Below are 141,887 nucleotides of genomic sequence, written 5' to 3'. Positions count from 1 at the left end.
GGGCGAAGAGCTTCTGGGAGGCGTAGGCGATGGCGGCGCCCGTGCTGGTGCCGCCGCTCCAGTACTCGATGGCGCGGACGGCGTCCAGCAGCGCGGGCTTGGCGTCGTGCTGGCCCATGGCGAACTCCAGCCGCTGCTCGTACGTGTACTGCACCGCGCCCACGCGCGTGTCCGTGTCCGAGATCTCGAACTCCCGCGTGACGTTGGCCACGAACTGCAGCACGGTGCGGAAGTTTCCGGTGCCCACGCTGCTGGAGCCGTCGATGACAAAGGCGATGTCGTTGGCGTTCAGGCACGTCTTGCTGCACACCAGCCGGTCCGTGTCGCACACGCGCTTCACCAGCGGGCGGACCGCCGAGCGCAGGTCGAACCAGCTGGGCACCGGCAGCGCGAAGAAGCCGTTCGTCCGACACACGGCCTCCAGGGGGCGACAGAGGGAGAGGAAGATTAACGGCCAATCAAACCAATGCCTCATGGCTTTGACAGCCAATCCAGTCGGTCAGTTAATCAGGCAATCAATCAATCTCTCAGTCAAGTCAAATGATGGTATTGCTTAATCTTTATCATTAAAACATATTTTACATTTTTATATTAAATCTAATTGAATATTTTCTATTCTGGCCATCATGATTCAGAGAAATGACTCAGTACTGTAAACCACAGAGAGGTCAGTGTTTCCTGGAGGGCCACAGGGTCTGCTGGTTCTCATTGTTACTCAGCACTTTAATCGGTAAATTAAAGCAGCTGATTTCACAGATGATTAACTCCAGCCAGTCATTGATATTAAGGGGAAAAACAATGACCAGGAGACCCCGTGACTCTCCAGGACCAGGGTAAGGAAGCCCCAAGCTATTGTTTGCTTCCCTTTGGAAAGATCTAGTTCAGTGAATTAATCTGTGTCTGTCTCTCTCTCTCACCTTGTCCACAAAGTCGGCCTCCACCACGTTCAGCTTCTCCTTGTCGTCCGGTGCCTCGATGGTGACGAAGAAGATGTTGATGCCCGATTCGCGGGCCAGTCGGGACGCCTCCTCCACCCGGTCCGTGGGCCAGCCGTCCACCAGCACCACCACCACGTTCGGAGCCCCGCCCCGGTTACCGTTGCCGTCGGTGAAGTAGTGCTCGTTGATGTAGGAGAGTGCCTTACCTGTGAGAGCCACGAGAGGGCAGCATTGAGTCATAGTCATAGTCAAAGACAGACACACATACACACCTGCTTCCCCATCAATGCAGATGCATAGTATATAACAATGAATTGCAACCGTACTGAGTCCAATCATTCACTCTGCCATCCGTAATCTTCCCTTGGAAGAAAAGTTAACACCAGCAGTTTCCCTCCAATTAAATGTAAATTACGTTTTTTACTCTTCTTTTTCTATTAACGGTCTGCATGGTGGCCTGATTCAAATTAATTCCCCTCAATTTGCGGATTCACCACTCTCATTATCTGAACGGCAGGAAGCTATTTTATTTTTTGAACGAGTGATCTGGAACTTTCAGATAGTTGAATATTTTATAACTGTCAGTTGGTTGGAATATTTCAACACTGTTTGTTCTTCCTGACTCCCGTTTTCTCCCAGTTGGTGTGTTTGTGAAAGCACCACATAATGAATACTGAGAACACTCAGTGTCCCCACAAAAAGGGCGACTTTGGAGCCAGACGCCCAGCAATCCCATGATGCACTGCTTCATTATGTGTGTAGGTAAAGGGCTCCTCCTTTTAAACATAAATCACAAAATTACATTTTGAAACAGGAACCAGATGAGAGATTTTATTAATCAAATATTCCCTACCATTTTATCTGTTTTTGTGTTATAGTTTTGGTTTCCTTTAAGAAGGAAAACAAGAAACCCATTGAAAGGGGCAGTTCACCCAAAAATGAAATAAAGCCATGCCTTCAGTTATCCAGAGTACTATCTATCCATCCAGCTGTAGCAAGGGGTCTAGAAAACTTTACAAATCTCAGTGAAACTATCTGGATGGATAGATACCACTCTGTGTAAATGGAAGCACAGTTTTATTTCATTTTTGTGTGAACTGCCCCTTTGAAAAGTTCAGTTCAAACCTCCTCTTTTATTTTCTTTTATAAAATGTTTTTTTTTTTTGTATTTCTGTTTACCACAACAGAAGAACACACCAGGGGAAAGGTTCAATCAAATCATTTCCTGCAAAATGCTGCCGGGAAGTCTCCTGTTTTTCCGAGAATTCTAAGGGCACTCACCTTTGATGATTGGCTCAGAAGTAAACAGACCAAGGAGCAAACAGACTAATCGGTGCTGACGGAACACTGGTGTGCGAACCCAAGAGCCCTTCTTCAAGCTCGGAAAGGTATGCTTGCAGTCTGTAATTTTCGTTTTTGTGCGTAAAGCGGAGATTCACCGTTTCTTAGGGTTCGGGAGAAAGTGTACCGTGGTGGAAATGAAGCTTAAAAGGGTAATAATACCTGCTTTTCAGCTCACACACAGATGCTGGTTTGTAATGACCAAACCTGGGTCAGATGTGTATTTTAAAAACCTACTAGATTAGATTTAAACACTCCTGTAGATCCCAGAGAACTGTCAACGAAACATTTTAATAACCAAAATGTACAGTTATGTCAAAGAAGTACAAGATGTTTCTTTTAAAATTTCAGTTATCTGCAGGAATTTTACTGCTGTCAAGCAGTATTTAAAGTAGTTACTAAGGGTAGGGCTGGTAATTACCCCTAAACGAGACGGGTACTGCGGTCCCTGCTACTCACCCACATTTGAGAGCCCTCCCTTCTGGTTAATGTTGGCAATGGCAGCCGTCAGGTCTTGGGGGTTGGGGAAGGCCTTCAGGCCGATCTCCATCACAGGGTCGTCTCTGCCACAGGAGAAACGAACGCATAAAACACAACTAGTACTCAGGACTCCTTTAGTTATTGAAATGGATTAACTTTTTAGAAACCAGTAAAATATGAAAATGAGCTTGTAAGTTCCCTGGGCATTTTCATGGTGAAACATTTCACAAAGTTAATTAATTAATGGGAGAAGAAAAAAACATTTTTCTCCAAGTAGTAGAGTTGAAAATCTTTTTAAATTGCTGCCAATCAATGATGTCTAAAGGACTGAAATGTTGTTAAATACAGTATGTGACCCAGGGCCCTGTTTCATGAAGCAGGATTACTGAGCCAGCAGGATAACTGCACTGAGTAAAAGCCTGAACCCTCCCAAATCTGGACTATGGACTGAAGTAAAAAGAGCTGACTGGGTTTTCCTCAGCGCAGTTATCCAGCTAACTTACTAATTCTGCTTTGTGAAATGGCCCCCAGGTCTGCGTAAGATAACTAAATCCTACAGTAACAGTGTTGAGGCCTACGAACGTTCAGCATGCGTTTTGGGAGGAGGTGAGAGGTCGGCGCTGGTACCCGTATTGAACGATTCCCATCATGGGCCCGGCCACGCCCACATTAATGACCTGGGACACGGCGGACAGGAAGTCCCTCTGCATCCGGAAGCGCCGCCTCCCGATGCTCCAGCTGCCGTCCATCAGGAAGGCGATGTCCACCTTGCAGCCTGGAAACCGCCACGGCAACGGGAGGCGGTGGCCACGGCAACCGACACGCGGAGAAGAAGAAGAAGAAAGGAGACGCACCTCGTTAACGAGGGGAAACGTTCAGCCATCGGCCAGAAAGGAAAAACAGCACCGCCTCAGTCACACAGGAAACAAGGGTACGTACTTAATTAAGAGAAAGCGAGAGAAACAGGGAAGGTTAGAACCTCTTACTCGCTGTACATGTGGGTTAGAAAAATATTTAGCAATATTTCTGTTACATGTTCAGTATGTGTAATATGTATGTTGATACACAGTATGTCTTTCATACTGTATGTCAAAATTCAGCCCTTGCCACTTGCAAGAGCAACCTACACTTGGATAATTTTGATCATAGTTTATGGATACTTTTATTTGGAAGGTGTTTTCTATTTTTTTGTAACAAAACACATTTTCAAGCGTTGTTTTTCCATCCCAGCAACATGCTTTATGATAAAAACATTTCAACAGTAGGTCTCCTTCAGTGAGCGACAAAGGACAGAGAGAAACAGATCATAATGATGCTAATTCCGGTTATTACAATCACCTCAGAGTTTTGCACCCGCAAGTGAAAGACACGTTAGTATCAAACTAGCCATTTGTGTTTTTTTTGTTGTGCATTATCAATTATCTACTAGCTGTTTTTAATGATAACCGACAACAGAGGAACTCATGGTTTACTTGGAGGTATGTTAGAGAAGCTGTCACAGATTTTTGTGCACGGTCCAAACTTCACGGACTCACTTGGATCTCCCCGGGAAACCGGCTCCGGAATGTTCTGCAGCGGCTCATTCTCCGGCGTTCCGAACCCTGGAGACGGACAGTGGCGTTCCGATTAGCAGGGGGGAAAAAAAAAACAAAACAAAAAAAAACACATTCCTGTACCTTCACTTGAACTTGTCTAGGAACCATTATTGGCACTGCAAGTCTCTTTGTCAGGTCTTTTTGACTTGTACAACAAACGAGCCCTTTTGCAAAAATTTTTTTATTTTTAAAACCATGCTGAAGCTAACTAAGCCGCAAAACAAATTCTGCGCTGTGGTTAACCTCCTAAATCTATCTGAAGATAGACCCCCTATAATAACTGTACGTTCTTGTCCTGCAGCTCTGGGTATTATTAATAAAACTGGAACAGTATAAAAACCTAGCACATAGAAATTTGAAACACAGGGCCTGGTTACTACACCACAGCCCTACAGGTGGAGGCCAAAGCCATTCATCAAATTAGGAAACCAGGCAGATCACAGAAACTCTGAAGGGCAGACAATACATTTTTTGTCCCCTGTAAGGAACATACGTCTCTGTCTTAATCTCATTAACAAAATATTGGACTATGCTGACACCTACATTCAATAACAATAAAATGAATAATATTCTAGAAAATATTTTCACTGCAACATGTTGTTGCCATCCAAGACACTTGCATCATGTCAAAAAAACTAAAATACTTAACTTTTTTCTGTTAGGTCTCAAGGAGAATGTCTCACCTGTATTCAAAGGGTCACTTTCTGCTTTCCAGGCATCGATGGGCTTAACTGTTGAAAACAAGCACAATGTATCTGTTGCTAAACTGCTTCATCACTGGGCACGTACTGTACAGAAAATGAACTTTTTGGGGGAGGGGGGGGCTGTGAGGCTGTCATCTTTTCTGTAACTTCTAAAGCTACAACAGGCAGGGGGAGTGGGAGGGGGGTCTCTCTGGTACCTACATCTGGTGTGAGTCGTGTCGGGGAGTGGACTGCGGCCGGTGTCCGGTTCTCCTGCCCTTGGTTCTGAAATTAACACACGTGGTACAGTAGTTACCGAGGCCCCCCCCAAAACTGCCCGTTAAAACTCCAGTCGACATCCAATCGTCAAAAAGCACGACAGCACAGAAGACACACACACACACACACACACACACACACACACACACACACAAATAATAAGCAGCCATCTCCCGGCCAATGATTTTTGATGAATGGTCCAAAAAGGGGCCAGTCAGTGACTTAAAATGCAGAAGGCGCATTCAAAATGGTTTCTGTGTGGCTCGCAAACAAAACCGCCCTAATTTACAAGCTTCAGTCGTGCTCTGAGCAACAGTTTCGCTCCTATAATTTTCAAAAACAGACAGCCATAACATACTTATGTTTCTTTTGAAGGAGTCTGTTTCGAGGTCTGCTTTTTTGGTTCTACAATTTAGAATTTTTTTCAAGGGCATCACAACCACGATGCTAAAATTTGTTCTCCTTCTGCAATCGCAGTGCATTGTCATAAGTCTGGGTAAGAAAATAAATTTGTCCAATGGCAGAGTTCTCTACTGTTCTAAAATAACACTTCAAGGACAACCTCCAGGTTGCTAAGTCCCAAAGTAAAGAATAACTCAAGAAAACAAGGCAGATGAAAAACAAACAATAAAACTGCAGCAGTAGCGGGATAGCAATGGATTATGTGTCGTGACAGAAATACAATAATATTCAACTTTCCATGTGATTGAAATAAAACTTTAAATGAATAATTTATAATAATATGATGAAGATAATTATATTCTATATATAATTATCTATTATATCTTTATCTAAGGGTGATAGCCATCTACTATTTCCCTACTGAATGGGGAATGCAGGCGTTTCTGCAGCTAGTACCAGCATTCTCCAAACTGGTTCAGTCTCTTTCTTTTGTTTGATTTAAAATCCCAGTAATTTGTATAATTCAAGCTTTAGACAATAGCCATTCAAAATAGAACCATAGTTGCATTTCAGTACCTTTGTTTTTTTTTTTTACATAATAGTTTTGTTGTTGTTGTTGTTTTTATAGGTCTCATAAACTTTCACATTGTCAAAAAAGAAGCGAACATGAAACAGAAAGTTGACACATAACTTGTTAAACGTTCCACAGAAGTTAAAATAAATTTGTGTGGGACTTACGGAATGGTCCAAACCCGTAGTGCCAGTTTTCGTACTCCGGGACGTTCGGTCTGGGGTTCCGCTCTGGGACGAAACGGTGACAAGTTTAACGGGCACCGCCTTAGGCACCCAGGTGCACCCTGGGAAGGTTTTCTTTTCTACTTTACAGACAGACACTTTCCACTGCTGATCAAAGGACACTGTACCACTGTTAGACTGTGACATCAAACCTTTGAGTCTTTCCCAGTTCAGAAAGAAGTCACTTAAGCTTGCTAACTTACATGTACAGAGAATGATGTAAATAGTATAACTACTAATACGTTTTTTTTATTTCATCATGTAAATACTAATACATGTACATTCTGACACTTTGGCGGATTTCAGCTGCATATCAAATATCGCTGCATATAATCACAGTTATGAAGTCTCTCCCTGGCTTCGTACGCACACTGACAGCAGCCAAATCTGCTGCAGAGGAAGTAACTCTGTTGCAGTAACCTGCCTTTCCCATAGAGGGCGCCCTCCGCAGGTTGCTCGATGCTGTCTTACCTGCAGGCTCTGATGGTTCTGGTGCTCTCCACGTGTATCCAGTGTGACCAGTATCAGTACCTGGAGAGGGGGGTAAGCAAATTCAAGATCTCAGATTCAGATTTGAATTTAGAGTATGGAAACCATTTTATTATTATTATTATTATTATTATTATTATTATTATTATTATAAAAATCCGTTATTGTTATGATGATAATTATTATTATATTATAGTTATTGTGATTATTATTATGATTATTATTATTGCTGATAATTGTTTCATTTGTAAAATTCACCCCCAGTTTATCAGGAATTAATCCTCCATATTAAATAACAGGTCCTTGAATGTCTGTGTGAAATTTGTACAGATTTTAACTCGAGCAGAGTGCAGCCCCAGATACTTAAGAAGCAAGCCTTGAGGCACTATGCACACGCTCGGCTAATCTGTAACATTTATGGTTAAATTCAAAATTAGACACGATTGTCTAGTTTCACTGACTCAATTAAATTAATTGTCCAAGGATTGCTATCTTTTGTTTAATTAGAAAATTTGTGATTATTTTTTAAAATAATTTTTAAAAATCATTTAATTTCTTATTTTTATTTTTTAATTAAGGTTTTGGTTATGGCAGGTACCTGCAGGTGGTCTCGGAGCAGGGTACCAGTCTGGATACAGGTAAGAGGGAGGCGGCCACTCCCTACTCATAAAAGCTGCACAAGACAACAAAGTGGCTTTTACATTTGCACATTTACATTCAGATTCAGACACGTGGGTGACTATTCAAACTGACTTACCCGTCTTACTTTTTTAAATGTGCAATCCATTTAGATATTTATTAAAAACAATTTAGCTTAAATACTTTGCTCAATGGAATCAAGCCTGCAACAACCCTTGCATTACAAGCCCAGCTCAGAAATATACTGCGCTGCCATTCGTATGCTGGGTTTTTCAAGAGCAAGCATCTGAGGATGTGGTTTTAAGAGAACAGCAAGAGAGTTTCTGAAGTGTTCCATGTTCAGAAATATGCTCCTTTGGTCATTTTGTCAGACCCACTTTAAGAAGTCTGCAAAATGGAAAAAAAATTATTTTATTTTTTATAACAGGTATTTTTCTCCTGTTTGTATCTGTCATCAGTTGAGTTCTTTTTCTTGTTCTGTTTATGAAACCAAGGCCTGGATTCAATTAACATTTCTCCTCCATCTTATGACCCACAGTTAAGTTTGTTTGCTTTGAAAAACAGTAACAATTTCGCTTAATTGTAAGTCATTTTAATTGTCAGAGTGAAGGAGAAATGTTGAATTGAATTGAATACAGGCTTAAGTGTTAACTGATTCAGACCCAAGAAACCAAGTGAAATGAGTTGTAGTATCTGAGTAATCCATTGCTTTAACAGATAAGTTAAGTGTAGAGTAACAATGAAAACCAGCAGAACCTTCAGCCCTGCTCTAGCGTAACTTTAAAACTGTAAAATGTTAACTAAACCTCCTTGTCTCACGTACAGTGGATCTACGGACAACACAGATCACAATTTTTAATGAAGCATTTTTCCGAGCTGTTGGGGTATAATGCAGAACACTAGAATGACAACTGGGAGGAATGCAATGCGGTTAATGGTCAGCAGGGACAGCCGATGTTGCTAGAAAGAGTTCTGTAGAGAGTCACAGATCGCACTAGCGATGGGCCATGTCCAAAAGCCTCAAATTCCTCCATTTTTTTTTTTTAACAGAGACCACAGTCACCTCAGGCATTCATCGCCAGTGACCGACTGTCAAACAACAGGAAACTAAAGCAACCGTGCCGAAATTTTTAAAAAATAAAACTGCCTTCGCAGCATAACAGAAATAGATCTGCTGTATGGACACTGCACTTTACCAAGCACCTTTTTCCGGCTCTCACCAACTACAAGGTACATACACGGCCATTTTACTGGGGCCTTCACCCACCCTGCTAGCTTTTTAAAGGATTTTAATGAGGCGGTTAGAAAAACGAGACCTGGAGACTGATCTTAATTACACGGAGCGAACGTTTAATGTAGCAGGATTTCAAAGAGCGCCATTTCAAAAACACTACTGTGCTCTCGTGCGAAAGGACAAAAATTCTGGGCAGCGGCAGGCTCCACAACTGAAGCGAAGCTGTTCAATTCAGTTCAGTTCAATTGGGTATACTGGGTATGCTTTTTACAGAGACAATCTCACACAGAGATGCATTACAGAGGAAACAGAAAGGGAAAATTGGGCAAACGCCAGACCAGGAACCCTCAAAAAGCAACCAATTGAGGTTTAAAAAAAAAAAAAAAAAAAACCTCCCCAGTGGGAAGCAAAACACTCAGACGTAGGCGAGAAAAAAAAAAGCTCCCCAACGGGAGTTGCAGGGGGAGGGAAAGAGTGAAATAACCACTTTATATCACACAAATACATGGAATTCTAGCGCAATAAGAGCACACTGGCGGCTGCTCTTAGCACTTACGTGGGCTGGGCAGCTCTGCTTGGGCACCCCTCTCTGGTGCTGCAGCCTGTAATCTGTTATACACTGGGAGACAGAGGGGAAGCTATCAGCTCTCCTGTGAGCACCGCTGTCCAACTAACACGGCTACTTTCATAAGACCCATTCTGCAGGATACAATGTCTTCGAAAAGCATTCAGACCCCTTCAGACCTACAGCCATATTAAATTGATTAAATTCACTTATATTCACTTATGTACACACAATACCCCAAAATGATAAAGCGAAAATAGGTTTTTAGAAATTTTTGCAAATTCATTAAAAATAAAAAACTGAAATAGAAAAGGGGTCTGAATATTTTCTGAAGGCATTGTATAAACAGTACATATTTAACCAAGGCTTGGGCCAAATGTGCATTTCAAATACTTTTAACTCTTTAGATGCTTGTGAGATCTAAAGTTAGAAGTGCTTGTGAGACCCCTGCAATTCCCTGAAAATGTTTGTCAAAACACGTTACTAACCAAAATGTGACATCGTCTGGAAAAATAATTTGCATTGAATGTTAGGTGAAACTATTACGTTTACGTTACGTAAAAATAATATATAAATATCACCTGGGTAAAATATGTATTTGAAATGCATATCTGCACTCATGCAGGTCCTTCAAAATCTTCTTCAAAACATGTTACTAATCAAAATGTATACAAAGTACTGGAAGTGCTGTTTCTTGCAGAGCTGTCCAGAATGTGCCGGAATGTTACCTGGGACAGAAGAGGTTCCCGTGTGCCTCCTGAGGGCGGACTGGGGGTCCTGTCTGTTCATACCTGTGGAATGCACACACACATACGCGGGATGGAGAAAGGACCGAATGTACCCGTCGGGTTGTTCCTGCAGCTAGAAGTAAACTGAAGGAAACGGTGTCTGTGCTGTTTTCTGAGAGCAGTGATGGTGTGGACGGTCATCATACCTTGAGCTGGCCACTGCACGGGTAAGCTTAGGGTCCGCCCTGAGAGAGAGAGAGAAAGAAAGAGAGTATTTGGGTATATTAGTCCAGACATGGACACAGATCGATAAAAAGTTTAATTGAAATTTAAATGGGGAAAAATCTGCCCAAGAACATTTTTAAAAAATCTATCTGTCACTATCTGCCGACAATAGAAATAGCAAAAAGCAGATAATAGAAACACACAAGTCATGTGTGCTTATACCCAACTTCATGAGATACTGCTCCTAAGATGTTGCTACGCCTGAAGGCATAGAGGGGAGATTCCTGTTTAATGTGAAAAGTATATACATTCATGCTTTTTCCAAGTTGCAAAATCTTCAAGATTTCAACTATCAACTAACATTTTATTTGAGAAATGTGGCAGGTTAGTACATATTTTTTCAGGTTTTTCTTAAAAGAGAAAAGCCATTACTATGTTCACCTTGCTTTTATGTCCCATAGTTTTTTGCCAAGTCTTTGAGATTTAGATTGTGGTGAAGGTTTGATGGGAATTGTATTTAAATTCTAAATTGGAAGACCAGTTTTGCAGAGCACGAGAGCATTTAGGAAAAGTTTATTTTATATAAAAAGAATCCATCTATATTTGGTTGGAATTCCACCACAATAAACATAAGTAGCAACATAGGGATTTAATTGAGTGAGGTGAACATTTCCTTTAAACTTCTTGGGACAGAATAAACTGTACGCTCTTTCATTTAACACCATTTAAGAGACTGAGTGGTTTTGGAAACCGAGCGGAGAAACCTTGTTTTTGCTGTTGTTGCAGAAGTGCTGTAGCTAGTCATTGCATGGTGGTTAAAAAGACTGACATCTTAAAGAGAAGGTTTTAACTTGCAGCCACGCTGGACGACCCAGTCTATTTCAGAACATAAGAAATGTCAAACTCTGGGGACAGACTTTTATTTTCAAACACTATATTCAAGTCTAAGATAAATAAAAGAACTGAGAAATAAAACGGATCTAAACATGAAAAACAGACAAACATCACTCCCCAAGGAATAGGGCATTGTTAAAAACGACAACAGCCCAAACAAAGAAATTATAAAATAACGTAAACGTTCATTGCTACATTCTATTGTTCGATCTGTTATCATGAAGGTAAGTGAAGGTGTTCAATAGAGTTTAAGAGATTCAGAAATGTTCTTTTGGGGTGATTTCAAAACACACTTTCGGATCCCTGAGAATATTCAAATAAACATCCTACCAAAGTATAGTATATACCAAAGTACCATACCATACCATAAACCAAAGTATAGTATATAAAATAAACACTTAGCTCTGATTTTTTTTTCCTTTTAAAATGGTCAGTAAGCTGCAGAAATATGCTACTGGAATAAAGTTCAGATCCACACTGTCCTGGGAGGGAGTGACCGAACAGAGCAGGTGAACAGGTAGGCCCAGGAAAGCGTCCTCCCGCTGTCTGCACCTGGCCCCGCCCACACCTGGCCACACTCACCTGCGCGGGGCGTGGCCGCCATCCCACCAGCGTACGGGTGACTGCTCCCTGGGATGAGAGACGGAGGGTCACGGTTTAATAGGGCGTTCAGGGCCGATCTCACAGACACATATTAAGCTTAGTTCTGGACTAAATTGAGTTTTGCATGGAAAATTTAATTTAACTTTGGGTGTCTTGTGACACGGGCTGAAGAGCATTGACGAGATGCTCATTACGAGTTGTAACGTCAGTGGTTCAAATCATGCTGCGTGACCCTCTGTCAAATGTCTCTTCCTCTCTCTCGCTGCCCATTCTTCCTGTCTCTCTACACGGTCCTGTCCGATCAGCTGAAAAAGCCATAAAATATATATATATATTTTTAAAGTAAACTGAATTTTGTCTAGGACTATCTGTGTCTGTGACTGTCTCGGACGTGTGGATTGCACATATGTTTATGTTTAAGGTGAACCTGAGCTTGTATTTTATTGCTCCAGAGATTCCTGGCCAGGTAATTAAATGGTTCCCTGCAGGTTCCGCAGACAGGGCTGTTAGTAAAAGTGTAAAAGCCTGCTCCCCGGCATGTACCATCGTCCCGGACTTTGTAGACGGCAGCGTGCGGATTGACTGTGGGGAGGGGGCTGCTGGGGGCAACCCCAAGACCATCGCTGGTAGTGGGAGGGGTGGTTGTGGTTGGCTCGGCGACCGTTGGCTGGACGATGGTTTCCGAGGGAACCTCAGCCTCTCTGAGCTCTACATGAGGGAGAAGAGTGAGAGAACACTCAGTAACGTTTTCAGTAACATCTTTTACAGCATCCCACGACTGGGTAGATGTTCATGGATATCTAAAGAAGAAGAACGCTGTGGTGTGGAAGCTGTAATCAGAGCAACACTTAACTGCAACATGGTCAGGATCTCGCCTCAGCTACACAGCTGTGGCAAGCAAATGAGTCTAAACCTTTCTAAAAATAAAGTGAACCTTGCTTCACTTTTTTTAAGAAGGAACACACCGCTAAAGCTGTGGAGTGCAGAGCTGTTTCTCTGTCAAACAGTGCTCACATATGAAGCTTAAAATATCCACTCCATCTGCACACTGATGCAAAAAAATTGTCGATACATTAAATGATTATTTTTGGCAGGTACTGGAATTTTATCAAGATTGCCTTTGGTTTGCTTGAATGTTCACTGATTTGTATGAATGGGCACTGGATTAAATATGTATTATGTATGACAAAGACACCCTGCTTTCACTCTGGGCTTTTCTGATGTACAATCAACAGGTTTCATTCTTTTAACAACTTTTGTATGAAAGCAAAAAAATATATATATATATAAATAATGTATCAATCAATGTATGGACTCACCAAGGCAACAGAATTGCAATTACTGTCTGATAAAAGTCTCCTCTCCTCTCACCTGTTGAAACTGAAGTTTGGCGTGTGGGAGTGTAGTCCAGCGTAGACGGATACAGGACTCCCTTCCTTGGCTTTCCGACTGTAAAAGACGACCATGACCACAACCACAACAAGCTGAGGTCTGCTACTGGATGATCTGCTGTACCACATCTCAAAGTCATTCCTGACCTCCTGGAACCCATGTTAAATGTATTTTCGTATTTATGATCACTTTTATACTCTTAAAGCGCCCACAGGCACAAAGAACTATAATGATAATGAAATAAAAATGTATTGGTTGTTTCCCTTTTTTGGGAAAGTTGTTTGGGCCTGGAGTATACTGTATAAATAAAGTTTTATTTTACAATAAAATCAAATGACATCTTTCCACTTTAAATGCATTGAAGTTTCTGCGCAACAACTATGAAAAGGATAGCCACAGGCAGCAACTGCCAGATTCCATGCAACTGTTTTGTTGTCCACATGCTCTTACTGATGGGATGGACTACATCATTCTATGATCAATGTGATGTCGCAGTAATTTTAAATATTTAATTTTGGGTTTCTGTAAATTTGCCTCTGTACAGGACCACCTTGCCTGTTTTTTTTGGCAGAGCAAGTTTCTGGACATAGAATTTGTTATGATCACATGTACCCTACAAGTGTGTGCAACAGTACAGGAAGTCTGTGAACAAATGTTTAATTTAAATGACATTTTTGTATTCAGTGTTAGAAATGACCATGAATTAACACTACTTTAAGCATGGAAAATGTCAATTCCAGTCATTTGGGTAAACATGTCCACAAAGGTATGAGTTATTTCATCAAACTGATTGATGAGTTTCAAGCATTAATGTGGAAAAGCCATTGGACATCCTTTGACAAAACCAGAACAAAAGGAAAACCAGGTAGGTCTACAGATACAACACACGGAATGTTCTGCGACTTTGTCCTCTTAAATGTATTCACTTAAAATAAACATATTTAAGGTAAATATACAAACATAGGAATAGGAATAGATAGGAAATCATGTTTATTTAACAACCGGAGTGAAATAAATGAATATAAATGTGTTTTAAGGAAATATGCCTTTCACTGGAAATAAAAAATATATAAGACTATAGTCTTATGTCCAAAATGTGATAAAATAGCAAAAATACTTAAAATGGGATATTTAAATCTAGATGGATAGGAAATCGTGTTTATTTAACTACCACAGTGAAATAAATGAATATAAATGTATTTTAAAAAATATGTTGAAATATGCCTTTCACTGGAAATAAAAAATATATAAGACTATAGTCTTATGTCCAAAATGTGATAAAATAGCAAAAATATTTAAAATGGGATATTTCAATTTAGATGGATAGGAAATCATGTTTATTTAACAACCACAGTGAAATAAATGAATATAAATGTGTTTTAAGAAATTTATAAGGAAATATGCCTTTCACATGATAAATAAAACACAAATAAAATATAAGACTATAGTCTTATGTCCAAAATGTGATAAAATAGCAAAAATATTTAAAATGGGATATTTCAATTTAGATGGAAGGAAATCGTGTTTATTTAACTACCAAGTGAAATAAATGAATATAAATGTGTTTTAAAAATATTGAAATATGCCTTTCATTGGAAATAAAAAATATATAAGACTATAGTCTTATGTCCAAAATGTGATAAAATAGCAAAAATATTTAAAATGGGATATTTCAATTTAGATGGATAGGAAATCATGTTTATTTAACAACCACAGTGAAATAAATGAATATAAATGTATTTTAAAAAATATATGTGAAATATGCCTTTCACTGGAAATAAAAAATATATAAGACTATAGTCTTATGTCCAAAATGTGATAAAATAGCAAAAATATTTAAAATGGGATATTTCAATTTAGATGGATAGGAAATCGTGTTTATTTAACTACCACAGTGAAATAAATGAATATAAATGTATTTTAAAAAATATGTTGAAATATGCCTTTCACTGGAAATAAAAAATATATAAGACTATAGTCTTATGTCCAAAATGTGATAAAATAGCAAAAATATTTAAAATGGGATATTTCAATTTAGATGGATAGGAAATCGTGTTTATTTAACTACCAGAGTGAAAAAATAAATGAATATAAATGTGTTTTAAAGAAATTTATAAGGAAATATGCCTTTCACTGGAAAATAAAAAATATATAAGACTATAGTCTTATGTCCAAAATGTGATAAAATAGCAAAAATATTTAAAATGGGATATTTCAATTTAGATGGAGAGGAAATCGTGTTTATTTAACTACCAGAGTGAAATAAATGAATATAAATGTGTTTTAAGAAATTTATAAGGAAATATGCCTTTCACTGGAAAATAAAAAATATATAAGACTATAGTCTTATGTCCAAAATGTGATAAAATAGCAAAAATATTTAAAATGGGATATTTCAATTTAGATGGATAGGAATCTGTTTATTTAACTAACCACAGTGAAATAAATGAATATAAATGTATTTTAAAAAATATGTTGAAATATGCCTTTCACTGGAAATAAAAAATATATAAGACTATAGTCTTATGTCCAAAATGTGATAAAATAGCAAAAATACTTAAAATGGGATATTTTAATTTAGATGGATAGGAAATCATGTTTATTTAACAACCAGAGTGAAATAAATGAATATAAATGTGTTTTAAGAAATTTATAAGGCAATATGCCTTTCACTGGAAAATAAAAAATATATAAGACTATAGTCTTATGTCCAAAATGTGATAAAATAGCAAAAATATTTAAAATGGGATATTTCAATTTAGATGGATAGGAAATCGTGTTTATTTAACTACCACAGTGAAATAAATGAATATAAATGTGTTTTAAAAAATATGTTGAAATATGCCTTTCACTGGAAATAAAAAATATATAAGACTATAGTCTTATGTCCAAAATGTGATAAAATAGCAAAAATATTTAAAATGGGATATTTCAATTTAGATGGATAGGAAATCATGTTTATTTAACAACCACAGTGAAATAAATGAATATAAATGTGTTTTAAGAAATTTATAAGGAAATATGCCTTTCACTGGAAATAAAAAATATATAAGACTATAGTCTTATGTCCAAAATGTGATAAAATAGCAAAAATATTTAAAATGGGATATTTCAATTTAGATGGATAGGAAATCGTGTTTATTTAACTACCACAGTGAAATAAATGAATATAAATGTGTTTTAAAAAATATGTTGAAATATGCCTTTCACTGGAAATAAAAAATATATAAGACTAAAGTCTTACGTCCAAAATGTGAACAAAATGGCAAAAATATTTAAAATGTGATATTTTTATTCAGATGAATAGGACATCCTGTTTATTTAACAACCAGAGTGAAATAAATGAAAATAAATGTGTTTTAAGAAATTTATGAGGAAATATGCCTTTCACTGGAAAATAAAACATATATAAGACTAAAGTCTTATGTCCAAAATGTGAAAAAATGGCAAAAATATTTAAAATGGGATATTTCAATTTAGATGGATAGGAAATCGTGTTTATTTAACTACCAGAGTGAAATAAATGAATATAAATGTGTTTTTAAAAATATGTTGAAATATGCCTTTCACTGGAAATAAAAAATATATAAGACTATAGTCTTATGTCCAAAATGTGAAAAAATGGCAAAAATATTTAAAACTGGATGTTTTAATTTAGTTGGATAGGAAATTGTGTTTATTTAACCACCACAGTGAAATCAATGTTTTAAGAACTTTATGTTGAAATATGCCTTTCACTGGAAATAAAAAAATACATAAGACTAAAGTAAACATTGTCATGTTATTTTTCATAGTCGTGGTCATCATTCTTTGAGAAAACAAGCCTTTGCACCAGTGGCTCCTGGCCCTGTTCCTGGCGACCTACCGTATTGTAGATTTTTATTTCAGCACTACTGTTTGTTAGGGCTGGGGTGAAAACCTACAGGACAGCAGATACTCGTGTCAGGACAGTGAGGAGACAGGGCTGACCTGACACGTTGAAGGACTCCCTCCATTTGGGCAGAGAGAGGGAACGTATGCCGTGAGAGAAGCTGCCCTTGTAGGAAGACTGCCCCGCCATTTTGCTCACGATCACCTTCCCGCCCTTGTTGGTGATGACACCGCTGAAAGAGAACCCAACCGTCCTTGACGACCAACTCAAGGGAGAGGCCACCACAGGATTCCATCGCTATAGCCTGGCATTGCTCATTAGTGCAATGATCTATGCTAGAGGCTACTTAAGTCCATTAGCTCTTTAGATGCTGGTAATATGTTTTTTTTTTTTTTTTTTTAAACAAACTGAAACAAACTTGGGGCAATAATACAAATCACTAAATTGAGGTAGGGGTGGTGATATCAGTGGTTCACAGAAAAGTATTCACGCATTACAGTGCATTCGTTGATAGAGCTGCATAGTCTTTATACACAAAGAGAAACTCCTGTGGTTCTAAGAATTTAAGTCTGACGGGTGCTTTGACTCAGTAGCGCCCCCCTCTGGTGTCACCTGTGGATGGCGGCATTGCAGATGCTGGAGATGGAAGCGAAGGTCCCCGAGCCATACACCGGCTGCTTGGTCTCCCTGCAGTTGACGGGACACTTCGCAATGAATTCTGGGAGGTTGACCTTCCCAGCCCGGACATCACACTCAATGAGTGGCACAACTGGGTGGAAAGAGAGGGTCAAGTGGCAGACGTGTCAGTCAAGACGCTTGGTTGCCATAGTAACGGATGTTGGTCAGATGGCACTTGGCGCTCACACTAACATGGCCACAAAATTAAATGCAAACAACATTAAAAGCACTTAAAAACGAGACCATACACGCAATTATGATCTGTGCTAAATGCAATACTGTGCAGCGAATTAATTTAAATGAGAAAAACAGCAAACAGACAGAGCAAATGGAAGTGGCAGTCTTCCTGCTTTCATAGAAGTGCATGGAGGAGCTGAGCATTATGGGATTTTCTGGGCGTGAAATCGGAAATCATCTCAACGTGTTTACCTCTGATGCCTGATTACCTAATTTGTCCTAATTGTTTATACAAAACAGCAACATTTTTTGCCAGAATTCTAAACGGCTCTCTCTGCAGTGCAGCCTTTTGTGCTGTGTGCTGGTATTCCCAAACCAGACCGTCACAGAGAAAGTTATTTGTGGTGTAGAACATGTATGGACAGGTACAAACGTTCTGCTCTAAAAACACACGGCACATAACACAGAACAGAAGTGATGTCACTGTCTCTGCATTAGTTTCAGAAAGACACACATCGTCAGATTACAGAAGCTTGGATTTGGGCAGACACCGTCCAAGGCTTTCTTGCTCTCTTAAATAATTCATAACAGAACAAACATGATTTGTCCCTGCTTCACTTTCACTATATCTTTAGACCATTACATTACATTACATTACAGGCATTTGGCAGACGCTCTTATCCAGAGCGACGTACAACAAGTGTATAACCATAACCAGGAACAAGTATGACGAAACCCCTAGAGAGAATAGACCATAGTTTTTAGTGTGGAAGTTGGGGGGAACTGTGTTTGTTTTTTCTCACCTTGTTTTGGCTTCTTGTTCGGTCGAGCCCTGGTGCTAATCACTAGCAGCAAAGCTAGGAGAGAAGGAAGCAAAGTTCATACCCATATGCATCACACCTAATCACCTCACTGCAAAAAAAAGCCCAAAAAACAAAGTCGATCTCAACAAGCATTTTAATCTCATATGATCACTTTAAATCATTTTTTTTTGCTGAATAAGACAAACATATTGCTAATGTGGTGAAACAATTTGATTAATTCAACGATTTGCCGACGGGGTAACACAATTTCACTTGCCAAGCAAACAGTAGCTTAAAATGAGATCATATTTTCCACTCATTTTTTTTTTTCCCCCACTTGTTAAGACTGCCTTTTTGCAGTGCTGAGCACAAATTATGAAGTCATATCAGGGTTATTGTTAGGTTAGGGTTAGATTAGGTCATTTCAATTTTAGTTCCATCAGCTCCATTTCAGAAACTAACTGCAACCCGTCATGTCCTATGCATGATTCATTCAACAAATTAATTAATGATGTTAATTAATTACTTAATTTTCAGAACTGGCAGACCTAAAATTGAATTGTTCCCAAGTTTGGCTCATCTGAATATTATCAGTAGGCGGATTTTATTTTATTTTTTGCATGAGATAAGTTCAGTCGGAGACAACCTGATGTGGCTACACTGATGATAACGACCATCCTGCAGAAAGGGTCAACCCAGATAACAGAGAGTCCCAAGACCACCTCTCCAGCGCAGACATTTCTGAGGAGTGAGGCCAAGGTGAAGACGGCCTTCGCGCGCATGTCTGGTGACATCACGGCTCGTGGATCCTTTTCCGCTGACAGATTATTTATGTTCCCGCCATCGATCCTCAGGGCAGGTTCAGCGGCAGTTCGTAGACTGCTCCGGGTGCGTTCTCTCGAACATTACGTCTGTTTTTCCGCGCCGTGCCACCTGCCTGCACCCCGAACAGCCACGTCCATAGAGCAGACGCTACCCTGAGACTCGTCTCTCCGAATTAAAACTTAATACACAGTAGGCGTGGGGGAAGAAGAACAAACAACGATCTCATTCTGTGGCTAATAAGTGCTTGTTTTCCATCCTGATAGAATATCTCTGCACTGATTGGACAATCTCATTCCATGGCTTCTAGTAAACATTTGTACTCTTTCCTGATAGAATAGCACTGCACTGATTGGACAATCTCATTCCGTGGCTTCTAATAGATGTTGGTATTCCTTCTCAATCAAATGTTACCGCACTGATTGGAAGACCTAGTTCTACAATACTTGGGTGGCATGGTGCATGTTACTGCTACCTCGTAAGGAGGTTCTGGGTTCGAGTCCTCGGCGGCCTGGGTCCTCTCTATTTGGAGTTTGCACGTGTGCGTAAGTTTCTTCCAGGTAATCTGGTTTCCTCCCACGATCCAAAGACATATAGCCCAGGGACTACAGATGAAAATTAGCCTCCCTGGCTAACTCTGGCACATCTACAGAAATGTTATCAAAAGACATTTCTCTTGCCATATAAGTCTGATAAATTAATTAAAATGTTGAGAGTGTGTATCCACGGGTCACAGTTCAAATCCTGTCCATTATTTGGAAGACACATCAGTAAACTTCCTGTAGAATGTCAATCATTTTATTAATATTTTTAATTCATATTCAGACCATATTTTCTTTAGTAAGATTCAATTGAATATTCTCAGCAATCTGAAGCTGTTTTTTCAGCAAAGAGTTGAATAATTCAAATGCTGAATGTACAAAGCAACATTGATGGTTTTAAATAAACTATAACAGCATTTAAATAGTGTCCAACATGGACCACAAGTAAACTATTACAGTTTTACATTAATAATTTTTCTGGGTGCTTGTGTAACCCGGTCTGGTATACAAGGACACAGATAGATTTTAATGAGAACACCAGTCAAGCTAACAAAGAAGATGTGTGCTCTGTTATGGCTTGTGCCAGGTAACCCTGGCTGGGCTCTCAAATGCAAAAGCCTGATCGTTAGCAAATGTGCTTTAATTACTGGGATGGAAAACATCACCTGAAATTACAATCCAGTGTTTAAAAAAACCTACTGAGACAGAGAGGGATGACTGATATCCGGGTCATTACGGAGGTCTGGCGGGTCCAGTGGATTGGTCAGAGGTCCACCCCGTCTCCACGGCAATGCCAGCTGCATGACAACAGCAGAACAAATCACAACACAGAAACATCACAACTGGCCCAGGGCAGTGACTGCAAACCTGGGCCAAATACTTCATTTAAATAAATCAATGCCAGTAAACAAAATGTTCTTTTTTTTAAAAGCCCAATCATATGAAAGAAGAAGTTCATTCTGAATACTGACGAAAGTAGATGTTTGTTTAAAAATGATCCGTAATTTTCAGGAGTTTAACTGGTGTCTAAAGTATTTCAAATAGTTATCTGACTGACTTATCTTACTGACTGACCATTAAACTGTGGACAGTACAATTTATTTACATTGAGGTCCTCAGGTGGATTCAATCCACCTACCTTTATAAAATATATATATATATACGTATATATATATATATATATATATATATATATATATATATATAGTTGTCATGGAATCTCTTGCATTACATAATGCTCTGACACAGCTGTCATTAAAGAGCTACTGTGTAGCTCTCAATTCTCCAAACACCTTTTTTAAATCTTTAATCGCGATCCCTACCTTCAAAGGAACGGCAACCGCTGTAAATTAGCGTGTTCGCAGACACGTTACGGACTGTCAGCGGTGCCACACCCACCGGGGCTATGTCTTTATCGGGACATCCTGTTCCTACCCTCTCGCAAGCAGCCAAAAAGTCTGGAGGCTCGGGGCAAGTCTGAAAAGATTTTTTATTCCATCAAAAGCATGACCTGCTGTCGCGTGCCAAACCCGAAAATTCTTGCGGCAGAGATAGAGATACCGGAGCCAAACTTCTGTCATTACATCAACAGGTATCTTAGTTACAGTTTAGCACTTTTCCCGATCCGCAGAGACACACCCCGCCCCCCCCCCCCCCACCCCGAGCCGCAAGGCAACATGCCATTTTCACGAAAACCTAAATGCACGGGAGGCTCCGCACTTTAACATAAACGGGGAATATTCCCTTTCACATGGGTGTTTCAGCAGAACAACATGATCGGGGACATAAAGGAAACTGATCTCCCAAGACTAATGCGCCTCCTTGAAGTCTTAATAAAAGGAGCTTCTGTATCCAGGTGGGGCCCTACAATAGCCTGTGCGGTTTGGCGCAAGTTTTCTAACCTGTGAGCTTCGATTGCAGGCGTTTCACATAACCTGCCACAGACCAGAGAGGGTGAGAGAAAAGAGCCCCCTTTTTTTAGGGACATTTGTTCTCAGTTTGGATGGTCCCAAAGGCATTAGGCTCTAAAACCTAATGTGAAACAGCGAGAAACATTTTCCATTGGCTCTGTATCACTTCAAAGCAAAAAGGCCAATACCAACAGTTATCTGAAAAAAAAAATAATAATAAAAACACAATGCAATGAAGATTCATAATTTAGAATCTGTGGCCAGTCCTAATGTTGTACAGTACAGCTTATCATACAGCTCTTTCTGTTAGCTTTGCACAGTTAGGGTCTACACGCAATTCTTTTGGGGACTTTTCAAAGCATTTGACCAATGGTAACGATTCAAATCATATGCATCCCATGCTACAGTATACAGCAAGTGTTACTGTATACCATCACATTTCCTGGAAATCACCACTGAACCCACACCAAGAGTATAGGCCAGGCAGTGGGGGATGGGTTCCCTCTCTACATCCAGGTTCCGCCCGAGATTTTTATATTGCTTGTGTTAGGCATATACACAGCAACATACTCCATAGCATCTGCTTAAAACCAAATCACACAGCCCCGATCCTCTCACGGAAGATCTGAATTCGTCTGGAGAGAGAGAATGCTAAACATTCATCATGGAACCATTTCGGGATTCCAAATATTCCAGCCATTTTCTTCCCTGACAGAGAGCTGTCGGCACCCTCGCTGGCATCAAAACGCCATCTTTGCGTGTTAATGGATGAAGGCCTAATGCCTTCCTGGACGGATCCTTCTAAAGCTGTGCCAGTCTGTATGCCAGTCTGTGCCCCCCTTCACTTGCCAGTTGGAGAAGGATCGTTTGGAGGGAGCGAACAAGCAGCACACACTGACAGCCAATCAGGAATCAGGATTGACTTTCCATACAAATCGGTGGAACTTTTTTTCAACCATCAGATACACGGCAGGTCAGAGAGTGGGAAAATACCATACGGAAGGATTCAAATGTTAAAGGAAATAAGAAAAAAAAACACGCACTGTTAAAGATTTAAAATAACTGGACATTGAGTAAAAGTAGGGTGACATGCATCGAATTTCAAAAGAAGAGGACAAGGCAGGCAGACATTATGAACATAATACTAGGCTATTTGTTTGTTCATATGGTCTATGGAATGAGCGAAACCAAACTGGACATTTTTACTCCCAAAAAAAAAAAAGAATAAGGGAAAAAGGGCACATCTGGTCAGCTGAAGTATCAGGCTGTTTTTTGACTGGTTTACATGCTTTTCCAAGTTTCATTTTGCTTTCCTCTGCAATGCCATTTAGAAGGGGCACTGAATGAAATGTTGTAGATGTAGCTTTGTGGTTTAACCCAGGGAATAAGGGTGTGTGATGTAGTATTGAATTGTACAAGACAGTGGATCCACAGAAAATCAAAGCATTTCCCCCCTCTATCTAAACATAGGATACATGAAAATATGGAATAAAGTCAGATATATTTTCTCACTGCAATTACTTGAAACAGTACACATTTTTCACAAAATGACTTTTTCAGAAAATGTTGAGCATGGGGAAAATATGTTTATGTGGACAATAGGGTAGTATATGTTTATGTGTATATCTTATGTCCACTAAATCAGCAATAATTTGTATATTTGTCAATAGATTGTGATGTTTTGCAACATATTGCCAATATATTTTTGTTGAATATATTTTCTAACTCTACTTCTAATATATATTCCATTTTCATAATGGTATGACTCTTTTTAAAATCGTAATGCAGCAGCAGGAAATGCTGTGGTAACTAGACTTAAAATATCTGACCCAGGTCTGACTCGGATGAAAGGGACACATCGTGCATTCCACTGTAAATGGGGAATTAGCCAGACGTGTACTTTCAAGAATGGCACAGAATGAGAGCCGCATACGCTCTCTCAGCTCTGACACTTCACCCGTTTCGTTTGTTTTGAGTCGGCTACGCCTTGCTGGTGGCGAAGACGTGCGACGGACATATTGAGGGCAGGCCGTTGACTACGATGTTCAAATAAGCATTTTAAAAAATGTGAAAAAAGACGTCCGCTAACTGACATAACACACAGAAAAAAGGTGGGAGGTAGACTCTGTCAGACCAGCCAATGCACACTAACACGGTTACTTTGTCAGCCTAGGTGAGACATTTATAAAATGACGGAAGAAGGGAATCTTATAATTGACGGGACCTCTGTGTTCGGACTGGCAGTGGAAAGTGTTGCTGATTGAAATCCGGGGGGGTGGGGTGGGTCACAGGAAGTACGTTAACAAGATTTGACTTGAATTGCGCTCGCCCTGTGTCACCTCGACAGGGATATTTGATAGAGTAACACCTGCTTTCTTCGCCGAGTAGAAGCACTGAGGTGATATTAAATAAACAAAATCACTCTAGTGGTTGGGTTAAAGAACATACATTCAGCAGCTCTGAACTCTGAATATGCAGATACATGCTCTTTATCAGAAAATTTGATATTTGGATACAATTTGGATATAGTTGATTTTTGTTGGTATACAGTAAAATACTCAGGGTTAAATACTCTTACAGAGTTGCGACATATGCTCCCCAATGGACTTACACACTATATGGCCAAAAGTATCTGGACTCCCCTTAGTCTGGGACTGTTTTTCATGGTTTGGGCTAGGCCCCTTAGTTCCAGTGAAGACAAATATTAATGCTACATCATACCTTCACATTCTAGGCGATTGTGTGCTTCCCCAGCGGTTTGGGGAAGCCCCTTTTCTGTTTCAGCATGACAATGTCCCCGGGCACACAGCAAGGTCCATATAGAAATGGTTTTGTCAAGAACGGTGAGGATGAACTCAACTGGCCTGCACAGTCTTGACCTCAACCACATCCAACACCTTTGGCATCAACTGGAAAGCCAACTGCGAGCCAGACCTACTTCCCCAATCAGTGCCTGACCTCACTAATGCTCTTCTGGCTGAACTGATAACAAATCCCTGCAGCAATAAATACTCCAACATCTAGTATAAAGCCTTCCCAGAAGCTTGGAGATTGTTACAGCAGCAACAGCTGTATCAACTCCATTTTACTGGCCATAATTTTGGATGAGATGTTGGATGTCAGATGTACACATACTTTTGGCCATGTAGTATACAGTATGTACTCTATTCGAGTTTAATTAACAGTGGACATGTTACTGATTATCTCCACACAAAGGCAAGTTTGGTGATCTAAAACTTAAAAGCTATAGGTCTCTGGTAGGTCACAAGTCTTGCAAAAAAAAGTTTCACTGTCACTGGCGACAAATTATTTAGTTTTCTGCTGACACTTTTTTTCATTCCCCCCAGAAGAAGTCTGTCCAGGCTCAGTCTCCCTCTAAAATAAGGCTGGACGCAGGACCGAAAATAAAGAAGCGCATTGCGCGTCGAATTTTCGAAATAAAGTGGTAAGTCAGCCGTTTTTTTTATTGAACCTATAAAAACAAATTCTCTCAGTGTGTTAAAATATTTGTAAGTTTTTTTATTTTTATCCCCGTCGCACACCGCTGTGTTTTTGTCGTTACCAATCCTTATTTAGGGATTGTTAATGTCTGAACTGGGTGCGTTTTCCATAAAGTCATTTTGGAAAAACCCAAGGAAAATAACTAACGGTGTAAAATCTGTTGCCGTGGGCCATTAGATCTTGTCTGTACTAGTTGGACCAGAGTTCTAGGGCAGAGTTACCGTGCTGTAGAATTAAGGGGTCATAAATCCTGTTTGGCTCATAAAACACATTCAGAGCAATTTTGCCCTATTTTTTGCACGTACTAAAAATGCTCCACAAATGTAGTTGTGTTAGGCTCTAACTTATAATTGAATGAGACGTATTTTTGTTAGTTGATATTTTAAAAGACAACAATCAGCTTCGCCAGCACCTTTTCTTTGAGTGCAGTACATCATTATTATAACATCCTTCTTGCTTTCGCTTTTCCTGGCTTGGTTAGTGAGCTCTACAGGAACGAAGCGATTCGACAATATACACATACAAATTTGCGTCATCCGTCACCACATTAACCAAGAACGTCAAAATATGGTACATAGTTTGTGCAAGTCATTCCCAAAGCTTATCCCAGGGGATGCAACGCAGAAGAAGAAAACACCACGTGCGCAGAAATTTGCCATTGGTAAACTTACTCTTCTCAGTCCTCGGAGTTTGGGGAGTATCAAAGTCCCTGGGGCTCAGAATCCCGGGGTCATGACTGGCCGTAAAATCCAAGTCGACGGCGTGAACGATGTCCCTTCAGTCGGTGAGGAACGGCTTTGCACAACGCGCACGCTTCGGCTTTTGCATTGAACGCGCTGCGTTGCATGGGAAGTGCGCGCAAGCAACTCATTTTTGTCCGTCCCGCCCATTCACGAGGAGAGATTGAACTTGTTTACTTTTTTTTTTTAGGTAAAACCCCAAGTGGATGTGGAAGTATGCCAGCGAGGAGATCTCATTCAGTTCCAGGGACAGAAATAACGCAGGAACTTAATGCAACCCTGTGGTTTTTATGCGTATGTCATGCTTGCGGTCTTTTTCTGACACTAAAGTATACATACAGTACGCTTTCAGTCTGCATCACATTTAAATAAAAAATAATCGCTTGTACACATTTGTGTGCTCATGGGATTACCTTCATTATTTCATGGTTAGAACATCAAAATGGTCGAACGCAGATTACTGTGGAGTATATTGTTCGTATTAATAACTTTGTTCAAAGACATGAATGTCACAATGTAATTGCAAATGACCTCCAGCTCTCCAAATGATTCCACTGTATAATTTTCATTCCTTTAGAGTGTGAACCCTGACTTGATTGTTAAATGAGATAAATTACTGTTTTTACAGTGAGCTGAAACATTGACCGTGACAGCAAGCACTATAAATCACATTCCAGAAGACTTAGGGCAGCAGTGTTGTATTACCGTTGGAAATCTGGGCTTGGGGCTCAGAAGTTGCTTGTTTAATTCCCAGATGGGGCACTTGAGCGACATACTTAACCTGAATTTCTTCAGTAAATTTCCAGTTGTATAAACAGATAGTATGTAAAAAAAAAAAAAAACAAACAAACAAGTTAGTAAGTAAGAAAACAAATAAAAGTAGGTCCTTTAATCCTACGCATAGGCTTGGGGGGAGACCGGAAGACGTGTCACCCACAATATTTTCATATGAATTGTTCCCTAGACTGGCTGGTATGCTTGTGACAACTGACGTTTGACTACGCGAGACTAGGTGGTCCAGCGGTCTGTCTCCCCCGAAGTTGAAATAACACCTACGCATACGCTTGTAATTCACTCTGGAAGAGATATACTTTCGAGCAGTCAACCTTTTCCAAGGGAAAACCCGGTAACATTCCGACCGACACGCACCGCTGACCGCAAACAACTTAGCATTAAGTAACGTTCCCGCTTGCTGACGCGGCATGAGCCCGTTTTTCACACAAAATTAAAATTCTACATTTAGACAAAGGAATTCACGACCTTTTTTCCGTATTTAATCAAAACTGTGGATAAGAGCGTCTGATAAAAGAACGAAATGCAAAATGCTGCTTTTGGCAGGAATATACTTCTCCGGTTTGTTATTTTTAGACTGAACTAAAGCGCCAGCTTCACTACTTAACATGACTTTCTCTGCACACAGCACTGTAGATATACAAATAGTTTTATTCACATTGACAAGCACACATCAAAAAGAAGATAAAGCAGAAAAACAAATAAACACACGAATTCATCGCACACAGAAAAGGAGCAATACTGTACCTGACATAATACTGATGAAAAAGAAGAGGGGTTACTAATTTGGGGTGTGACAAATTGAAGTATCAGTCCAGTAGATGCTCCTTAGAAGGGGTGGGGGCTGGGGGGCTGCATCTGTTCAGTCAATCGAGTTAGATGCTAACATATCCTACCTTCCTAAAAAATCAAGTTGCCATTTCATTCAAGTAGTATTCAATACTAGACCTGGGTCACACAATTATTTGAAATACTTTAACCCATGGCCTTTTGACTACCAGGTAACGGTCCTGCAGATTTCTGGTCATTTTTAGAAAGCGTGTACTTTCAAAAATATTCCAGAAAAAAAACGTCTTTCATACGATTGTAGTTATGGTCAGCAATGTAATGTTCCACTGGAAAAATCCTCTGCAGCAAGGATGTTCAATTCAACCAGTATCTGCAGAGAAAAACTATTTCAAAATGGCGTTTGTGACTGACCCAGGCCTGCTCCATACTTGGAGGGACTGTCTGAAGACAGAGGGGGCCTGTCCTTAGAGTCTGTCACTTTCATACTCTGGTCCTTCAGAAGGGGTGGGCATGGGGATGACGAAAACCTCCTTGTTCTTGGGAGGGGGGCTGCTAGCGGGACTCCCCACCCCCGAATCCGGGCTGGGGGACAGCTTGGCGGGCTCCCCGGCGTGGTACTTGTGGGCCTTCTGGTCGAGGGGCGAGGGCGGGCCGTCGCCGGGGGAGGGGGGCGGAGCTCCCTCGGCCTTGGGCTTGAAGCGCTTGAGCTTGACGGTGTCCTTGCCCTCCCGGGCGCAGGGGAGCAGGACGCCGACGTCCTTGCGGAACTTGGAGCTGAGGCCGAAGTAGATGAGCGGGTTGTAGAAGCTGGCGGACTTGGCGAACAGGCGGGTGAAGATGCTGGTCAGCCCCGGCACCTGGAAGCCCCAGGCCGACCACATGGACACCACGGCGTAGGGAGACCAGGCCAGGATGAAGGCCGTGCAGATCACTATGGACACCTGCAGGGGGAGGCAGAGAGCAGGGCCTGGACATCAGGAGGCTGTCATGGCTCTGTCACCATGGTGATAATATGACTGGTTCTATGCAGATTTAGGGCCTAATATTGCATGTTTTTAAATTACTTTCACTCACTTTTGATTGCTGGTAAAATTCCTACAGACCACAGACAATATTCAAGGGAATATTTGACCTTTGCACTTGTGTTTGCATTGTAAATGACTCTGTATTTGAGCCTCTGCTAAACGAAGGTAAAAAGTTAAAAGTTAGTGAAAACAGCTTTGCACTCACGACAGTCACGTCCCTCTCCATCTTCCTCTGTCGGTCTGTGATGTCACCCTCTGCTGACAGGGCATTTCCCTTCTTCACTGTGTTGATGATTGACACGTAGGAGAAGAGCATGACCAGCACGGGGATGAAGAAGCAGAAGATGAGGATGAGGACGATGTAGGACTTGTAGAAGGTGGAGTAGTTGGCTTTGGCCCAGTCCACTTCGCAGGTCCCGTATCCACGGTCTGAGGGGGAGGGGGACACAGGGGGTAGGACATGAGTCCCAGTTTCTCCAAAAATCAATGAACATACTTTGAATTACAAGTCCAGTTGGCTCTCAGTCATACTACACAGGCTCCCTAAGTCCTTGTGAAAACTATTTTCCAAATGTGGGTTTTTTTCCCCGAGTTCCACAGTGATGTAACGACGTGTCACAGAGGGCCGGTCCTGTCGCCGTGGTTTCGGTCCCTTACCCGTGAAGCTTCCCCAGCCGAGCAGCGGAGCTCCGGACCAGAAGGCGGCCGCCAGCCATATGAAGGCCACGCTGAGGGAGACGGTGCCGTTGGTGATGCAGTGAGCTGCGGGCGAAAGGCACACACACAGGCCGTGAGCACAGACATTCAAACCATAACCCCCCCCCCCCCCGCCCCTGTCTGAACCATAAAACCCCCCATCTGGACTGTATACCCCCACCTGGACCGTAAACCCACCTGTCTGAGCACCAGAGGAGCCACATCTCAATAAATTTATATCCCTCAAGGATTTAAAAAAAAAAAAACAGAAATGGTTTAACTGCTCAGGAGAAACGGAAGCGAACCCAATGAAGGAAAACAAAGTGAAAATATAATAAAGGCTCATGTCAATAACTGCAAACAGGCATATGGTGTGTTGTGTCACCACGATTATACACTGACACATATGAATATTTGCTTATTGACATAATCATTTACGTATGCGTATATATAGTGTTTATGAAGGTGCTATGAACTGTGTGTGAAGGAGTCCTACAGCTCTCATAATGGGACATTAATAAAAAAGTTACCATATACAAGGAACTGCAAGTAAACGGGTCCTGCTTTACCTTTGTTAGGGTGACAGCCTTTAATGTATCGGGTGATGCTGATGACGGTCAAGGTGTTGATGCTGGCCAATCCGAAGAGCAGGGTGCAGAAGCCGTCTATCTGTGAACAGAAAGCATTTCTCTCAGTCAGGGTCTCTCATGCGTGCAAGGGGTGGTGCGGAGGTTTGGGTACCTGTGGAATAACAGGAACACTGTAGGATATGTTGGAGTACTTGTCAATCAATCAATCAATCAAATTTTACTTATATTAGCACATTTCACAGCAATTGTCACAATACACTGCACACCCTGGCCTGTATGTAAATGTACGTACACTGCATATACTTGTATGTACACTGTATGTAATTGTATGTACTAGTATGTACACATATACTTGTATGTACACTGTATGTAATTGTATGTACTAGTATGTACACATATACTTGTATGTATACTGTATGTAATTGTATGTACTAGTATGTACACATATACTTGTATGTACACTGTATGTAATTGTATGCACTTGTCTGTGTGTTTGTGTTAACTGGGCCTCCAACCATAAGCTGGAGTTGAGGAAAAGAGGCAAACAGAGAAAGGAGCGCTGTGCTGTAGAAATGAGCAGGGGAAGATGTGTGCGAGCTCAACGGAGAGAAAATGCATTAGCAGGTTTCATTTTTATGCAGTTAGCCTTCAAATAAGGCCACTAAGCAGCACTGTATTAGGGGGTAAAAGGCCAGTCCATTCATTTCCCAGGAAGAAATCCTTGAGTCAGCTTGTTGCTTCAGAACACCAACATCTCCAACATTATTGTTTGTAGTTTATTGACATTTACTGGGGAGATGTTTTTGGTGTTTTAAGTTTAGGAACAAAATCGATTTTTTCTTGTTTTTGCCCTTTATGAAAAACAGTCGTGTCCTGAAAGGCAGAGTCGGGGAGGGGATCAGTCCTTTGCGTGTTCGCAAATTCCCTTCCCGTGTCAAGAAGCTCGGGTCCCGGCTGGGAGTTCGCAGCCCCCCTTGCGTAACAGGTTCTCGATTGTCCCGGAGGAGTGACAGACGAGGAAAGACGTCAGCGGTCGTCCTCTGTACAGGACAGGCGCTAAGCCGTCGTCCGAGGCGCGGGACGTCTGGTAAACGCACGCGATCGGGTGTTCCGCTGAGGTTGCCCGGGGTGATGACCGTCAGACCCCCCCACCCCCCCAACTCTCCCCACGGCCCCTCCCCCTTTTCAATACTAATCTCCCAGACCCCCTGTGGTGTAGTACTCCATTGGGCCCAGTCACTCTACAACTCCTGTCAGTCCAGTTTAGTCAGAGTCAGGCATGGAGGATGATCCCCTTTTCAGAAATCCCATTATTGGACCTAATCCTGTTTCTATCGCACATTCTGCGGCCATGCGCCCGGGCCTAGCCGAAAAAAACAGCCACCCCACAGGGTCCACAGTGGAGGTGACTGACACTGACATTACCGTCCTGGTCTTTAATCAAAAATCGAATGTTGACAGTTTGCGAATGTGAAATTATAAGGGTTCCACCTGAATTTTTTTGTGTGAAAAATGATAAGCCTCATTGCGGTGTCTGTTTTGCAGTACAACTGATTACATTCCCGAAATGTATTTATCTTTATTTATCTAAGTTAGAACTGGAAGTAGTGACAAAGCTGAGCAGTGGTTCTAACACTTGAACTCTCAAAACTATACTTTCTGCAGACAGAACCATATAATGCTAAGCTCAAGATTCATAAGCATACAGGATTTCTGTCGCCACCAGTCAAAGTTCAGGCAAATATAAACTGGTTGGCAGTTCTGAGTGCTTCGTTTGACAAAGAAAATGGCGTATGTTACCATTTTGTGTGTTGTGATTGGCTAGTCAGGGGAACATCAATCTCCATAATTTTACTGGTCAATTCCTAACAGATTTAACCAGTAAAACGCAGCTCTGGAGTGACATGCCTTGTTGCTATGCCACATCTTTCCACACTCCATACGCCTTCCAAAAACAGTAGACGGTGAATAAGTGAGCTGTCAAAGGAACTTCTCAAATTTGACAGTGAAATATTCATGAGCCGATGAGGTATTAACAAACTCCACACTGGCCAGTGTTAATGGCCAGCTCATATTTCAAGGTGCCTGCTGTCTGAACATTTCATTTCCATTCTCATGACTCAAAGGTGGCATTAGAATCGTAAGTGTGTCTGAATTCATCATCATGTGACAGTACGAGGTCAAAGGTTCTGCATTCCAAATCTGTCTGTACAGCCCAGGTGCGTCTCTTTCACTCACGGGAAAGGAGAGTTTTGCAAGACTAATGAAGGCGTTGGGGTGTTTGGGCCATTGCTCCTCCTTTCTCTAAAGGTGAATGAAGGACATTTGTTTTATTGCAGCCAATTCCTTTTCCTGAGCAGGTTTGACAAACAAAAATTTTTTTTTCCCCCCAAAAACTTTTCTGAAAGGAAATATTTATATTTCGTGTAAGCAGTGCAGAGCATGTGTTTCTGTTGCTAGGAAACCATGTCAGCCAGGCAAGGCCAGAATATTCAGCACGTGTCATCACTACTGATTGGGGCGGTGAGAAGTGAGTGACAGGGCGCTGTCCCGCCTTCCTGCTGAGGGGTTGGGGGGGGAAGTGTGTGTCCCACGTGTCCCATCATGCCGAGGGGCGTAATCTGAGGAGGAGGATCCTCATGTGTCTGTAGTGGTCTCACTCTATCACTGGGGCCTGGGGAATATGGGCTGGGCTGGGCTGGCTAGTCTCTCTCTCTCTTTCTCTCTCTCTCTCTCTCTCTCTCTCTCTCTCTCTCTCTCTCACTCACTCTCTCAACAAATAAATAAGCAAACAGGTACCTCTATGGGCATAGATTTAAGCATCTAAAGTAAAGTTATTAGCCTAAAATAAATAAATGAGCAAATACCCAGCTGCAAAAATGGATTACACGCAAAATGTTAGGAGTGTAAGTCACTCGGATAAGGGCTTCTGATAAATGCCTAAAAATTTGAGAAAAGGAAAATAATTGTAATTATAATAAATAATTATATATAGATCACTACAGATGAAGATAATCCTCCCAAAGTTCATTCAATCACTTATGCTGATTGTGCTGTTTACTTCCTTCAATGAGAAAAACTGATAGAACAAGGTGCCAACCAGAAAGCAAACATATAGTGCCCCCCCCCCACCTAGATCACTAACGGCCCCTGGTGGGCAGAGCAGACAGTCTGCCTGCGTTGTGCAAAGCGGTACTACAGTAGAGGTGAAGCGATCAAGATGTGAATCATCTCTTTAATAAAAGGAAATTAGTTGATGAATGGCCCCGCTATATACAGACCGCTGAGGTGGTGATTGGTTAAAACGCTGGCAGACTGACAGCTGGTGCCACTCCAGCTGCAATAGGTGCTTGATCGCTGGGCTATTTTTGGCACTAATTGCACGCAGTTGAGTGGACCTCTTTATGCCACACTAGTACTGCATAAGCACAGTCAACTCAGCAGCGCGGAGCACGGAATCGTCGGATTACCACGGTCGGGGAGGGGAACTGATTTTCGGATAATGGCTTGATGAAAAGATTACAGCCGCTGCAGGACTGGGTGAGGTCCAGCGTGACCCTTTAACCCTTTAAGGTGTGAGATTGCATATATGTGAACAGAATTTTCTTAACTAAACATTCTACCGCTGATGTAACGATCACTACCGGTAACTGAAAGCAATGGAGTTCTAGAACACTGACTTAGAATTTTGAAAAAACCGTCCAAAAAACCATTTTGACAGAAACTGACTAGTTCAACCCCAGTAAAGCTCAAGTTTTACTTGGATACAGCCTGACTACATCCAAGTCAGCAACAAAATCTTTCACTTTTCAAACAAATGTAGACAGGTTTTAACCTGAAAGCCTAGATGGCATTTCACAGAATTTTCACCACAAAAAGGTTCACTGAGTTTTTCAAGGACACATTTTCTCACCCTTTATTTCTCTAATTCTCAATATTTTCCCCCAGTAGTTTGTGCAAACTCCAGGCATGGGCGAAGAACTTAAAAACTAGGTCCTCCATACAAATTTTCAAAAGTAGCCACTCTCCATCTCTCTCTCTCTCGCTTTCTCTCTCTCACTCTCTCCCTTCTTCCCTCATCCTTTCATCCATCCTTCCTTCCTTGATCTGAAGTGAGTGCAGACTGACTGGCAGAGGATACCGCCACATTGCTTGCACTTGACCGTGTCAGAGAGACCAGATAAAGATCATTTTCAATATTTATTCCCCCGCCCCCATCCCCCCCATCACGTCCCACACAGAAATTGTGCTGCCACAGCCGAGCGGGCCCTTACCTGGCACGTCCAGACGGAGGAGATGATGTACCCGTCGTCCCGGAAGACGTTGAAGATCTCCAGGATCCCCCGGGAGTAGCCGAACACGGAGATGCTGGCGTCGGACACGGCCAGATTGAAGGTGAGGTAGTCGCTGGGCTGCAGGGTGGCCCGCTGCTTGTAGAGGACGAAGATCACCACGCTGTTCCCAAACCAGGAGAGCCAGCCTGCGGTGGGGGGAGAAGGGGGGCGGGGGGAGATAGGGAAACACCAATCTGCTCAGATCTGCAAGATAAGCTTACATTCGACTGCTGCACTGTGATACACTTCAGGTTCTTACCGTTTGCATCAGTACCTGCTTTTCCACAGTCCTAACACAGCAAACACGGAAAAAAAAAAAAAAACTTTATTGACAACTTTTATAACTCTTATCAACTCAACACGGCTGGCTGAACAGGAAAGGTATAAACAAAAACAAAAACAAAACCCAAACAAACTCTTAGCATCGTTGTAGCTCACTGGCTAGCCAGAATGCAGAATGCCTGATGGCAAATCCATTCATACCATAAGCTCTTTGTGTCTGTGTGGAAGGGGATTTTGTCTACAGTCAGACCCTGGCCTGGTCAAGCCTTCTTGTTATCACAGATTAGTCCGGATCTGAATGGGAAGGATTCGTCTAGCCAGACCCAACAGCCTGTCCTGGAATTCTTTAAGAGGGAGCTAAATCTACTTTTTGTCCACCAAAGCCAGACCATGTATAAAGGTTTTCTTGACTTACAGCAACAAGACGTGTTCCAGAATGTCAGAAGCTTTTATGGAGAACCGTTATCAACATGGGCTGCGAATCTACCTTCACGTGACTGAATAAAGACAGGCTAGAGTTTAATTCTTTCTCTTATAATTCTCTGTATGATTGAATTTCCTGTACCCGGCTCAGGATTAGTAGGGAATTGATTCTAGTAATGGGGTCTTATTCAGCAGAGAGGGGCTTTGCAATCGTCAATGCTCAGCGTGGAAAGGTTTTTCAACCACTTAAGTTAATTCTGCTCAGTTCCAATGTTCGTGTCAGAAATCTCATGCGCGAGAATCTTTAAACAATCCGTTCTAAATTAAGTTAATTCAGGAACTAAGTATTCAAGACGATTCAGTTAGTTAAACTGCCCAGCACTGTGTCCCCTGAACATTTTGATGCCTAAATGAATGCGCATTGTCATAAAAGTTACTAACACGAGAAGTATAACAATTCATAAGCAGGCAAACCATCTAATTGAGCTGCAAAGAATTCGTTCGTCTCTTTAGCGCTTTCATTCAATTAGAACTGCAACTGACAAACACAGGCTAACTTTTGTTCCTTCACCATTTCTAAAATATCTCTGAAAGCATCTAAACATTAATCACAATAACAGTAACGTCGCGCGCATGAGAACGAAATAAATCAATTCGCCAGCAACTGCAAACGCTTTTACTTTAACGGTGCGTTACTACTCAGCTAAACTCTTAGCTGCAACAGAAAAACAAGTTGCTTAAGACCTTACCCACCTAATACCAACAGGTATACTCCTATGATGGTCTCGCCTTGATCCGACAGAGGAGGGTCTTTATTTATAAGGCTGAAATTATTATTTCTCCACGGAATGTTGACTACTTGAAGTGGATTACTCAGCGACATTCTTGTTTCCTAATGGTGTAGATGATAAGGCATAAATTGATGTTAGACGCGCGCGTTCACGGCAGTCACTTGTAAAAGTCTTCGTGGAGCCTAGGTTCAGATAAGACACGATAGTGTCTCTTCCCCAGAGGGAAACTCCTGACCGGTTCTTAAGGTTAAATCCAGTCTAAAAATACCCCTCGATTCTCCGCTCGCTGTCCGTTCGGGTGACGTATTTGTAATCCAATTTTTGCCTCGAAGGTGTGTGACTGATGGATAAAGTGAGATAAGGGAAACGGAGTAAGATTGTTTTGATCTCAAAATAAGTTCGTCACAGAAAGCATACCTTCTCTAGTCTTCATATCGAGGTCTTGAGACTAACAATAGTCTAGGCTAATTAACTAAATACTGCTAAAAAAAATATCGCAACTCTGTGATGCAATCTTTCTGATTTTCAAACAGCTGCAGGCAATAGTTTTCATGTAGAACTGCACAGGGACATTGTATTCGCCTGTGTGGACTGCGTATAGCCTACTGTAGCGTGTTCCTTCATACTTGAGTCTAGTAATACATTACATGACATTCTGCCGATTATCCATGGATGTAAAAAAATGTATAATAGGTCAAATTGGCAAAAAATTATATCGTTCAAAATGAATGCAAAAAAATTAAAATAATAATAATTCAGCTAAGTGAATACCAGTCTATAATTACTGAAATGGAAAAACTAAACCATCGATTCAGACGTCAGAGATGTGTAAAAGAAAATACATAACGTACATTAATTAATTTTCTCGGCCGTAATACGGTAATTAAAAACCATTGGACCTTGATGGGAAGTAAATGTATTTTGTGTGTCTACGTATCCAGTCAATGAAGCATTTGGAACATTAATTAAATGGATGATCCACTGGCTGAAAAATAAGCGAAAATGCTATCACGTCTCCAAAGATAAACATATTCATACGTATTACTATGGATTTCTAAAAGCGAGAAGTATTAGTGCCGAAAGCAAAAATAAAGTAAAAGTAAACGTAGCGTTATACATTTCCATACTTTCAGAGCAGAATTTTGTTACCGATCAGCAAAGACTAGGAACTAATTGGCGTCGGGCGTTGAACTGTCCATGGTGCTGAAATATAACGTGTGCACGTCTGAGCTTGACCTGATGGTGATCTATAATGAGAACTATAAAATATATTTGCCATACTTCGCTGCAATCAAACTGTGAAAATTTAACCGGATCAATTAAAATGAATTAATCTACACCAGATCTGCTGGTAAGACATTTGATTACTCTTCAGTTTTAATTTAAGAGTACCGCACGGAAACGTACTGATGCCATGAGCTTACAGAGAGAAACAAGAAAAGGATGACTCCCATGGTGCACCTGTTCCTATTTTCTACTATATGAGTAACGGTTGACTGCATGCACGTCTATTGCTCAATTTTCAAGTGTCAAATATACCGAAAATGAAAAATTGTTGGAACAATATTAAGCCTGGACAACGCTGATAATGTAATGGTGGGCACCCTTATTGAGGAAGGCTTGTTGTCGTGGCTCTCTTGGAGGTCAACTAGGAGTTATGCACAGGATTATGGGATTGCTAATGTCCCGAAGACCTTGGGCAACACGGCTTGATCTTTAGATAATTCGACACCTTGGATCGCAGCTGGCCCTCGGAAGAAGAGAAGGTCCGAGGTGGAAGGAGAGCAGGGTGTCAACATGTCACCTTCAAAATTGTTTGTGGATGGACAGGGAGAATGGGGAAGCCAGCATGTTGCTCATAAATGCCTGCAGAAATTATGCTGACTTCAAACTAAGCATTTAATATGGGTTCCCTAGTCCTACCTATGCTAAAAGCAACATGATACCCTCAAACCCATCTGCTACTTACCTTACCTGTCTTTACTTAAAGCTCTACATCCTCAAATTCCCCCTGCTACTTAAAGCACAATAAACTTAAATTCCCTCTAGCACCTACTATGGAAGATAAGGTTATGCTATTATGCTATTGGTTGTGGCTCTGCATGACTGTACATGCCCTCTGCTTATTGGCTCAAATTTTGTCTGTGCACTTTTGTAAATCTCTCTGGATTACAGCATCTGCTAAAAGCCTAAATGTAATGAAACTCTCCCCTTCCCCACCCCTCAAATAATTCCTTTAATTTGTGCAAGGGAGAGATACCAGTTACAAAGCAATTTAACAAAGCAAGCTGTAGCCTAACAAGAAAAAGGACATGGAGTGAATGGTCCAAATTATGTTTTGTTGGAATTAATTTTCAAAACTCCAGGAGTTTGTTTTGAAAACTCTTACATGCGATTCCATGGCAACGTCAAATTAGACTTTCCAGCACTTCGACGAAGGCTAAAAGAGGTGGGGCTGAAATCCACTGTTTGTCATTCGCTGACATCGGTGTAAATCTGACAATCTGTATCCTCGGAGGAGAAATATAGGCGCAGGGAGCCACAGACGTGTCCAAGCCTGGCAAAAACAAGCCTCACGTGGAGCTAGAAAGTAGGACATTCTTCCTTTTTTATAAATATATATCCATGTACGCTAACCTTTTTTGTCTTTTGGACAAAGGAAGATTTATGGCCGAATCCCAACTGGCGATTATTTTATGGGTGTGTGCTTTTAAACACCTGTTATTAGGTAATCAACACATTAGATAGGACAATTAGGAAAAGCATTTTTGTTCAGAATATTAAGCAATAATAATACATATATATATATATATATATATATATATATATATTGGCCTTTCCTCATGCCAAACATTCTAAGTCCATTGGCAACCCAACAGTAAAGCAAGTCTTAGCAGTGGATACAACAGCTGGGTCTACCAAATGCAATTTGGTATATGACAGTCACATGACCTGCTGCAGTAAGAGATAATGAGACATTCTTATCCAAAGAGGCAGAAAAATGCATCCACATGAGTGATACTGGAAACAGTGATACAAATCTGGGTAACAACACTCTTAGGACAGGGGCTGTGCATGCAGCTGCATTACAGAACACTCTCAAACACACACACACACGCACACACACAGCTGAAGTAAAGGCAGAGGAGGAGTTTAGAAGGGAGAGAAGCAGTCAGGTAGTTTTTCGACAGGTGCTCATTTTCAAATTGATTTATACAAAAACACATCTGGGACAAGTCTACTCACACCAGCGTTCCTGTTTGGCAGTGTACTGCGCTGAACATATGTAGGTCAGCAGCCATGGATTTCAATCCTCGGGTTGTTTAAACAACCCAGTTTTCTATTTATTTTTCTTTCTAAAACTTGGCACTGTGGTTCATTAGTACCTGCTTTTAACAGTTCGAGTGAAGTGAAATGTTTGCCAATTCACACGCCATTATTCATTTACACACTGACTCACTATCGCTTTCTTTCTCTCTCTCACTGACACACTTTCTCACTTCCCCTCTTTCTTACTCCGGCTAAGTAACAGCTGGTGGCTGTTTAGTCCAAAATGTCGTAGCACAAAAATGCAACGTTCAATCTGGCATGTTCTGTCATAAATGAATTATTATCCTTGAGTCTTGCTGCTATGAAACAGAAACGTCAAAAGTTCCTTGTTAACAAGCCATGCTTAAAATACGCTATCATATGACAATTTTTAATTCTAAAAAAATCAAATGTCTGAACTATACCATCTGCATGCAGAGCTCTGCCCATCTTCCAAAGTGGACGGTACCTTTTCTTATAAGATTGAACATTCCCAGACAAGATTGTGCAAACTGGCCCAATCTGGGGGGGGGGGGTCGCTATTATCAGAGTCGCTATTACCTTCTGAAGAAGCACGGTGATCGACAGAAAATGGGCTACTTATAGCTTCGCTACAATGAAGATGAAAGAGCGCGGGAAGTAGCGGATGAATCAGTCCGGACGCATTAGTTTGATGAGGAACATAATGGGGAGAATGTGTCAGGGAAAGGATAGCCCGTCTGTTACGTGATTTACCGTTTTCTGGAAATGGCGTATCCATTCTGTTCCGTCTATCTCACAAATACATGATTTATTTATTTATTTACTTCATCACAGACCACGAATGTGATACTTCTCATTACATTGACATCTTCAGAAAAAAATAATGGAAAAAATAAATAGGCATAGGGCAACTTTTATCGATAAATTACAAGTCCTGCTTTTAAGATGCTTCTGAAAATACGGTCACAGGTGATCAGATGTAAACTTGTATTTGTCGTTTTTCAAAATAACCTCACTGACATCACCTACGCTATTAACGCTAATATTCCACTATGTTCAAAGTGGCGAAAACTGCACGAAAATTGCTTTTCCTAACTTGGGTTTTTGGATTACAATAAATAAACATTGACACAACGGACTTCATGTGTTCCAATTTTATGGCAGTAACCACTGCAGAGTCATTGTGGTTTTGCACACAGAGTAACTATGGTGATTTTTTCTGTCTCTGTGCTACAGGGAAGGATTAAAATTCTTTGTCCATCTCTCTGACAGATGCGAGCCTGTGGATTGAGTCATTTTTCAGGCGACGCCATGCCGTACATCTACGGCTACACCATCCCTAAAGGTTCATACGTTAGCTGTCAGGATTATAGAACGGCAGGACCCCAGATTGATGGCACCTTCTCATTCAATGCACGGACTTGTAGATATGTTATAAATTAGAAAGGCATGGTCAGTCTGTCATATTGTTCCACTTAAAAATAAGACAGCTAAGAATAATAAAAAATAATTACACTGAAAATCTTCAGGGAAAATCACACTTTTGAGTTCTGTCTTTATAGATACAGTAGGAATAGCATAATTCAATATAGTTATTAAGTACTATACTAAGCTGAATTATCATGTCATCTCCTGAGACCAGACTTTCAACTACCACATCTCTATGGTTTCTTTTAAGTGAGCCAATATTTGACACAAAGCAATTTTTTGCATTAACAGGCATTAAAGGCAACCAAAGCAGTTCTAAAATTAAAATAAATAACTATACTGGGTGGGAAAGCCTCAAGAACTAGCATTTCAACGGATTTCAGTACGGACAGGAGCTCTTGATACTATTACACAGTACGACAAAGTCGCCCTGAAATGAAAGGTAACAGAGTAAAATATTCAGTGTTAAATCAACTTTGAGTGAGTTTCATCCAATAGAATGAACGAAATTTGTATTTAAGCAAATTACAGCAACGTCATTGTGTGCTTTAGGTATTTAGGTCAGGGGTCTGCAACAAGAGATGATCTTAATCTTATTTAAAAAGGGGTGATGTGGGTGCAGGTTCTGTTTTAGCCCAGCAACAACTACAATACCTGAATCAGGAAACAGATCAATCAAGGCTTTCAATTATGACATTTGACACGTAGAATCCACAGGATATCTTTGAATGGAACAAAGCACATTTATTCTGAAGTTATAGATTTAATTTTGCACATGGATCTCGGAGCAAATGTTCTGACATTCAAAAGAAACAAGTTTCCGAGAGTATTTTTAGGCAATAAGGGGGTATTTTTAGCCATGAAATCCTTAATTGCATTAGTTCTCTCATAATCTAAATCAAATTTCATTTCCATTTTATTTCTTTCAAGGGAGAACTAACTCTAGCGGCAAAGAAAGAACAAGCTTGAATAGCTTTGCCATTTCAGGGAAATTTAAGCAAACGCTTTGTGCAAATGAGCAACTGTGGTTCACCGAGGACCAAAAGTTAGTTTCCGATGGGAAATACGACGGAGCAGCCATTTGCTCATTAACGTGCCCTTAATTAAAATGTGCCCAGCTGATCGTTTTGAGTCATGCCTTGCTCTGTCAAAGTGACCAATGGGAATGCATAAACAGTACATCATGCATTGACTCCGCCCCTTACATTGTGTGTCCACGGTGACTCCTGTGAGGCCTCCATTCTGTAAACATTAGCCGCTCATACTTCCTGATAGTACCCTAACTGACTCAAGTACTCTGCTCAAGTACTTCAGTATTTCAAACATCGTACCAAGGTCGACTCAGCAATGCAGCCACGCATTATTTTCCACGGCCCAAAAGGTGTAAAGAAAAAAGAAAAAAAAATAGTACCTGTGGCTCTTTGTTAAGGGATATAAAGAGAAAGTTAACACATCAGTGGGCGCCTTCCGATGTCATTCTTCGGAGGGTAACCCCCCCCCGGGCGGACGAGCGTTCTCGAGAAGATGGGAAAATGACACGCGCTAAATTAATATCTGCCAAACAACCGAAGGAAAGGGCAGGCTGGAATGCGTCTCTCCGGCCGTAAATCACCGGTGTTTCGATGGTTATTTGTCACACATCAGGTTAGCGGCTCGGCTAGGCCCCTTCACCTCAGGCTAGCAGTTACAGCAGGCCGTCTGAAGAGCAATGAGCCGAGACTTGTCTCTCTCTCTCTCTCTCTCTCTCACGAGGGAGCACACCCCACCGGGAGCGTCGGTTCCTGTTCTTCGTATCGCGTTTCTCCAGGAAGGTTTTCCACACTGCGGGACATTTGACATGCCCTCATCCCCATCCAGGCCGTCTGCACGTCCCTGAGTAAGCCAGAGACGCCGGTTAGTGGTTACCCATCTCACTACGACACAAAAATGTCCTCACAACAACATTACGAGGACATTTTGTGTTAGCGAGCTATAAACTTGTCCTTCAATTTTCAAGGCTGTTTAGGACCCTACTTTTCCCCAAAGGTTTAATCATCCATTGTGCACTCTACTGTGTACACAAAAAAAAAACCCTGAATAAAATCAAAAACTGATGCATGCTTGTATGCACCCAGTGAAAAGCTGCTTTAAACCCCTTGCAGTGCTCCAGACCGTTAGTCTGGTAGTTTATCATTCCCTTGCTGCGTGAGAATTATTGATTCCACCTCGGGGCTGTCTACATAATCCAGTCAACTTGAACCCGACTGCTACTTCACCACCTCAATCCATAAAGCCTCAAGCAGCAAGCAGCTCAAACATCTAGCATGCACTGCATTTAGCGTAGAAGAAGAGGGTTAGACAGTAGCCTACTCGGCTGTCTTGAAGACGTTAACTTGTTTGCGCGTGCGTGTGTATGTGTGTGTGTGCTTGTTTGTTTGCATATGTGTGTATGTTTGTTTGCATGTGTGTGCATTTGTTTGCAGGTGTGTGTATATGTGTGTTGGGGGGGGGGGGGGGGGCGGTGGGGGAGGTTTACAGGATTAGCTCCCGGGTGATCCGACCTTTGCCAGCAGCACTCCTGACACTCCTGAACGGTTCGGTGTACAGTTTCAGGTGGTCTTCTACACCCCCCTGAACCACTGAGCAGTAAAAGGTAATGGCCAGTTCAGACTGAAAATCTCAGCAGACAGCAGACGAGACAAGAACGACAACCTTAAAACTTCATAACAAAGTTGAGCAGATCGGTTGTGTCTTTCGCTTCTGGACTCAAATTTTGACATGATGAATCACTGAGAATCAGCAGACTGTACAAAACGCTGAACAAACTGTCCCTCGGAAAAGTTCCAGAACTTTCTCGCTGGCGGGAACGACCTTTTTGGTCAGATCCACCCTTCAAAGGAAGTCCCGCTCGATTGACGGCTGCATTCCGGCACGGCACCAGTGGGACATGAAGTGGGAGTGGCTTACAGCGCACAAGGTCATCCCCACTTGGCGGGGAGTCAAAGGTCACAGCCTGTAACATGGGGAAAGGTCAAAAAATCCCCTCCATCCATTTAACCCAATCCAGAGGTGAGGGGAACCTCAGGCTCTTTCAGACTGATCCACAGTATGCATTTCCACCACGGTGTAACAGAGTGGTTTCTCCAGCATGAGACAGCTGGATGCCTGTAAACTACAGGTATGTAACTGCATGGGGGGGTGGGGGGGAGGTAGGGGGGCGTCCTAAAACCCTGTCCGTAAAACTACACCCCGCCCTGGCTTGCCCGGACCAGCCCGGTCTACGCCCAGCACGTCGCCCAAGGAAGAACACTGTCTTTGATCGTGACAGATTGAGATTTTATTTTCTCGGTTTGGTCGAAGTACACTTCCCGTCACTCCCAGATGACTCTCTCAAGACGTCCGACAAGTGAGAGGTGAAGGCATGGGGGGTTGGGGGGTGGGGGGGGGGGCATAACAGCTTCTGAGAGACAGGAATTTTGAAATGAAAACAGAGCTTCACATCTTGAGCTTGATGCAGTGACTGGTTAGACAGAGGGCAGTAGAGGGAACGCACTGTGAATGCAAATGTGTGTACCTCTAGCCTGTAAGGATTAACCCTCGAGCTGCTGGATGTTAGCAGTCCTGCAGCCAGAGTGACTCGTGTTGGCACTTCACACACAAGGAAGCTACAGTAAGAACAGCAAGCGTTCACAATGTAGGCTAGCCCTGCCTGGATTTAAGCAATGTTAAAGCTTGCCTTTATCTTTCAGCTATAATGAGAAGCATATTAATGGGCAGGCAGATGGTCAGAACTATGGTTTTATACGAAAGCAGACTATTTTGTTGAAAAATACATTAATTCGTTGAAATGGCTGATGCTGGACAGTGTATGACCAGAGTATAGGTATTTCTAGTGGATGTCTGATATCGCTGTTGAGAGGAGCCGTATCCCTGTATGGCAGAGACCTCAAACTGCAGTCCTCAAGTATAGCAGCATCTGCAGCTTTCTGTGTTTTTTTTTTTCTTTCTTTCTTTCGATCGGCAGCCATTTTGGGCCCTAGAAACGAGGTGCAGGGACTCTTCAGCCAATCAGCGGCTTAAATTAAGCACCCAAGGGCTGAAGCACACTGAAAACCAGCAGACCCAGCGGCCCTCCGGGGTGCGAGGGTGAGATCCCTGCTCTAGAGAGATCAGGACAAGAGGACATCTTCAACGTGATGATGCTGAATGAGGGGGTCACTAATCAGAGGGGCAATTGCTGGAAATTCAGTAAGCACTGCATAATACACTACTAAATAAGCAATCGGCCTTTGACCGACTGGATGAACATTTCATTCTTGAATTAATGAATCAATCAGCGTTAGCTGCCTGTCAATCTAAAACCAGCTTTGAGCAGCTACATTAAATTATTAGCAAATCACGTTCTAAGCATGATGACTATAGCCCTAATTTTAAGTAAGCTACAAAACTAAACGAGGTTCACCTCTATTCTTGCCATGCATTCGCTCAGCAGGAAAATGGATGGAAAAAGTGTAAAAAAAAAAATTAATAAATAAAATAAAATTTTAAAAGCTTTCTCAGTCACAGAAAGGCAACAGGTGACGTAAATTGATCAGGAGAGGATTTTTCACAGCCTTTTCATTAGGGAAAAAATAGAAGGGAACAGAAATAAAAAATGACCTTTTTCTCTGACGCCCAAACTACGCGGCTACGCAGCTGAACTCTTGACACCCGCCACCCAAATGCGCACCGCGGAAAAGCGCGTCACGGGTCAGAGAGGGGTAGCGACGCTAACCAGCGCGTGATTAAATCTCACAGGAGGAAAGCCAAGTGCGCCCCTTCCACAGAGACCTCAAAACACCCGGTTGCTCGGCGCGTAATCGACCAATTAAATCGCTGACCTGTTTTCTTGGGTCTGAATCAGAGGTACTCATTTTAAGGGTGAAAACAAAAGCCAGGAGATCACGCGGCTCTCCGGGACCAGGACTGCGCAATCAGTTAAGAGAATATGAGGTATGTGCCTGTGCAAAATGACACTCAAAGTGAGATGCTGAAACAGGAGTGGGGAAATCCTGTTCCTGGAGGGATGGATCCGGTTCTGGATTTCACGCAAGCCTCTTCTCTCAGTTAACCAAATTAGACAAATAATTTCAATGACTTGAAATTTAAACTACATTAACTCATCAGCTTATGAATGACAGCCAAATACTTTTCTGTGTCACTAAATATGCTTTTTTTCCTGGGGTAAAAATGAAAGCATAAACGTGAAGTGTTTAAAGAGCCAATTAACTCATTGAAGCAAGGTTAACTAGTGGAAACAGAAGCTGGCATGAAAACCAGAAACAGATACATCCCTTCCAGGACTGGTATTACCCAACCCTGACATAAAGGAGGGAATACCCACCTGTCTCACAATGCTACCTACCCATGGTAATGACTGCAGAAAATGGCTTGGGCTGCAGAGTCCGACTCCCAGCACCAGTTACGGGAACAAACACATTTCATTGCCAGCTCTCTGTTGAGAAAACAAAATGTAAATAGTTAATATTTTTTAAACATTTTCTCTGTAGTAGAGTAAGTCGCTTTTATCGAATTTCCTTATAAATCTAGCAAGATTTCCGGGGTTAATCAGTGAATACAGGCCAGTGAAACTGCATAGGTCTACTTAAAATTATTTATTTCTAAGATAAAAAAAAAAGATGTAGATGTGCAGCTGGGCATCTCCTCCTTAAGTTTCAGGTTGCAAAGGATTATGGGGGAAAAGGAACCCATTAAACTTTTGTTTTTCACCTCCCCCCACAGTGAAATGCAGATTCTAATTGGAAATTTTGCACGGCAACCTTCTGCAGAACTGTGCAGCCCAACGAGGATTAGAGGTCTCCGGATTAAATTTATAATGACAAAATAATGAACTATGTAGTCTCAGCATTTCCAAATATATATCCAGAATATCATAGCAAAATAGCTTCAATGAGCAGGCTGAGCATAACCTAATTATGTCTGTTGGGGGGCGGTTGTTTTTCACTCCTTTTTCATACAAAACAATGAAAATGAATTCATTTCCTGTTGCTCATTTAATGCCTCCAATATTCATTTCCTGCTTTTTTAAAAATAACTGAAGTGCTTTCCTTGAAAACAGAAAGCCAACATTGAACACAAAACTAGACTCTGAATTCTACATTCACAGGAATGGAGAAGCATTGAGAACAAAGACAGGTACTAAACATGGCCATTGTGCTGCTTGTATTGTGCAATGTTACTTTTGTATTAAAATGTAATGAGACGTCAGTACGATGTGTGCGTACAATGGCTACTAAACCCAAAAAACTACCACAAAAATTTTTTTAAAATGGTAACCAACCATAATAAACAAACCAGTGGCCCAGTATAAATATGTTTATTAGATTCACGCACACGCGCGCACACGCAGACACACGCACAAACAGGCGTCTCTGTACATCATCAACACACTTCTACTCAATTCTCCATTCACAAAAAAAAAGAACAGCAAGAAAAAGGTAAACACAAAACATACCTGTCAAACAGCACACGAGCCCAACAAACCAGTACTGCCGTCAAACTAATTCACCAGATATTTTTCTTGCAAATCATGCACAGTAGTGTGGCTCAGATAAGGTATAGCCCAGAGAGTAGTAGAAAGACCATTTTGTAAGTTACACTTGCACTTTTCAGCCTTCACAGGATGTGTCATTGGTATACATGGAAGAATGTACATCTTGGAAGAAAATACACAGAGAAACTCTGGATACCCAGATCAGCTACATACCCTGAATGTCATTTGTCGTTTTTGGATGTTGACCGAGATCTCTAGAAAGTCATTTACTGTTCACAAACCAGCTACACAAAGTTAGGAAAAAATATTTTAGTGAAATGACAAAATTTTCCTAATATTTACACATTCAGAAAAAAATTGGGCATTCGCAGAGTATTTGGTTGGTTTATTGACCAGATCATGGCATAATCTCTTGACATTACCAAATCAATCACAGCCATTTCACTGCGGGATAACAACCCTGCTTGTCACGTGTGAGGAGTTGGTCTAAATTGCACCAGAGAATTATCATCAGTGCTACCTAACACTAGCAATTCTGTAGATCTATCGTACCCTTCAAATAACACTGGGTCCCAACAATGGTCTGACAAGATCCATTGTGATGCCTCTTCTTTGCTGCCCTCTAGTGGTTGGACAGCTAACAGCACATAATTCAGCATGCTGCCCATTTCCCCAAACGAGTACTTACTCATTGCTAAAGGATTAGTGCATTAATAACAATCACTTTTCAATATTAGATTATTCAGTTAATAAAGCGCCAATACAGTTGACTCTCAACATTATTGCAAAAAACAATAAGACTTTTTTGCCTTGCCATTTTTGAACTATGCAGCCAACACGTAACACAGCTATATCACAAGAAAAGAATAATCTGTCAAACTTGCATCAAGTGCCGTTTTAAAAAACCCTGATTTTTGCTTTTTGCGCTCCACAATTAGCTTCGGTTTACTACTGGGTTTACCCATGTGAAATGCAATAAACCGTGGCATCCTTTGGCACAGTACGGTCATGCGTCCGAAAGGTAAGGCAATTAAAAAAAAAAAAAATTTAGGACATCATTGAAGAAAAGCATTTTTTCATATCCAGGGTAAGGCACAGGTCCTTACAGACCACAGCCATGCAGGGGAAAGCCGTTTTTACTGAGGCGTATTCATGGGAGAACACGAATCTACATGCTAAGGCTATTCTAAACTTTGTTCACTACCGACATTGCGTCTTCACGCGTCATCACACATGCTGTCCACCTCGAGAGGACGTCAGCGTTCATTTTCTGAACGCGTCTTAACGATCCGTCCGCCGAGTCGACCGAATATAAATGAATCCGCTTCCGTTGGCACTGTCGGATCTGCGCTGGTGGAGAATCAGATTCGCGACCTCACTCGGGCAGTTCAGAGGCGGGGCGATGGGAGCTTATTACATCGCCAAGTCAATAAAGGGGGAAAACAAATCTAATTGCGGGTCCTTCTATGTCAACAAAGGCACACTTTGTAACCAGAACTTCACGATCTAATTCGACAAAGAACAACAACTTCCTGTTTGTTTTGTCAGACAATAAAATGCAAGTAAGACTAGTAACCGTTCTAAATAATTAGACACACAGGGACTGACTGCACTGCTGTGTAGGAAATGTGGCACTACATTCAAAGCAGTAGCTGTAAACAGTACACAAAAAGGGTGAGATTTAATCAGCGCTAGTACCTCTGAAGATAGAGACCCTGCAGAAAGGAAAGATGCGAGGAGATGAAAACTTTGTTTTTCTACATCCGTAGTTCCTTTGCCACAAATGTCAGAGGTTTGTGGCGGCGAATCAGAGACTGATCACCTCACAGCGGGCCTACCACGAATGGCGGAGCTCACTCTGTGCACTGGAAGCTATTAGTGCAAGATCTCAGCAGCAAGAAAATAATTTGCTTCCAAGCTATCGTTGCATGGTCCGTGTGTGCTTTTTGTTCTTCTTTGAAGGAAAATAAAAGAAAAACAACCCCTAAAAAGAGAAGAGAATTCTCAATCTTCTCGTCTTGTTTTGCTGTCCTTTCCCCCCTCCCCTCACAGTCCAGTCAGTCGGTGAGCCTCCAGGCCAGCAGGGGGCGCTGTCTCACACGGCGGTGGTGTCCCCGTACTCTTTGTTCCAGCGCGCGTACAGCTCGAGGGTCTGAGGGCTGACGCTGCGCTTGATCTTCTTCAGCGACTCCTCGAAGTCGCAGAACTTGATATTCCGCACCTGGGCCGAGACAGAGAGACGGAGAAACGAAGGGCAGCTTCAAAGGCGGTTCAGACAAAGAGAAGAGCACTCTACACACAATAAACCGACCGAGGACACCGTATTCAATTTACCTGAAGGACAAGGTTAAAGCCTCATTCAAAAAAATTGTCTATGACAGTATATCCTACCCACCAGGGTTCAAGCCCACAAAAAATTGTTTTTTGGAAATTTTTCAAGTTTCTCAAGCCCACTGAAGATGAAGGCTAGCTTACCTCATTCGCCGCCATGTTCTTCACCTGCTCTGGTTTGAGCTCTGTAGCACACAAAAAAAAGAGAGCAAAGATACTGGCAAGGATTCAACCAACATTTGCCTTTAAATCTGACTAAGTAAAAGCAGGAATTATTTTACATCTGAGAATGTGAAGAAAGAGCTTGCATGTACTTCCAAATAAATGTTGAATACAGGCCGTTGTGTTAGAGGGGTTTACCATTGCAAAGATGATATTTGTACATTTGCTCTACGCTTACAATACTGATATGACAAAACAACTAGTGTGCAAAGCAAGTTGGGGGAGTTCTTTAATACTGAATGAAAACTGCAAGACAATCCAGGCACTAAACCTCCCCAAAGGATGGCACAGAAAGCGAATCATACAGCCATTTGGTAATCTCTCATCCTCACCTCTGATTGGCCCAAGAGCTGCATCTTTAGCCAGTGAGGTCAGGTCACTTCCGGAGTATCCCTCTGTCATTCTGAAATCATTTAAAATGGCAGTTAAGTAATTCAAATTATATAGGCAATGGATACTTTGTGATAGACAATGTAGAATTGTCGATATAACATGATGCATCATCTCCACACCAGAAAAAAAGCTTATGGGAAACCTAATCGCTACTCTATTCTCTGAAAAAGGATACAGCTGTTGCACTTCATGTTTACACTGACTTCACTTACAAAATCTAAATGATTTAAGCTCAGGTTTCCCAGAGAGCCACAACTGAGAAGAATTTCACGAGGCACCTTACACGAACGGTCACCTGTATTTATTTAGCTTCAGCGCTAGTTCAGTAGCGCACTGAAAAGCACCTCCAGCACATCAGGGCCTGTGTGTGGAGCTGGGCGCTCTTACCTGGCGAGTTTGGCCAGGTCTTTCTGGCTCAGCGGGTTCCCATGCTTCCCCAGGAGGTTTCTCAGCAGCTTGTATCGAGTCTGAAACGCACGATATAAAAAAATCAGATCATTTTTAAGGTTTAAAAAACATAACTGTCGATCTCCCTTCCTCAGATCTCCTCTGAATCAACCAATTAAAGATGTTACAGGTTGGAGTGACTACAGGTTTTCACGAAAACGTAAAATCGGTAGAGCGAAACCAAGATTTGACGTACCTCTTCTGTTGGTAGAGCCACATACAGGCGTTTTGCAAATCGCCTGTTTTAAAAAAAAAAAAAAAAAAAAAAAAAAAAAAGAAGTGCTTCTGATTACCCAAGACAGGCTTACTAAAGACAAACACAAATGTTCTCAACAGATAAGATAACCACAGTAAGCCAGTGCTCACGCGGTGAGGATGCCACTTCCTGTTTATAAAACGCAGGACTACAAGCGATGCGCTCGGCAGTGCAACAGACGGTATAGCATTCAGAGAGACCTGAGTGTTCTTTTCCCTTTATAAACAAATAGCCCGTCTATACAGCGCCTGAGGAAATTAAGGTTGAGTAGCTTGCTCAGGGGTACAATAGCAGTGCCCCACCTGGGAATCGATCCCCAAACCCCTGAGATACAAGTCCATTTCCCTAACCATTACACTACCCCTGCCCCTCAGATATTAACAGGTGCGCCCCTCCCTACCTGAGCACGGCTTCGTCCAGCTCCTGCGGCCGATTGGTGGCTCCCATCACCAGCACCCTGTCATCCCCTCCCGATTGGACCTGCACACGAACAGTAGCCAATCAGCCGTCGGCAACACCGACGAGCACCAATCCCTGAAGCCCTACCGCCAACACACTGCACTGCCAGGTGTTTGAGTGAGCGCACAGGAAGTAGTTGCAGGAACACGGTTTCTACAGAAGAACATGGACTGCTGGGTCACGAGTCTCCTTACCCCGTCAAACTCGATCAGGAATTCGGTTTTTAGCCGACGGCTGGCGTCGTGCTCCCCCTCTCTCCTCTCGCACAGGAGGCTGTCGATTTCGTCTGAGGGCGAAGGGCGGGGGGGGAGTAAGGTAAACGAAAGGGATCAGGGATGGGAATTTTCCTCATTAAATCAGGGAATGCCGATTTTCCGACCCTAAATGTCTCTGTGGGTCACCGGCACTTGGCTCTACTGCTGAATGTTTTTCTTCCTGTATTAAGCTGTCAAAAAGAGCTAAAGCTTGTCATAATGTGTGCACTTATGACATAACCAAGCCCTGAGCCTCTGGTTGAGACAAGGGTCTGAAGGGGGGGGGGATAAATAATTCAGTATTTCCTAATTTATCATAAAATAAATAGCAACAATGTTTATTATAAAGCACATTTCATACAACCCCGGCAGTCAAAAGTACTGAACAGAATAATACAATGAAAAAACTATTGAGAAAGAAGACACAGTTTAATAACAGAACACATAGCAGTCAGTAGAAACCACACTCCAGGTTACTGACGACTCTTTAGTTGCTACTGACGACCCTTGGTGGGTTCATGTCGGGGGGAAAACGGGGGGGCCCACACCAATAAATATGATGGAGGGTTTCAGTTCTCTGGCCACGGCGAACAGCGCCCTCACCAGCTTCTCCCCTTCCCCGACCTATGAGAGACGAGCGTGTGAGAGACGGACGGCACTCAAATCCAATCAGAGCTCCAGATCAGTGCTCGTTCCCATGCTCCCCCCCCCCGCCGCACATGCGGGAGCCCGATCAGCGCTCGCTTCCCCGCCCGGGTCACTCACGTATTTGGACGTCAGGCTGGCCGCGCTGATGTTGAAGAAGGTGGCGTTGGACTCCGCGGCGACAGCCTTGGCCTGTTAATGAAAGGTAAACACCGGAACGTTGAGGCACTATTTCAAACGGGGCTTCGTTTAAATGTTAAATTACAGATCTGCCTCTGGGGGACTCCTAAATAATCCACAGCGGGGGGATTTGCTGGAAGCATAAAAGAACTCTGCCGCGATTGGTTCAAACTGATCTACGTCAACCAATGTATGCTTTTAAGAAACGGGGGGGGGGGGGGGGGGGTGTCATGCTCAGTTGGGCAACCTAAATACTGTTACTGTTGCTATGTGCCCATGTAATGCAGCCATACAGTTCTAACTGGAAGATTTCAGGCTACGAGGCTTAAGATTGAGGCTACAAGTAGTTTGGCAATATACCGATATTATTATTTCTGTAAATATATTTACTCTTCATAAGACATGCAAAACAGTTTGTTTAAAAAAAAACATTTCAATTTGTGACAAACAACATGCGGTTCCTTTTGTTATAGATCTGGCCAACTCATAACTGCTGAAAAGGGGGTAGATTCTATTCAGCAAGGCGCTTATAAACGATGAGCCATTCACAGAAATAAAATACAAAAACATGACTCATTAGTCAAAGGATTTATCTTTAGCACTTAAAATGGTGCCATCTTTTGAGCTAAATGAGGAGCATTAAATGCAGTATAAGGGACACAATGTATTTTACTGAATTACTAATGCAATGTTCCAGACAGTGAATTATTTATTTATTTTTATGTTTAATGTATAAGTCATTAAAATTTCCTTCAAATATGTCCGCGCGTGGGGGTGGGGCACTGTGTTTGCTGGAAGGTTCCGTCTACAACGCTAGTCTTTGTGAAGCGGCCATTTCCGGCCCTGTGCGTTGTCCAAATCCCACTCCTCCCCACACCTCTTCTCCACCCCACTCACCAACATGGTCTTCCCGTTCCCTGGGGGGCCAAAGAGGAGAAGGCCCCTGGCGGGGGCCCGAAGACCTGTAAACAGCTGAGAAGAAAAACAAAACAAAACCCACCTCATTCAGTATGACCTCGAAGCTATCCGTTACCGCGACAATCCCACAAAGGACTTATTTACTTCCATGAAAATGTGTCTGATTAAAAGTCAAATGCACATGCTGCTCAGATATGACATGTATGACTACAATCAAAACGCTGATCATTTTATCAATAAGTCTGTGGTGATGAATGGGAATGGGAGCAGGAGTCAGGGATCAGTTACCAGTTAGTCTCCATTCATTCAGGTCAGGAAAAGACCTAAAATTTAATTCATGAGTGTAACAGAATTCCCATAATGCTAATTTTTAAACAAAACGGCTGAAAACGGCAGGATTGGTTTAGAGCCACTTCCTGCTTCCTGTTGCCGGCACGCACCTCCGGTCTGAGGGCAGGGAGGATGACGATCTCCTGCAGGGCCTGTTTGGCCAGGTCCTGTCCCGCCACGTCCTCGAACCGCACCGCCGACCCGCTGAGGAAGAGGAGGGGAGAGAAATGAGCGCGCGATCCGTCGCTGGAGAAAAACCGACACATTCCCAAGAGCGCGGGTCTCAAACTCCAGTCCTGGACGGGCGCAGCGCCTGCAGGATTTTTTGGTGTCCTTCAAATCGGACACTGATTTAGGTCTGGGAAACAAGCCTGATGAGTAAGGCTAAAGCAAAGACAGGCCAGTGGGCCAGTGGCTTGTGGTCCACTCTCACCTGTCCACGATCTCGTTCAGGATGAGGTTGGCCAGCTTGCTGTCCACGTTCTTGAGGTTCTTCATGTCCCTCTTCTTCAGCGGCGTCCCCGTGGGCGTCGTGGGCTTGCCGTTCTGTCGGTTGCCAGGTTTGGCGGAGCCCTGAAGGGGTTAACGGCATTGACAGCGGTGCGGGTTCAGGCTCGTGAAGGACTCTTACTGCGTCGGTTATCAGTGCTGACTCTCTCAACAAAAAGCATCATTCAAGAGGACCGGCGGCCAAGTCATGTGTTTAGTGTGAAGAAAGGGCACTTTAGCCACATGTTATGCTGAAAATAAAAATCCCCCTGAAGGGTGAGTTCTGAGTGCGTATTTTAAAAAAATATATGTCAGAATCTAGACCAGGTCCTAGAGGCTGAATAAATGTGTGAAGAAGTGGGAGAGTGAGTGAATGACTGACTCAGTGAGTGAGTGAGGAAGTAAGATGGAGTATGTGAATGAGTGAGCATGGGAATTAAAGTGTGAATGAGTGAATGAATGAGTGAGTGTGAGAGTGAGAGAAAAAGAGTGAATAAGTGAGTGTGTGAATGAGAGAGAGCAAATAAGTGAGAGAGTGAAAGAGCAAACGAGTGAGTGAGTGTGTGAATGAGTGAGAGAGCGAGAGATCGAATGAGTGAGTGTTTGAGTGAGTGACGAGCCCAGGTGTGAGATACAAGCTGTAGGGTTAGGGTGTGAGGTCGCTTTGGGCGGTTCCTCACCTTGTTGCTGCCGCCGGTTTGGGGTGCGGGTCTGGCGGTGGAGGTGGGGATCCCGCTGTAGCTTGGGGAGCGCTGCTGCCCCTGGGGTCCGGTGGAGGGGGTCTTATGGGCATGTTTCGCCCGGGGGAGGGAGTGGCTGGAGTGTGTCAGAGGATCCCTCTTTTTGGGCACCGCCCCGCTCACTGTCAACAACAGGACAGAGGGCATCGGTTTCCCAGCTCCGAAACGCAACCGCTGTCCTCAACAGGCAAGTTTCACCCAATTCTCGAAGCCGTTTCATACGCTACTCCAGGACAGCAGATAGAACAACCAATCATCTTCAACTCCAACCCACCCCTCCCCAGTCAAATCCATCATCAAACCGTCGGATTCTGAGCGATCATTTCTCATAACATAGATACAGCTCGCAGTGCTGTCGTCTTTTTCCACGAGAGAAATAACGCCGCGTTGGTGACTGGTGCCAAGAAAGATTAACAAGCGTTCTGGCAGTCTTGACAGGAGTCGAGTCAAACAAACGCCCCTCGAGGAGATGGACCTCCGATTCTGACACGTGCCAGTTAATTATGATAGAGTTCTGCGGACATTTTAATCACTCACCAAAGGGGAGAGGGGAAAAAAAAAAAAAAAAACTGTCAGCCGTACACGTCAGAGACGACACCTAAAAACTGGATGTAGGAACATCAGAATAACAAACGAGGAGCGACTCTCTCTCCTCCATCACGGTTTGTTCATTCACGGTATTTGTTATCCCTCCCAGTCTGTCACTCCCACATACGTCTCGCAAGGCCTATCCCATGATTCATCCCGGCTGAAAATAGCGGAGATGAGACCGGCTGGGTAGGCAGACCGGCAGCTGCAGCACGGGTGCTAATATTATACAGGTTCTGATGTAGCACGGGTGCTAACACTTCACAGGTTCTGATGCAGCACGGGTGCTAATATTATACAGGTTCTAATGCAGCACGGGTGCTAATATTATACAGGTTCCAATGTAGCACGGGTGCTAATATTATACAGGTTCCAATGTAGCACGGGTGCTAATATTATACAGGTTCCAATGTAGCACGGGTGCTAATATTATACAGGTTCCAATGTAGCACGGGTGCTAATATTATACAGGTTCTAATGCAGCACGGGTGCTAATATTATACAGGTTCTAATGTAGCACGGGTGCTAACACTTCACAGGTTCTGATGCAGCACGGGTGCTAACACTTCACAGGTTCTAATCTAGTAAGTGTTCATTGTAATCATCCATACATGTGTCACACACGCAAACTTAAAAACATCAAGGTTTACTGGTTGGTCTTGCCCTAAATAGGGCTCTACAGTGCTTCGATTTTAGGAGTATTTGCTCCTCAAAATGTACATGTACTCACAGAAAAAAGGAGCACTTCTACTAAATGGGATGCATTAGTGCGCATCTGAAGTTTTTCACCTTAGGAGCACATGTGCTCCATGGAAAATTATTTTAGCGTGGAACCCAGCAAACGTAGACATCGGTGTTAAGGCAGTGGTGTTAAGGGCTTCAGCGAGTCAGACAGGACACTGAACACCCACCTGAACGCAGATGGCCGTTTTGGTAGCACTGGTTTGTGCTTTCTGTATAGATGTCCCTCTGAGCTGAGCCTGAGGGTACCTTTGCTACGAAATCAGGGAACACAAAAAAACCAACATAGAAAAGGAGGAAGGGAAGAGAAATAATAATAATAATAATAACCTACTGAGGGCATAAAGAAAAAATAATTAAATGAACAAAAGAAATAAGGACGGTCTTACTTGGGGCTCAGCAGGGGGTGAGGGGGGTGGGGTTGGGGTTGGGGGGGGTGAAAGGAGGGTGCGATGCGGCTAAGATGTGCTTAAACCGTTCACAAAGGACGTTAGCAGAAGAGAGCATGCCAATCCTGCTCTCTCATGCGTCAAACTCCACCCTCTGTCTGACCCAACACTTCACAGCAGCACTCCTTTCATATGAACTGACACGGGTACTTTCCCCCTTTACTAATCATTAACTGCAGATTTTTCACACCCTGGGTGTCTTTAGTTGGGCTGTTAGTCTTTGCTTTGTTGCAGAACATTCTTTCCTGCCATTGGTTCTGATAAGAGAGCAAACATTTTTGTGTGAGTATGTGTATTTATGATCTACACAAGTCCACTGCCTCTGAGATGTTAAGGATCTAAAAAATCTGTATTTCCTGACTAATCATGAAGAAAATCAGATTGTTGCAGAAATCAATCTAAACCATTGGATTAAAAACTGGCTGCTTTCAAACGGAATGACAGGACAATCCTTTCCTCCTGTGACAGAGTGCTGTGTGTTGTTGAGGAGTCAGGGCAATGAAGGCAATGTGTGACATGTCCTCGAGTCAGTACATGGTGCAGTATACTGGCCAATGAACATTGTGCAAGAAGCCAACCAATGAACACCGTGCAAGGAGCTGGCCAATGAACACCGTGCAATGAGCCGGCCAATGAATACTGCGCAATGAGCCAGCCAATGAACACCATGCAATGAGCCACCCAATGAACACCGTGCGAGGAGCTGGCCAATGAACACCGCGCGAGAAGCCGGCCAATGAACACCATGTGAGGAGCCGGCCAATGAACACCGCATGAGCCGGCAAGACACTGGCATGAGCGCAATGAACACTGGCAATGAGCCGGCCAATGAACACCTGCGAAGGAGCCGGCCAATGAACACCATGCAAGGAACCGGCCAATGAACACCATGCAAGGAGCCGGCCAATGAACACTGCGCAATGAGCCGGCCAATGAACACTGCGCAATGAGCCGGCCAATGAACACCGCGCAATGAGCCACCCAATGAACACCGTGCAATGAGCCACCCAATGAACAGTCTACATTCTTCCCTTTCAATCACCATGGTCACACAAATTGGAATAATGGCTCAGGCACCAATCAAAGGCACAAGAGCGGTAAGCTTGGAAATGTACAAGACCTTTCACGAACCATTCTAAAAATTTGCCAGGGAGTGGATTTTCACATTAATAGCATTTTGGGTTATTATTATTATTATTTATGTCCTATGGCTGCTTTCATTTTGCCAACTTAAAATGAAAAAAACAAATGACTTCTCCCTTTTTGCCATATTGTTTCCCCAATGTGAAAGGCCACTGAACGCACCATGCGATCAACGGGAGGTATGCCCTTCTTTAATATCCTGCTGTTAGTCTTTACAGTGCATAATTTCAAATGAAGGAAGATGAAAATGAGGAATATTTGCTTTTATTTCTTATTTATAAGGTCTCAGTGAACGAGGTAAGTGGCACGGTGTAACCGGATATTAAAGAGGAGCGGAGGGGGCTAAATCTCTTTCCTGTCTGCGTACCTAAAAGCTCCAGTCGATCCTTGGCCATTATCAGATTGGTGATCATCTTGGCTTGCAGACGCTTCGCTCGCTCACATTTCTCCCCTGAGGAGAGAAGACGAGTGAAATTAGAGATTAAATCTGAGACCCTTGTGATAAAAAAAAAAAAACAACAAGGACACAAAGAGAAACGGAATACACTATAAATAGCAGCGAAACAAAATATATTGAACTGAAATACAATATATTCTAAGAGCACTGCCACACATGGGGTCTTTACTTCTGGTTTAGCACCCAAAACACACAAGACAGCTGGCAAAAACGACAGACTCAGGATAGTGAGATCGCTAAAGAGGAGGAGAGTGTCATCAGTCAGGAGCAGGAGCTCACCTTGTCCCATGATGTCTATGGCAATGCCTTTCTCCAGTTCTGAGATCCCTTTCTTGTACCACTGGACTGCCTGCTCTTTGTGACCTGGAAGCACAAAAACCCAACAAAGGGGTCAGCATGGGGTCAACACAAGGGTCACAGACTCTCAACATGAGCCCACATTTGAGGAAGAAAAGAAAGCAGAAAATGGACAGAGGGATATGGGGCTATACAGGCTATCGACTATTATCATCAACAGTCGCATCTCCACAGTCAGACTACTGCCAGGTGGACGAGTGCAATGGTGTGTTGGCTTTAGCTGCCACAGTTTATCCTTGGCTCAATTAGGCAATTAGCCAAATATACCAGCAATTGTTTAACTGTATATCAGACCTCAGCAAAGACAGATAAAGAACAGTCTTTATTTAAAATGTTAATGGATTATTGGTCTAATTAAATAATTAGGAGCAGAAGTTGGTATGAAGTCCAGAAAAGGCCATGCCAACGGCCTGCCAAAGCGGTCCACTGGCGAGCGTGTGAAAGTGCCGCGGACGTCAGGCCGCCATCAAAGCAGCCGCTAACTTCGCTGGGTCTGAGCAAGAGGCGTCGCTGTCAGAGTAAACATCGCTCCATCTCTCTGAAAAAGCGCCGCGGCTGTCACCGCCAGACCTGGCTACCCGACGAATCGCGGTGAGCGATGGGTGAGCAACTGACACCTGGAACCCGCGTCGACGAATCGAAGCGCGGCTTCGCCCGCTCGCCGTCGTTCATCACTCCGGGACGTTAGTAATGAGGTCGCCGGATTGCGGAGCGGGATTTTTCGACGCGATGGCATTTCTGTGTTCCCTCAGGAGAGGAAAGATGGGGCGACAGCTCAGAAACAAAGAGGCCCGAAATTGCCAAATGAATCGACGTCTTTGTTTTCGCGCAGCGGAAAAAAAAAAAAAAACGACCGTGATACCCCTCAACAATGAGGCTACACATCAACACTCGGGAGTCCAGCGTAAGCACGGGCCCGCAGAGCTGGGAATATCTCCCTGGCTTTGGCGAAAAAAAGCTACAGGATACCAATCTCAGAAATCATATTTCATCCCTTTAACACACAGCATAGCTCCCTATAGGCTAGTCACCAATTATGATTATGAAGGCTTCATTAGAGCCACTCGTGAGTTAATATGACAAAATGAGTCACACACCATCAGGGCCTAAACCGTGAAGTGTATAAATTGATATTCTTTGAGAAGACTGTCAGCCAGGTGCGTTACCTGCCTATCCCCCGCTGTACATTTACACCGACAAAGGCCTTGGTGTTTGAAATCCACCGCCGTCTACCAGACCACCGCCATCTAACCTGCCTCTGTCTCTGAATCTTTAAACGTTTCATACTGCATCAGATGGAGTCCCACAGGGCAGCCCTCTGACAGACATGTCAACTATGACTAAAGTCACGGTGGATTGGCTGAAACAGCAGTCCCTGCAGGCCCCTCCCACAGCCTCTCCGGCTCGGACGCGGTCGATCTGCCGAGCACACCAGCACCCAGGACAAAGCCCTGATGGGGCCTACGTGTCCATTACAAAATAAGGCCACGCCACTCCCGGCTACACACAGTCTACACATGACTGCCTTCACAGGGGATCGCAATTTAGCATTCAGCACTAAAGTTCACCATCAGCCATTCTAAGAAATAAATAAATCAGAACTGCATAAAGTTTCCTTTTCTTTTTTTGCAAAGTGTTTTCAAAGCTTTTATTATAAAACCTTCACGCAACATTTTCAACAACTACAATAACAAACAACAAAAGGATCCGTCCACGCGCAGTGGAAATTAGGGTTAGCAGCAAATGTTACGATACAATGCATCAGATTTTCATTTTAAACAACACATTTGTGTTAATATGCATCTGTCTCCCACAAATAAATGTTAAATAAGTAAATAAAACTGAAAAATGACAATAAACCATAAAAATGTTTTACAGTATAAAAATCAGCTTAGTCAAACTCGGGCAGAACCGGGCGTGTTCTTTTATGTTGGGAGATTTGGGTCTAGGGCTGGCATGGAAAACAACCATTGAACAGCAATTCATCGCATTCCACAAGATCTCTCCTGACTTAACTCCGATTCCGCACACACGCGCGTATGCACAGGAAAGTGAAACCTAAAAGACAACACGCGACTCGCCCAAGCCGACAGCGCGAGAGACATGACTACAAATAGAATTCCATACGGAAGACAACAGCGGTTGTAACGAAAGAAAAGCGGGCACATGCCGTTCTGTTTTGACAGCTCTAGGAAAATCGTTATGGAAATCTATGGAAACACCGAGCAATTGGCCCGTGCCTGACGATAGGCACGCTGCATAGAGGAAAAGGAGAAGGAGAAGGAGATAACGGCTAAGGACAGAAACTAGCAAACAGTACAGAAGGCAACACTGTCAATGCTAATGCTTCAGACTCACACCATACCCAGATGTGCCCAGGACTGGCTGCACACTATACTTCCCTTAATTTTGACGCTCCAACTAGTTTATTACCTCAACTGTAACCTGCTCAATCCACTTGATTCGCTGTGATAGATCCCTTATTACATTTCTGTTACGCCTATTCTTCCCAGGCCAGTCAGTGGAGGACGGGCTCCCCCACGATAGCTGGGTTCATCCTGAGATCTCTTCCCATCAAGAAGTTCCTTGCTACCGTTTGAGGGCTTTTCTCCCCACTGGGAAGTTTTTTTGTTTTTAACCTCACATACTTGCAATTTGCAGGTTCTGGCCTGGTTTTTGCTCTTTTTTTTTGCTACTCTGTAAAGCATCTTTGTGACAATTTTCAGTAAAATGCAACATACAAATAAAACTGATGGGACTTGCCATGATCAGGGTGAGAGCCTCCATCTGCACAATGCATCCGTGCACAGAGATGGCCTTTCACACTCCACTGATGTTCACAATTACTGCCACCCTAAATCATGCAAGGCTGTGCTCACTCATGCCTGCAGGGACACTCCGATTGGGCCACTCAATCCACTGGTTCCGCCACGCCACATGAAGACATGGAAGACATGACACTGTCCAACCAGTGGTATTGTGGCCCATAATTAATTGTTGCCCTTGGAGATGGCAGGCTGGCACATGGTTGCCCTTAGAGGGGGCACCTGGCTGGCACACAGTAAAAATCAATGCTGTGTTCTCATAAGGAGTGATGGTGTTTGTTCTCCATATTCAATAGAACTATTATTTAAGGTGGATCATTTGATTTTAGGAACAGCTGGTCAGTCTGAAATTTTGTACTGGCGAACATTAAATAAAAAATCTACAGCAGGATATAAAACAACTCGCCGATTATTCAGCACAGCGGTGGGTAAACTGGCCTAAATTATATCTCAGCAGCTCATTCATTTACATTATTAATACACGTTTATAATGTAATGTTTAATGGTTAAATAATACGATTGATCTGCTCAAGACAAGCGCAGACTCGAAGAGTTGAACGTCTTGCACAGGCAGACCGTCGAAAAACACAGGAGCTCGCCACTTCCTGGTTGTCAGTTTAAAGCACCCCTCCAAAACTTGCATGGCCAAATATGAATCGTGCCAATGAGTAAACTGTGTACTAACAAGCTATCTGAAATTAGTCTCACATTCGGATTGCGTTTAATACAAAAAAGCTTCTAGCATTACAGCACTTACTCATTCGCAGACTGACCCAGAAACGTGTTGTTTACAAACACGCGCGCGCACGAACACACATACACACACGCGAACGCACGGACGCACAGACGCTAACACAACTGTGACAGACTATAAGTATAACATTGGCTCGAAATTATTCAGGGCCACATGCAAAAACAGAAACACGCAAGCTGACTGACAGAAGCGCCAGTTAGCAAAACTAACCATGGGAAAGCAGCACCTTAGCTATAGATACCAAGCCTACCAAATACCAACAAGTCTATAGATAGTTGGTGGTGGCACTGTCAGTCAGACAGCTGTGCTGCTTGGCTAAAAAGACAGTACTACTAGGAGCGTTAACTAATAATGAACTGAAAGACAAACTTTGCTGTCTTTCAGTTTGTTGACTGAAAGACGACAAAGTAACAAAACACAAGGCTTCCCCTAGAAGCAGAGCTATTTTTCTAACCTTTATCATCCTCGTCGATCCTCAGTGCCACGGAGATGTACTCAAAGGCCTGCTTGTGGTGGCTGCGGATCAGCTCGCCGCTGTCCTCGTACTCCTTGCTCCCGACGTCCGACTCCTCGGGGCGCTTTGCACTGGCCGCCATGGCTCTGGAGAGCCGCTCGCAAACCCAGGCGAACAGGATGCCCAAGTACAGGGCGAGGATTCGGAAGAGCGCAAACACCGCCAGGAGTGGGTAGGAAAAGTAGAACAAATTCCGCTTATGGAGCGACACCTGATCGGGGGCGTCGCCTTCCGGTGCCGTGCTGGTGCAGGCCGAGCCCTTCTTCTTTCTGCCTCGTCCACCCGGAGAATTCATTCACCTGGCTCACCGTCGCCTCCATAACACATAGCGGGAAAGCTTGCTGGGCTTGGGCGTTACTCCAGTCCCCCGAACACAGGCTTTAAATAAGCATCTAAAAGACTTTCCCCCAGTGCCAGCCAAAGATAAAAGGGGCGTTATCAACGAGGCTGCAGAGTTGCACGCTTTCGCTCATAGGCTCTTTAACAACGCTGTCAACTGAAAGACAATGGGTTGTGGGTTGGTTTGGGGGTTTGCACATTTAGGGCGTCTCAGTACGCATGCGTTTGGACAGTCGAGTCCTGAGACACCCCGATCCCTGTGTCTGATTTTCGTTCCAACCACAATTGGAATCCCAGAATTTTAACAAACGGTTAATTTTTCTCAATTAGATTTCATATTTACAGGGATTATTTCCCCTCTGAAGTCACATTATTTTAGAAATAGCAATGCATGCCACAAAGAATAAAATGCACATGTTCTTACTGTTCTTATTAAAAAGGTTTGCGATATTAAATAGATAATTATTTTTGTCTGATCAAATTAAACACTGAGCTGAATCAATAGGCTCCTAACTGATAAAAGTACGAACACCTAACCAAACAAACCAACAAATGATTAACAAACGAAATCTGCATTGTGTTTATAAGTTTAAAGATTGAGGAAATAATTATTAAATAAACTAAACACGTGTTTAACAACCTAAAAAATATCTCTTTTTTGTAATTGTTTGCAATATAGTACAATAAACACAATATGAACATACAAATTTTATTCTTCATGGCAAGCTCAGCTATTTCTGACATAATGTGGCTTAAGAGGGTAAGTAATCCCTCTAAACATGAAAAGCACCTAAGTTAATGTTTTCCATGGGTCCTAATTTAAAGTATAACACCATCAGGGGGGGTAGGGGCACTCTGTCAGTCATTTTGAAGGAGACAATCACATGCCAGTATATGCTCTGAGCATAGCATGAGCCAAATCGTGTGCTGTAACTGCCTGTAGTGTGTGGTGTTCATAGTTCTATGTAAACACCATTCATTTTACATTATGTACAAATTGAAAAATCTACATTTGAATTACATTTATTCAACCTTTATTTTGACAGGGGGTCATACTGAGACCAAGGTCTCTATCTACTTTTGTATTGAAAGATATATAAAATTAAAAAGTGTTGAAGTCTGAATGAATGTGGGTTTATTTCAATTATTTTATATGCGGGTCAAAATGACCCAGATTGGTTTCACCATATAAATATAACACAAATAATGTTTACTTGAAATTACTGAAAACTAAATGATACCAAAATCAAAGGATGGTAAATAAGCTTTTAAGTAATAATGTGGATTGTACTTGGGATAAAAGCTGCAATTTGTATTAAAGAAAAGTATATATTTTAATTTTACACAATATGCAAATAAACTTTCCTAAAATAATAATAATCTGTTTTTTTTTCAGATGTCATTAATTACATAACTAATAATGGTTTGAGAAGAAGTAAGTTAACATTTTGCTATGATGGTTGTTTCTTACAGTAATTTATTCTTGGGGTCCCCAGTCGGTAGTCCATGTATGTTAAATATGTTGGTAGGATGAGGGTTAAAGGACGGCTTTCCTTGATGCCCCTCTTTTGGGAAACGCACTCTGATATGATTACACACGTCCAATGTGACACCATTGAAGCAAAATTATTAAGTGCAAAGAAAAAACTCAATATCCCCCAGCGACTAACGGCCCTTCAGAAAAGTTGGAAGAAATTAGTGTTCCGGGTTTTGCGGTTCCGGATAGCACGATTAGCCAATGAGGACCTGGCTTTCCTATATCTTTGCTGTGATTGGGCAGCTGGTTGAGCCCCACATCGCGTAGCTACACACAACAAACATGGCGGACGGTAAGTTAATTGTTGCAAGATAAGAAACATGCTATTGTCTTGTTAAAAAGTTACAGTTGTCATAAAGTGCTCATCCTGAACCAAGATGCAATTTTCCGAATCTTATGTCGCAGAAAACTAATTCAAGAAGAGCGTAGTCACTGCGAAGACAGGCCATGCGTTGTAACAATCAGAACAAACGTGATGGAAGTTGTTTAGCGTAGCTAGCTAATATGAGCGGTAGCCTACATCTTAAACATGGAATATGGACGTAGCTAACTTGTAGCTCGCTTTCAGCGAGATAAGGTATTAACATTGTAGCGGCAACCGCTTTCTATTTGCTTGCTTTCAACTGCAACGTAAACACCACTTGTCTTGTGACGATAGCTAACGGATCGGCTATCCACCAGGCTAGCTAGCACTAGCCACCATTGGCTAGCGAACTTGGCTAACTGGTTGCTATGTGTATGCCTGTCTTTGCTAAAACCACACCATTTGTTCATATGGGTGAACGCTGAATCTACACACAGTGTACCAATGCATGATTTAATACACACAATTAGCTGATATTAACTATCTTGCTAACTAACATTATTAACGTTAGTTGGTTAAAATGTGCAGCATGTTGGCAAGCTAATGCTTGGTGGCTAAATACTCAAAGCTAAGTGATGACTTGTATTTGGTTGCCAAGTGCTAATCGTTAGGATAATCTGGCTACTTGATCAGCCGCTGTCCCTGAAAGGGTGCAAACTAGTTTCTTGAAGGGGCAAACGTTAGTAATCTTTTATCTAGTTGGATTTTTTTTTCTTTTTTTACCTTTTGCTCTACTTTCTCTCATCAGTACTCTGCTTCGTATCGGTGTAGCAAGCTATATGTATACACAATATTTATGCATACTATTTAGCATGTGTTGCTTTTGCCTGTTCAGTGTAATCATACAGTGGCTACATTTAATAGGTATAATTTTACTTTGTTTATTTTGCACACGTTCCCTTAGATCACGCTGACGCGGACCAAAGCATGGAAGGGCCCACACCTGTAAGTTGGTTAATGGAAATATAACCACCGTCATGCACGCATTTTGCCGGCGTCTCTGTTATAAGTTGGCTCTCAATTTCAATTTTAGATTGCTGAAAATCCACATGCAGAATATGGTCTCACGGAAAATGTTCAGGTACAGAATATTTTGTTCTTTATTTTATGGCACTACTCTATGTATTGGAAATGTGATTTTTATGTTTCTGCACCCCCCCCCCCCCATAAAAAAGAATAAATAAATAATAATAATAATAATAATTCTAAATCTTCTAGAGAATAGCAGAGAATGAGAAGTCCAATGCAGAAAAGGTTTCTAAACAGAAAGTGGATCTACAGTCTCTTCCTACGCGAGCGTATTTGGATCAGACAGTAGTCCCCATACTACTTCAGGGGCTCTCGGTACTGGCTAAGGAAAGGTACGTTGTGAATTAATCTTATTACTTTATGTATAAATAGAAGTGAGTTTAATGTAAAAAAAAATAAAAATAAAAATACAAATGACTTGACGTACCCTGTGCTGACTGAACTTGTTTTGACATAGCCTGTAAATTCAAGTGCCAAAGACTAAACCATGCATTTCTTTCCAAACTCAACTTTCAACGCTCTTTTCTTTCAGGCCTCCAAATCCCATCGAGTTTTTAGCTGCGTATCTCCTGAAGAACAAGTCGCAATTTGAAGATCGGAATTAACTTCCTGGAGGCGACAGAGACACCCATCTGTGGCCATACACACGTACACTTCCTTCTTTTTTTAAGTGAAGACACACTGCATTTTCTCAACTTATTGCTCATTAACTTAGTTTTTAAGCATCCAAAATAAAATAGTTGTTGCAGAACACCTTTTGTTTGTTGTAGTGGATTATGTTGGAAACTAATAAACAATGGCAACCCTGTCTGAATATTCCAGTAAAACTATTATTTATATTGCAGTTACAAAAATGCATGTTGAGTTTAATACACGTGCATATGATGTAGATCTCATGTCATCAAGAGCAAATACAATATGTAAAATCTGAGATTTGTTCAACTCATTTCTGTTAGTGAATGAAGGAACACATTTAGTGAAACTCTTGATAGTGTGTTCATGGTGTTTACCAGATGTGTTCACACTTTTGACAGGTTGTTGATATTTAATGTATTATTCTCAGTCTAGGGATGTAGGGTGGTTAGTGTAGTGTGATGGCTAGGGAAGTATACTTGTGGTTTTGGGTCCAATACCCAGGCAAGGTGCTGCTGTTGTACTCTTGAGCAAGAAACTTAACCTTCATTACTTAAATAAAATATTTTATACAAGTTGTGTAAAGGGGTGGATTGTGTGTAAAAAATGTTTATGTACTCTGGGTAAGAGCATCTACTGAGTGATGAAATTGTTTTTAAAATGAATGCTAATAGAAATGATAAAGATGGTATATAGAGATTTTTTTAAAAAGCTTCCCCTTGCACTTAAAAATAAGCACAAATGGGCCCTGTGCTCATTTGCTAAGGGTTTTATTATAGCACATGACATTTAAAACGGCACATGACAAACCCACAGAGGACAGGGTTCACTTAAGTATATCTTCAGATATAAAATAAATTTAAATATTGCACCTTTATTCAGTTCTAGAAAATATATTTTTCATTATAAATATACGTTCAGAGTGTGCAATCTGATCATTTATTCAGCAGGTCAGTATTTCCAGTGCCAGCAAAATCATTTTCACACTACGGTCATAACTGCTTCTGCCCACCACATTATCAGTGGCAGAGGGATCTTGAATTATGTACAAGCCTTCTTTGTAAAGAACTTTAGGCATCAAAAAAACACAAATCTCTTCCTGAATCAAAACACATCTTACTTCCTTACTGGGAAAGGGAAAGATAAACTCTCTGGACCTCCCAACAGTGTACGGTCACCCCGAATATCCGCCTCACCCAAGCGGTCCCTAGGTCTTGTGATTTTCTGCACTAAGGGGTTGCAACTGTAGGCACCAGACCTGGGTCAAATACGTATTTGTTTTGGATTCAAATTCTTTTCTACGCTTTACTGATCTTGTCTGGTGTATTGGAACCAATGGAATGCTCCCAAAAAGTGCAAACCCTGACTTCTGGTCATATTGGCAGGCTCAGTTACACCAGGCAAGATCAATAGAGCACAGAAAAGTATTTGGAATCCAAAACAAATGCGTATTTGACCCAGGTCTGGTAGGCACTGATCTCGTTGCGGTTGGCAGCTTTTTTTGTGCGTTTTACACATACAAAGAGATATTTTACTTCATGGTTTTTTTTTCTGATGTCATTTCAGATTTGTGTGTGTGTGTTTATTTGGGGCAGACAGTTTTGGCGTGTGAAGGATATTTTGGGTAATTACAGAAGCTTCTCATGACCTACTGGCCTTGCACTGTACTCTGAACCAGCTTGCACAGTGATGCAATGCCTCCGGAGGCTGTACGTGTGTGTACTGCATAGTACCCGATTGTTATTTTGTTGGAACTTGCTTTGTTTGTTATTTCCTATGGCACATGACCCGAAACTGCTGCACTCAGAAAGGTAAAGGCGTTACATAAAACCTGAAACTCAAGTTAATCGTGAATAAAGGCTATAATCTGTTAATATGTACAGCCTCTGGAAACACATTGTCTCTGTACAAGCTGTGCTGGAATTACTTGAGGTGTGTTTTCTTGCTTTATACCATGAACCCTCCAAATACCCTAAACCAGCCATTTCAATGTGGTGTGGACAACAGAAACATCTGTCCAAATAGCAACAAGCTTCTAGGCTTCTAAAATACCTTTCATCGGACATAACGTCTGTCTTGGTCAACTAAAAAACACACACAAAAACTGAAATGCATGTTAAAAAAAGTCCAAAAAGCCCACCAGAAAATAATTTTGGCATATACTGTACATTCATGTAAGTTTATGCTTCTTCATCACTGGAAGAGAACACATTTGAAGAAATTAGGCAGCATTAACATTAGCATGACCTATCAAATTTCAAGCTTGTGCGTAGTTTCTCATACAATATTGTACCCACAGTGTTTCATCTGAAAATGTGTATACGTTGACTGGTCGGCGACCACAACACCCATCCTTTGACTAGTGAGTCCTCCATAATCGCTTGAAAATGACTGAAGGGGCGTTAAAAGTATGTGTTTTTTTAAAGGTGGGCATTTCAGTCAATGAACTTCGGCATCCTGTATGTTCCTTGGAATCATGATCCACACATACTGATTCTGTAACAAACAACGGCAAAAAAATCTTTCTTTGTGCCTGCATGTATGTGTGTGTGTGTGTGTGTGTGCACGGGGATCCCACTTACATTACATGCATGATTATTTTTCTTTAAAAAAAAAAACAAACAAAAAAACTACGTCAACTCAAAAGCTACAAGTAATAACACAACGTAAGTCCCGTTTCTTTCTCCGAAAAAAAGTAGTGGCACGTAGCGGAAGGATATCTGGCCAAACCCAGGACTCGGGTCGCGCTGCGTCCGAAAGGAGTCCCCCCCCCCCGTCGGGTGTCAGATGTAGAACTGGTGAGCGGCCAGGCTGTCCATGAACGGGCGCACCAGGTTGTCGGTGGAGAAGTAGAAGATGAGCCCGAAGGTGATGGAGATGGGCAGGGCGGGCAGGGCCTTCTTGAAGATGGCCAGGAGCAGAAGAGTGAGACACAGCCCCTGTCAAAAGAAACGTTTCCCTCTCAACGCCAGCTCCACATACACATTCCTACAACAGACATTCCTTAGTGCGGAGGGAGTGGGAGCAGAACCGCTTTCACTGTGCCAGAGAATCCAGTCTCATCTGTAACCATTTAAACCCTCCAGAGCCGCCAGCGACAGATGCTCTTGCGTTAAAGGTACTCGAGTCCGTGTGGGGAAAACCAGCGCCGCACACGCGCTGGAAACAGAGCCGCAGTAAACATATTAAGCAGATGCGAAAAAGCGCTGTTTTCATTTTAAGGACCAGCTGTTCTGTGGGTTCATCGTGACACAGTGCACTTATCTTCAATTTACTGCTTCAAGAAATAATGGCAACTGATACTAATATAAATAACCAGTATATATAATTCGTAACCAAACAACTGCATAGCAACAATTATACAACTGTACAATTATATATGTAGGCTGTATGTTAAAAAAATAAGAATAAAAACACCAATGTACTCGTGACAAACATGATGTCAGACATCCTCCGCTGTTGCTGATGTTGCTGTGGATACGAACATGAAGCACTGACTTCTGCAATGTCTCTCGCAAAGTTACGAAAAGCTTTTTTTATTCAGTCTGCGATCAGCAGTAGCCTTCACAAAAACTGCTGACATACTGGGCCAAACAAATCAGCCATTTTGTCACGCTGGCATGCCTAGAGAACCGTTTTTAGAAGTGCCTCAGAATGCAAAACGTGTTGCAAAGAGTGAAAAATTGCTTGTAATTTCCCCAAACTGTCAGGCTGCAGATTACATCCTATTTGAACATCTAACAATTTAATTCAGTTCATACTGATTGTTGGTTTGTTCAGATTGCCTCACTGGGTCTTTTCAGGGAAACAGCTCTTCTGTATTCCTGAGACTAACACTGATGTTCTTCCCTTTCTGGGAGAGGAACGTCCCCTCAGCGATTGCACCACCGCACAGTGCAACACAAACGCAGGGCATTTAGCAGGCTCTGCTTGCTGAGCGATGTCAACAGACGTCATGCTGAACGGATGTACTTCCCCGTGCCTGGATGAGGAGCATGTGCAGTGCAGCGCTATGGAAACGTAGCTGCCTGGTGACGCGTCGCGTCTGATTCCCATTCACTCATTCACTCACGATGAGGATGGCCACGAAGCAGGCCAGCGTCGTGTTCCAGTCGCCGCCGGTCGCTGCCGCCTTCCCCACGAGCACGCTGTAGAAGATGAAGTCTCCCAGGCCCAGTTTCACCCCCCCTGCAAGGGGAAAGGCAGCCGTAATTTACCGCCCCTCCCTTCCAAAACCACCATAGGCTCGTAATGAAACGGAATATCGGAATATAGCTCCGTGTGGATATCCCATTAGAACACTTCATAATTACTACGGAGAGATCTGTTCTTGGCTGGAAAGACAGCAGCGATCTCTCAAAGCTCAAGTAGTCTTATTGATTAAAGAGCCTGGAATCAAAATAATCTTTTAAAAATATCTTTACATTAAGAACCAAAGAAAACAAATACAATGACACTAATAAAATGCATTATTTTCACGTGTATAAATTTTGGGGATGTTATATGCATCTTTGTCCCGTGGCTTAAAGAGCCCTTTAAATATAAGAACAAAAAGTGACCGCACAGCTCTTTCAGGACCGGTTGGCTGGTGTTGAACGGGACGTCCAGCTGCAGCCTGTTTGCAGGTGGGTGGAGTGTGCGTGTCTGCCAGGTGCAGTCTAGACTGTGACGGCCACTCACTGTCCTCCTCCAGGTCGTCCCCAGGGCCGTACACCTGCTCCGTCCCAGTGATCACCTGGCACTCTGGCTCCCCCTGGCTTCTCTCGGTGTCACTGCGGTCACTCAGCCGTTCCTCCTCGTCTGAAGGTTACACACAAAACTTTGTATTCTTTTCTTCAGTACAACTTAGTAACAGTAAAACAGAAACACTGAGGCGTGGTCTGACAAAGAGGGTTTTTACATGTTTTGTGGATACATCTGTGGATATTATTATATTAAGTCAGTACTGAATAATTAAGAAGTAAAACCGTCAAGCTGTAAATTAATGTAATATTCAAGTATGAATCTGTGAAAGAGGTGAGTGTTTTTTCCCCATTTTAAATCACGTAAAAATTCATGTACACACACCTGTATCCTGATCAGTGGGCTCAGCAGCTGTACTAGGAGGTTTGGCCATTCCAACCATCCAGATCATAGCAGCTAGAGAAAAGGAGGTCAATGCTGGTGATGTGTACTCAATAGGATACTGTAGACTCCAGGCGCGCGCACACACACACACACAAACACACGCACACACACACACACGTTTCAATTCCTCCTTCCTCCAAACCACTTCAGTTACAAATACACTTACCACTGTAGTCAAGTTCCTGTCATGTTTATTATAATTAAGCTCTGACAAAGCAGGAAGTTAGCATTTCTCTTTCAACTGTGTGTACTTTTAATAGTCCTCAAGGTCTCCCGGTCTAACCCAACCTGGCGCCGTTCACATACTAGAGTTATTGTGTGGATCTGGCCTTAACCACATTCAAAGCCAGCCCCGCTATGGCCTTCTGTTTACACAAGCTATCTTCTTACACAACCCTTCCAGCTTTGTCCGATTAACATGTACGCTCCTGTTGCGTCCAGCAAGATTTTTTTTATCCCTCGTTTTAAAAATGGAAGAAACACCGTGGCGGCGTGTGATTGGATCTCGGCAGACGCGCTGGGTGGCTCCGCCTCGGTTACCGTGCAGACTTACAGGAGTATATGAGCGCGGGGAAGATGGGCTCGTTGCGCTCCTGGGCCGTCTCCACCAGCATCCTCAGCGGCCCTTTGGGGCACAGCACGGCGATTAAATCTGCAAGAGGGCAAAGGTCAGCTTCACAGGCGGAACTCTGGAGCACTGAAGCCAACGGAGCCCAGAAGCAAACAGCAGTCTGAAGCAAATGCAACTCTGAAACAAATGTAATGCGGAAGCAAAAAACTCTGGACTTTGAAGCAAATGTAACTCTGAATCAAATGGAACTGTGAACTCTGAAGCAAATGGAATGCTGAAGCAAACAGATTTAAACTCTTAAGTAAATGCAACTCTGAAGCAAGGCAAGGTCACGATCTTGGCCAAGCAAGCTGAGAGACACCATGAGCTGATCAAACCAGAAATCGTCCATGAAGCAAATGATGTGAGGGAGGTGAAAAGCTGAGAAAGAGGGGCTCTCACCGTAGACGGATATGGCTCCTAAGATGACCCAGGCCGACCATTCGGGGAGGTACTTGATGAAGATGAGGGCCATGAGGGCGCTGATGATGATGAGGTAGGCCTGCTGAAGCTGAAGAGGACCCTTCCAGTGAATACAGACCATCCCCACTGCCCCAAAGTTCCAGATGATCATCACCAGCGTGGGATAGTCCATCGCCACATTGTAGGTCTTAAAAACCTCCCTGTGGAGTCATGGGGGGGGGGGGGGGAATACTTCAGTGGAATTTAACCCTTTGAAGAGCAGTGGTTGTTACATCAGCATTAGAATGTACAGCTAGGCTAAAATTTCAAACCACAGTTTTGGGCATTTCCTTTACGAAATTTCCCTTAGGTTCACAGGGGCGGCATCACACCTTTCGCTTCCTCAAATGGTGCACGTTACCCACGCCTGAATTCAGGAATCCACCATTTTCAAATATGAATTTGATCTAGACTCCGCGTCGCGTGCGTTCAAGGGCAAAGCAACATCACGTCATGACGAGGACAGACAATGGAATAACTGACCCCAGGTACATGAAGCTGAACCAGAAGAGAAACATCAGGGAGGAGAGGATCAGCCAGCCGTGTATGAACTGCACCAGAGAGAAAAGCATCATTTCAGTGACAAGGCTATCGCTGGTCGCGGCAATTTCAATAAATACGCAGGCTGTTCATTATACACAGAAAGGAAAGACGGGAGCCCGCACTCTTAATTAATATATATAGATTATGAATGTCTACGCAACAAAATCATTTTCATTTTTATTCCTATTTGGACAAAGAGACAGACACGTTTCGGCCTAAGCCGTCCTCAGTGTCTCCTTGTCCAAATAGGAAAAAAAAAATGAAAATGAATTTGTTGCGTAGACATTCATAATCTATATCTATTCATTAAGAGTGCGGGATCCCGTCTTTCCTTTCTGTGATTATCTATGAGAAGCCAACGCACCATTTATTTGCTATATAGCCTAGTTTGTTAAAAACTTCTTTGAGCGCATGGGTTGGTAATTCTTTTTTTGTTCATTATACACAGAAATCCCGCATACAGAGAGGGTGACCTCCATTAATGGAACTGCCCATGCCTGCTCTAAGGACAGACGCCTTCATTTACTGCGGGAGCACAAAGAATCAAGCCTTAACAGCTGCCTGCTTATTCTGCTACACTCCCATGCACAACATGTCTTTCACCACTTCCCTGCCTTCAAGGACTGCTGATTGGCTCTCCCCTTATTGGCTAGCAGGACTCGCTTTGATGCACCGTTATAATGAAAGCCAGTTTCAAAGCCGAGGCTCAATTACAAATAAAATAACTCAACCAAAACCAAAAAAAACAATATTTTAATGCAATAATCAACCAGTGAAATCACACAGTCCTTCAGACTACACTTGTGTTTTTTTCTTTAGTTTTTTTTAGGTTGCCCTCTGTCATCATTAGTCAACGTGTGCAACAGACACCCAGAGGCATAAAATCCAGGATGGTGCTCGATTCGTTTTCGTCAGAGGCAGGGAGGGAGCGCTCACCTTATAGCAGCGGTACTTGTAGAGAATAACGAGGAAGATGGTCATGACAACGATGACGCTGATCATGATTATGGTGTTGAGGACGGAGTTCAGCAGCCGCTGGCCCACCGACGGGGTGTCCTCCGTGAAAGGAGTGTAAATCCTGCAGCCGAAACGACAGATGGCAAAGCTGTTATCTCTCCTTCTGTCCCCGGCCTCTCCGACGCGCGACTGCGGCAAAAAAAGCTGCTCACAGGTGTTCAAACTGAGCCTCCACGACGCAAAGGTTACTAACTGCTTCAGCACTGCGATCAAATTATTACAACGTAACCTCAGGGGGTGAAGAGAAACATGTGCAACGAAACATTTGTGGAGCTCTTTTGTAAAGAATATTTACTTGTCGATTAAACTTTATACTGGGTAGGTTGACTGAGTACACGTGCTCTTTTGCAGCAACACCCTGTTAATGCGCCCCCACCCCCCCAGTAACCTAACCTGCATGTACTTATTATGGCAAAAAGGCCCTGGCCGAGATTCAACCCCCAAGCCCTTCTTGCTGTGAGGTGACAGTGCTATCCACTCCACCACTGTGTCGCCCCAAAATATGATATTGATAGTGGCACGGAGACCTGGGAGGCTCATTGTGTTTGTGAATGTGGTAGTCGCCGGATAAAAAAAAAGCAACAACTTTTTTTTTTTTTTTTTAAAGCCACCTACAGCTGCTGCCCGTTCTTCTCCGTGTAGAAGCTGACGGACTTGATGGTCGCCACGACAACCACCATGCAGAGAGTGACGGGGACGAAGAGCATGATGACGTGCTTGGCCCCGTACTTGAGCGTGAGCTCCTCATCCTCGCTCTCCACAGTGGGCTCTCGCTCCACGGGGCCCCGGATCGGCCTATCAGAGCCCGGCTCTGCCGCTGGGCGCCGCTGCACGGCAACAGGGAAGGATGTGAAAGAGACACACACGCACGCTGAGACACACACGCACGCACCACACACCACCATGCACCACACACCTGCATGCACACACTATGCAACACGCATGCACGCATACACAGTACTCACACACACACACACAGGCGCCCAAGACCATAGTTCTTCCCAGGGGTCACATTATTTTTAAAAAGGTAGTGGGGGGAGGGAGGCAAATATATTTTCCCTCCCACTTTATATTCCTGTTTATAAATGAATGCTAAGTAAGACATAGCGTGCATGTGTTCATGTAAATTCTTCCTCTTAAATATGCAGAGCTATCATAATTATTCCATCACTAGTCAAAAGGAATGCTGACAGTCAGTTTTTTGATGCATGCATCTGAATGTATATATTTTTTCCCTCAATGATCAACGTTGAATAGCCATGCCCTAGAGCGTATACACAAACCAAGTTGCACCTACCCTTATGGTCTCTGTATCCACCTGCCCCAGAGGTGCGCTACCCTCACTGTAAGGTGGCAAGGTCGGACTTTCAGCTGGCACCAAAGCTGACCTCTCATTGTAGGAGTCTTCTTCACTGTCTGAGGTATTCATTAATAGTGTTCACGAAGACGACGACGCAATGGACACCTTTAAGTAAAAAAAAACAACAACAAAAAAAAAACGCTGGAATATACATCTTAAAGAATCACGAAAGGCTCGAACATTCAATATATAAGGTAATGAAAGAGGCTCCGCATCACAAATTTGCCTGGGGGGGCTCAGCCTAGCTAGCTAACGATGCATTCAACGTACAAGTCAAACAGTCAAAAGTTTCATTTGGAAACCAATTATTTTCGTCCTGTCGTTCAAGCCCCAAAAAACTAACAGATGCCACTAACTACCTATAAACAGGCGTCAAGACGATATGACGTTGAAGCTGGTAGCAGGCTAACACAGGCTCACGTCTTGCTTACGATTTTTGTCATGTCACAAATGAAAACACATCCAGGCGCTGTATAATACTCCATATTTACAAGAAAACGATTACCGCTACCTGTGTTATTTGTAGTTTTGCATAAATCGGGGCAATGTAGAGATATCGTGGGTATTTCTGTCGCGTTCTTCCGCGTCAGTCGCTAGGTAAAATACTTCCTCCAGTAATTCCAGTTGTGGTTGCGGTCCCCACAAAAGCATCAGCTGATCATAGCCACCACGTGACACGGACAATAGCAACGTCAGCTGACCGGACAGTTTTCCATACTTCCTCGAGGGATTAAAGTTGAAAGTGGCATGTTCCTACTGTGGTTTAACGTCATATATTAATACATTTTCATTTTTCTTTCTCTCCCACTCAACCCTGCTAATTACATTTGAGCATATGATTCTAATGGGATCTTAGTTATATTGAAATTAGGGGAAATAGGCTATTTTATCACAAGAATAAGATTAATAAGATTGAAAAAAGAAAATGCATAACGTAATGCAAATTAAATGGCTAACACACGTATTGAACGGACATCAAAATGAGAATTCTACAAACAACAGTCTGTTGCAGCTTAACAAGATTTATCAAAATGCGTGGAAACATGATCATGAGTTCGTAGTAAATCGCGATTACGGTGTTTAGAATGTGGTTTTGAGTTTAGTTTGCTTCCCATGAATTTAGACTTTCAGTTGTTATAAGCTATTTTGGTTACTTTGATGGTTACTAATGTCAATATGCACTGAGATGTTTTCCGTATGGTTGTTTTAAAACAATTGATACTTCATTTAATAAGTTTACATTTAGGCAGCCTGTTAATTGGCAATTATTTTATTCGTACAGTACTCTGTAAACATCCCTCATCAACTTTGCATAGTGGCAGAATCAGCCACCGAATGACGTCTCGGTGGCCGCTGGCCATTCATTATTCAAGTATAAGTGTCAGCCACACCCACATCATAATTTCAACAAATCAAAGCCCCCACTATGTCTGCAACTAACCAATCCAGTTAAGTATACCTAGACCACACTGCTCACCTGCCTCAAGTTCGCAACGAATGGAAACATTCCGACAGACTCTCAACCAATGAGAGGTTCTTCGTCGCAACCAAGGCACGGTAGCCGAGTAATGACAAACCACTACGGGTGACCACAGTTCTCTTCCAGCAGCGCTTGGACGAACTCGCCTGGCTTTCTGTTCTTCTCCAACACTCAATATCCAGTTTTACGCGTTGCAAAAGAAGGCGTCGAAGATTTCCGTTCTGCTTATTTCACTGTAGTTTCAAACCATTATATTTAGTCAGCTGAATATTTACGTAAATAGCTCGCTTGTCAGCTACTATCATCCTCATCCCGATAGTCGATTCCCCATTAGCTAGCGCTAGCTAGTGCACCCCACTTCACTTGTACTGGTAGTGGCTACTAGTATTTTTCTTCTTTTCGTCTTGCTACTTTTTTTTCCTGAGAAGGTGTTACCTGAACAAGATAGGCGGCTTTGGCACTAAGATGTCGAACCGAGTGGTGTGCAGAGAAGCAAGTCACGCCGGCAGCTGGTACACCGCTTCAGGTAGAACCGGGGAGAAGGGGGTAATATTGGGTTTCCAATGGGCCATGGTCCGGGCACAATGAACTACTGTGCGGTGGGGGTGGGGGACACAATCAGCTGGGGGATATATCATCAAAGGGGATTTTTAAAGGGAACGAGACAGGCCGTACTTCTATGATTTGACATTGTTTTGACAAGCTCTGCTTACAAAAGACCGAGCACACGTGTAAACGTAAACTTTTTTTGGCAACCTAGATAACGAGAATACTTTCGGGTCTTGTGATGACATTTTAAAATTGTGGGTTCTTGTTTTAAAAAAAAATCTTGGGTTTGTTGTTTTCACTATTGTGGGCCGCTTCCTTCCCGTGTTTGTAGCCTGCTAATTAACTGGCTAGCGAGCTCTAACATAACGTTAGCTCGATGGCTACCTAGCAAGCTCGCTTGGTGACTAACTAGCTAACCATCAAAATAAGCTACATAGTTGTTTATTTACATCGTTCTGTATTAAACTCTATTAAATGTGTTTACTAATGAGTGCTAATATTAGCTTGCTAAAGCCGCATTATAGAGCTGATTCAGCGCTTTGGTTTCTTAGCCGGCCAGACAGCGGATGTGCTCTCTATAAACAAAAGAAAGGCTTTTATTTGCTTTTCTGACACTAGCAGGGCTGAGTCACTTCCATTAGCTAGCTAGCTGGGTAGTCGTTCTTGCTAGCGAACAAGCGGGGTATCTACATGTCAAGTGACTGAAAACGATTAAAAACTAACCAGCTGACTAGTGCCATTACCCTTGCTTAACAGTTACTAGTGTGGGCTAATAGCATGCCAAGCCAGGGTAAATGTCATTAACTTTGTAGATTATTTAACGAGACAGTTTTCAACACTTTAGCATGACATTTTTAGCTTTGTTACAGGGAGTCCTCTAGCCAGCAAACTAGCTAGCTATCCTTGCGTGTGTATAGCCTGGCTAAACATTCTTGGTTTTAAAGCTTTTACTGACAGATACCCCCGTAGTTTTTTCACTTCGTATATAAAAACACATGGGTTTGGTACAGAGCTTCTCCAGCCGAGATGAAGATGAAACTGATAACAGCCATAGTTTGTTTTGGACAGAATGCCTTACAAGCTAGCGGTAGTGGTGTGTAGAAAAAAAGGTCCGTCTTTTCAGCAGCTTGCTTGCATGACAATAATAATAAATTATTATTATGATGATGATGATGATGATGATGATGTTGGGAAACTTGAAGGTATGCAACCTAAAAACAAGAAAGTAATTTGGACTGTTGGTTAAAAAAAAAAAAAAGTATTCAAGAAAAATGTACTAAATCCTAGATAAAACGGTGCCACGCGTTTATCAGAAAAACAGCTGCAGCTTGGAGGAGGCTGTGCACGCGCCGAGAACGTTCCTGCCCAACAGATACGATGCATGCTCTCGTGCAAGAGAAGGGGGGGTCTTCGTGAGAAATCCGCGGCCGGAGGCCTGAAAACGGATTAACTGTGAAGTGCCGAAGATGGTAGATTCACACACACAGAGGTGCCGTCTGTTGAGCTGTGCCGCGAAGCCCTTTCAGAATTTAAGTAAAAAAAAAAAAAGAAAATCAAAGAACTCCCGTTGCTTAATTCAGGAGCACATTCTGTGGTCAGGAGTTTGCAGTGGGATGTGGAATCCCAGTTGCCAGAACTTGGACTGGGTGTTTACCATTTTGCATGCGCACAGTTGTGTGTTTATTCATACAAAAAGAGCAGATCGGGATGAGAATGCCGGTAATATACTGTGGGGTATGGTCTAGTAATACACAACTATATATCAAGCACAGGTGCTTCAGGTCTGTTTTACGGTACAGGTCACGATGGGAGAGTTGAGTTTGCAAATCCTGTAATGGGGTGGAGCTACAGTGAGCTGTCAGTGGCTGAATTGTTTGGACCAATCAAAAGGGCTCTGCTCCCGACGGCAAAACAAAATGATTGGTTCACATCAGAGAAGCGCTGTTGGCTGTAATGGCTCCACCGCACTTTTAGTTTCAGCAGGCTTCGTTCTTCAATCACCAAGCAAAAGGAACCCTAATTACAGTCTCCCACAGAGAAGCATTTCAGTATTGGCTTTTTATTATGTCTCTGGGGGGGGGGGGGGGGGGGGGAATTAATGTTACCGACCACTTCAGCTGTGTGATGTCAGCGAGCGGCGCAGACTTGCTCCTGGCATGGTTGTTTTTCTTCACAGACAGGGTACTAGCTCGTCTGCGGATTGCTGTCTGCGACCTTTGCCTTCCAAGTCCTCAGTCAATTTTCTGGCTCATCTTGTTCAGTCCAGAGCACGGTGGCTAAGATTTTGTCATTAACCCTTTAAAGGTGCAGGATCACAAATTTGTGAATAGAATGATCTTAACTGAACATTCCAATGCTGATGTAACAACCACTACTGGCAGTTGGAAGCAATGGAGTTCTAGGGCATTGACTTAATGTGTGCATGTGTGTGTGTGTTGGGGCGGTATGGTTGATAAAATGGCACATGCGAAGTTAAGCACCGTCCACAAAAAACTAACGCATAATCGGTGGGTAGAGAACTGGCCTGATCTTGCCAATTCGTGTCCACCTGGAATCGTTTCACACTGAACGGCATTCCCCCGCCACAGTCCACATTCAGGCTTTATCCATTGGGGGGACATCGGCACAACAGCGTGGGACAAACTCACTGACAACCAGATATGCCAACACGGGGGGGCAAATGACGTCGGCACTGTCCAGGCACTCATCTGCTCGCTTTCATCAACGCTCGAACGAGCCCCTGACGGTCTTTCACTTACTTCCCCGCTGAGCAAATTGCTGGAGAACAGATTGTCGTCCGCGTCTGGGAGTGAAAACAAATTTTTCCTTCCTTCCCCAACCGCCCCCCCCCCCCCTTTTTCACACGAACGTGCCGTGGAAAACAGAAGCGGCGTCTGCCTAATGGACTTCCTGTGCCAGCCTGGCACGCCGCCGCGGTGGCGGATAAGAGCCGCTGCTTCATCCGCTAACTCCCGCCGCGCCTCCCCCCGGGGGCAGAGAGGCGGGCGCCGCTGGCAGATGTTCCTCCGCGGGCGAAACCCCGCTTCAGCGCGACGGACAGCCGTTCGCTGAACAGCCAACCGGCTGACTTCTCAAGAGGCAAACATGACTAGGTTAACTAGATGACTGGATTTATCATTACAAACCTGCTTCCGAAAATTAAGAAATAAAGTGCATCTACTCCCCCGATTTTTTAGGATTAACTGGAGAAATGATGATGGTGTAAAACTGGAACGTCTTTTTCGGTTTGTTTCACCTTTTTGCACTTCTTACACAGGCACGTGTTGAGAATAAACATATTTTTGCATCAGTATAACTGTGTTTTGTGAGACCTGAGACTACATGCGTATATGCAGAGCGGAAACTGCTCTTGCAGCTTTGGATAGGCTTACAGTAGAGAAATGGCAGCTGGTTGTTGTGATGCGCTGTCCCATTACATACAAGGCCAGGAGCCAGCTGAGGGACATCACTTGTATTATGACAGGTGTCTTTAAAACTATGCATGCAGCTAAGTGGGTATGTGGGGACAAAAATGTACAAGGCTATTTATTTCTGCATTATCTATTCTCCCCCCCCCCCTCCCTCAGGCCCTTCCAACGTAGCAGCAGGATTATTGAAAATGGTAATGCAGTCAGCCTTTGCCCTGATGTGATTTAAAATTCATGTGCATTCTGTTTTTTTTAAAGGCCTTTTTTCCCTTCTTCCCTGTCCAGGATCGCAGCTGAATGCGCAATTAGAGGGCTGGCTGTCTCAAGTGCAGTCTTCGGTAAAACCTGCCAGAGCAATCATCGCACCGTAAGGCTCCGCATTATCTCCTGAGCGACTAGCCTCTCCCGTAAAAAAAAAAGCTACGATTTTTAAGAGCAGAAACGGGCTACTCGTTCGCTGTAGCAAATCGATGTAACTGAACGCCTGTGGTGGGCGGGGATAAAAAAAAAAGGTGATCATCTATGTGACTGCAGACCAAAACCAGTGCGATATTTTACAGTTTCCGACAAATGTGCACATAACCAGATGCATTTTAAGTTGTTACAAATATCAAATGATACAATGGTCACATTTCGTGTATTTCGTTGCCATTCCCCAAAGTATGAACATGTCCCATTTGTAATTCAGTGGTTCCGCTGGTCATTACGAACTCACTTCCTGTTATGATTCTTGTCCCTGTTGCCATTTTGGTTTATTCTGTTTCCGCTAAGACTAAGGTTGTTTTTGCAGGCATGCTGGGTACACTTACTGCGGATCCTGTGCAGCGTACGCTTACAAACAGGTGGACCCCACTGTCACGTGAGTTTGGCTGGTTTTTCCGTCTCATTTCTGTTCTAAAATTCCCCCTATCCCTTTGACCGAGTCCCTCTGACCGAGTACCCCTGTCCCTTTGACCGAGTCCCCCTGTCCCTCTGACCGAGTACCCCTGTCCTTTTGACCGAGTCCCCATGTGACCCTGGAGGCCCTGTAACAGAGCCTGTGTCAAACTGGCCTTCTGAACAGCAGAGTGTGAGGCAGACATGGATGTGTGTGACCCGGGTCGACCCCCCCTCTCCTCTCGCCCCGCAGTCGAAGAGTCTTCATTCTGGGCCCCTCCCATCACGTGCCACTGTCCCACTGTGCCCTCTCGCCCGCCGAAATCTACAGAACGCCGCTGTACGACCTCAAGATCGACCAGAAGGGTAAGGCCCGCGGCCTAGACCACGCGGCCACCGAGAATTTTACACAGACTTTGTCAGGGTTGAACTGGAAATGACCCCCCCCCCCCCTCCCCCACTTAATCCAACGTCTGACGTCGAGTATCAGAGTACGTATTAAACTTGGTACGGTGGAGAAAACCTGTAAAGAGTGGTACTGCAGATCAGCAAAGTCCTCGTCTCAAAAGCAAGGGTAGTGATTTATCTATGACAAGCTCCAAGTCGCCTTCCGGCTGACGGTGCATCGGAAAATTATTTAATAATGTGAGAGAAAATGCGCAGCATGTGAATTTGTTCCCGGTGGAGACTCGTGGGAATAAAGTTTCCTCCCCCCCCCCCACGGCAGTTTACGCTGACCTCTGGAAAACCGGGATGTTCGAGCGCATGAGCCTGCAGACGGACGAGGACGAGCACAGCATCGAGATGCACCTGCCCTACACGGCCAAAGCCATGGAGAGGTAATGCTGCGGGAGGCGGGGCTGCCGACCCCTTCTCCAATCAGATGGTTGTGTGTCACTGATTGACAGGGTGCATGGCACTTGTGAGCGAGATGCTATGTACGCAGAACAACTTTCTGAAAAGGTAGCACTGTTCATGTTTCACCCTTTCACCTTGTGTGACAGGGTAGCAGAACAAGTTTTCGGTGATGGTGTGGTGATTTGAAACCTCTAAGTGAGACTAGAGGTGACTCAAGTTGTAATGGTGGAGTGGCCTGACATACATTTTTCGATATTTAATCCGCTGGACTTGTCAAAAACAACAATTTTAAGACAAAGTGCTGTTGGGAGTACAATTGCTGAAGGCCCTGGAGGTCACAGTAGGTTGAAAACATCGGCATAGTCAATTATCATACAGTCAGAACCACTCAAAAATTCCAGGCTGAATTGTAGGCTGAAATATAATCCGGCCCAACTGAAATTCAGGAATTCTTATTTTTGAGAACGGCAGTTTCATTCTTGATTGAGGTCGAGGTATGGACTGTTAGGTAGGGTAGGTAGGCGGCCACCTGGCCGACATTTTGACAAAGTTCGCACTGCAACAGGAAGATGCGGCTGTGCTGTCTGAGGGTGTTGGCTAGTTAGCGTGTAGCCGTTTCGCCGCTGAGCGTTCAGAACCGAGCTCTGTGGCAGCTCTGGCTACAGGAAGCACCCGCCCGTCACCCGCCGCTGACCGCCGTTTCTCGGCCTCTCATGGATCCATTATGACAGTGGATCAGCGCCTTTACAGTCCTCAGCCTCTGATGGATCCTTTATGACACTGGATCAGCGCGTTTACAGCGCCGGCGTTTGCCTAATTGGGCCGCCGTGACGGACGTGAGGTGATTAACGAGGCCGGCGGCGAAGCGTGGGAGCTGTCTGGTGCCCCCCCCTCCCGTTCCCTCCTCCCCCCTCGTTTAAAAACCCGCCCGGGCTCAACAGGGCCGCTCCACCGATCAGGCCCGCCAGCTCATCTCATATTTCTGTTCCCCCCCCCCCAAAACCGCAGCCATAAAGACGAGTTTGCCATCGTGCCCGTGCTGGTGGGCGCCCTGAGCGAAGCCAAGGAGCAGGAGTACGGCAAGCTCCTCAGTAAATACCTGGCCGACCCCTCCAACCTCTTCGTCATCTCATCGGACTTCTGCCACTGGGGTGAGTTACCGCGGTGACGCCTCTGTTCCTGCCAGACGCCGAGCCCTGGAAGTAGCGTGCGCATGCTAATGTGTGACCAGGCAGACACGTTATGTTTCCAATGGTGTATATGCAGGGGCGGCGCCAGGGACTTTGAAAAGATCTTACAGGCCAGTCAGGGCCCTTGGAATCATCCTAAATCCCCCCACCCCCAATTGGCACCCCTGTGTATATGTATAAGAGAAATTGGAGCACCTGTACCCTTTAAAGTGTAAGATCACATGTGTGCTTAAAATGTACTTAACTGAATGTCATGCTGATGTCACAATCACTACTAGTAACTGAAAGCAATGGGAGTTCTAGAACACTGACATAATTTTGAGAAAAATATTCCAAAAAACCTACTCTTCGGAGGGTTTGTGCTGTTATACATTGCTAAAACACTATTGTTCAGTATGGATTCAAGGTAAATACGTCAGTATGACTCAAAATGTCAAGAAAATGTACTTTCTGTTTTCTCTTGCAATTAAGTCTTGAGTTTAGCAGTTAATAAACGAAACCTTTACTGTGCAAAAAATGGAGTGATAGTTCTATACATTCGCTCATCAAATTTAAACTGCAGCTGAAATGCCCAATTTAACTTTCTATTCCCAAGCGGAGCCCGAATGTGCTGAACTGTGCTTGTTCTCGTGATCCTTGAAGGGCCGTCCAACCAGGGACCCATTACATTACAGGCCCATTACCCGACGTTAGGAAAATTACATTATAATTAGGAGTTTCACACGTAATTGTATTAGCCCTGGGCTGTCCTTAAACCTGGAGCTAACTGTAGCCGAGCTAATTTCCCTGCATATTTAATGCTAGCTAAACCCAGGGCTAACCTGCAGATTTGAGTATGCTCTTAACTGCTCTGAGAGGCTGTCATCAAAAAGGATTAAGGGGCCGGCAGCCCCAGGCGAAGCTGCTTTCGTACCTGCCTCTTCAAAGGTTGGAGAGCGTGGACTTAGTCTAAGTTTCTGTATGTACTCTGGAGCAAAGTTATCGCTGAGTGTTTGGTGACGCCTCAAAACGTGTCTGCGAATATTCGGTATCTGCTGGTTAGCCTGGATGGGTAAAAGCAAGCTTCTCGGAAGCTAGGCCAGGGGGTAAGGCTAGTGCATGGGCATAGACGGTTAAGTGTGAAAAGTTTTTTTTTTTTTTTTTTTTTTTTAAATTCTGAATTACACCAGGGTTAGTCATAGTCGAGGCTTAGCCTGGGGCTAAGGGTTCTGTTAGCCCAGGGCGATGTACGTTCTTAGCCTGAGGCTAAACACGGTGTGGAAACTATAATGGGTCATTCCTGCTGCAGTCTGCCACCACTCAACAAATTTGTACAACCTCTGTGCGTGTGTGCAGGTGCGGGTGTCTGTGTGTGTGTGTGTGTGTGTGTGTGTGTAACAACCTCAGCAGATAAATTGTGATGCAGTTGCACTAATTCAAGGCCAGGCCCAAGGTGCAGCAGTCTATTGTACGGAACGTTGCTGATGTACTTTTAATTTTTCTTTAAACTTCTCCTCTGTCCCAACCCACCCACCCCCCGCCCCCCACCTTCCTGAAGGGCACCGGTTCCGCTACACCTACTACGACGAGTCCCAGGGGGAGATCTACAGATCCATCGAGCACCTCGATAAAATGGCAAGCGCAGCTGCCTCCACTTACGCTGGCCATGGCTGGAGTGGCTTACGTTAACTGTGGCAGTTATTTACATTTCTGGAATTTAGCAGACACCAGACGCGCGCCTGTCCTGAGCCTTCCCGCAAGGGTACAACAGCAGAAACCTATCCGGGAGTCAAACCTGTGTCTTATAGGGCACAAACCCTGGGCTGTACACTGCCACAGAGTTATGGCCTACAGGAGCTTGGTAGGTGTGGTGCAGAATTTCCGGAAGTTTCCGACCACAAATGTGGCCTAGACCAGGCTCACAGCAGTACTGGCAGGCTTATCTGCCTGGTTTGTCTTCCACTCAGTGGCTTGCTCTTGTGTGGCAGTTTAGTATAATGGTTAGGGAACCGGATGGTCACAGGTTCGATTCCCGGGTGGAATGCTGCAGTTCTACCCTAGGACAGGGTGCTTAACCTAAATCATTTCAGTTAAATATCCAGCTGTATAAATGGATTGCACATAAAAATGTAATCTGTTGAGTTGCCCTGGATAAGAGCATCTGCCAAATTCCGAAAAAGAAAATGTTATGCTTCAAGGCTTTTGTCATCAGTCATAGTGAACTCTTATAGTAATATGTACTCGGTCTGTCAGCTGACTATTAGGTTTCTTGTAGATTCATTTGTTAGTTGTCTCGTCTGATTCATTATTTTGCTTTTAATGATAAACCCACCATTTCACACAGATGGCTTTAATCACAGGAAGCCTGACCTAATTATTGAGATATATTAAGTCTAGTCTTATGGTATATCCCATAAGGTTGGCAGTGTGCTTATCATTTTGCATTAGCATCCTGTGAGGCGCACACTTTGCTAGTCCTAAAGCCAGTTTGGTCTTCACTGCAGCCATAGCGAAAGGTATTTTTTAAAGGGTATATGTGAAATTTAAATATCTTTTAAGAATTTCATATAATTTTTTACCCTCCACTTCCTCAGCTGTCAGTCAAAGTCTGGGTTGAGTAATCCGTTAACTGTTAACTCTTTTCTTCCCAGGGGATGGGCATCATTGAGCAGCTAGACCCTATATCCTTTAGCAATTACTTGAAGAAGTATCACAACACAATCTGTGGACGTCACCCCATCGGAGTACTGTTAAACGTGAGTATCGGCCGCACGAGATGCCTCCGCCATTTTAATTATGTAAAAAATGTGTCCTCCCTGATGAAAATAAAATGGAACAGAATGGCAAAGGGGGGGGGGGGGAAAGTGGAATAGATTTGCTCGGTAGCGTGTGTGGTCCGAGCCTTGAGGTGTTGGCGGCGTATTTTGAAACGCTATCAAACGGTGACTGGGTAGAAAAATCGGGAGAAAATGGTCCCCTGAGAAAAAGCAAAAATATACAAGTTTAGTGGATAATTTCAGTCCCGCGGACTCTCTGCATTGGCTGCTGGCCAAAGCACAAGTCAACAGTACCGGAGCCGTCCTTCCAAATTTTAATCGAAAGTTTTCCTGGAGTGAGACAGAACTCTGTTGTTCAGCTTAAATCCGAGGCTGCTTGCTTTCCGCGTCGCGGACCGGTGGGTGTTTAATGACTGAGGCCATTACCGCGGCGCACCGGAACTTCCCTGCCCGCCATCTTGCGAACCAGCGGGACCCCGCGTAGGGTCTCGTGAGGTCACCAACTTAAAAAAAGTGGCACACGTAAGGCTTTTCCGTTGGAAGGGGCGATTAAATCCTTCAATCCGAAATCTCATTTAGGATTTAAATGATCTCATTTTGGATTTCAGGACTTTAAACAGACTGTTTAGCATCCTGTAGTGCAGGGACCTCCAAGCTCATCTCGGAAGGGCTGATGGGGCTGCAGGCTTCTATTCTAGCTCAGCGCTGAAACGGCTAAGCCCGTATTCATAAAGTTTCTCAGAGCACAAGCGTTGACCTTAGAATCAGTTAAGCAGTTTTGCTTCTAATGATTAAAAAGTTCAGATATGGACAGCTGAACGCTTATCGTAGATCCATACTCTTAATCTGAGATGTTTTATGAATACAGGCCCATATTCATAAAGTATATCAGTGGGCCCTTTCAGCTCATTATGAATAAGGGTTAGGATATGGACGAGAACCTGATTCTAGATTGTTACTCCTGCTCGGATGCTTTTTGAATACAGGTGCCAATTCAGTTACATTTGAATTGGCCCCTGCGGCCCCTCACCCTGTCAGTAATGTCGGTCTGACCGAAAGGCCACACCCACTCCAACGCCTGGGGGCACTTGGGCCATTTGGAGGCACATGCTGACCCCCCCCCCCCCCCTTCCTGTGTGTTTGTGTGCGCAGGCTGTGGCTGAGCTGAAGAAGGTCGGGCTGGACATGAACTTCTCCTTCCTCAACTACGCCCAGTCGAGCCAGTGCAGGAGCTGGCAGGACAGCTCGGTCAGCTACGCAGCCGGATCGCTGGTGGTCCACTGAGGAGGGACCCGTCGAACCCCCCCGCACCTCGGCCCCACCCGCCCCCCCCCTCCCCCCCTCAGAAAGCAGTTTTGGCTTCGGAGTCCCTCCCCGCTCCCCCCGCCCCTTTTCAGGACCGGGTCAGACTGATGTGCTTGGGGTACATTACTAACGCACAGCAACCATTACAAACACACGTAGGAGAAATATGCGCCCACCGTCTTATCTCCCCCTCCCCTCCCCCGCCCCCCTCAACTTGTGCGTTTCCCAGCTTGAGACCTGGTTGAAACCACCTTTCCCCACCCCCCTTTGTGTTTGGGGGGTGGCTGGCATTGATTCAGTATGCTAGTGCAAGTGACACAGCCAGTTTTGTGTTCACTATGAGCTGGCTGGGGGGTTTGGGGGGGCAAGGGGGGTTTGGGGAGGGGTGTACGAGGCATGCCAGGACTTTTTGAACTTCACACACCTCCCCATTTTCCTGAGTGACAGAAAAAAGAACAAAAAAAAACAAAAACAAATTGTGAGTTGGGGAAAAATATATATATATATAAAAGCATTTATCTTTACATTTGCACTCTGCAGAACTGTACACTTGTATTCTGTTAAAAAAAGGAAAAAAACGTTAGCTGTGCTGGATGTACACTGAAACTGCAAAGGCGCTTTTATTTTTAACGAATGATACCGGACAGGAAGAGAGAAATATCAGCTGCTCGTGCATCTTTTTGGAAGCGTACATATAAGCCGTTTAGGTAGCTACTGCCAACACAATACAACAGAGGCCTACTGTTGCAGTTTCTAATAAAAGGGCTACACACACACACACGTGCACACACAAGTCCACTAACATTCTGCTGTACAATCTATACCAAAAAAAAAATAATAATCACCTGTTTTTAGACTTTTTTTTTCCCTCCCCGGTCTTTTTCTCATTTTACCGGTCTTGTTTTTTCACATATTCTTTTCCATATTTGTTTTGATTCTACCTTGATGTTGACCTGCAGGTTTGAAGTTGACCTATAAGCATTCAGTAGCACATTTTTAGCGTATGCATTACTGTAGTTCAGCCTTCCCTTTCCATTATAAAGTGAGATTGTGTTTTACGACTGGTGTATTTTATGCATTTGCCCTGAATTGATCTTTATTATTTTTTGATCCTGTGAAGTAACAAAACTTAAGATGCGGTGTGTCATGCCGAACAGAGTCCCAACTTTTGGCCTGATTTGGTGAATAGCAATTTTCGAATTTCCTTTCGTCTTGGAGTGACGATTAGATGCGTCGTCGCAGACACAAGGTTTGTGTTCGTCACATTTCCGAAATATTTCCACGTTCCTAAAGTGTGAGGTGCCATAACTGCCCGTTCAGATGCCACAAATGAACTGGTTAAGTTGTTTTTGGGGGCAGGTGCACGTCAAATCCAGTCTGCTGACTGAGCAGCTTGCAGACTGTGCTGGTTTCGCCCGTGGCTACCGTTATCGGGACGTAAAGTATCCCTCCCCCACCCCCTCTTAATTGAATTTTCCGCAACCATGTTTGCGCCTTCATTTCCCAGCATGCACAGCCATTCGAATCCAAAGTCAGGACAGCGAAAGCCATTTATTTTTGTTCCAGTATCTGACCGTTTGCCCCCCCCCAGGTTTACAGAGTGGGTCGTTCCTTTGCCCGTTTGCACCTCCCTGTGTTGAGGCTTCACGAGGAGCTGTGCATTTCGGAGTTAAGGACCCGTTAGCACAAGGCTCGCCAGCCTGGCGCCCGCCTGATCTCCCTGCAGAAAGACTCGGAGAGAGGAGGCTAGATTAAACGTGTTTATCTGTTCATCATTTTGTTTGTCCTTGTCAATTGCCGAGAGAGAAATGGAGTGGTCTGCACTTGAAGTCAAGAACCTCTCTTGTTTAAGAAAAAAAAAAAAAAAACAAAAAACTGCAGCACTCCACGGTGGAGTCTTTTTATCTCAGGTTGCATTGATTAAGCACCCGGTATGCTCTGCAGATGTTATCCAGAGATCATTATAAATGTTTAAAGAAAAAGACTTTTAAAAATGCTGAAACTCATTGTTTTTCCTTTTTTCCTTTGTCATTTAATTGTGTGTTTGTGCTTTTCCTCTTTCGCAGAAGTTCCGGGCTTAAGTTGTTGCTAATGGAAAGAAATGTGTCCTTATTCGGTCTGCTGTGGGGTATTTGCAGGAAACCTGTCAACGGTTGACCTATGACCTATGCAGATGCTAAAGCAGAGAAGTAAAAAGAAAATCTCAAACTTTTAGATTATACATTTTTTTTAGGAAGTGCTTACATTTTTCTCACCCTTTTCCTCAAGGCTCAGTCTCATTGATAGACTTTCCAACAAGTCTGGAATTAAGCAATTAAGACATGCTGTGAAAGAATAATCCAGAAAAAATGGTTTACTGGTTGCAACACATTTATATTCACATTATCTGCACATCCTGTTTTACAGCTTATGAAAAGAATGTCTATGGTAGCATTTCTGGAATGTTCTGAAGCTAGTGATCAAAGTCACATCGCTGGGGGGTTCACAGAAAAGTGCTGATCCAGTTTTATATTAAGGGGCTCAAAGTCACTGAAGACTTTCAGGATAGATCGTGCTTCATGGACTTCATATCTCCCTTGTGAAGAAATAGGAGCTTCTAAAGCTCTTTTAGCTGTTCTTTTGCTTGATTTGAAAGTCAAAACTTTTTTTTCAAACCGTACACTGATATAAACCGAAAAGGAACATTCACTTTGTATTGAAGACTCAAGAAACACCACACGAATGTGTCAGTGAATTCTGTATATATGACCAATGACCACTGGCCTGGACACCATACCTTCCTGCTCTCTTAGTGAAAAAATATTTTGCTTGTCCACCAGGTGGCGCTACAGGTCAGCTGTGGTAGAATGAGAATTGGGACATACAGAATAGTGCCACATGCTGGACATCCACTGGGACACAGTCCACATACACGCACGTGTGCCTCAGATGTAGATGGGGAAAAATTAGTCTGTTCTGTTTGCTGCCGGTAGGCTACATTTTCCAATGTTATTAAGCACCGTGACTCTGATGGGACTGTGGGGCTTGTTGCCTTGATCATATAAATCACTGTTGCCAAGATCAGCATTGTTACAGTAAACAACAAAGGGAGCTAGGCTAGATCTGAAAATCTGTTTTAGGAAACTGGCTCCAGGCTGCTCAAAACAGGATGTTCAGCCAATATCAAGTTGCCATGGTATTCTATCCTGTGGAGGGGGAGATTAACTGATTACCTGATTAACCGCTACACAGTTTTTTTTTTTGAGTAGTGTGTCAAGTTGTCCTAACAATGACCTACGGGCATACTGATAATTAGGCTATTTTTGAAGATAGCGATTTCTATGGATGCCTGTGCACTTCCCTGTTTTCTCACCACAAGCAACTAAAAACAAGGTGGTATGGCTTGGGATTAGGCTATGCCACCAATTAAATTCAGTTTCAAAAACTACTTGAAACTGAATTTAATTTAACAGAAAGTTTTGACATTAAGTTTTCTTTTAAACAAGTGTTGCAGGGAGAAGGTGCCAAGACTACTGCCACACAGTAAATGTGCCAGACAAATAGCCCGTGTGTATAAATATCTTAACCGGTTTCGACAGCGTGGGAGTAACAATCGTGCGATGTTATGTGCTTTGAAAGGGATTCCTGGGATGTGTTCAACTGGTAATTAGAAAATGAGAGCGAGGGATTGACTATCTGGGGCAGACGATGCTTTCAATAGAAAACCCTACACAATCCTTACGTATTCATTAAGCCACAAGCTAAAGACGTATACTGGCATTTTCCTAATATATAACCATGAATAAACATAACTGATGTAAAATACGTCATTTCTAAACTCGAGGCCTAGAGATGTATAGATTTTCCAAATAGATTGTCCAGAATGCTCCATAGAGCATCGCTCCAGTTTCACTAAACAGTGGCCATGCCAACATCACTGTCTTGGCTGGGGCATCGTATATGTGAGACAAACAAACAAACGATAAATAAATAAATATCTTTGTTAATAAATAATTCAAGCCTTGAATTTTAGATGGCTATATACAGGTCGTCAGAAAGAAATTCTTCACAATGGACATTTTCACAGATAGTCACCTAAATAAATGAATAAATAATAACCCAACCGAACCATTTGGCAAAACTGGAATAATGATTTCCCAGCCTTTGAAAAGACCTCAAGAAAGTGTCCTCTGACAGCCTTGGCAGGGGTGCTGGCTACCAAGGCTAGCCGAGGCTAGTGGGTTTTAAATGGCAGTTTGGATGACACAAAAGTTGTTCCAAAGACAGCTTTTTAAAAACTTTTTTTTTTTAAATCAACTGCCATTCATCGTATGTGAGCTGCGAGGTCCCGAGGCATTATATTGTCAGGCTGTGTGTGTGTGTGCCTGTGTGTGTATGTGTGTGTGTTTCAATAATGTAATTAGTAATGCAGACTTCAAAAGATTTTTTCTGTCGATTGAAGATGTACAAGAGAGGATGGTAAGCTAGCTCCTTTTTGTTATCTACAATGGTACGCCTACTGCTGTGTTCAAAATACGATTTTTTCCAGAGAAACCTTTATGTTGCCTGGTTCTATTGAAAATATGTAATGGGTCTCAGGTTGCCGTCATTATCTGCTTAGAATATTGGTGGTCATTTATAAAATTCATTATTCTGTGCACGGTAACCACAGAATAACAGAAGCACAATAGCACTTTCTAGTGTTTCAGCAGCCTGCTTTGTGTTTCTGTGAGTGTTATACCGACTCATCCATGGCATCACAAGTCAGAGAAATATGGGACAATAGCTGTCCTGGGACAAACCCATTTTTGGCTGAAATGCCGGATGGCCTGTTTAACTCTGGACTGTTGGCAACCCTACACTCTCAGAAGAAATGGCTCTTTTGGGTTGACTCCATAGGGCATGGACACTCAAGTCTGGCCCTCGGATTCTAAATCCGGCCCTGGTTTTCTTTTCTCCTAGGGGGATTAACTGAACAATTAGTGCTACTGATTGGCCAGGCTGTCTTCACACCGGACTCCCAGGAACAGGGAGGGTGGGAAATTAACAGTTCTTAGCCCTCAAGAACCGTGATTTCAGTAGCGGGGCCATAGCGGAACCCTTTGTAGTATGACCGAAAAGTGTGAAAGGTCCCAGATTTAACCATTTTTCCTGACAAAGAGACCCTTGGGGACCCTATAGGGTTCCTCTATGGAGACACAGAGGAGTGTTTTGGAACCCCCTTTCTTCTGAGAGTGTTTATGGGTCAGGTGAACAGCAGTGTGCTGGTGTATTTCTGCAGACTGTCGACAGTGTTCCTGCGGTAAGACAGCGTGAAGGAGAGAGTGGATTTTGGCGTTATGGTCGAGGGCTGGGGAGAAAAGGGGAGCAAGGTGGCTGGTGGGGATTTATTTGATCCAAGGAAGAGAGGCATCAAGACGCTCCCGCAAACAGTGCTTAGATCCCTCCCCCCCCTATTTTCCAGGTTGAAGAAGGGCTGTCTGAGATTTTCTCCCAGTGGGTGGCCAGTCTGTGGTGCTGACCCAAACGGTTCCGGGCAGCCCAACCTCCAATTGACCCATTTCTGTGCCTGCCCAAAAAAAAGTGGCTTGTTAGCAGCTGTAGCCCTCCTCATACAACCTTGTGCTCACTTCGCTCCTCGGCCACCGGTGGCCACTGTCGGTAATGCGAGGGGGTTTGCAGAACAGTTGCTCTGGATGGCGGTCAAGGGATGAGGGTTCCAGGCCAAAAGAATATGGGATATGTACTTTGGAAACACCCTTGGAAACCCCAGTGTTTTTCCTCTAGACCCACACCAGGAAATGTGTCCACTAGATCAGTTGAATGGTATGAAGAAAATCCTGGAGAAGATGCCTAAATAACCTCAAAATAACCTCTTGGGACATGACTACCCAAAAGCATTTGATTCAGTATTTAATCTTCTGCTGACACCCTTCACCTCTGCCTGTTGAATGCACTTGATTGCAAACAGGAGGAACTGCTGTGCATAAATCCTGATGAAGGAGGGGCAAGGGTTAGTTTAGGGAAACTTGCCGGTTAATGCCGGGACAGTACACTTCATCTAACCTGGCTGCCCCTGGCCTACCTCCCAGCGGTGTGTGAAACCCACGTCTTCAGCACAGACAATCGTCAAAACGCTTTTACTCTTGTTCAGTTGCAGAATAGTGATGTAGCTTCATACTGTACCACAGTCACGTTGTTTGGAGAATTCAAACTGTGTACTGTGCATGCTGGGTAAAACCAGGGTTGGGGTGGGGTGGGGCCAATCACATTTCAGTTCAATCAGTTCAGGAAGTTACCTGAAATTGATAATGGCCATTTTTCCCCCACAATTCAGCAGTTCCCATAAAGGCACACGTACATACAGTACATCCAGGAAGTTGGAGGGAGGAGGACATTTGTTTGCACACGGGCCAGAACCAGAACAGACGGGATTCTGCAGTCAAAGCATCTGAAGTTTTCATCCCAGCTCATCCTCGACTTCCTGTGCCCATAGTTACGATTTCCTGTGGATGGAGCTCAGGCTGCATGAGCAGTTAAAAAAAAAAAAAAAAATTCTCCCATGAGCCTTTTCACCCCATTTCCAACACATAGAACTGAAAGATCTTCTGAAGCCATGGAGGACAGATGGTGTGAGATCCTGGGGCTGGATGCTGATTTTTTTATTGGCTCAAGTAAACATTTCCATGGATACCACAAAAGTGAAACAAGAGAATCATTTGACCGAATGTAGTAGTAGAGGGGCACTTAAACCACTGCTGATGTTTTTCTCCTGTTTTCTTTTTTTTTGGGCCATTTTCTGGAAACAATGCTGGGCAGCATTAATGAGTTTCCACTGGGACTGGATTGTAGGTTGGGGGGTTTCTGACGGCAGGCTTCCTGCTGGATTCCTGCACGTAATTTATTTTAAGTCACAGATTGTCTGGTGTGTACACATTGTTCCAAGGCCTAAATTGGCTGCTGATTGAAGAGACACCACAAAAGCCTGCAGTTGTCCTCCAGGACTGGAGTTTGAGATCCCCGTCACAGAAGATTCAGCCCCAGGTGGTTTTTACGGATTGGACGAGAACAGGTGTCAATCATCTTGCGGGTGCAAAGCCTCGCAAAGAACGTCAGGCCCCGATGGTCCCTCCCACTGTCATGCAAGAAAAACCCCTGAGGGAGAACAGAGGATGTAGGATTCGGGGGGCAACAACGTTGTCAATGCAATAAGCAATTGTGCTTTATTTTTAAATCCGGAGGTGTCTGAACAAAAAGTGCCTGTGTGCGGGAGGTAACTGAAGCAGCTCAGGAATTCTGGAACAAAAAATTCTAGGGGGGGGGGGGGGGGGGAGATTGGAATCACATGACGCATTTTTATTTTTATCCATCCCTTCAAGAGTTGCCTAATCCTAATGTAAATAGGTTCCAGTGTGTGGGAGAGGTCCAGGATCCTGTTCAGGAGATTGGAATCACATGACGCATTTTTATCCATCCCTTCAAGAGTTGCCTAATCCTAATGTAAATAGGTTCCAGTGTGTGGGAGAGGTCCAGGGTCCTGTTCCCGCAAATTTATGGCGAAATCCCACAGGATCCAGGGCGAATTAAGCACTTGCGGGAAATCGCTGGCTGTGGATGCTCATGTTGGCCCACGTCTGAAAGGGCACACAACTGCTGTTGCTTTTTCGACACCACCAGGCAGGCAACACAGCTTCTAGAACTTTCCGTTAGGTCGGTTATTCTGTACGATGACTGGAGAACAGAGGCCAGGCCACAGCCTCACATCAACAGAAATCACCACTGACATGGGGGGGGGGGGAGGAGGAAGAAGATTTAAATTAGGAATGGGGGGGGGGTTAAGACTAAGTGGAAGAGGTGGTGGTGGTGGGGGGGGCACTATGTTTTCAATGTGTCATTGACATGAAACAAATGGACAAGGATTTAGTTGTGCTGACAAAAAGTGTTCACCCACACAATTGTTTGGCAGCTGCAAATTCAATCTGATGTTGTTTTTTTCACTTGTTACCTTTATTGTGATATCATGGCATCACGTATCAAAGAATTCGTGTTTTGTTTATTGAAGCATAATGTTGTGAGGGGAAAAAAACACTCATGCAGGGAATTCTTGACAGCAATACTGAGCCTTTGCTTGTCAGACACTTTTCATTGGGGAAAACTACATAGCAAGCAATTAATATTGTATCCCTTTTTAAAACAACGTTCTTTTTTTCTGAAACGTTTCACATTGAGTTCCTTTCTCAACGGTACAACATGACCCGTGGGACCAGAACGGTCACGTTCTGCATCCTCCATAACCTAATTTGCACTGTTGAAATGTAACAAATTTAACCGTTTAAATTTAAGTTTGGATTGGTCCAACAGGGACAAGATGTACTTAGAGTTAGAAAGACTTTCGTCAGAGCTGACTTCACACCAAACATTTTGATGTGTACTTCTTAAAGCAACGACACGCATCACAAAACCGGCGTTTATCAACAGGACCATGACGAAGCAGTTTCTAAGGAAATGAGGTAGAACTATCTACGGAGCTAGTTGCCCTGGCAACTAGGGACAAGCTATGAAAGATTAGTTTGAGTGTTTTCTTTCTGTCAATGACGGGCATTAACCAAATGTCTAAAAAAGAACTCATTTCAAGCGGAGTTGTTATTTTTTCCCCACGGACTGGAAAAAGCTTAGATGGTGGTCTCAGTTTATAAAAATGTTGGCCTGATTTCTGTTATTTTTACTTTAAAAAACTGCCTGAAAACCCATATCCTGAAAATTAAATCAATTCCAGCTGATAGCTGAGTTTGGGACTGCGTTGGATGAAGTCAGTACGAGATTTAATCGTTCTGCTTAATCATGAGACATTCTACTGGTTACACACAAATTAACTCGCACTGAATCTTCCCCTCAGAAGGCTTCTGACGAGGGTATCATAGGATTATTACATAGACGGCAAAGGTCAGCTATTAACAGGGTAAGACCATCCAATAAGAAACCTCCTTTAAAGATAAACACATTCAATTCTTAGTCTCCCGTAGCCCTTTGTGTAGGGGCTGATCAGTTTTGGGACTGCAAGTCAATTTCTGCACTTCATTAAATAGCCCAGTCATTTAATTGAACTTATGATTTTAAGGTCGAAATGTAAGGTTTCTTGCACTTTTTGAAAATGGCGTTTATTTAAATTGCATTGATAAATTGCTGACCGGCCCGGGGTGCATTCCTGCCTCTCGCCTACTGCACACTGGAATAGGCTCCAGCACCTCCCACGTCCAGCAATAAGGGGGTATAGATAATGGGTGGATGGATGATGTAAGAAAGCCAGTGTCTGGTCTCCTTAAATCAAATCGGTTTGCCAATCATTAGGGGGTCTGATGTTTCGGTCTCCAGGAGTTTAGCCAGAAAAAAGTATATTTTAGTGTTAATGAAGTCTCCTCGTTTTGGATAATTCTTGATCACCCGCTCCCAGTCTCTATTCTGTTTGAGTACTGTGCCCATCAGCGGCGACGAGCTTGCACCTATGCACATAACCTGCATTGTCCTTAAGATAATTTGGCTGAAACTATCCGGGTGGCGGGCGCGCTTGATTTGCCAGTGTTTGAGACTCACATCAATCTTCTTGACAGTCACGAGCTACAGGCAGCAGGCTGCTCGTGTGTGCCGGTTTAATATGGTCGATCAGGAGTGAACTGGCGTACTGCCTTTTATAACAGGTGTGTCAAACTCCATCTCTCGAGGACTGGCATGTCTGCAGTTTTTTTTTTTTTTTGTGGTTTCCTGTTTGGATTCTTAATCAATTACTGAAACGTTGAAATACACCACAGACCAGCAGGCACTGCTGCCCTGCAGAACTGGAGTCCGTCCAATACCCCTGGTTTAGAATATTAAACCAAAACAACTGGTTGGCCAGAACACCCATCATACACACACTGGCCCTCAGGAACTGTACAGGAATTTAACGTAACAAATGCAACAGAGAAGCATACTATTGGAGATTATGTAGGGACGGAGTGTGGCACAGTGGGTAAGGAACTGCGCTTGTAACCGAAAGGTTGCAGGTTCGATTCCCGGGTAAGGACACTGCCGTTGTACCCTTGAGCAAGGTACTTAACCTGCATTGCTTCAGTATATATCCAGCTGTATAAATGGATACAATGTAAAGTGCTATGTAAAAGTTGTGTAAGTCGCTCTGGATAAGAGCGTCTGCTAAAATGCCTGAAATGTAAAAAAATGTAATGTGCTTCTGTGTAGATAGAAGCATCGGGTGTTATCTTTATTATTTGTTATTTAATTAGAGTTTTACTTTTTTTCCAGTGGAAAAGTTTTTACCTCGTTCATTTCTCTCCAGCCGTACTGGTCTTCTTCGTGCTTTGGTTTACCTCCCCCTTTACTCATGGAAGATCGCCTTGACCTCTCACAACAGCCTGATTAAAATCTCTCCTCCTCAAAGATGCTTGCAGGACTCCCTGTCGACCATGTTCACGTGCTGAAATTAATTCAGGACAATTGATTAATTCTCAGAAATGCTCACGCACAACAGTCAAGGGTTCAGCGAACTGTGAGATCACCAAGTCTGGCAAAGCGGGTCCCCAAGTTCTGTGATGACGTGTGACTTCACGATCAACTTGGGCTTGTGGATTTGTGGACCACAATCAAGTCTTTCTTCGGTCCAACTGGAATTTAGTCAAGGAAACTTTGGCTCTATCAAAAAAAAAAAAAAAACCAAACTGTGGCAAGCATCTCGCTCATTAATCTGTGTGAAATTCCTGTTACATTTCAAAGCGAAAGCAGACTGGCTGGCTGGCTTCTCTCCCGGTGGACGATTTTCAAATGAAGTGAAGAGGAAGGAGGCGGAGGAGGAGGAGGAGGAGGAGGAGGATCGAGGGAATGTCCCTTCCCTCATGCCAAAAAAGGGCAGACACGCCTCCTCAGATGGTAATCGGGTCCGATGGGGACGGGGACGGGGGGATTACCTCGACGCCCACAGAAGCGTCCGCTCAGTCCTCCGGCCCGATGGCGTGCAGCGAGGCGGCGGTGCAGGCCCTCAGCGGCGGATTCGTCCTGGCGGGCGTGGCGTACCTCCTAGCGCAGACGCGGCGGTCCAGCCCCTACGGGCGCTACGTGGACCCCCCCGAGCGCGTCCGCACCGTGCCCGCCCGGGCGGCCTGGTTCCTCCAGGAGCTCCCCTCTTTCCTGGTCCCCGTGGGCCTGATGTGGAGCTCGCGCGGACCCCCCTCCGGGCTGGGACCCCGGCTGCTCGCGGGGACCTTCTGCCTCCATTACTTCCAGAGGTACACTGCGCGCACAGCCCGGTCGCTCGAGTGCTCGGGGGCCTACAGGAGTCACGTGTGCCGGGGGGGAGAGGGGGGGGCACAGAGGAGAGCTGCAGGGGTGTAATTATTCCAGATGTTCTGATTTTTTTCCCCAGACCTGAATGTTTCTAGCATACCAGGGTGAAAGTATTTGGCCCCATCGCTGAACACTCTCTCCTGTAGTCAGAGATTTAAAAAATTTGAAAGCTTGTGTGTCCTCTGCTTCTGGTTGAGACAATTATTAGAGGCTATTTCCTTTTTACTTGGGAAGAGAAACATCACAAGTGTGGAATCACAAGAGATTCATTGATTGAATGTTCGGGTTAGTAACATGTTTTGTTAAAAAGTTGGGGGGCGGGGGGTGTTGGGAGTTCACAGCTTAAAGAGGGGGGGAAAAAAAAAAAGGCAGCTTATACTGGAATCTTTTTTTTTTTTTTAGAGGCTTAACTATTTTATAGCCCTTATTCACAATTATAAAGAGGAATATCAATTTTTATACTGTGCCTTTCCTGGAGATCGGTAGTTTTAGGTTGCATGTATCACGGTAATAAGTTACAACCAAAAGTTCTAGTATCAACTTTTTTTTTTTAAGGTTTAACCAATTTTTTGAGAGTAATCTGGGTACTATACACATGTATGTTGTTTGGAGGCATAATATAATATGCACTTTTGTGTACCAATTTGTTGCACTTGATTCTTTGCCTTTCTGAAAATGTTGACCTAATTTCCATTTTTAAAATGGTATTTTTTTTTATTTATTTTTTTTAGGACATTCATCTATTCCTTGCTGACCAAAGGTCGTCCGTACCCTCTGCGCATAGTCCTTTACGCAGCCATATTCTGCTCCATGAACGGCTTCTTCCAGGGCTACTACATGCTACACTGCGCCCGGTACGACGAGGCCTGGGCGTCCGACATCCGCCTGGTTATCGGTGAGAGAAACGGAGGGAGAAAAGATGGCAAACCGGGCATAACGATCTCCCGGTGGTATGGGGAACAGGCAGGCGGAGTCGGCAAGGGCAAGCCTAGGACATCACTAGTGACCTGATGTTATGTTCACAGTGGTGTACATTAACACGCACCGCGTAAAAAGTCTGTCTAAAGCGTGTTAGTCTTCTAACGACTTTTTTCAAGTAAAAAAATATTTTATCTAGTTATATATTAGATATTGAAGTCTAAATACAAGACTAAAATACTTAGACAAACATTATTTAGGTTTTTACAGTGCAGGCATATATTAACACAGGTGTACATTAACACAGGCAGGATAAGGACACATGCAAAAAGCTAACTGTAAGGCACACATCTTTTTATTTTTTTATTTTTTTACCTTTAGGGACATGTCCTACCCAATACCTTCCAAACCACACATCTTACCACACATTACTGATATTTATATAACTAAACAGATTTACACTATGCAGAAAATTGGTTTTGAGAATAAAGGTTAATGCAAAATTACACGCAGTTTAATAGTTTCATTTTTGCTGATTAATTAAGGCAGCAACACCTTTAACTGCAGGTCAATGTTATGTTGGCTTATTAGGTTTTCAATTTTTTAAACAAGCAGGAGATGTTATTGTAATCTTCCATTAACAGTCATTTTTGATGCTAACAAAGGTTGAAATGTTTACTGTGTGATCAAATTATCCAAAGAAGGCTCTGGAGTATGTCTGTAAAAATTCACAAGCGCAATTGCTCTAAGCAAGACCAGCTGCATTACATTACATTACAGGCATTTAGCAGACGCTCTTATCCAGATCGACTTACACAACTTTTTTACATAGCACTTTACATTGTATCCATTTATACAGCTGGATATATACTGAAGCAATGCAGGTTAAGTACCTTGCTCAAGGGTACAACGGCAGTGTCCTTACCCGGGAATCGAACCTGCGACCTTTCGGTTACAAGCGCAGTTCCTTACCCACTGTGCCACACTCCGTCCTTTTCAGCTGCATGAAGCTAAAGATGTCACGAAGCTGACCAACACGTGCGTTGTTTTGGCGGCCAGCTTTTACAACCCAATGACTTTCGAGAGTACAGGTGTGGATATTCACATCGTAACCTTTTCTGTTATTTAGGATTGATTCTGTTCTTCCTGGGAATGGCCATCAACGTCCACAGCGATTATGTGCTGCGCAGTTTGAGAGAACCCGGTGAAGTCACTTACAAGATTCCCAAAGGTAACGTTACGTTCACAAGATCTGTAAAAGCTGGACTACTCCCCTTAACCTTGCCATCGACTTCTCCAAAAAACTACAGTAAAACATCAAGAAGATAACAGGCCACTGTACTTCATGCGATTCTTGATAAACTGGACAACTAATTAGCCAGTCCATCATTTCGCCTTTTATAGAGCCAGATTGCCCTTCCAACATAAATCAAAAAGGGTGAACTTTAAAGTGACCCAGACCCACTGTGCCATTTTTAATTATTTATTTTTGTTCTGGTGGTTCAAAGGGAGCACACTGAAGCCATTATCCCAATGCTGGCTTTGATATGCCAGGCAAAATGATGCGTCACCAGCGTGAGGAACACTTTCTACTCAAAGAGCAGCACCATTAAAACCTAAAGAGGAGGCCACCGCCTCCTACTCCACGATCATAAATTAATAGTAAAATACGTGCGTGTGTTTTAAAATAGTTCATCTGATCTCTCACTTTGGCGTGGTTTACATCCATATGAAGGTATGATTGTCATTGGAAGGGGTAAAATCTCTCTCTCTCTGCAACATAGGCAAGTGAAAAAAAATTCCCACATCATAGCCGGCCTCTTTCTCATCCTTAAAAAATAATAAATAAATAAAAAAATAATATATATATATATATATATATAAATATATTTTTAAAAATTATAAATAGCACCAGCTGTTTACACCTTGATTGCAGGCACTGTGCAATTTGTGCTCATGCTCATTACATTTTATTTGGCAGATGCTTTTATCCAAAGTGACACACGATACGTGCATACCAAAGGTCATTGGAACAACTACAGAACACTGGTCCGATAAAGTACAGTTCTCAAAGTATCTGTCCTCCATGGCTATGAACATCAAGTCTAGTTCACACAGTAAGCATAGGCCAAGTCAGTAAAATAATGCCAAAATAAAGTCATAAACTAGGAGTGAGGCATGATTACAAGAGATATGAAGATACAAAATGGAAGTGCCAAAAGCTATTAGTTATATTTAAAGTATATTTATACTGTATGAACTGTATTCATCGCGGACTTCGTCTGCTTCAATTTCAGGGGGCTTGTTTGAGTACGTCTCGGGTGCCAACTTCTTTGGGGAGATAGTGGAATGGTCCGGCTACGCCATAGCAACCTGGTCGCTGCCAGGCCTCTCCTTCGCCCTCTTCACCGTGTGCTCCATTGGACCGCGTGCCTACCATCATCACAGGTAACCACGGCTACACCCTCAGCTGCACCCTCCTCCACTGTTCACTGACATTAGAACTGCACTCATCAGTACATATTCAGAGTTCAGGTAAAAATATGTTATTGGCAATACTTGACGTGTCCTATTCGGATTCCAAAAAAAATACTGAAACCTTTTATTTCAACAGGCACAGAAACACAGGACAAAGCGTTACTTTGAGAAATCTGAGTAGCTTCCCAAACTCAAACTGCAGAGCTGTCCAGGCTTTTAATTGGACCGGTTTGGGACCCTTGGTCCGAGGCATTCTGGCATAGACACGAAAACAGTACTTTGATTCCTCATTTTTCTTATGCATCAGCGATGACACTCCTGATGGAGACTACGACTCTGACACTTTAAACAAAGCAAACTTGCACAGCTGAATGATATTACCAAGCCTCCTAGAATTACCGAGTCTAAAAGAAACAAGAGACAACAGGCCTCCCTTATGTAATGTTGGGAAAGACTGCATCTCCTGAAAGCTACTCTCATCAAAAATACCCTTAGCGAAGTCCTACACATCTGTACTGTGTCACCTTACATGTCATTTTTACCCCCTAAATCAGTAAGTAAATGGTTCAGACTATAGGGGGGACTCCAGTTTCCTCTTAGCCACATGACCAGCAGTGCCTTTTCAGCAGTTCAGACCGAGGTCGTCTTCGCCCAGTGTTGTTTTTATGTGAAGACTGACCTTTTAATGATATATGTTTTCAGGTTTTACCTGGAAAAGTTTGAGGATTACCCCAGGTCCAGGAAGGCTTTGGTGCCGTTCATCTTCTGAGAAGAAAGCCAAACAATCAAAGAAACCCACCACAAAGCACCATTACAAAAAGAGGACTTGCAATGGAATACCTGTAGCTTGACTGTTCGCTGTTGCCATTGCTGCTGTGCAATGCTAGGAAATGCTCCAACATCTAGTATAAGGTTGTTATAGCAGAAAAGGGTGGATCAACTCCGTATTAATGCCAATTAATTTTGAATGAGATGTTGAATGTCTGGTGTCCACATACTTTTGGCCATGGAGTGTATATTTTACGCATTTTCATCTATCACATGCTATTTTATTTTTAAATTTACATGCTTTTTTATTTATTTCATTTTATTTTAATTTCTTTCTTTCCTACTAATGTAAAGCACATTGAGCTGCATCTCTGTATGAAACGTGCTCGAAAAAATAAAGTTTTATTATTATTATTATTATTATACCTTCAACAGCTATTTGGACAATGCAGAAACGCATGCTCTGCAGATGGTGCCGGCTCAGCCAATAAAAACACAGGACTGTGCTGGCTCAGCCAATAAAAACACATGATGGTGCTGACTCATGGGATTTGGAAAGCTGTACACCTCAGCCACACCTTCACCTCCGTACAGAGGAACCATTAGCTCTCCTTCAACTTGTCAGATGCTTTAGCACCACTGAAATGCCAAAATAGACTGTGCCACCCATTCTTAAATCTTCGCAAGTGATACTCTGAGAAATGCTTTACGGTGTTGCAATATGGACCATGTCTGGGAGACAGATTTCCCGTTCACACACGCACTCCTGTGTGGATTTGTGGGTAATACTTTATTGTAGGTAAGGCAACATTAACAGTATACCTTTTATTATTTAAAATGAACCGCCATTGCAAACAAACATGAACTACGAATGCAGCAGTGAATCACAACTGCAAACATTCATGAGCTACAAATGCAGAGGATGGGATATTTAGTATTTCTCATTTGATACCTGCTTCAGAATATATATATTTTTTTGTAACTGCATCTAAAAAAAGGTTGTGGCCCATGTGCACAAACACAATAGAGAAATGCACCATGGGACTCCATTGCCAAAGGGGTGCTGACTGTTCTCAGCATCCAGGTGTGTGGTTTTCATGGTTGTTTGAGTTGCACAAATATATTTGAGCTCAGCGGTATACCTTCCTTTCAAATAAAATCAGCAAAGGTGTTGGAGCGCATGTATATTTCAATATTTCAGTCCCGAGGGACATCAATATTTAGAAGCCATCCATTTCCGAGCAAATGAACATAAATCATTTTAACGGTTGAAGTTATGCACGCTCAACTGATATTTTTATCAGTTAAAGTACTGACAATGTTACAGGTGCCAATGTTCTCTTTAAGGAGGTTCTCGTGAAATGTAACTGTTACTTAAGTGTGCGCCAAGTTTAAACTACGAAAGAAACTTAATATTCAATGGAAACATGTCACATTTCGTAAGGGTTATGGTGAAATTATGAAGGGGGGGGGGGGGAATTTGGTGAAGAGACCTGGCGAATGGCTACAAAGTGAAACAAGCCAAGAACAGAAACACAGGGGGGGGGGGGGGGGGGGGGGAAACCAAAAAAAAAAAAACTTGTTTTCACAACTGAGGTTCATAGGATACATATGAAAATGAATGGTTTGTGAGGGCCTGTGTGTTCCTCTGAAACTCTTCCCAACTGACAAAAGCAAATATTCCTGTTCAGTGCACACAATTTAAGCTAACAAGGGGCACTAGTGGCTTCATTGCTCTGTGGTTGCACAATGACAGCGGGGTTAAAGACACCAGAAATGTGATACCCATCACATCTCTAAAGCTTTACACGTTTTACCCAAGAAATAAAGAAGAAAGAAAACAGCCATTGGGAGTCCGTCCGGGAAGGTGCATTGAAGCATGCATGAAGCAGCACTGAAACTTGATATTCAAGAATTCATCTCGGGTGGGAATTGATACGATTGTCCTTTAGACACCAAATGAGTGTGCTGTAGCGATCTCCGACCAAAACGGAAACAACTGTGCGCGCGGGTGCGATGTAGCATGAAAGAAACGAAAACCAAAGCGAGGCGAACTTCCACTATCCATACGGGGAAATAGGCGAACTCACCCCAGCCAATGGACTCTGTCCTTAGACCCACGCCAGGCCTCGAGTTTTCCTGATTTCGTCCATTCGGGGTAGTTGGTTTAAGTTGTTTTTAAAAGTTCAGAAAAGGTAAAACCGCATCAAAACAGAGAACTCTAAATAAGCTCGTTGCAGCCTATTATTTATCCGTTCTTTGTAGGTGAAATAAACATTTAGATTATAAATTGGATGTCAACACTATAACGCCGATTCCGCATGCAATAACAAAAACGCAGGTTTTCAAACTTCCGCCATTAGTCCCTGTTCTTCCTCCCCACGATCCTTCCAACTCCTCCTCAAGATGATCTCATTTATTCCTTAATTAATGATGCGAAAATACCTGCGTGTTGCAGAATTTGCCAAAAAGAAAACAAATTGCCCGTTTGTGTGAGATACACCCCATTAACAGTAATAGATTGTTACGGCGTCCTTTATGGTTGAATATGCAGGTTAGCCGTATGAGCGAACATATTCTAGGTTTGCATAAGTTAACTCCTATTTCGTACTTTATTGATGTTGCGCTTTCATGCGCTGGTCTGGATACGTCGTTAGCCAGGTCCACGACTGTTCTCCACACAGGTAAATTGCCCGGTGTAGAGCGTCAGAAAATTAACGTAATGATGTCGTGCAAATCATGGTAATACAATTCAAATCAAACTATCCAGATATTATGAGGTACATTTATGAAATTTAAATTACATTTAGTGATTGCCGATGCACAAAACAGACAAATGTCTCTGAAATTAGAATGCACGTTTTAGGATATTGTTGTACTCTAGGATAAATAAAACTTAGATAAACCTATTTCACAATGTATCGTCTTTTACAATTTGCATGTCAGAGATACTGAAATTCACAACGCCCATAAAGCAAAATCCACCTGGAATGAAGTTTAAACTCCAAACCTTGACACTTGGAAAAAAATTTTTCCAAGACCGAGGCCTACAATTTAAAAAAATTCCAAAATGAAATCAATGCTACCATCACGTGGTGGAATTGGAATACTACACAAAAAATCTACATTGATTTAGGCCAGTAGTTCTCACCCATGGTCCTGAGGACCCACTGTACGCTAGTTTTGTTCCAACCATAGTAAGCTCAGTATTGCCATGAGTGGCTATTAGTTGTTATTTAGACACAAACTGTTCTTAATTAGACTTTTTACACCTAGTGAAGAACAAATGATCCATATTAAAGCCATATTACGCCAGAAATAGCTGCATATGCCCTGAAAAATTTGTCCCATATTCAGCTCACAGGAACTTAAATCGGTCAGACCAAATTACGTTTTTAATTCCTGTGCCATATGGATAGGTTTCATTGTTTCTAATCAGAATCTAATTTTCAACCATAGTTCTTTTTATGAGCCGATCTAGGATATTTTTTCAACCAATTCTCACCAATATAATATTCAAAATAAACACTGAAATTCCCAGATTTGCTTTTGAAACACCAGAAACAACGTGACTTGTGCATTTATTATATGGCAAATAACTTGCGTTGAAAAAGGTTCAATTTTTGATTAAATTGCAAACTGACAGGTGAAATCATTGTGGATTCCTTAAAACCATTTGTGAAAAATGAACAGTTTACTGACAGCAAATGGCAACAAGCCAAACCTACTAAATAAGTTTAACCATACAATTATGGTAGAACAAATTTTCAACAGCCTTAATTGATCCAAGAGATTGGCCATGACAAAAACCACCGTACATCGTGCATCTCCAGGACCACGGATGACAAACGCCAAGTTAGGCCCTTCTTGAGGAAGAGTTCCCGCTTATTAGGGTGGTCGATCCGAGCAAGACCAGGAATGTCTGCTAGAAATCTCGCAAAAGCAGCCAATCCCCCAGCCAGCGAAGGGGAATGACAGGTCAGCAGGAGGGACAGCTGTGATACATCTCTTTGAGTCAGCATCACCAGTGTCACCTAGTCCATCACACTGCTACATCGTGGAGACAACAAAATCTGAGCACAGCGGAATTCTAAATCCTGCTTGGGACAGCATTCCCCCTGTATTTTATGCATGCATTTTACCAAGTGCAGTGGATTTACAAGAAACCTGACTAAGACCAGCAGGGACAACCACCAGGCTGACAAATATGTTGAAATATCCAACCAAAGAAGGCAACGATAAAGAGAGAAGGGACCTTTCTTTAGAGAAGTGATGCATTTTAGAATGCACCAGACCAGAAAATGTGAGGGCCAAACTGTAAAACTAATATTTATTGCACAAATTACCCCATCAAAAGTCACACATTTTATTTACATTTGTCAGGAAATAAAAAGGAGAAGGTAGTTAAAATGATTTTCACTTGCATCAAAAACAAGTCTCCGGCTGTTAGTCTTCTACACTCCTCTGTTTCATCTGCGTCTGCGAGCGCACGGAACTCTTCAGGGCTTTCTGCATGAGCCACGTGCCAATGTGGATGCCGACAAAAGCACTTCCGGCCACCCACAGCCAATTTTTCCGCAACCAGCCCGAGTTCTTCATGACTGCAGCCCACTGGCACCCGTCCTGCGATGGAAACGTAGGTTAGATTTAGTGTCTAAATAGGACGTGGGGGTTGAAATAAGGATGTAATAAAATTCAAAGATAGAGCATTCCTTTCCAAGCATTGAATTCTCGGACGTAGGCCTACTGCATACTGTAAACAACAACAAAAAAAACATATACAACCCACAGAATGAGGCGAAGTAGCGTACATGATCAGTTAGTAAAATTATACCCAATGTGTCGACGTAGTTCGGAGCCATCGCGAATACACACCTCAGCGTAATGTTTCATTTCAGTTATTTACGCAAATTACGTTGCACTAACAACACGGCAATGTGGATAATTCACTTTTACGTTAAAAAACAAGAAGCTGCACACCTCTGTGAAGTAAAATTGGCCAGCTGGGAAAGTATACTTACACATCTACTGTTTCCCCTGAGATGGTTGGGGTACTTGAGAAACCGGTGGCGGCGGCGCAACGTACGCCACTATGGCCGGCTCCGGAATGTATTCTTCACCTTGCTTTCGTAGCGTAGGATTCGTCTTTAAATAGTACCACCCGGCGTGTATCGACCCAAGACTTGTGCCCATAACAATCAGCACTTTGTAATTATTCCAAAACCTCCTCAGACCCATTGCACTGCAGTGCTGCAAGCCTGTGCAAAACAAACGTTGAGAGATGAGAGTGAATAAGACTGCTTGCTAACTAACTTCGATCGCATTCACGTTTTCTCCCTTTTCGCAATAAAGGCACCCACTTTGCCATTAGTGGAAGCAAATAGTGAAACATGCACTTGACGTTATGTCTATCTAAGCTAACTTAGATAGTTAATATCAAACCTTACAGCCGGGAGTTGCATACGGGGTAGCCGCTAACTGGCTAGTGCTGAATGGCTAGTTTAAACTGTTACTTAAAAATGGAAAGGATTCATATTATAGTTCCAGAGCAAAAACACCAACTGTGATAAAACGGCATTTATTTACTTCGTAAAACAAATCCTCAGGAGAATTCAACTCAAAAATGTTGCAATGTCACTCACCTTCAGATAGACGAACCTTCACACATGAGAGCCATTTTGTGGTCCTTCTACATTCGGCGAACCGACTAGCAAATGCCTGATAAGCAGCAGAACAGGCCGAACAAACACATGCGTCGAATCACCTGAACGATGGCGAACAAGTAATTTTATTTGAAATAAAATGCTGTATTTTCCTCTATTGAAAACATGTACATGCATACCATTTTATATGCATGTTTAAATTTTTTTTTTTTTTTTAAATATTGCCACAGAACAATTTAATTCTCCAATAACTAGTATGGATATATTTCATAATACGCTACAAAATTGCTATCATGCTTGCTTTTGTGTATTTTATAACGATGTTTAACTTTTAATAAACAGGCACACCAAGTGGATCACTCTGGGGTCCTTATATTCACATGGAGATTCAAAACAAACCGCGGAAAGTGCCACTCCCCTTTTTGTCCAGCGATTATTATTGTTTAGCGGCGCTTGGACATGATCATTTCATTCATTCATTTATTCATTAATTCATAGCTAGTTATCTGGCTACTTCTCCAAAATAAAAATAAAAATGTTACTCGATATGGTGTACACAGTAGGCAATTCTGTGCACTATCTGCTATTAAATGTTCAATCGATTCAGCAATTTTGACGGTGATGGTAACTAGCAGGTAACAACCAGGAGATTTCATATTGGAAATTGTCAAAAGCATTGCATACAAAAAGTAAAATGAATGAAGTTTGTCGTACCAACTAACATCCAGAAACATTCCTTCATTGTTAACCAAATCAAGTGCACTATTAGGAAAAAACAAACAAACAAAAATAAGATTGTTTTGCAAATATCCATTATGTTTATTTGAATCATGGTGTGACAGCAAACAGGATAAGATGAGTGTACATGATGTATTGCCTACCGGTTGAACCCATATCGCAGGTTGAATTTGCAATCTGTGGAATGTCTTTCCCAGCCGAGCTACAGCCTTCATGCTGAACTGATTATCTCCCAACCAGTATGTAATTAATTCAAAATGTCAGCCATTTTCTATTTTCTAGCAATGGATTACTTGTCACACAGACAGGCACGTGTCTCTAACAGTGATTATAATTAATGACTACAGATTCAGGCATTGTTTTAATCCTTCATTAACCGTTTAACACTCAATTTAATGTTAAGCACATAAATTCGTGTTGTTCAGTCCCCATTTTAAATAATGATGAATGAATTCCAGATTATTTACAGCATTGCTTAATGGTGATTAACAAGAGCTCAATTAATTAATATTTATTTTAATCCACATCCCCAGTTTGCATATTACATTTTAATTGATGCAGTCAGATCAACATATTTATTAGCCTTTTCAGCGGACATTATTTTAGTGATAGCTCTTTCTAGCAGCGCTTTTACTGAGGTGCATCATATCTAATTAATTCAGTCCTTTTATGTTTTACAGTTCATAATAAATTGAAAAGTCAATGAGCACTTAATCATTGATGGCCTTATTTACAACTACAGTAATGTCTTGAATGTATGCATGCTGGACAACTGTTTCTGATTAAATAAAGGTCTGTTGGTCTATTGAACAGTCAATTAAATCTCCGTTCAGACACGCCATTATGTTTCGGTTACTCTGTGAACATGTGCAGCAAGGTTGGTATGTGCTTTGATTTCTATATCCTATATAATGTAGATTCCTGGTTTATAGAATATCTGAAATTTACATATAATTACATTGCAGAGGCGAAAATGGTTTTGTCTAGAATCTAGTCTCCTTTTGCCAGTAGAGGGAGGTGTTGGCTAGCTCATTAAAAGAGGTCTTTTTTTTGTAGGAACTACACACCAATATTCAGTACAAGCAACTGCTAAAGTTGTGGTGTCAATGTCAAACTCCGCGACAAACTTTTTAAATCTTTCATTCCAAGATATTTTTTTTTTTCTGGAAACAGTTCAATAAATATCATCCAATTCTGCCTCTGGTACTTGATATAGGCTATAAGGCAAACGTGTCTACTGGGCTAAACAAGAGGAGACAAAGGTCTGAGAGAGCGATGCCTTGTTGACCCTTAGGAGGAAGTGAGACATTAAGCTTTCTTTATCAGCTGTCTGGAATTCGACGAAGGGGGCTACCAGCGGCGTGGCTTAACAAATTCAATTTGCACGGGAATGCGTCCTGCTACTTTCGCCATCTTTCCGAGCTCTCTTTTCATTCCAAGGCAAGGCTGCTGTGTTCTACGCCAGTGTCCGCGATCCATTTGAAGTTTAAGACGGAGCTGGGTCCTGTAAATCACGAGCCGTCCCTGGCCGTCTACCAGATAAAGCGTTGGCTAATGGAGCAGGCCTGGGATTTTGGGGCTCGGAGGAGGCTCCTCTTTGACCGTGCCTGGACGTCCGCTGCTCAGTTAGAGCGCCGCCGATAATGAACATCAGATGTGCCTGTTTAGCAAAAACGAAAGCCAGCCATTCTCTTGTACTGATGTTGAATTTATTTGAAGGGTTTTGAGCTTAGGGTTGTGGACGTCTGCACTCACATTCTCCATGACTCGATGCCTGTCACAAAAAAAAAAAAAAAAAAAAAACAGGAATCCAAGCAGACCAACTCGAACTTTTGATATTTTTCTCATTTAAATTTAGCATTTAGTGCATGCTCTTATCCACAGCAATGCACATAGCTTATAGTACTTTGCATACAATCAGATTTATAAAACAGGATAATTCAGGCGAAGCACCTTAGTGCTCACTAGTACAACAGCTGTGCCCCACCTGCGAATCGAACCTACAGTGTAAGTCCGGTTTCCTTAACGTTATGATACACCGACATGCCACATTTTTCCAATAAGAAGGCTGGATGGTAGCAGAGAAGACCATTTGCTCCAGTAAGGATGTATAATTACACGTGTTCAAGGAGAGAGTTTTAGGCGCCATTTTTAGAGAAAAGGAGGCCCTCTTCTTGCTTTAAAAACCCTCCCGTTCCCCACTTGCTGCTCACAATGGGCCATGACAGCTGAGAAAGTGACTCTTTTACAAGGTTCAGTTTTAAAATGCTTGTTTTGGGGGGGGGTCTGGTTTGTGTAATGGTAATAGGTGCGAGTTTATTCCAGCTTAGCATACTGCCTTTTACCCTCACAGACCTCGGGACTGCGAGCCAAGGTGGGGGGTGGGGTGTGGGGGAAGGGTGTAAGTGCCACTGATAGGGCCGTCTCCAAGGACGACGAATATTTATACGACAGCCCCCTCGAAAAAATCTGCGTCTTATTAAGCAGATCTGTCAGTGACATTTGTTTGAACTGTCTGGGAAATGAAGAAAGACGGCGATTTCGGGGGGGGGGGGGGGTAGGATTTTAAGTACGCACGGCGACGTAGCCTATGCACTCTCCGCCGCATACTCTGTTCATTCCCCCCCCCCCCCCCAGACGTGCTGATGGCAGGAGACCACACAGGGTTTTCAATCGCAAACTCACTTTAGCCGAGAGCAGTCGGCGTGCTTTTTATGATTTCCAGTAACGCCGAAATTATATTTTCCCTCCAAAATAACATATGTGAAGGGCTCATAAATTCATAATTACTGGCATGCGCGCTTTTGGAGAAAGTTCTTAAGTTGCCAAGTCGATACATTTCTCTTGTTTTTGCACCCCGCACCACCACCACCACCCACCCACCCACCGAAACGCAGCCGCTGTCCTTCAGTGTTAAGTGTTTCCAATAAAGCGAGCGCGCTCTCAAAGCATATGAAGGAAAGTCAAATGTGCTCCACAGTCTTTGCCTTTCGCTTCAGTGATTTATCGGTGCCCAAGTGTTACCTTGTGACTCAGTGCTGTTTGCGGAGCGCTAACCGGACCGCGCGGGGCGTTCGTGTCTGTTCGTGTCGCCGGAATTCCGCTGCTGGGCCGTGCCCGCCTTAATCCAGGTGTGCTAACATTTTTGATAAAGGAGGCATCGCAGTCCAAACACCTTTAGCTTGAGCATGTATGTCCACGTGGGAGTGCAGAAAGCAAAGAGACAAGCAGAATGGTGGGTGGGGGTGGAGGGTTGACCTTTCTTCCCAATAACCAATGACAAATGGCCTTCAAACCCAGGGAAGAGGTGGTGGCGGAAAAAAAAAACTAGTATCTGCAAATATGAACAGATCACCTGGAAGATCTTAAAGAGCAGCCCCTCCACCCGCTCCACCACCACTACCCTCCAACTCCCCACCTCAGCGAAGACATGGGCGAGAAACGTAAAGGATTTTTAAAAAATGGGGCGAGACTGCATCCGTCGCGCTCTGTTAACCCTTTCCTCAGCGTAGCCATCTGCTAACGATATTTAGCATTAGCGTTAGCCGCAGAGCTGCGCGCACGCATGGGCCCAGTTCCTATACAGCTCCTGTGAGACAGAGAGAGAGAGAGAGGCAGGGGAGAGAGAGAGAGAGAGGCAGGGGAGGAGGGAAGAGAGAGGGGAGAGGAGAGAGGGGAGAGGGGGGAGAGAGAGAGAGAGAGAGGGAGAGAGAGAGAGAGAGGCAGGGGAGAGAGAGAGGGACAGAGAGAGAGAGGGAGGGAGGAAACCAGGAGCTGTGATAGCAGCGGTGAAGGGCAGGGAGGGAAGGTGTTGAGAAACCCTGCTGGCGACCCTCCCGGCAGCTCCTGCAGGAACACCGCCAGCAAATGGGGCGGGGGGCGGGGGGCAGGTGGTGGGGGGGGGGGATAAGGGTCAGCCTGAGCTGGAAGTGATGCTGACCAGAGCTGGAGTCAAATAAAAAAGCTGGGGAGAGAGAGGGGAGGGAAGAGGAGGAGGGGGGTGGAGAGGGGGTGGAAAAGATGGTTCTTATTTAAATAAAAAAAAAAAGTTTTTTGTTCTTTGGGCTTTGTATGGATGTGACCTTTATAAATTCAGAATGTGCACTCCCTGGTCTGTGAATGTTCGGGCACCGTTGTTCATACTAATAATCAGGTGAGCACACTTCCGTTTTTCCTGTGTGGTAATTTGCTGTGGGTGAGAGTGTCTGCCGATGCAATGTAATGCAGTGCAATGCAATGAAAGGGGCCCAGTCCAGCTCCTCCGTCCTGGCTCCTCCATTGCCACAAAATTTATTTCCTTGCTGATTCATCCCAGAAAACAGAAAGTCCCCTGTCCAGCTCACAGTTGAGGTGAAAACAAGTCCCCCCCCCGCCCTCCCCTCCCAACTTTTGTAAGGCCTTTCAGATGTTTTTTTGGCAGGTCAAAGCCAGCAAAGCCGGATACTCACTGTGGTAAGGTGGGGTGGGGCGGTGGGGGTTGGAGAGGATGCCCTCTGAATTGAAGAGGGTTGGGGGGGGCTGCGGGTGGGGGGGGGGGGGTTCATTCACAAAGTGGCGAAGCACAAAAGCGGCATCAGTGAATGACTCTGGATTAAGTAGCAGCGATAGCTGACTCTTTCTCTTGTCCTCTCACCCCCCTCCCCCCAACCTCCGCTCCCCCCCCACATCCCTGCCCCCCCCGCTCTGGGAGCTCGCCCAGCCCCTCTGTGTGGCACCGAACAAAGCCGGCTCGGCCTCGTTGCGAAACGAGAGCTTCCGTTCGAACGCCTCCTTTCAGACGGGTGCGGGCGCGGCGTTTGCGTTTGGGACTCGGCCTCTCGGCGCCCACGCGTTTGCCAGCGCCGCCGCATCGCGTGAGATTCGCCCGTCTCGCCCGTCGCCACGGCGGCAGACTGACTCAGCGCTTATAGCGCATCTACAATTAGCCGCTTAGCCGGCGCTCTTATCTGGAGCAACTCGCACGGCTTCCCTTTCAGGAGATCCATTTGCACGGCTGGTTTCTTCTGGTCCGTTCTCTCCTGCTATCGGCTGTTAGAGACGGCACAGCTCCACCGCCCTGCCTCTGTTGGAGATATTTGGGGTCTGAGAATCAGTATTTCCAGACTGAGAGTCACTTCCCGGATCTCCCACAGCCTCATTCAGTGCGCATGAGGGTGTATTGTTACGCCGCAGGTTGGGTGGTTAGCGTGTTCAACAAGCAGGCTGGATCGTGCTGGTTGTTATGAAGCATACGTCTGTCATGCAGCCTGCCCCAACAGGGCTGTGTGTGAGTGTGTGTGTGGGGTGGGGGAGAGGGTGGGGGGGGGCTGTTCCCTCATGTCCCAGAACTTCCTCTTCCAGGATCTCCACACTTTCCCAAATGTAAAGCACAGGCGTGGGAATGGCTGCTGATGATGCTGCAGGGGGGGAGGAATGTTCTCTCCTGGCGTCTCTGTGCACGCTGCGTGTGATTGGACGATCTTTAGGGATGTTCTGCCATGGTTGCGACGGCCTACGTGCCACAGGTGCCGCCGTAGGGGTTCTTGGGCAGGTTGGGACACAGGCTGCACCCAGAATCTCAGTGGATTACATCACCAGATCCCCCCCTCCCCCCCCCTTCGCCTACCCCCCACTGTTCCAGCTGTTTCCAAAGGGAGAGGGAGGTGCGGGAAAGAATTCCAGTCCTGAAGAGCTGCTGTGTCTATGGTTTTTCATTGTGTTTCAGCACTTTTAAGAGCTTAATTCTTAAGTCGCCGATTGGCTGAAGTGTCCGCACGCCTTGGTTCTGGTTAAAAGCCTAAATTGGTTGCATATTGAAAGGAAACCACAAAGAACACACATAATCTGCAGCACTCAAAGACTTTTCAGAGTTTCAGATCCCTGGTGTAGAGGGTGCTCTTTTAAATGATAGTTTTAGTTAATTATATGACAACATACAAAATGTTCAGTTTCATTGACCCCTGTCTCTTTCACTGTGCCTACACACGTTGACGTGGCCCAGTGATCCTTAATCCTGATGCTGGAGAGCTCTGAGTTTCAGAGTTTTACCAACTGATTCAGACCCAAGAAAAGAGTTAGCTGTGTGACAGATTTTTTAAGTGATAAATTTCTGTGCTACTTACATGCTGAGTAACAAAAAAATCCAGCAGTTCTCCAGGACGAGGATCAAGAGCAGCCAATGTAGAAACGGGTACGTATGATGCACTGGTAGGCGGAGTCTCTGGAGGTCAGAGGTCGGTCATTAACGGGACTTGGCAGTTGGCTCCTTCAGGTCAGTTACATAGCCTGTTGCTAAGCACCTGCAGTTTAGACCATTCAGGCACAGAAAACACTGATCACGTGACATCCCTGCAGAACCCTGCTCTCATTTCGCTCTTCTTGCATAAAACAATGAGTTTCGCAGGACTTCGCTTCCCCTGATCTTTCTTCAAGAAAATAGCCTTTTTTTTTGGAGGTGGGGGGTGCTGCGTACGTTACAGTGCCACTTTTGTGAGAGAGGCTTTCTCCGTACGTCAGTGGGGGGGGGGGGGGGCTCGGCGTCTTTGGGGTGCCGGGGTGTGTGTAATTTACTGTGTCTGTGTGAAAGAAGGCAGGAATTTCACACTGGTCAGAAAGTCCCCGATTTCTGCCCGCACGGTCCTCTGTGTTAGCGCAGAATGCGGTCCTCTCTAACCAAACTCTTTGTGTCGTCCTGACCACAGTGGCGCACTTGTGCTACGGGACGCACAAAGGTCCCCGTGGAGTCACCGTTCAGCAATGTGAAGAACAGCATGTGACATTGGACTTAATTTGAACATGCAGCCCACAGAGCCACTGCCAGGCAAAGGGCACAATAAGATAAGTGCATGCTACATTAAGATAAATACTGTAACTGCTAAAAAAAAAATCTTAATGTGGCTGACATGGCTGAATCAGATCAGTGGTATAACTTGAAGGGAGTGTGAACACTTGGAATGTATTCTTGTGATTGCCCTTTACCCCCCCCCCCCCTCCCCAGAGGAGTTGAGGCTAGGAGAAGTCACAGACTGTTTTTGTGGGCTGGGGGGTAGGGGTGCCATCTGATGTTTACAGTCGGCATATAGCTGCCCACTTGACTTTCACAGCTGTAATTTGATAGAAACGAATGGAGCGGTTACAAGCGCGGCGGTCTTGGGACCTCTCCCAAAGAGCCGTCCCGGGCCACCGCCGCGACGTTCTGGGAGCTCGCGGGGTTAACTCTCGCGAAACGCCTGTCTGATCAGAGTCTGGTGCAAACGCTGCGTCTCTGCGCACGCGGCTGCTCTCGTCCGGTGATGACACGGCTCTGTCTCCACGTGCGGAAACTGTGCCCCCCCCCCCCCCGTCGCTACATCACTGCCTGACAGGGGTAAACAAAAAATTAAAAAAGGTTCTGCTTCGTTCTCAATGGATTCTCAGTTCTCAGATGCAAGGATTTGGGGAGACCCCAATGCATGCTGGGAGTGATCGCTTCACGGCTCGTGAGGGACGATGAAATGGAAAAGAGAGAAAAGCATTCCTTTTTCTCAACCACCTCATGACATATTTCAAATTTTTTTTTTAAAAAGAAGAATAAAAAAAGAAGCATCTCAAAAATGATCTTAGCAAAGCTTGGAACCCATAACCAGAGGGTGTTCGCTTTGCTTACCCCCCCCCCCCCCCCCCACTGAGTGATTGACAGGGCTGATCCAGCCCCTGGTCTGCTTTCCCACGACACGGTAATTGTCGGAACTAGTCAACCACAACCCGCTGGTCAGTAGTGGTCGTCCGCAAGACAATAGATCCAGAAGGGGGGAGGGGGGAGGGAGGGGGGAGGGGGGGCAATATGCGAAATCTGTCTGCACCCAGATGCGTTACCGAGGTCGAAAAAAAAAGGCTTGGCGCTCGAGACACTCTGTCTTGTTTTCTTCTTGCCTCTTTTAAAAAAGAAAAACGAATCCCATTCCACCTTAATTCAGTCACTAACTTTTTTTGTAGACGTGCATTCCACAAAGAGGACAGGTGGAGAAAGTAATTGCCAGGATCTAAATTATGATTTATATCTCACAACCTGAGGCAGTATTCTTTCAAAACACTGACCCCACCTGTGAAGCTAAAACTGCTACCATACGCACCAGCAAGATTTACAGTTTGTTATTAGCGCAAAGTTCAGCTTGATTTTTGCCCTATTTACTTGTTTCTTTTGTTTTTTTGGTGTGGGGGTGGGGGATCTAAAAGTGGAGCAGATGTTTCTCTGTCGGAGAAAAGGTAAAAAGTTTGAAGGTTATCTTTTTTAGTGTATCCAGATGTTTAAGTCTCTGTGAAATCAACAAAATGATGAAAGGGTCATGCAACCTTGCTGTCCCTCCTGGAAACTTCACTTACCCATACCACCACAAGGGGGCGCTCATACCTTCTTGCTCTGTCTGGTGAGACCAGATTTGATGTTCAAGATCTGGTCGCTTCAGCTTCGTTTATAGAATAAATATTTTCTCTAAATGAAGAAATAATAAATAGTCTTAATATGCTTTAATTATTTAATCATTTGCTTATAATCGTTTCTGTGGCAGTTCTTTTTATTGTTTGACTTTCGTCTGAGAATTGGCAGGATTCACTGCTGATATTGTATAAACTGGAAGGCAAATAGTTTCTCTTAAAGGAAATCCCCACGCAGCCAGCTGCTTTAGGTAGAACCGCTCTCTGAGGTCCTAGATGTGAGTCACCATTCCTCACACAGAACTCAACACTAGCCCTCACCCGCAAACGGCTATCTAATCTGCAGAATTTGCTCGCTGGTTTTGTATGCACAGAGATTTGAACAATCTGCTGGTTTAATCTGACACGGAAACGCACATTAATTTTTGCCCTCGCTGTTATTTTTTTAGTGGGTATGGGCATGTATGAGCTCGCTTCCATTTCTGAATCAATTTGCTCGCTGCTGCCCAAGCAAGCCACTTCAGGCAGTGTGAATCGCACATCTTCGCAGTGACTCTAATGCACCTTGTCTCTTTGTGTCTGCCTTTCTATTCAAAGTTCGAGGTAAATTCCTTTCGCTGGCTTTGCATTAAGCAATATATTTTACGGAAAACTGTTGTCAACTTGAACGCAGAAATCCTTCAGCAGTACAATTCAGCTTTAATGATCTCGCACGCAGTCAACATTTTGTTGAAGAAAACATTTCCACGGTTGCCTGATGGTTACGCCTCATTAGTTTCAGTGTGACAGAACAGGGTTACTTAAATATGTTAACACAGCAAATATTCCAAATTTCTTACAGGTAATGAGGGAAAGAGAACTTTAGCGTGGAATGGCTCTATTTTAAAAACGCACAAGCCAGGATTTTTAGGCAGCTAGCCCTCCTGTGCCCCCTAACTCAGAAGTGGATGCTAATTTGACTGCATAAGGGAGAGCTTAAGTGCAGGGAGAGGTTTTCTTTTTCTTTTTTTCTCGCTGGAGACATTTATCACTGGCTAATAGCTGAGAGAATAACTCCAGGAGGGTAGCTATCCCCGGAGTATGATGTAGAACAATCGCTTTCGCGCGGACACACCCTGCCAGCCAGCGCGCTTTCTCACGTCATCTCCGAGTCTGTGAGAAAGCGGAGTTCCATTACTCACGCGGCTGTGTCTGCGGCAGCTCTGTGTAAATCTGCTGCCTTTTCTTTTTTTTTTTTTACCCGTGTTTCCTCAAGTGCTGATCTGGATCTCGCCCATTACTGTGCACCCCCCCCCCTCCTTGTGTTCTTACTGTGCTTCCAGGTGTTGATGCGGGTGTTTATTTAATGAGCTGGTGGAAAAGACGTGTTTTTTAAAACCTCGTTTTAACGTTTCTCACCGTGCGTACCTCCCCTTCAGCGGTGTTTCCACACACGAGTCTGTTACTCACGGGGACTTATCACGTCGCATTTGCATTTGAATTGTGAAACATCCATTTGTCACGGGTGGACATGACAAATGCAGTAAATGCTCTTGAGTGACACTAAATGCCTACTGAAGCAACTGAGCGGTTGGACCCTCAACCTTTAGTCTGCGAGTCCTTCCAAGAAGAGCTGACAGGAGTGCGAGATGCACATTGTGTATTGTGTGTGGATATACATCGTGTAAACAAGCCACTTAAAGACAGATAATTGCAGACCGTCTTAAAAGCTGCCGTCAATTTCTGGCATTTGTCCCAAGCTGCATGTTTTTTTGGTGACAGGGTCACAACCACCTGATTTTGTACGCTGAGTGATTTGAATGATGTAATAGTTTCACCTGACATGAATATGCACGAAGCACAGATTGACTGTTGTCCCAGCTGCTACCAAAAACCATGTTTTTTGGTGACAACCATCAGCAATTTCTAACTTACGAAACACATTCGAACCCCTGAGCTGAGGAGGTGATCATTGTGTGAAAAGCATCCACGATTGGCTCTGTGGCTCTGGGCAGTGAACGTGGCCTTCGACTGCACGTGCGTGTTTCTGCTGCATCGGGGCCGGGCCGGTCGCAGCTAGGTAGCGCATGCATGCTTGAAAATGCGACGAAAGTGAATGCAGGGCCCTCTAGCCTGCAGGCTGCCGCTAGCACAATTAAACAATGCAGACCGACGACGCAGTCAGTCCATGTCACCACTCCTGCTGAAGATACGGGCCCTGGGACAGACAGTAAGATTTATGTGTTTATTTTTTTTAATGGGCTTAATGGACTCAAATAACCAGATCTTTGGAAAGTGAAGGCTGCTGGGTAAGATGCTGACAGGCAATGCGCAGTTCATAAATCCTACCGTGTGACCAGTCTGCAGACTCTACCGGACCATCTGAGCTTGCATCTTAGTGGGCATGCAGCCAAAGCCTTGTATGTGTGTGTGTTTTGGGTGTGTGGGGTGGGGGGGGTGGGGGGGTGGTTGGGGTTCACTGCTCTCTCAGTTGCCGATTCGTCCACTATAACACCCCCTGCCCCCCCCCACCCCCTGCCTCCTCACTGTTCCTGAGTGATCGCCGATTGTCTTTGTTGTCTCCTTGGCGCTGGCGTCAGGGTAACCTGCACATGCCCCCCCGCCCCCCCCCCCTTTGTGCTGTTGTGTGGGAACGCTGCTGCCGCTCTCCTGGATCCCAGCGTCTTGCCTGGGGGGGCCTAAAGACAACAGCTGGTTTGCTGAGAAGCACGGGGGGGGGGGGGGAAGTGGAGAGGGCGTGGCAGGGGGGAGGGAGGGAGGCGTAGGTGCATGTGTTTGACACTGCAGACTTCAAAAGACGGGAGCCGCAGGGTGAAAGCACGATGACGTGTTCGCATTTCTGTTCTTATTGTTGCGTGGGAGGAGAGGCAGGCATTACCAAAACCTTACCCCCCCACCCCCTCAACCCCCCACCCCCACCCTTTCCCCCATCTCATCTCCCTCTGGTGTTTACCAGCTGAAAGTGGGACCCCTGCTGGACTCTGTGATTGGCCATCAGGGTTATTCTGTGTGTGGGGGAGGGGGGGGGGGGGGGCGCGTCTGGTTATTTTTTTGTCAGATACCTCCAGCAGCGCCTCAGGCTGTCCTGGTCAGAGACACAGAGGGGGTCTGCTGCCTTTCCCCTGGACCCGTGGGAATCTGAGGCGGTCATCACCGGTTTAACACGCCAGAACCTCACAGCGCTGCGCCGCCGTTACCTCGTGACCACAAAACTGAAAAAATAAAAAATAAATTATTAAATTGTTTACGCCGCGGCTAAAACACCACAGAGCCGGGTCAAACGTGTGTGTCTGAAGTAACTTTAATCTTAAGACGCGGACATGTTATGAAAACTACTGCCAGTGCCTGAGAGTTTTCAGCATTACTAACCAAACTGCGGTGGATTACCTACCGCGTATTGGTGAAAATATGTGTGTCTCTTGGTCACTAACCCACAGAAATTTTTACTAAATGTCTAAAGGGGTTGAAGCATTTTAAGCTATGATTGGACCCAGGTCGGAAAAGCAGTTTAACGCACTCCTTGTAAAAGGAATTAAGCTGCTGTAAACCTTTTTTCACCCTCTCCCGGATGCCCTGGGGGGAGATGACTCAATAACTCACTCCTTTCTTCCCCCCTGGTTTGTGATCAGCATTCCTGTGTAAAATGGCTGTTGTACAGAACCCAGGTGGACGCCGTATACTTTTGGTGCTAATTTAAGATGAGATACCTCCTCTTCTCTGTGAAGTCATTTGAGGTCATAGAATAAGTGGTGCTGTATAAAAAAAAAACATCTAACTTGAAATGCAGCTTGAAAATCTTTCTGTTCAAAGGAAATAAACAAAATCATATGTAGCTCTCTTCTCGATGACATGAGGATTCCATACAAAGCAACATGCAATGTAATGAAAGTTTTCTTTTTGTCAAGAAGAGGTGTTTTTTTTACAAGAAGAGGTGTTCTTTTGTTTTCTGAGCTGCCCATCACATTGGCCTCCCAGGTTATCCAGAAGACAGCTTGGGGATTGCCAGTGCGGTCACTGGGGCAACTGGAGCCTAGGAAACAGTTATCTATATTTGGCCAATCAGTGCATTTACGGTTATGACATCATTGACCAACCTCTTACTTCTGCTTCCCGCCTGTGACTGCGACTTGACTGTGCAGGTGGCCGCCGCAGTCTCAACGAAATAATGCTTGAGTCTCTGCACCTTAGAGGGTATTCCCGCCGCCCCGCCCCCCCCCTTTTAGTGTTCACTCTTGTGGTTGTGACTCGGTTGCTAGTCACTCTGTTCCTCTTACGGGAAGGGAAGGAGTCAGAAACGTCTGAGTTTCGCGTTGTCCAACCGCAGACAGGGCACACCTGCACCTCTCCCACCTGCCCCCTGCCCGCCCGCCCCCTTCCCTCTGCCACCCCGGCCAACTTCTCCTCACCCTATACCCTTACATTCCACAATTCAGGCTAAAAGCGCTTCCCCACACCCACCCCTACCCCCGCCCCCAGCAGGAAGTAGCGGGAAATCAGACGGCCTTCCAGCTGACGCCGGCGAGCAGGGTGGCGAATGATGTCACCGCCCCCCCCCCCCCCCCCCCCCCCGTCTCGTCCCGTGGCGGAACCCCCCCATTATGCGCGGATTAGCGCGCTGCCGTCTGAGAGATAATCACACACACACAGCGCGGGTGAGTTCCGAGGGGGGGGGGGGAGGGGGGGAGGGGGGCACAGGTAGCACTTAGCGGCGGCTAAACACTTCCCTCTCCCGCCGCGGCGGGGACGAAGGGCTTTATTCCCGATCGCGTTACGGGGCCCGGAGTTCCCGCCCGTTCCCGCCCGGCCCAGTTTCTCCCGCTGCTCCCACACGTTAGGCTCCGCCCTCTTTGACTCCGCCCGCTTAGGCTCCGCCCTGGGCCTCTGCCAGCAAATAAGGCCCACGGATTCTAAATGCACCTGAGACTCACGTCTGTATTTGTAACATTGAAAGCTCTGGTTCTGTTTTTTTTTTATTTTTTTTTACACTGAACCATAAAAACTCCATTTTAATGAGACCAGGGACAATGCTTTGACAATGGATGTCCCTCATATGGTAATATCACACCAGAAACTCCTGTTACTAACTGGGGGCTCCTATAGAAGAGAGGATGGAAGGAACGCAGGAGATGAGTATCTGCTGAGCCGATTTAATCTGTGATGGCGTCCTGTAGTTCACCCCTCCTGAATGCAATTTAAAACCCGCGTTTCTTCCCCAGCCCTGGTCCTGGACCTGGACCACAGTGTGTGCTGGTTTCTTACTTTCACACCATCATCACCAACCTGCTCAGACCAGAGAAACCAGGTGTGGTGAGTTTATCTATGTAATCCAGCTGCTCTTTTTGACCAATTAAGTGCTGAGTAACTACAAAAAACAGCAGGCCCTGCGGCTCACCAGGACTAGGGTTGGACCAGGGTCGAGGACCCTTGTTCCATCCCATTACAAATCTGCAAGGAGGGTCTGTTCTGGTTACAGCCAGTCTGGGAGACTTAAAATATAAATAAAATGGATCTTATGATACATTATTCATATAAAGTAGTAAATAGGGCATTTGTTAGGAATGTTAGAATGTACATAAACATTTTTAGAGGTCATAAAGAGATCACAAAAAATTGTTTGGAAGACATGGCAAATTAATGCAAAATATGTTGCATTAAGTAATGTACTTATGTAAACTTCCAGTAAAATATTAGAAATATGAATGCAATATACTTTCTGAAAAGAAACACAAGGCAGATGCATTTCATTTAATTAAATAGTTTGCAGATTGGAGATATTTTCGGTGTGTGTTTCATGGCCCGAGGATACAGGTCGGTGTTAGTTTCCCAGCAACTCTCTCCTCAAAGTCAGACGACATGATTGACAGGCCGGGGCTGCAACACACGCTGCAGGCTGTATTTGAACTACAGCAGCGTTCCAAAAGGAGAGAATAAAGAAGAAGAAAAAAAAAAACCCAGAGAGAGATTTATCTTTCGGTTGTGGGAACTCAAATGAGAAGGGAACTGCGGAGTCCGAAACGCTGTTGCCGGGGCTGCGGTGACGGACAGGCCCCCGCGCCTCCGATAACATCTCCCTCGGGGGTCAGCCGGAGACAGGTTGACACGGAGTTACAAAAAAAGTGTGACCCATACTCACTCCGCTAGGCAGCTCAGGCTGACAGGCCTGTGGCAGTTCACACAGGTAAGCAGACAGACAGGCAGGCAGGCAGGCAGGCAAGCAGGCAGGTTAGCATACAGGTAAGCACACGAGTTAGCGGACAGGTTAGGAGACAGGTAAACATACGGGTAATCAGGCAGGTAAACATACAGTTGCAGAGACAGGTAAGCACACAGGTAAACAGGCAGGTGAACATACAGGTAATCAGGCAGATAAACATACAGTTAGAGAGACAGGTAAGCACACAGGTAAACAGGCAAGTAAACATACAGGTAAAACAGTACTACAGGTAATGCAGATAACTACAGTTGAGAGACAGGTAAGCACACAGGTAAAGCAGTAACTACAAGGTAAACAGGTAACATACAGGTAAGCAACATGTAACAGAGGTAAAGGAGGAACAACAGATAAGGAGACAAAAATTGGACAGTATCATTACACGTTCTCTCTTTGGTTTGGTCTGAGATTTATGGCACATGACCTTTGCTCAGAGGTGCAAAGTCCAGGGGTCAGATGGTAAAAGTCCTGCCCTGTGTTTCTTCCGCCCATGAACTCAGCCCGCCGACTTCTCTAATTACTTCTGCTTCACGGCTGACGAATTGCGCTGATCTGCAAACCCAGGCGCACAGTAAAACGCCCAGTGTTAATTCAACTCTCAACGGAGTGCAGACGTGTCCAACAGGGGCCACGATTGGAACAAAATCATACAGGGGAGGCCTTTTACTTTCTGAACTTGGATGGACCTGTACAGCTTCGCCTTTAATCATAAGTGCGAGACACAAACCCAGTTCTTCCCAGACGGCTGAGCTGGTGAAAACGCTCGCCAAAGACGCAGGCCGAGCCCCCGGCTCAGGACGGGTCACTCCCACGTTCCAGTCTGAGCAACGTCATTGGCCGACTCGGGCCGGGTGTCTGCCCTGGGATGCTGTTAGCGCTGTCCCATCCAAGGATAGGATGAGTCACCAAGGGTTATTCAGTACACCGCCACCTAAGGTTACCTCGGCAACAAGCCAGCCACCCACCCACATCCAGACACTGTCAGTGAGACGAATGCCCCCGTTCCTATTGGCCGCAGCTCTCCCGCAACCTATTCCAATTGGCTGCGGCTCTCCTGTAGCTCGTTCCGATTGGCCCCAGCTCTCCTGTAGCGCCGCGTGGCCTGGGAATGAGTCACCGCTTCATGGGCCAATGCACCAGGAGCTACTTGCCTGGGCACAGTTGGTAAATTGGCAAATCAAGAAACAGAATAGCTGACTTTAAAGGTCATGGGAAAAATGTCTTAAAATGAAAAGGAAAGGAACACAGAGTAGATGTAGAGGTTGGCCTGTGGGGGGGATTGTGGTGATGGGGATGGGGGTTGGGGATACTGGAATACACGTGAAAAATAACTTGTTAGAGAACTCAACTTGCTGGACCTGACCCAGCCCCCCCTCTAAAATTAATTCCTGGTTATGCTGCTGCTTGTAACAACTAACGAAAATTCAAAACATTTATTAGGGAAAAAAGCAAAAGCAAAACGCAAAAGCACTCAGTGAGTAATGGGGCTAGAGTTCACAAAGGCACTGAAACATGGAAACAGTGATACTGCCGCACCTGGACCAACAACTCTGACATCAACATGACACTGCAGGTGCGGACGGTCACAAGAAGCTGTAAAGCACCAACATGTTAAAAAAAACAAAAAAAAACTGTTTGTACTTTATTAACAAGATCAAAGACTGAACAGTGATGTAACCCACCCTCCCACCCCTCCTAAAAAAAAGAAAGAAAAGCCAAGCACACTGGAGACATTTCGCACTGTAAATGTCAAAGAGACTTACACAACTTTTACGTTGCATCCATTTATACAGCTGGACATATACTGCAGCAATGCAAGTCAAGTAGGCTATCTTGCTCAAGGGTACAACGGCAGTGTCCAACCCAGGAATGACCTTTAGGTTACAAGCCTAGTTCCTTAACCATTAAACTACATGGCCACTACACTGCTCTATTGCTTAACATTCTCACCATCAGCTGTAAGAGAGTGTGAGCACAAAATTTTTTGATATGTGTGAGCGTACGGCATAACTAAGTGCTCTGCCTCTGGCCGTGAAATTTAGGGTCCAGGAAAAGGGTGTACTTCCTGATTAATCAGGAGAGACTAACAACCCACTTAACTGGCCAGTGGACAGATTTTATTAGTTCCACACAAAGGGGTGTGCACACACAATCACATTGTTGCAATTCTTACAAATCAAATATGTTTATATGACTAAAATTAGGGAGAGCCCGTTGTGAATATGAAAGATTTTGTTGTACAGTTGTTAAAAGCTTATTCCTGTATGAGGAATTCGGTTGTAATGGCGTATATTATTTAGGTGATTTATGCCAAGTTCAATCTCATATAAGTGGTTGATATACATTTCACTTTTCCTTAAATATTTACAGTGATGAAACAAGTGTTAAACACATTCTTAGAATTATTTTTATTAGTGATTTTTCTCAACAATAATCGCGGGGCGAGGGAGAGGTTTGACTCGGACGTTTAACGTTTTGACCCTGTTCTCTGCAGCTTCCTCCGTTTTGTTTAAACATTCAGCGCATACCGAGGCGAAGGCGCGATCCGTGCTGGGAAAGGCGAGCGTATATTTCGTTAACGAGCCCGCGAGGAAACCAGCGCCAGTGGCTCAGCGCTCCAGGTCCGCTGCAGAGGTTCTGCGGTGCCAAGGGTTAATGCTGGAAAAACATCTTATCAGAACTATTCGGCCATCTGTATATTTTTCGGCATGTCCGTGGATGACATAGTTAGCGTTTACCCAATTCATTTTCTCCGGCTTGCTTCCTGTATTTGTCTAGGTAGCCAGATACTTATGTAAGCAAGTGTCGGGTTGAAAAAGGGGCTGTAGACTTTTTCTTTTTTCCCACTCTCAACCCAGTCCTTATGCTTTTCTCTCTCATCCCAACAAGATAACTTTGTTAGCTTGGTAACAGTAGCCTTCTTGCTGTTTACTTATTTATTTATTTATTTTTTACAAAGCAATGCAACTTTTCTAAGAGGGATCAAAAGATGTTTTGGGGAGTCAATGTGCAACTAAATTTAGGATACGTCGCGGTGAAATAAACTGTTGCAAATCGATTCAAGCTGTCACGCTATGATGTTAAAGTTCAGCTGAGTTATAGGTAAGGAGCAATGTGTAACATGTCTGAACTAAAACAGAGATGGATTTATGGACCAAAACATACATTAACGAAACGTTTACGATCTATTTGTAAATGCCTGTGGTTTCGGTAGCCTAATGCTTATTTCGTGTTTGTTTTTCGCATGTTCGCGAGCGGGTGCGTGGAGGTTTTGGAATCTTCATTCGCTCAGTGTTGACAAGTGTGCGCGCGCAGAGTACGCCTATAGATTCATAAAGGACCCCTGGGCCCAGAAGCAGGTGAATTTCCCAATTGCTGGCAGACGGCCATAGTGAAAGTAGAGTCGAAACGGCTCGGATTTAGGCCCTCTCTCTGTCTGTCTTATTTTAGCACGGTGGTTTGTAATGAAACAGGACTCCCTCAGATTTATAGCACGGCTACAAACCAAAAGAAAGAAAGAAAGAAAAAAAAAGATCTAGTGTGTCTGTAGACCCTTCAATGGATATTATGTAGGCTACGTTATGTATAGAGGTCATGGATCCTGTGGCGAGGCATAAGAGCAAGATGGTATTGAACACAAACAGATACCCGGAGGACTTTAAGGGCTATAAAATTAAATTACAATTGTGCATGGTGCATTGTGGGAAGGGAGTCAGAAAATAAGCCAGAGAAATAAAAAGGGAGATCCTAGGCACTCTGAGGAAGTTTATGATTCGGCGAAAGGAAGGATAAAGTTTGAAACTACGGATTTTGTGTCTATAATGTTCAAGTACTATCAAGTACAGATGTATAGTCAAGCATAATGACAAAGCAGCTTTTCACATATAGATTATTGCTCAGTAAAGGCTTTATTTAATAAGATTCTTTATGTTGGCAGGCCAGTGTTAACACCACCAGTTGCTAAGAATGCATCCCTAATGGTATTTCCTTCTGGAGCAAAGCACAACATTATTTTGCTTTGTGTAGCAAATAAATAATGTAACACATATACTGCATGTATTTTATAGTTCACCATGTGCACACTGTGGCTGAATGGTGAATTCCAAAGAAACACAAACCTTTACACTGTGGTGTTGAGGGTTGGCTTTACGCCACGGTGTTGAGGGACAAGCGTGATGTTTACACGCCCCAGAGGGGGGCTAGTTAAGAATGCAAAATGAAGCTGCAGGCCAAGCGTGTGCCACAAAATGCCCCCCGCCCCCCTGCCCCCTGTCCCCCTACCCCCCTGCCCCGCCACTATCGAAGATCACAGATCTAATGTTAACAGGTGACGTCGCGATTAAAATGTGCTTGCTCTGACCGCTTTGAAATCCAAAACTCTGTTGAAACCCAGCTTTTATAGTTGATATCAAATGAGTAAATATGCAGGGCTTTCTTGGAACGTTGTTGGGGGGGGGGGGGGGTGGCTTAGTGAGGAGGCTGTGCTTTCTTTTTGGCAGCCATATCACCCACATGTCTTCCCCTGAATTCCGTGCCCGCTGTACCCAGATTCTGCCCAGGGGCCGCAGATCGGTACAGTTACCATCAGTTAAGTGGCACCGTCAAAGGTGCAGACCTGAAGACCTGAGAAATATGCTCCCAAATAAGCTCACACTGAAAGCGTTTGTTGTCAGTTGAAATTTTTTGTAAACATTCATACCCCCTTTTCTCTTTCTTTCTTTCTCTCTCTGCCCCCCCCCCCCGCATTTCAGTTTGTGTAACAGAAAATGCAAAAGGGAGGGGCGGGGGGGGGGGGGGGGGGGGGGGGGTTTGGGGCAAGCATCCATGACCGGAGTGTGGATTTGACTTCTGTGAACTGGGAAGACTTTAAGCCCAGATTTAGTGAAATGGCAGGGCGATTTTGGGGAGGGGGCCAGATTTAGTGAAATGGCAGGGCAATTTTGGGGAGGGAACGGAGAGTACCAACAGATGCACACCTTCCTGCTCCTGTCAATCACCGTATTGATTCCTGGCCCGTGGTCGCTGGGGCGGGGGGGTGGGGGGCTAACATGCCTGGGGGAGTGGGGGGGGGGGGGGCAGCTCTGTGCCGTTCAGGAACAGTGGTGCCAGCTCCCTGGATGCTTGCAGGCGCCAGAGGGGGCCACCTGCCAGTGGAGGGGCCTGATAACTCCCCTCCAGCATACTTGATTGGACACTTGGTTGGACACCGCTGTCGTACCCTTGAGCGAGGTACTTGCATTGCTTCAGTATATATCCGGCTGTATAAATGGATGCAATGTAAATGTAAACAAAAAAAAAAAACAGTGTAAATTCCCAGTTCCCAGCTCCCAGCTCCCAGCTCCCAGTTCCCAGCTCCCAGCTCCCAGTGACCAGTTCCCAGCTCCCAGCTCCCAGCTCCCAGCTCCCAGTTCCCAGCTCCCAGCTCCCAGTGACCAGTTCCCAGCTCCCAGCTCCCAGCTCCCAGCTCACAGCTCCCAGCCTGCAGGCTGAACGGTCACTAATAGCCGTGGGAGAGGACTTTCTCAGCTTTGCTCAGTGCTCCACTGACTCAACTTGGCAGTCCTTTCTTTGGGGTGGGGGGTGGGTTTTAACACCCCCCCCCCTTACGCCCCAGCCTTCTTCAGCGACTTGAAAAAAAACCAAAACAAGCAAGCGTTGCAGGACGGATAGCTTTACGGGCTCCAGGTCACACGTGCATTTGCGGGTAGCTGTCTTCACAAAAGTTGCACTGAGGGTATCAGGAAAAGTAATCTTTCTTGTCCCCCCCCGCCTCCCCCCCACCACAACCAGTTGTTAAGTAATTAGTCTCACATTTTTGACACCCCCCCTTCCCCTCACACCCCAACTCCCCCCCTACATTCCAAAAAATCTCTCCATATTTCCTCATTTGATATCAACTATGAAAGCTGCCAGGGGTTTTGCTTCAGCCTGGTTTTGGATTTCAAAGCGGTGGGAGCAAGCACAGAGCGTGGAAATTATGGAAGCGAACTCCCCCCCCACCCCCCCCCCCCCCCCCCCCGCCTCCCATATGGCTCCCTTACTGCATTCTTCCTCCCTCCCTCATCCTCTTCCTCTTCTTCCTCTGTCCTCCCTCATCCCCTAGGGGGGGCTGTTTTAGGAGCTCTCCTGATTAATGTTTTTCTTTGCCTCAGCTCCCCGGCCACAGCTGGAGCCCACGTTAATTCCGGGACCCAACCTGTTATTATAGCGCCTTAATAACCACGCTTTGTTCTGTTGATGGTGACTGTGGTTGCCGTGGTACCGTAAATGAGGAGCATGTGCCAGAAGAAGTTCCTGACTGGTGACACAGCAGGGGGTGGTGGGGGGAGGGAGACTGTAAGAACAGGAACAGACCAGTAAACCTGCAGCCCAGTGAAAAGAACAGGTGTGCGGTCGTCTTCCCAGAATTCCCCGTGGTGTGCAAAGCTGCAGCAGTGACGTCACGCGCTTCAGAGGAGAGCACCTGCTTGTTGTCCGGCCCCCTCTGGTTTGGGCTACGATGTGAGCATTCAGAATTGGGAGGGAAAAAAACGATGAAAAACATTTTTAAAAAAGACAGACAGAGTACAATATTGGGGCAGGACTCCTGCCTATCTCAGACCATTTCATTACGTACACTTCAAAGTGTAGGTTTTGTTGAATGTTTTTTTTTTTTTTTTTTTTAGAAGTCAGTGTTCTAGAACTCCATTGCTTTCAGTCACGAGCAGTGATTGTGACATCAGCATTAGAATGTCCAGTTATGAACATTCTGATCACGTATTTGTGATCTCACGCCGTAAAGGGTTAAGAGCACTGACCACACGTGTGCACACGCTCCCCTGGGACAGTTCCTGAGGCCCCGGGGACCTCACCACAACATCGGCTGCTGCCGCCACACTTCACTCCTGATATATAATTTTGGGCAGAGAAATTGTAACTTAAGCGCTGACTCTGGTCTGGAAGGCCTTGCGCGTGAACCCAGGCAAGCTATTAAACTTGACCAAAACACTTACCATAGGAACTGGTGAATCACTTCTTTTGGACAATTAGGTTTGTTTCGTTTTTTTCCTCCTCTCTTGCGTTTTTTTTTTTGAAACAGAAAGAGGACAATTCTCTCTTTTTGTTAAGGATGTTTTCATGTTTGCTGAAATTTACCAGACCACGGTGTGGAAGAGTGCAGTGGCATCAAAAGTGTAGTATGTACCAAATGCGTCTGGTCCAATGTACCAATACAGCAGTGCCTGGTGCATGATGGTCATTGTAGTCAGTCTCTGAGTGTCCATGACTCAAGGTTGTCAAACTCCAGTGTCTGTGGGTTTTTACTGATTTCCTTTCAATCAGCGACCAATCAATTACCTTAGGAAGAATGTGTGTTGACTCTTTAGCCAATCAGTGACTTAAGTCAGTATGGAGACACACCAGACCCTGTGGTCCTACAGGATTGGAGTCTGACACCCCTGGGTTTTGACCCATGTAAAAATTCTTTCCTCCCAATTTGCGACAGCACACAGGTTCTATTGGTCATAAAGCTGTATGATACATTATGAATCATTCCCCCCCGCTTCATTATACTTCTTACTTGCATGTTAGCTCGTAGCCATTTGACCTAACATCTGATGCACATTTCCCCCCCATCTCCAAATTAGTTCACGTGCCTGTTTCATGGACTTACTAACATCCATCTGGGGGGGCTGGGGGGGCTGGGGGGGGGGGGAGGGGGGAGTCTGGAAGCAATGAGACCTTGATCTCAGATTTAAAGGAGCAAGTCAGCCCATTATTCCGCTTTCTCAACAAGCTCTCGCATCATTAATCTGACATCTCAGGGTCCTGCACACAGGAAACAATGCATTCGGCCATTTTGGCTCTTGTTATTTTGGAATGCAATTAAGAATGTGCCGGTTTTCTTTCTGGTCTTAAAGTAGTAATTATAAAGAAATTCAATACGATGTGCAATATGTGCAAGATTCTTGTGTCGACTGATTTCCCAATCATAATTTGCCGTCTTAATTCTTCTCGATATGACTGCAGTGTTGGGAAATTAATACAATACATTTGATTGAGACATCAGCGGACATAACATTCCTGTGCGTACTGATTTCTCAATCAGATTCGTTCTTAATATAACAGCAGTGTTGGGAAATTTAAAAACGGTGATCGTTAACCTTTTTTAATTTCCCTTGGAACCAGACACTCTTGTTACCTTACATTCTACACGTGATTTAACTTGCCTTGTGTGTAGGAAGAAGGCTGTTCAGTTTAAGCTTTTAAGAATTCTGCCAAAACGGGGAATGGGTTTTAAAAAAAAACAAAAGCGTTTGCTGAATGCGGAGCGCTGCACTGGAGTAACCTCTCACGCGCCTTCTCCGTGCGGACGGAGCGCCCGCCGCGGCGGTCCGTGCACGAGGCCCGGGGAGCGCGGTCCGGAGCGCGAGAAGGGCGATATTATCACAGATGTCCTCCTCCCCCTCCTCCCCCTCCTCCTCCTCCGCGCTCGCTCGCTCACTCTCTCTCTCGCTCGCTCGCTCGCCCGCTCTGACTCGCAGCCCTAGCTGCGCTCAGGAGGAGAGGGGAGTCGCGCCCGGGAGCGTCTGTCAGGCCGCCAAACTCCGCCATGTCGTGCCCTTTTTTCCACGGCGGCGTGCACCTGCAGGCCGGGTCGCGTTTCTCGCAAACGAGGTTAGCGGTTCCCCCCCCCCCTTTTTCTCGTGAGCTGTTCCCCCTCCCCCCATGCCCCCCCCCCCCCCCCAGCTCGCGGTACGGCGGCACAGCCGTTCGGTAACCGCCGCGGAAGGGTCAGCCGACGCTAAATCGAACGCTCATGTGCAAATATTGTTTCAGGTGCGAGCCGCAGAAGATAAGGCGTCCTGACGCGCGAGGGCCCGGTGTGATGTCCTTCCAGAAAGCTCCGCCAGCTCCTCCTCGGGAAAAACAAAAAGAACGAGAAGAGAAAGAAGAAGAAGAAGAAGAAGAAGAAGGAGGACGGAAAAAGCACTTGTTGACATCAAAGCGGCTCGGGGGCCAGGGTTCTGATTCCCATGGCCCGGGTGACTCGTCTCCTCCCATGTGATTCAGCCGCGGCTTCGCTGAGCCTCCGAGGATTGTGGGAAAGATGGGTTCGCCGAGTCACGGTGGGACGACTCACCTGAAAGCTCGTCGCGCTCAGGACGCGAGAACGCGCGCTAGCCTTACCGCGCGCGGCGGCGGCGGCGGCGGCGGCGGTGTGATGTTTTACTTGTCTCATGCGCCGCACTTCTTTTCTCCCACAGCACGGAAAGAAAACAATAACAGATCAAAGCAAACAAGTCTTTGCAGTTCCCTTTTTATGAGTACATCACTCACAGTCATGCCACTAAGCCTGGCAATAAAGACGTTTATATTTTAATTTATTCTTTTGTTTTTTATATATATATATATATATATACACACATGGAAGAAGCACCTCGGGATATGACTAATCACGGTGAAGTCACACAGCAGGATTCTGACCTTTATTTCTAGGGTGGGAAAGAGTGCTTCACTCGGTCACATGACACGAGAGATAGTTTTCATTTTTTTTTCTCTCCATTTTTAGAGCATAAAAAACATTTGCTTCATGTTCCCAGACAGTGTGTGTGTGTGTGTGTTTTGTTCACTCCGCTCTCACCCCCCTTAATTGTTGTCACAGGAAACGAGGAGGCAGGGAAAGTTTAATATAATATCACGTTCTGTCTGCTGAAAAGAATAAACATGTCTGTTTCACAAGCAGCTCAGTATAATAGATCCGATGCCATGCACCCTTCACAACAAGACGACGGGGAGGAATGCGTACTCTCGGACCCGAACGAATGTCTCAGGATAGAGAATAATGACAGTTTTTACTCTTAGCTTTTTCCCTCTTCCAAGTCACCACACACATGAAACACAATCCCTTTTGCAGACCTCAAGTTCCTGTGCTGTAGGGTGACTTTGCGATACCTGTCTGGCCTGTGGGACAGTTTGAATACCCACAGAAAGGTCTATAATCTCCTATTTCTGTGCCTGAACGGTGCATAAATATGATAATGTTTTAAAATGCGGAGGCACACAATTACTTATCCAAAAAAGAAAAAAAATGACAGAAAGGGAAAAAGGTCAACTTGCTGCTAAAGGGAGACTAACCAGCGGCCTGAAAAACAGAAACGCAACTCTACCACGGAGCATTTGGCTCAGGCGGGCAGCCAAAACCAACCAACGCCAAACTGCGCGGGACTTTTATGGTTCGAAACAACAGCTGATGTCTTAAGCTGATGGCTTCGGCTGTTTCCCAACGGCGGGGCCCAGACATCCCGGGCAGCCCCAGTCCTGGGAATTGGCGAGATCAACTCACCAGGGAGCGGAGACCGGATAGTTCCGGAATTTTACGGGGCACGTTCTGTCCAGTTCAGCGGCCGAAAGACCAAAAAAACAAAAAAGAAAGAACTTCATACTTCAGCCCAGTTTTGATTCTGGAAATGGGGGGGGGGGGAATGAAGATTTATTGATCTCACGCTTGAATCCGATGACGTTAAGCTGCAAACAAATTAGATCAAACTGTTAGTCCAGATTTATTTGGTTAAAAATGTTCTCTCCCTCTCCACCTTCGCTAATGTGTGGTGAGCTTTCTGGCGCAAAATGGCTGCCGTGCATCACCCAGGTGGGTGCTACACATTGGTGGTGGGTGAGGTGAGTTCCCCTTCATCACTGTAAAGCACTTTGAGCATTCGGAAAAGTGCTATATAAATGCAAGGATATATATATATAGTCACTGTAGTTCCCACTGCAGCGCTAAGTAGCTATGAATGCTATCAAGGGTCTCTGACTGTCCCCCTTCGAAAGTCACACAAAAACAGATGATTAGTACTGACAGCTTTGTGCTCTGAGCAAAGCTTGGGCCCGGTGTTTGATTGCTTGCCCTGGAGTCAGCGGTTACGCGAGTTTTCCCCGTTTCTGCCCCGAAGCTCTTTGTCAATTTACGCCGGAGGTGCGAGCGAGCGCCTGTCGAACCCGTGCCAGTGCCTGCTGATGACCTGCCAACGTTTCCCTACATCGTCTCTACATCGGCCCAGCAGGGAACACTGAGCAACGTACGGTCTCTGATCAGCCAGTCTTGAAAATGCTGGCATGCTGACAGCTGTACCAGCGGTGGCCTGCTAGGGGGCGCTGTAAGTTTTCATTGTTGTTTTTTTTCTTTTTAAATTTTTTTTTTTTTTTTTTTTTTTTTGCTTTTATCATACCTGCGCTCCCGGCCGCACCATCCGGTCCCGTCTCTTTCTCTGCAGCAAAAAAAAAAACAAAACAAAAAAAAACCGCACTGCATAAGCAGCGGAAGATGCCAGTCAGTCAGGTCTAAGCGCAGCGTGCAGGAACAATACCACAATGCGCCCGCCGCGTTGGGCCATGGGAAATAATGGCGATAATTACCCGCTGTCTCGGCAACGGCGACAGAACAAAAGAGTTTCGTCGCTGAGGGCCGTCTCGTCGACGGTTTTATTTCTCCCTAACCGTCGGCGCTGCGAAGCAGCAGGTCTTAATCGCTCTCGCTCGTGTTTGCATTATGTGTGTGTGTGTGTGTGTGTGTGTGTGTGATTTTGAATGTTAAGGATGCCAGTAGTATTCAAATGTGATTGTTAGTACACATGTCAGAAGAAAAAAAAAAAGAAGGAAGTGTTTTGCAGTTCTTGCATCCCTCCAGGGAGAGGGCAAGAACTTTCAATTCAATACTGTCTATTTACTTAATGTTTTTATGACATTATTACCTGTTAATCCCGAGCTGTAAGGTAGTGGAGGAGGAGCAAGCGCTCCTGAACTGCATTGTGGGTAGAGATACCGTATGCTGTCAATCACCAACTTCAGCCACGATACATCCGATTAAATTTAATGAGTCACTGTTAGTTCCACCACTTTGGGCTTAATTACACTTCACTCTTCAGTTTAAGCTGCAAAGTGCAGGCGAAAGTATTTATCCAAATGGAACTGTGACAGTTTGTGAGCGTCAAGCTACTTCAGGTAACACAAAAATAACTATTATACTCTTCAGCCCCCCCCCCCCCCCCCCCCCCATCCTCGTCAGTTTTTGGCAAAGATTCAATTTTATGTCACCAATGAAAATTTGGGCCATGACTGCTGGGTGCAAGGGAATAACACGGTTCTAAAACAAACATTCGCGGAAGTCGACCACCTTGAAAACACGTTTCCTTCGGCCCTCTAACGACAGTTGCAGAAATCCTGCCAATCAAGCATTCGCTTTGAATGAAAGAATGAAAAACGAATGAAATGGCAAATGGAAGAATGAAAAAAAAAAAAAAAAACGAGGAATCACGATGACAAGGCCTGATGGAGGCTCCCCTCCCCCCTGACTTTCGGGGGGAAATTTACCCAGAAGGACTGGAGAGGTACTTGGGAAACGGACCGTCGAGCTCTTTAGCCCAAGGCCGATGCCTGTGAACCTGTGACAGGTTTGCGGAAAGCAGACACCCTAATTGCATGTCATTACGCCAGAATTCTCAGTGCACCTCTCGAGGAGGCAGCTAACAGGAAGCTACCACTGACGCCATGCTAAAATAGTCTTAGCTAGCATGCGGTGTGTGTGTGTGTGTGGGGGGGGGGGGGGGTGGTAGTAACAAAACGAAACAAAAAATGCAAAAGGCATTGATTGCGAACATCGTCTGTTCAATAGCAAGACTTCAATAGCAAGTGCTTTCAAAAAGCTTTATGCTCATGCCACCGTGACCAGGCCTTAGTCCCCGTAAACATTTTCTTTACGGTGACTATAAATTAAGCGCATTTGCATGCAGCGTTCTGGCATTTGATCCCCCGAGACGTCAACATTCTGTCCTTGCACCCACCCAAACACTATCCCGTGTGTTTATCCCGAGAAGAATGGAAATCTTTTTTAACCATTTCCAAGGGTACCCGTGCATTGTAAAGGAGTCACGTGGAGGAGGGACCGTACCAGAGTCATCACTGTCTTTGCATCTGCCTTTGGGGAGGGGTTGGGGGGGGGGTGTGCGTTATCCAGACGAGGAGTCTGGAGAACTCTTGGAGAACCAGACTGGGGTTTGCGCGCCTCTTCCCCGAGCGACCGCGTCGGTTTTTTTTTTGGCGAAGCTTAAACCGGGAACAAGCGGGTAAGTGCGGCGGCCCCCGACCATCTCGCCGGGGCGAAATTCCGCGGAGATTAGGGAGCGGTGTGTGCCCCGCCCCGACCGAAACACGCCTTGCTTTCCTCAAGCGGCTGACAGCCCGGCTCCCTTCTCCTCCGCGTTCTGCTGCCTGCTCCTCTGTTCACTGAATCAAGAAAAGGGAGGGATGAAGGGAGGGAGGGAGGGAGGGAGGGGAGGGGGCACACAGCTGTCTTTAACACAGATTGAAGAAAAAAAATGGTGATGTCTGCAAACGGCCCCCAGAAGGCTCATAATTGTGTGCGGGTTCAAGCTTCGGTATGGCTAAAGGGGAGCTTTCTCAACCGCTTGGAAAGGTGTTCGGAAATCAAAATGAATTTACATTAATTTCAATGGGGAGACAGGACTCGTTCCCCTGCACCAGCCGATACATTTCCATATTGGGCTCTTTGACAGATTAAATAAGAGTAAGATAAGCTCATATGTACCGCACTGAACTGTAAGATGCACGCCACAGGTGAAGTGATTTGTAATGAAAGACATTTTGGCATGATGGCAGATCTGTCTTTGCATCTGCTTTACCCTTAAGTAATGCATTTAATCTGAATGTGCTTCAGACTACAAGCAAGCTCTGTGGTGGTGGAGGCCACTGTAGCACAGGTGTCAAACTCGGTCAAACTCTTTGTTCAGAGACGGAAGAAAATTGACTTCCAGAGACAAAAATGGCAATAAAATGGCCTTCTTTTTCAGAATTTCACTTCAGGGTGGATTTCGCAGGTACAGCAAGGCTGCACCTGCAACTTTGAACCTTTGAACTCTGAAGGTGTCGATACGCAGCAATCAACACGGAAATGAAACAAAAGACCATAAATAATCAACGCTGGGAACACTTCCAGGATTCAGAAGCATTTCTTTTTTTTTGTTTGTTTACAATTTCGCAATTAATTCCTGCCCATCGACAAATATTCACAGCCTTGCCAAAGCAAACGATACCACTGTAATTTGCCCTGACGTTTGGTTTTCCTGCAGGATCGGGCTGCTTGTTTGTCAAACGCAGGCTCCTGAACGTTTGTGTCCTCAAGCTGAAGAAGTGTGAGATTTTCCCCCCGACGAACATCCATAAAACACCGAAACATGTTTAAACGTTCAGACGTTTCTTATTTGCATTTTGATTTTTTACTTCATGCCGTATTTTTCCTCACGAGCGGTGGCTGGATGCCAGTGGGGGTGATGGGCTGTCATCGGTCCTGTTTAATATCACCCTGCCGGGCGGAAGTCACTCTATAGCTCGCGAAGAAAAACCTGCTGATCAGACGCCAGCCCGCCCCTGCGATGTGGAGAATATTGCTTTGCTCTCTATCTGTTACCCAGAATCTCTGGGTGGCGTACATTCCCGTTTCAGGAGGACTTAGGGTTTTGTGTGTCCCCTCTGGTGTCTTCGCCTTCATGCTTATCTCTGTGTTCTGATTGGTTCAGGTGCTCGGCTAGGCGTCTGGCTTCACAGAGCGGCACACTGCTTTGGAGCATGCGGTGGGGTGGGGGGGTAATTACATTGGCCCCCATGTGTACCCACGGTGAATTAAGGGATGAGCGAACAGAGAGAGGTAAAGCACACAGGTCCTTCTCTACTGTATGGCTATTTTGAGACCCTGTACATCTGCACTAAGTGCTTTTAAAAAGGCTTATTTAAATTCTAGGTCAGTGTTCTAGAACTCCATTGCTTTCAGTCACCAGCAGTGATTGTTACATCAGCAATGGAATGTTCAGTTGAGAACATTCCAATCACATACTTGTGATCTCACAACTTAAAGGGTTAATAAAATTGCTACTCTCTTATGCTTACAGCTACAGTTCCTGCCCACTGTTCACCTTCTTCACCTTGCACCACTCTGAGAGCCAAGGAAGGAGACGATGGATTTGTCCTGATGATAAAGTGTTTGCCTTTGTTAAAGACTGACTGTGCACGAAAAGAGAAAAATAACTTCCACAGGCAATAGGAATATGCAATATTCAGTCTTCTCAATGATTTATCTTCAACACGCAGGAAGGTTTGTGTCCAGACTTGATGTAGATTCCCTTGCAGGAAAAAATTATAAGGTTGGCTATACGTACTCTCACAAGCAGGCAAAAGCAAACCCTCTCATCAAATAATAATAATAATAATAATAATAATAATAATTTCTCTCTCTTGAGAATATGGATGATGCTGGTAATACTACTACTACTACTACTACTAATAATAATAACAATAATAGTAATAATAAAAGTTATCCATCCTTATAATCCATCATGTTTGAAGTTTGACACAGCAGTTGCAGTGCATTGTGGGTTCCCTGCATGCGCACCTCTGTCCTCAGGGCCGTTGTCCCGTTTGATTAAAGCTGGTGGAGAGGAATAACGACGCACAAACTGCATGAAGAATCTCGCTCTTCGCTCTCTAATTTCCCACTACAGTGAGCACGCTAATGCAGTGCTGTTAAGCAAACAGCTGCCATTTTTCTTCTTCTTCTTCTTCTTCTTTTTTTTTTTAAACTTCAAGAGGTTTTAATTAGATTTTTTTCTTCTTCTTCTTTCCTGGCCTGCGGCTCTGTCGCAATCTTCATATTTATTTAAGAGCGTATTCCCTCACTTTTTTTTTTTTTTTTTTTAATATTGGGCCTTTTTCAGACGGCCTGCAGTAAATTAATAACTGATGCCCACACCCCAAAAAGCAGCTCGGTGAAGAGCCGCAGAAGTGGGAGGCGAGCTGACTAATGTGATCTGGTTTGCCTCCGTGTCAATCAGCACGAGCGTCGGAATGAAGTAAACAGGAATACATCATGCGGTTTGGTGGCTCGCGCTCTCCTCCCAGTGCAGTCTGGGGCCTTATTGATTGCAGTCCGCCGTGCCCTGCTGTTGACGTTTGACTTTTAACGAAATCCCCCACCCCCCCCGTTTCTGAGCCAAAAAACGCAAAGGGCGCAAACACAGGAAACAGACCGCAGTGTCCTAAGAACTGCCCGATAATGTCACCCCAATTTTTTTGTTAGTGTTCCAGTGAAACGAACCCACCCTCGTACAAAAAAAACACCCTAAAAAGCCAAGGGTCATTCTGTGGTAACATTTGCTATCACAGGGCCTGTTGTGTTGGACATTCTCACAAGCTAGCGATGTCAAACTGCAGTTCCTAAGGGGTGTGGTGCCTCCTGGTTTTCGATGTGTTTCACCCCGAGTCCTCGATAGGACCGGGGAGTCCACACATCTTGTTTCAAAAGCCTAATTTGGAGGAATTTCCAGCGTGGGTATTTTCCCACCAGTATACCATACTGCACCATACTGTACCTATAAACTAAAGGCCCCCAGATTCTACTAATGTTTCCATTCCCAGCAGAACCACACTGTGTCTGATTCCAAGTAAAAAGTATAGTCCTATCTCTTGGTTTAGATACCAGGTGAGCCCAGCAGAAATTGACGATTGGAGTCGAAATACTGCAGATCACTGATTGGCCAAATTCAAACGTCATGGCAGTTATAATGCTGGTGCTTTATTTAGTCAGGTCAGACACAACCTGTTGAACCCTCTATTGAACTATAGGTTACTTCTAGAATTCTTGAATTCATCGACTCTAGATGGTTTTCAGTTCAACGGAAAATGGCTCAAAGACTCGGTTTGGGAATCACCAAAGTACCTTGTGGCTCCTGATTCAGATGGTTCCTGAGCAGTTTGCTTAATGGTGAAACACGCAGTTACACTGCAGATGGCCCTGGTGACTCATGTGCCTTTTCGCGAGTTCGCGGCTGACGGGGGGCTTAATTTAAAACTGACATCAGCTCCGATGACTTCTGTGAGTTTCCTCAGAGCTCGGTTTCCTCAGAGTCCTTTTCTGGACTCAGACACGCACCCCTGGATAGGAAAGCTTCTGTTTAACGCTCTCGACTTCCTCTTCCAGTTACTCAGCAAAATTCACGCCCAGCCCTACATGTTACAGCAGTGCAGCTGCACATAGGTTGTGAGTTACATGTTGGTTTCCAATAATAAGAAGAATAATAATAACAATCATGATCATAATCATAATAGTT

The 141,887-nt window shown here is 44.1% G+C and overlaps 7 protein-coding genes and 1 long non-coding RNA gene across 14 annotated transcripts in view; 4 read left to right on the top strand and 4 right to left on the bottom strand.

The window, feature by feature from the left end:
* The window catches only part of LOC135244621 (vitrin-like), a 28,363-nt gene extending 1,950 nt beyond the window's left edge, over positions 1-26,413 (bottom strand). Inside the window, exons 1-21 of one of the 3 annotated variants that reach the window (XM_064317067.1) lie at positions 26,258-26,413; positions 20,875-20,972; positions 18,812-18,865; positions 17,766-17,922; positions 17,252-17,385; positions 13,262-13,339; positions 12,434-12,598; positions 11,870-11,917; positions 10,375-10,413; positions 10,169-10,231; positions 9,432-9,494; positions 7,601-7,675; positions 6,985-7,044; positions 6,457-6,519; positions 5,260-5,322; positions 5,038-5,085; positions 4,295-4,360; positions 3,387-3,534; positions 2,739-2,842; positions 918-1,144; positions 1-418 (exon numbers count right to left, since the gene is read on the bottom strand). The exon at positions 1-418 is cut by the window's left edge and continues 96 nt beyond it. In XM_064317067.1, the coding sequence (XP_064173137.1) occupies positions 1-418; positions 918-1,144; positions 2,739-2,842; positions 3,387-3,534; positions 4,295-4,360; positions 5,038-5,085; positions 5,260-5,322; positions 6,457-6,519; positions 6,985-7,044; positions 7,601-7,675; positions 9,432-9,494; positions 10,169-10,231; positions 10,375-10,413; positions 11,870-11,917; positions 12,434-12,598; positions 13,262-13,339; positions 17,252-17,385; positions 17,766-17,922; positions 18,812-18,865; positions 20,875-20,908 (2,107 nt within the window). In that variant the 5' untranslated portion in view covers positions 20,909-20,972; positions 26,258-26,413. Of the gene's footprint in view, positions 419-917; positions 1,145-2,738; positions 2,843-3,386; positions 3,535-4,294; positions 4,361-5,037; positions 5,086-5,259; positions 5,323-6,456; positions 6,520-6,984; positions 7,045-7,600; positions 7,676-9,431; positions 9,495-10,168; positions 10,232-10,374; positions 10,414-11,869; positions 11,918-12,433; positions 12,599-13,261; positions 13,340-17,251; positions 17,386-17,765; positions 17,923-18,811; positions 18,866-20,874; positions 20,973-21,497; positions 21,634-26,257 lie in introns of those variants that run through there. The other 2 variants (XM_064317077.1, XM_064317085.1) reach the window with 2 other exon arrangements.
* LOC135244637 (uncharacterized) lies at positions 1,276-12,830 on the top strand. 2 transcript variants are annotated; one of them, XR_010327023.1, is made up of 7 exons: positions 1,276-1,700; positions 2,126-2,326; positions 5,070-5,139; positions 6,991-7,056; positions 7,597-7,640; positions 8,692-10,395; positions 11,722-12,830. It is a non-coding gene; the product is annotated as an uncharacterized LOC135244637 (long non-coding RNA). The 2 variants fall into 2 exon arrangements; XR_010327024.1 differs by lacking the exon at positions 11,722-12,830 and having other exon boundaries at positions 7,581-7,640; positions 8,692-11,689.
* Positions 26,414-27,749: 1,336 nt separating the features above from the next.
* opn6a (opsin 6, group member a) lies at positions 27,750-36,306 on the bottom strand. The gene is made up of 6 exons (XM_064317055.1): positions 36,011-36,306; positions 34,493-34,698; positions 30,198-30,297; positions 29,590-29,694; positions 29,138-29,361; positions 27,750-28,848 (listed from the first exon to the last, which is right to left on the bottom strand). The coding sequence occupies exons 1-6, from the start codon at positions 36,138-36,140 to the stop codon at positions 28,372-28,374; spliced, it is 1,242 nt and encodes a 413-aa protein (XP_064173125.1). The 5' UTR covers positions 36,141-36,306; the 3' UTR covers positions 27,750-28,371.
* Positions 36,307-47,106: 10,800 nt separating this feature from the next.
* LOC135244600 (spastin-like) lies at positions 47,107-63,287 on the bottom strand. 2 transcript variants are annotated; one of them, XM_064317035.1, is made up of 17 exons: positions 62,732-63,286; positions 58,621-58,704; positions 58,252-58,335; positions 56,463-56,546; positions 54,904-55,085; positions 54,168-54,307; positions 53,845-53,938; positions 53,384-53,458; positions 52,427-52,498; positions 52,210-52,285; positions 51,602-51,693; positions 51,349-51,428; positions 50,889-50,931; positions 50,633-50,712; positions 50,185-50,255; positions 49,775-49,815; positions 47,107-49,520 (listed from the first exon to the last, which is right to left on the bottom strand). In XM_064317035.1, the coding sequence occupies exons 1-17, from the start codon at positions 63,084-63,086 to the stop codon at positions 49,395-49,397; spliced, it is 1,779 nt and encodes a 592-aa protein (XP_064173105.1). In that variant the 5' UTR covers positions 63,087-63,286; the 3' UTR covers positions 47,107-49,394. The 2 variants fall into 2 exon arrangements, with proteins under 2 accessions (XP_064173105.1, XP_064173112.1); XM_064317042.1 differs by lacking the exon at positions 56,463-56,546 and having other exon boundaries at positions 62,732-63,287.
* A 1,569-nt stretch (positions 63,288-64,856) lies between these two features.
* dpy30 (dpy-30 histone methyltransferase complex regulatory subunit) lies at positions 64,857-67,268 on the top strand. Its single transcript, XM_064316998.1, has 5 exons — positions 64,857-64,959; positions 65,936-65,976; positions 66,065-66,112; positions 66,250-66,392; positions 66,593-67,268. The coding sequence occupies exons 1-5, from the start codon at positions 64,950-64,952 to the stop codon at positions 66,663-66,665; spliced, it is 315 nt and encodes a 104-aa protein (XP_064173068.1). The 5' UTR covers positions 64,857-64,949; the 3' UTR covers positions 66,666-67,268.
* A 179-nt stretch (positions 67,269-67,447) lies between these two features.
* On the bottom strand, positions 67,448-106,372 carry psen2 (presenilin 2). 3 transcript variants are annotated; one of them, XM_064316952.1, is made up of 11 exons: positions 105,819-106,372; positions 75,750-75,917; positions 75,068-75,279; positions 74,372-74,513; positions 73,376-73,443; positions 72,833-73,053; positions 72,374-72,472; positions 71,761-71,832; positions 71,374-71,493; positions 70,766-70,881; positions 67,448-69,632 (listed from the first exon to the last, which is right to left on the bottom strand). In XM_064316952.1, exons 2-11 carry the CDS (start codon positions 75,879-75,881, stop codon positions 69,477-69,479), a joined length of 1,338 nt encoding a protein of 445 aa, XP_064173022.1. In that variant the 5' UTR covers positions 75,882-75,917; positions 105,819-106,372; the 3' UTR covers positions 67,448-69,476. The 3 variants fall into 3 exon arrangements, with proteins under 3 accessions (XP_064173022.1, XP_064173031.1, XP_064173014.1); XM_064316961.1 differs by lacking the exon at positions 105,819-106,372 and adding an exon at positions 77,728-77,857; XM_064316944.1 differs by lacking the exon at positions 105,819-106,372 and adding an exon at positions 76,324-76,483.
* LOC135244559 (protein MEMO1-like) lies at positions 77,682-90,236 on the top strand. Its single transcript, XM_064316971.1, has 9 exons — positions 77,682-77,818; positions 81,555-81,636; positions 82,060-82,128; positions 82,399-82,511; positions 82,873-82,984; positions 84,012-84,154; positions 85,731-85,807; positions 86,824-86,928; positions 88,102-90,236. Exons 1-9 carry the CDS (start codon positions 77,758-77,760, stop codon positions 88,231-88,233), a joined length of 894 nt encoding a protein of 297 aa, XP_064173041.1. The 5' UTR covers positions 77,682-77,757; the 3' UTR covers positions 88,234-90,236.
* Positions 99,128-104,142, top strand: srd5a2a (steroid-5-alpha-reductase, alpha polypeptide 2a). Its single transcript, XM_064316984.1, has 5 exons — positions 99,128-99,506; positions 100,296-100,459; positions 101,612-101,713; positions 102,780-102,930; positions 103,663-104,142. The coding sequence occupies exons 1-5, from the start codon at positions 99,148-99,150 to the stop codon at positions 103,727-103,729; spliced, it is 843 nt and encodes a 280-aa protein (XP_064173054.1). The 5' UTR covers positions 99,128-99,147; the 3' UTR covers positions 103,730-104,142.
* Positions 106,373-141,887: the final 35,515 nt, after the last annotated feature.

The sequence above is a fragment of the Anguilla rostrata genome, chromosome 2 (genome assembly GCF_018555375.3).
Source record: "Anguilla rostrata isolate EN2019 chromosome 2, ASM1855537v3, whole genome shotgun sequence".
In the NCBI taxonomy this organism is placed as follows: domain Eukaryota; kingdom Metazoa; phylum Chordata; class Actinopteri; order Anguilliformes; family Anguillidae; genus Anguilla; species Anguilla rostrata.
Note: the sequence above shows the minus strand (reverse complement) of the source record. Positions and strands in the feature narration are given on the sequence as shown.

What these genes read in the sequence shown, in the direction of transcription:
- opn6a (XM_064317055.1), bottom strand. Translation starts at nt 36,140, where the DNA reads ATGTCGCTGAGTAATCCACTTCAAGTAGTCAACATTCCGTGGAGAAAT. An exon ending in AGTATACCTGTTGGTATTAG is followed by an intron (nt 34,699 to 36,010) that starts GTGGGTAAGGTC and finishes CCCCCACCGCAG; the next exon opens with GCTGGCTCTCCTGGTTTGGG. An exon ending in TGGAGAGGGACGTGACTGTC is followed by an intron (nt 28,849 to 29,137) that starts GTGAGTGCAAAG and finishes CTCCCCCTGCAG; the next exon opens with GTGTCCATAGTGATCTGCAC.
- LOC135244600 (XM_064317035.1), bottom strand. Translation starts at nt 63,086, where the DNA reads ATGAATTCTCCGGGTGGACGAGGCAGAAAGAAGAAGGGCTCGGCCTGC. An exon ending in GATCGACGAGGATGATAAAG is followed by an intron (nt 58,705 to 62,731) that starts GTTAGAAAAATA and finishes TTGTGCTTCCAG; the next exon opens with GTCACAAAGAGCAGGCAGTC. An exon ending in AGAACATGGCGGCGAATGAG is followed by an intron (nt 49,521 to 49,774) that starts GTAAGCTAGCCT and finishes GTCTCGGCCCAG; the next exon opens with GTGCGGAATATCAAGTTCTG.
- dpy30 (XM_064316998.1), top strand. An exon ending in GCATGGAAGGGCCCACACCT is followed by an intron (nt 65,977 to 66,064) that starts GTAAGTTGGTTA and finishes TTTCAATTTTAG; the next exon opens with ATTGCTGAAAATCCACATGC. An exon ending in TCGGTACTGGCTAAGGAAAG is followed by an intron (nt 66,393 to 66,592) that starts GTACGTTGTGAA and finishes CTTTTCTTTCAG; the next exon opens with GCCTCCAAATCCCATCGAGT.
- psen2 (XM_064316952.1), bottom strand. Translation starts at nt 75,881, where the DNA reads ATGAATACCTCAGACAGTGAAGAAGACTCCTACAATGAGAGGTCAGCT. An exon ending in CCCCGCGCTCATATACTCCT is followed by an intron (nt 71,833 to 72,373) that starts GTAAGTCTGCAC and finishes CCTTTTCTCTAG; the next exon opens with CTGCTATGATCTGGATGGTT. An exon ending in GGACGACCTGGAGGAGGACA is followed by an intron (nt 70,882 to 71,373) that starts GTGAGTGGCCGT and finishes TTCCCCTTGCAG; the next exon opens with GGGGGGTGAAACTGGGCCTG.
- LOC135244559 (XM_064316971.1), top strand. Translation starts at nt 77,758, where the DNA reads ATGTCGAACCGAGTGGTGTGCAGAGAAGCAAGTCACGCCGGCAGCTGG. An exon ending in CAGGTGGACCCCACTGTCAC is followed by an intron (nt 82,129 to 82,398) that starts GTGAGTTTGGCT and finishes CTCGCCCCGCAG; the next exon opens with TCGAAGAGTCTTCATTCTGG. An exon ending in CCTCAAGATCGACCAGAAGG is followed by an intron (nt 82,512 to 82,872) that starts GTAAGGCCCGCG and finishes CCCCCACGGCAG; the next exon opens with TTTACGCTGACCTCTGGAAA.
- srd5a2a (XM_064316984.1), top strand. Translation starts at nt 99,148, where the DNA reads ATGGTAATCGGGTCCGATGGGGACGGGGACGGGGGGATTACCTCGACG. An exon ending in CGACATCCGCCTGGTTATCG is followed by an intron (nt 100,460 to 101,611) that starts GTGAGAGAAACG and finishes TCTGTTATTTAG; the next exon opens with GATTGATTCTGTTCTTCCTG. An exon ending in CACTTACAAGATTCCCAAAG is followed by an intron (nt 101,714 to 102,779) that starts GTAACGTTACGT and finishes CTTCAATTTCAG; the next exon opens with GGGGCTTGTTTGAGTACGTC.